At 47.0% G+C, this 140,931-nt stretch overlaps 5 protein-coding genes and 1 long non-coding RNA gene across 23 annotated transcripts; 2 read left to right on the top strand and 4 right to left on the bottom strand.

Moving 5' to 3' along the window:
- Positions 1-22,655: 22,655 nt before the first annotated feature.
- MRPL22 (mitochondrial ribosomal protein L22) lies at positions 22,656-31,127 on the bottom strand. The gene is made up of 7 exons (XM_015875657.2): positions 31,018-31,127; positions 30,893-30,938; positions 28,423-28,558; positions 26,468-26,533; positions 25,957-26,034; positions 25,131-25,200; positions 22,656-24,753 (listed from the first exon to the last, which is right to left on the bottom strand). Exons 1-7 carry the CDS (start codon positions 31,043-31,045, stop codon positions 24,542-24,544), a joined length of 636 nt encoding a protein of 211 aa, XP_015731143.1. The 5' UTR covers positions 31,046-31,127; the 3' UTR covers positions 22,656-24,541.
- A 3-nt stretch (positions 31,128-31,130) lies between these two features.
- GEMIN5 (gem nuclear organelle associated protein 5) lies at positions 31,131-48,305 on the top strand. 3 transcript variants are annotated; one of them, XM_015875638.2, is made up of 28 exons: positions 31,131-31,310; positions 31,407-31,561; positions 32,413-32,594; positions 33,132-33,283; positions 33,507-33,623; positions 33,809-33,941; positions 34,377-34,536; positions 35,052-35,264; positions 35,963-36,048; positions 36,591-36,685; positions 37,317-37,453; positions 37,843-37,916; positions 38,297-38,478; positions 38,580-38,719; positions 39,269-39,440; positions 39,700-39,927; positions 40,447-40,560; positions 40,987-41,115; positions 41,699-41,794; positions 42,049-42,186; positions 42,667-42,814; positions 42,965-43,084; positions 43,403-43,613; positions 44,257-44,514; positions 44,996-45,158; positions 45,551-46,127; positions 46,405-46,501; positions 47,583-48,305. In XM_015875638.2, exons 1-28 carry the CDS (start codon positions 31,160-31,162, stop codon positions 47,736-47,738), a joined length of 4,584 nt encoding a protein of 1,527 aa, XP_015731124.1. In that variant the 5' UTR covers positions 31,131-31,159; the 3' UTR covers positions 47,739-48,305. The 3 variants fall into 3 exon arrangements, with proteins under 3 accessions (XP_015731124.1, XP_015731123.1, XP_032303337.1); XM_015875637.2 differs by having other exon boundaries at positions 33,504-33,623; XM_032447446.1 differs by having other exon boundaries at positions 33,492-33,623.
- Positions 36,461-47,583, bottom strand: LOC116654052. The gene is made up of 2 exons (XR_004308914.1): positions 46,688-47,583; positions 36,461-39,483 (listed from the first exon to the last, which is right to left on the bottom strand). It is a non-coding gene; the product is annotated as an uncharacterized LOC116654052 (long non-coding RNA).
- A 669-nt stretch (positions 48,306-48,974) lies between the features above and the next one.
- CNOT8 (CCR4-NOT transcription complex subunit 8) lies at positions 48,975-54,292 on the bottom strand. 4 transcript variants are annotated; one of them, XM_015875654.2, is made up of 7 exons: positions 54,201-54,292; positions 53,333-53,535; positions 52,637-52,830; positions 51,776-51,937; positions 51,288-51,432; positions 50,592-50,702; positions 48,975-50,299 (listed from the first exon to the last, which is right to left on the bottom strand). In XM_015875654.2, the coding sequence occupies exons 2-7, from the start codon at positions 53,447-53,449 to the stop codon at positions 50,150-50,152; spliced, it is 879 nt and encodes a 292-aa protein (XP_015731140.1). In that variant the 5' UTR covers positions 53,450-53,535; positions 54,201-54,292; the 3' UTR covers positions 48,975-50,149. The 4 variants fall into 4 exon arrangements, with proteins under 4 accessions (XP_015731140.1, XP_015731142.1, XP_015731139.1 ...); XM_015875656.2 differs by having other exon boundaries at positions 54,192-54,277; XM_015875653.1 differs by lacking the exon at positions 54,201-54,292 and adding an exon at positions 54,081-54,189.
- Positions 53,912-66,812, top strand: FAXDC2 (fatty acid hydroxylase domain containing 2). 8 transcript variants are annotated; one of them, XM_032447451.1, is made up of 11 exons: positions 53,912-54,265; positions 55,073-55,316; positions 55,402-55,531; positions 58,736-58,783; positions 60,637-60,728; positions 60,832-60,935; positions 61,651-61,772; positions 62,094-62,299; positions 62,906-63,011; positions 63,814-63,980; positions 65,073-65,262. In XM_032447451.1, the coding sequence occupies exons 2-11, from the start codon at positions 55,075-55,077 to the stop codon at positions 65,227-65,229; spliced, it is 1,374 nt and encodes a 457-aa protein (XP_032303342.1). In that variant the 5' UTR covers positions 53,912-54,265; positions 55,073-55,074; the 3' UTR covers positions 65,230-65,262. The 8 variants fall into 8 exon arrangements, with proteins under 8 accessions (XP_032303342.1, XP_015731138.1, XP_032303341.1 ...); XM_015875652.2 differs by lacking the exons at positions 55,073-55,316; positions 55,402-55,531 and adding an exon at positions 57,735-57,799; XM_032447450.1 differs by lacking the exon at positions 53,912-54,265 and having other exon boundaries at positions 54,438-55,316; positions 65,073-66,812.
- LARP1 (La ribonucleoprotein 1, translational regulator) lies at positions 65,835-108,458 on the bottom strand. 6 transcript variants are annotated; one of them, XM_015875639.2, is made up of 20 exons: positions 108,007-108,450; positions 94,187-94,213; positions 82,394-82,455; positions 81,244-81,309; positions 80,166-80,337; positions 79,384-79,515; positions 79,077-79,220; positions 78,122-78,284; positions 77,726-77,870; positions 77,341-77,515; positions 76,676-76,845; positions 76,025-76,384; positions 75,152-75,275; positions 74,398-74,603; positions 74,202-74,308; positions 73,689-73,840; positions 73,230-73,374; positions 72,934-73,043; positions 72,321-72,448; positions 70,227-71,231 (listed from the first exon to the last, which is right to left on the bottom strand). In XM_015875639.2, exons 1-20 carry the CDS (start codon positions 108,353-108,355, stop codon positions 71,019-71,021), a joined length of 3,150 nt encoding a protein of 1,049 aa, XP_015731125.1. In that variant the 5' UTR covers positions 108,356-108,450; the 3' UTR covers positions 70,227-71,018. The 6 variants fall into 6 exon arrangements, with proteins under 6 accessions (XP_032303339.1, XP_032303338.1, XP_032303340.1 ...); XM_015875643.2 differs by lacking the exon at positions 94,187-94,213 and having other exon boundaries at positions 80,166-80,334; positions 108,007-108,451; XM_015875642.2 differs by lacking the exon at positions 94,187-94,213.
- Between the last annotated feature and the right edge of the window lie 32,473 nt (positions 108,459-140,931).

Raw genomic sequence — 140,931 nt, 5'->3', positions numbered from 1 at the left:
TTACCATTAAACTTGCCCACATTATGCAAGCAGCTTGCAATCTTCCCTAATTCTCTGACTTTAATTATATAATTGAACAACCCAAAAACTCATTTTTTCCAGGAAACATTAAACATTACCATCTTAATGAAATTCTTAATGAAACGGTCCTCCCTGCATGCAAATGACTGGCACTGGATTTGCTTATCACATTGGTAGACAAAAGGACAAATGTCCTTCGTTTTGTCAATCGTTGGGAGTTACAGCTCTCTCTGCCAACACTCCTTCTAGATAACACAGAGGGAACCACAGACAGGAGGAAGGCAACGTGGAAGGGTAAAGGAGTGGCCAGGAGGGACTGCAAGTTGCAGGAGGCCACAGGGAAGGAAAAACACAACTAAACCTCCCAGACACCTCCTGTTGCCTCTCGCCTTTCCATCCCACTAATGAGCAGCCCTCTATTCTGCCAGTTATACAGGAGAGGAGGATCCAGCCCTTACCAATGGAGCATGGAAACACCTCTGGTCACAGAATCATTAAGGTTGGAAAACAAACACTATGTTCATCTATTCCAACCAGCTGCCCATCACCTCCACGCCCTCTAAACCCCACCACTCAGTGGTCCCATGTTCTCTTCTTCTGCCTTACCACTTCTCCAGCCATCACCCCAACCACCACACAAGACTTGACCTACATGCTGCAGTACAGTTCTCCCAATATAAGCCCATTCTGCTCACTGTTAGCACTTTCTTACAGGGTGATTTGCAGCAGCTGAAGGATGTTGTGGTACCAAGCTCAACTCAGCTGAAAAGTTTCATCACATCTTTCCATTGCAACCACTATTTTGTTGTGCTTTGTGCCCAACAGTTCAAAGACACCAAGAACATCCTTCATTACTATTCCTACCCAACCACACACAGTTCAAAGACACAACCTCAGTGTCCACGCTTCTGAAAACAAAGCAGAGCCCAGCACTACAACAGAACTCGCATCACCAAATCAGCTTGCTTGACTCTCCTCAAAATCTAATTCTTCCTCAATCTAATTCTCACTGATCAAGAGCAGAATGGTTTTATTCAATAAGCATCAGTTATTTTTCTCTCCACTCTCCTGCTTCATTGCACTTCCAGAGTCCTGCCCCCTTCAGTCCTATGATGTTCCTCATTCTGCTACAGCTCTCAGATTGTTCTGATTATTTATTGATAATAAATGTCAGGCCCTGGGTTCCTTTCCCTGATTTATACCCTGAACTGCAATTACGTGGTACACAGACACAGTAAACCTTAAAACAAAGAGAGAGAAGGTTATTAATTTAGAAGGAAAGAAGGAAGATATAAAGGAAAGGAAGAAGGAAAATATAAAGAGGTTAAGCAGAGATGTCAGTACTGCACTATGCAATATCATTCTCCAATTGCAGGTGACAATATCCCAGCACTGCCTCACCTCTGGGATGGGAGTGGAAATCTTGCAAGCTTTAAAGATTCAGCAGCACTTTGGAAATGGGGATCTAAGCCAGATCTCTGCATGTTCTCAGTTAAGGCTGTTCTGCTGCTTCAAATTCCTGCTACTGTGAGATGGCTGTTTTCCCCCAGATGAGGGCAACACGGTCTTTTCGGTTTTGAGGCTAAAAAAGGTAAAAATCTGAGTCAGCTACAAACATTTGACAAACTAGATGATTAGCAGATACAAGAAGACACATCACCCATACAACTTTAACCGAAGTGAATTCCTTATACAGCTCTGAAACAAAACATTGGGGAGTCTTGCTCTGACAAGCCAGTTCTACCCCTAAATTTCTCAGTTGAAAACATATTCAGAGTTCTGCCCAGGTTTGCAAGTAGGTTCGACTCACTCAGCTCTCCATCTCTCCTCCAAGTAACATTTCCCCAGCCATAACCCTACCCAGCACTGCACGGGGAATTTATCTGTGCTGGTACCAGAAGTCCTTTTTAAAACAGTGATACAGAAAAAGGCTCTTGATCCTGTGACAGCTGACGATCCTGAGCAACAACAGGAGAATTCCAGCTCACAATTAGCGGTCTTAATGCTCAAACTTTCCAACTGAAATCAATTGATGCATTTGCCCAGAAGGCTGAGAGAACATTCACAAAGCACAAGGGATCAAAACATGGCTCTCAAGATCCGAATCTACTCATTAAAGAAAAATAAATTGAAGCAATTCCACGAGCTTCAGAAGGAATTCAATCCAGTGTACAGTTTACAAGCCACTTTCACCAAGTGCTTTTCATTCCAAGCACTCTACAGGAGAGAAGCATCATTACTTGCCGTAACCCCAGAACTCCCCCCCTGTTCTGGTTTGTTTTTCTCTATATGATTCTTCCCACTCTGTGTATTCCCTAGTTGTGCATTTTTGACCATCACATTGGTTTCTGTCCTTTGTATCCCACACTGTATTTCTTGGCAATTATTTATAGAAGGACTCATCCACCCCAAAACCACATCCCCGGCCGTATGTCAGTATAGCTCAGGCTGTTTGTCTCCCAGGAATTCAACCACCTTTCTGCTTGCGGCCTGCAGCATTGCATTCACAACAGCTCATCCTCTCTGCAGCAGCAGAGCTTGATCCCCCTAAATATAAGATTCCCATCCAGTCTCCAAATAGAGCGAAGAACTCTAATTCGGTAAAGATGAACCTCTGAGCCCAGCACAACACCAAAATCCTACTTTCCTCTACAACACAGCCAGGCTTTTTATTTATCCCAACAGAAAGAATGATTATTTTCTTAGTGCAGTAGCATTTGTGACAGCAAAATACAAGAGCTCAAAAAATAAACCAAACCCTAAAACCATTACTGCAGCAACCCCTCGAACAAAAGCACAACCCCACCATGCTCTAGAGGCCAGGGTTTTTTTCCTTCTATCCCACTCAGTATTTTGTTACCTCAGTATTTTTGTTTTCCTTTGTCCTCCATTCCTCTCTACTTTTAAAGGAAAGGAACACATTTTTCTTTCTCTTCTGCCTGCCCCAAGAAGGGGGTATTTCTGCCGTCTCCCTGGCACAGCTGCTGCCCACACACCCCACAGTGTCAGCCTCCAACTGTCCCTCCCTGGAAACAACTCCAAGATTAACTTTCCTTCCTATAGAAATTCATGCCCGTGCCCCAAGCCCAACTTTGCTCCTATGTTTGAGAGAAGAGCTGCTCCATCACCAGGCACAAGCACACAGTTACCTGCAGCAGCTGCTGCACCATTTCGTGCAGCTGAAGCACTCTTGTAATTCAACAAACCCCGGCTAACCCTTATCCAGCAGAGAATCCGCAGTGTTGGGGTGGGAAGGGAACCATTCAGCAATGGGAAGGGCAGGCAGATATTGTCATGAAGATGCTCCCAAAGTGCTGACTGTGCTGCTGACCACCAGGAGCAGCCTCCTGGCCATGCTCCACAGCTCTCCCCAAGAAGGATGCCCTTTCTGAAGGAGGCATATTGACGGCAAACAACCATCCCACCAACCTGCAGAGAAAGGTCACCAGCATCCATCTCATTTGCTCTGCAGAGATTCTGTGGATTGCAATAGAGCAACCGTATTATTCTGGCTAATGAGAACGTAAGGTTTCATTAATGACTTCCACAGTCGCTTAAATCCAACCTTAGCAGATTAATTTTGCAAAACAAAAAGTGACTAGCCAAATAAACTCCACCACAGCTTGACAACCAGTAAAATTATGAGTTAATGTTTGTTTAGAAAACAGACCACGAAAGCACAAGGGGAAGAAAGGAATGAAGGATTCATAAAGTATTCAGCCAACAAGCAGCTTTTAAATCAGCTCAAGAGACAGGGAGGGCAGCCCCAGCTGCTGCCACAGATTTGCAGTGGACAAGGAAGATGACTAACTGCATGGGCTTGGAAATCAAAGCGATACAGCAGGAACTTTGCCTGCCCCAAACCAAAGTCCCAGCCCCATCTCTTCTCATGTAGAGAAAACATCAGGACTGGGTCAAGCAGAGGGGATGGATGTCACTAAGGGGTAGCTCTGAGCCTTGCCCTGAGGGTGTAAGGCAGGCAGTTGCACAGCTCCCGTTTCACCAAGTACCACTGCAGGCTTTAGGATAACAGATCAGTTTTACTACCCAGCAAGTCTGACTTGGATAAAATAAACTTCGTCTCCGTAAGGAATGCAGAATAACATCCCAGAAGGGCTAAAACCAGAAGGCTCCACCACTGACCCACTGCAGCTCTGTGTGAGCACCAGCCCCGTCACATCATCATGCAAAGGCACAGGGGCTCAGGAGCAGCAAACTACATACACTGGCACTACACGGCAGCGCAGCGCACCTCGGGTAACAAAATTAAGCATCAGCAACGACCCATTTCCTTGCACAGCGGGGAGCGGTGGAGCTAATCTGGCTCTGAGAGGGAACACGCTGCGGGCTTCCCCACGCCGAGAGCGCTTGCTGCTAACGCACGCACAGCCCACACTAATCCACCTCGACCCAAAACTGTTGACCGTTTCTGTTGAAAGAAATAAGTGGGGGATTAAAAGGAGAAATCCTGAAATCCAACAGACTTGAAATTAAGCTGGCAAGGAAAGCGAGCTGCTGAGAAGCAGCAGTTTGCACAGGGAGGGATGCACGGAGCTGCTGCAGGTCAGGTTTGTTGCGTGAGGGTGCAGCAGCAGATCCCAGCCATCCCTTCACCAGCACCAGGGTTTGGGTGTTTGATCCAATCCTCCCACATTCACCTCCCAGCCGATGTGTTGCAGTGTGACAAACCACACAGCCAGCTGTTCACACTTCATCCAACTGCAGTGACAGCTGCTCCCCACGCTCACCGCCACCTTCTCCCCCCCACCACGCTCTTTCCTTTGCCTAAATCCACAGCCATTTGTATCTCATTTGTTAACAGATATATTTGCACACATCTTCCTTCACAAAACATTTTGGCAGCCAGGTCCCTCGCTGATACTAACCAGCAGAGATCTCTGACCTGAATCAGAGCAGTGCTCATTTACTCCAGCTGAGGAAGTGACCCCACGACTTCCAGTGCTTGAGCTGTAATAGAAGTAGGATCAGACCAGGACATTGCACACCTGGGAGACTTGCAAGATGCTTTCAGGTGCTACAGAGAGCAAAGCCTGCAATTCTGTGGTTCCTAAATTTTATTCTCTCTCAATCAATACAATGGTGCAAAGGGATCTTATCCAACAAGCACACTCTTCCAATTAACATACATGCCAAGAGCTGCCATGAAGTCTTGTGGCAGGGTAAAAATTCCAGGGACACATCTGGTCCATTTCCTAACTCAAACCTCATTTACATTCAGTTTTTCACTCCAAAAAGCAGAAAACCCCACAAGTCTGGCAAGGCGCTGTGCACAGACACTGAGCTCCCCCAGTCCAAGACTGGGTGTTATTTTTAAACACAGAATCACACTGGTAACACAACCAGAGCCCTTCCCCAGCAATCTCATTTCTTACTTTGCCTATCACTATTAACGTCTTGAGTTAACTAATTGAATGCAAGTTGCTTAATTGAAACATGTGATGTGCAGCGCTTGCTTCTAGCGCAGCAGGAAGGGGAGAAGTGAATTTCAGAGCTGTCTGCATTCTTTTTTTCCCCTACCTTGACATAGAATGGGATGCTCAAAACAATATTATGGAGACTATTTGAGCTCCTACCTAAGAGCAAGAGAAGAGATCTTCCTTCTGCACAACAGCACTGCTGTAAGTTTTGTTTAGCTTGCGTGGGATACAGTTAATTACAGTAATTTATCAAAGTGGCACAAGGTAACATTCACACACAAAGTTTTTCCCGCAGTCAGAATCCTTACTTTTATACGAGGCTGGGTTGTGCTAATTGAATTTTCACTTGGGTAGATAAAATCTTTAACAACTCTGGAATAACGAAGCGCTCTTTGTTCAACGATGTGAATCAGAATGATTTACAGCACCTTTCACATAATCATGTTAATTTTGCTTTCATATGATTAATTAAAACAATATGTTCTTTCTTTGTAAAATAGAATTAGCGCACCCAAGGAGACAGGTTGCATTGCAAACTTCTTTTTCTGATAATAAAAGCAATTTTCACGCGCCATTTTTTTGGCAAAGAGAAGTAAACATGCTTAAGTGGGCAAGAAAACTGCAGTTGGGGTCAGATCCGTTCCTGGTGCATCACCAATGCACTGAGCAGATTGTACCAGAGAGGATTTACTCCCATTGTTGTGAGGCTGGTCCGAACAGCAGAAATCCTGTCCTGCCATAGGCCATTATAGGCAGCTGTCACTTCTTGAGCTGCCCCAGCACATCTGGAGCCAAAGTGAATGACACATCAGCAACAAAAGCTCAGAGAATAAACTGGATTGTGCCTATGGTCCAGGCTCCAGATTCAGTCCAACCTGTGATTTCCCAGCACAGTTAAAGCATAACTAGGAATACACTCTTCTACCATCCATACTCAGTTCAGCATCCTCCCCTGCACAACAATCACCTGCTCTTAGGTGAGAAGTTACTGGGTGACACTGGTTGATGTTACATGGGCACAGCGAGTAATGGTATGAATAAGCTACGAATGATAACAGATACTTGGCAGAGGCATGAAGCCATCCAGACTCAGATGGTGAAGCTCAACAGATTGAGAAGGGAGACAACGCTGAGCCCAGCGTCATGCAGAAGCAGCACGCAACTCATTTTACACAGACCTTTCCAAGGCTTTTTGCCCAATTCTAAAACCTCCCAGAAGACAAACCACGAGCTGTTTGCACTCCCCTAACAGGCCTAAAAACCAGAACATAGATCAGGGCCTGCAGGAAGTTCTTTGGAATGAAAGGACTATGATTACAGCAAGCAACAACTGCAACATAAGTCATCACGTATGTCATGGCTGTATGCACTTGGTTGCCCCTGCCCACGATGGCCCAGGAACTCTCCTGCTGATCACTTCATCCAAATGATACAATGGGACCTGGAGGAAACAGAGGGCACCTCAACCAATGCAGTCAGCCACAAGATGGGAAAGTCTGGATGATGCTGGAGATGCCCCAGGCAGCCCTGGCTGTAACAGACCAATTGATAGACATCACTTGTGTTGCTAATTAAGCAGGTGCCAGATTAGCCTGGCAGTGCTCAACAGTTCCTGCTATTGAAGTGACCAAACCACACGTAGGTAACCAAATAATGAGCAGGAACTGCTTCTGCAGCTGCAGAAGTGGTCATCTAGGACACATGCAGATGTCATGAGCAAATTCAGCAAAGCCTCACCCTACATATTGGGTAGCAGAGAAATAAGAATCATCTCAAAAGCTGGGGCATTTTCTTGTTTGTTTTGAATTACACTGATTTTATATTACTGTGTCTTGGCAGAGTTATTTAGATCCTCTCTAAGGTAAATCCTAATGGAATACCCTGGATAATGAGACCTGCTACATGAGAGTGGCAGAGCAGATCCCATGGTGGGCTCTGGAGGAGAGGCAGCTGCTCTGGCTGATGGCAGGAAGGGAAGAGGGAGCCTTAAGAGACTCTCCAGTGGCACCAAGGGGCTGATTCTGCAACCTGATCTATGAGGATGTACACTCACGACTGTCATTACTATTAGCAGCGACCATGGATGGCTGAACTCCCTGCATACAGCACTGAATATTTACCTCCGCATGCTCCTGTTTTATTCCACTTCAAGCCTGCACTGAGGCACCAGCCCACAGAGGTTACTCACTTCCAAGTTTCTGTACCAAAAAGTCTCTAAGCAGAACAGTACAGGCTTTCTCTATGAGAATCACCAGTAAACACAGGGGCACCAACCATAGAGGTGAACCTCTCAGCACAAGCACTTGACAATTACACCAAACAAGGCCTCTTATTCTTCTTGTATTTCACAGGTTAAAATACTTATATCTCTATCAAACAATTAGCTACATTTTTCACCTGCCAGACTGTTGCTGTACTGCAGAGACATGCATAACCAACTAGGATCAATGAAGTATCCATGGTGTACAAAGCATCCACCTCTACATCTGTTTGCTTGCTCCAGCAGAGATGGGTGTGTGGCTGTTTTAAGAATTCCTGTCGCTGCAAGGAAGTCAGTGTGTGCACAGATCTCTGCAGGGCAGAGGATGAGCAAAACAGCAAACCACATGTGACAGGTCACTTAATGCATTTCATGGCAGTGCTTAGGGCTGTAGTCAAACTATCTACTATCACACTCTAATTCAAGCATCACGACTGCTTCTCTTCCGTGGCTGATTAGCAAGCTGCAGTCTAGGAGCCCTGGCCAATGCCTGGCCCCAATCTCTCCATGCTACCTGAGCTCAGGCTACAGCTCAGCTGAAACAAAGGAAGATGTCGTGGCTCCAAGTGCTCTTGTGCTGAGGGCAGAATAAAACAGAACACACCTGGAAAAGCACAGGGAGAGCAAAGCAAGGATGACTTTTAGCTTCAGGTGGTCCAGCCATGACCAGTATGGTCTGCATGTCTGTGCGCCAGTGGAGCCAGAGCCCACGTATACTGCAGACCATGGCCACCTCCCCACTGGTCGGCATTTCTGCTTCTCTAAAATTAAATTAATGACTGAATTAAACTAATAATTGACTCACTTCCAAATACAGTCTCCCGGTACACTCGACTTAGAACAATCTTCTCCTGGGAGGCACCAGGGAGCTCTACTTGTATTACTTATGGAATCAGGGCTAATTAAATTAATTTTTTGATGGAATGTACTTAATTTCACAGATGGTGGCTGCCTGTTTCTCATGTAACCAGGGCCACACAGTTGCCAATAACTTCGCGCTATCCCCACGATTAAGAGATGATAATGGCTGCAATTATTCAAGTCACCTTGAAGGGGAGGCCTTCTGTCAAGGGGAGAGCCAACAGTGGGCCACCATTTGAGAGAACACCATGGGCAGTACCTCACTGCCATCACCTCAACTCCCACTGAGGCACAGAGGGCTCAAAGAGAAGAGCTGCACGCTGCTGTGCTGACATTATAAGGCCTCCAGCACACGATTAAATTAGAGCCTTGCTACTCCCTCTAGGACCACATACTGTTACTTGCAATACAGTTGAGCTGCACTTGAAATGAGGACTTGTGAAAGGAATAGACTACCATAAAAAGAATTAATTTTCTGCACTCCAGATCAGAGCTGCAGCACTCAAGTCAGTCCTTTGGAGGTGAATAACCAAAAAGCAGTAAACCTATTAAAAAAATAAATAATTTTTCACTACACAAAAAGGGTGAAATAGTGACCTGCCACATGAATAGCTCAGTTCAGTGAATACATTTTCTGTTCCACAAATCAAAGCACATTTCCCAGGGAAAAAGGACCTTTTTTTTTTCTTCTGAACAAATGCCTCTTTTAGGATTAGGTATGTTGGAACTGTAGCTCCACTTTACAACATGGCTGTGCATTAATTAGCGGGTTTGCATTAGAGCAAGAGTTATGGATGCAGTTAGCAAGAAAATCAAAAGGATGATCAGGATAGTTGGGCGGTGAAGAGTGACTGAGTCTGTTCTGCATGCAGTGTGCTCTAGAGCTGCCACCTTCTGTCAGTGACATATAAGGGTGGTTGCAAGGCTTCAGGTGGAGGCACTGCTGAGAGAAAAGTGCTCCTTTTCCCAGGAGCTCTGTTGCTTTGATTTCCCACCTGCAGCCATAACACATCCAGCCTGTTCACACCTCCACCACTTGTTTCTCATGGGTCACAGCAGGGACTGGCTGCTGTTATAAGTTCTGCCATCAGGTCCTCCATCTGCCTTCCCAGGGCCTGTGCATCAGTTGTGCATCACTTGGGCAGTCTCAGTAATCTAAAGCTGCACTACTTAAATGTAAGCCCTGGGATAAGCCATGATAAAAGTTCTGGTTACCCCTCAGCCTGACACTGATATGCTCCCAAACCAGCCACACATATAAAGGTAGAAAGCCCAGGCCTTTACAAGCAAATGAATGTTTCTAGCAGCTACAGTCATCAGAAAGTTGAAGAGTCAAAGTTAAAATGGTAGAATAAGCCACAGTTACGTGAACCCACAACACCCCCATGGCAGTGAAAGCAAAGTCCACCTTACCCACATCGCACACACATTCATGCAGTCCCTCTATTCCTCCATAGAAACATTTACCTTAGAAAAAAATAGATGTATCCTGATTCTGATGAGCTCTTGCTGCTTCTCACTCTCTCCCTTGAGAAGCCTCTTTCAGTGAGCATCCAACAGAGCACAGCACGGCCCTGCCCAGCAGAACCCAGCTGATTGCCAGGCTTTACACATCAGCAAAATCTCTCTTCTTTTGGGTCACTTAAAGAGCTCAAGAGTCCAACAGCACTGCTTGCAGTAATGCATTCCTCCCCCTCCTCACTCCTCTCTCAAACACCCTTTCAAATTTGCTGGACTGAAGGCAGGGGTAAGGTCAGGCAGCCGACAGGGCTCCTGGGATACTGCAGGGGCCATAAACCAACCAGAATTAAAGCAGGATATATATGCCAGGTTATCGAGCCCATTTCCTGCCCAGCGCAGTTTAGTGGCCCATGACACATTCCCTTGTGCTTTATCTACAGGTCCTGAATGGAGCTCAAAACCATTCATTCTGGTCACTGGGATTCTGCAGCTCTCCAGATGACCTGCAGGCTGGTTTGATCCTACACCTGCAAAGATCATCTTGTCTAAGAAAAAGCATTTGGTGTATAAAGGCATCGATAAGAACTCACTCCTGCAGAGAGAAGTCCCCAAGGTTTCAGGGGTTTATGCACTACCAGCAAGTTCAGCACTTGTAAGATCTATCCACACCTCCAATGCTTTAAAATCCACACTAGAAAAGAGTCTGCTTCCCTCCATGGTCCATCCCCCTCTAACCCCCCTTTGGATTTTCAGAAGGCTGGAATGGAAGAAGAGGAAGAGGGGGGGAAAAAAAATAAATAAATAAATCACAAAATAGGACCAGGTCCAAGAATATCAGCTACTTGTCAGCTCTGCAAAATACCCACTAATATATAGAGGAGAAGTGTATAGGTCCTTGCAGAGCAATACGTCAAAGCTTTCTCACTGTGATACCTAGCTTTATTTAGCCTCCATATTATGGACCAAATTGGATTTCTTTGGTTCTGGATAAAACGCATAAGGGTGATGTACACCGTGATTTATTACCCTAAGTGCTCAAAATGCCTCCCACTAAATTTGTTGTGACCTTATCATACTATTAAAACCCAAAGTAAATAAGTGCTGCAAGTAAAGGTTAACAACACACCAAATAAAACAAACGGCAAGCACAGGGGATGGGACCTGCTCACACTGCTGGCATGCCCCAGGGAATGGCATCGCTGCATGGTCTGACAGCATGAGCTGAGAGCCCATAGGGCACAGAGCTTTAGAGATGCCACTGCTGCCCAGAGGTGGGGGTGCCCAGGTCATGGATGGGGCCCTTTGCAGCCTGAGCTTGTGGGAACTGATCCTGCACATGGCAGGGGTTGGGACTGGATGGGCTCTTAGGTCCCTTGAACACAACCACGCTATAATTCTATGATGCCTTCTCATGTATCTCTCAAACAGGTTCAGGTTTACCCAAATAAAAACATTATTAGGAATTAAAGAACCTCTTGGAGAAATGCCAGCAACAACTTACAACCAAATCCACATCAACCCAAGCAAAACAAACAACAAACCACTCTGAAACAGTATTTTAAAGAGACTCCTTGCAGCTTCGTAGAGGGAGATAGTCTCAGCCCTGGGTGTTTATCATTACAAGAACAGATTAATAAAGTAGAGCTTCATGCAACTCAGAGCAACAGGAAACACAGTCCCATATTTCCCCCAAATCAGAACCTGATCAAGTGAAAGCAACATTTAAGAAAAAAACACACTTCATTATGAAGCCTCAAGGAAGTGTCTGAAGTCACCAAGGCAAAAGAAAACCAATAGCAACTCCTGAATAAGAGCTGAAGTTGTGTTAATTTGGCCTCTGCACTCAGCCTGGTTTGGTTCCATAACAGAAATACTCCTGACATCCCAGGTGAGTGTGAGCTTCTAATGACCTACGCCAAACGTTAAACTGTTTGAATATAAGACATAATACTCCAGGCCGTGTTTTCTTTTGATATATCAGCAAAGGCAAGGGAGACTCAGGTCATTAGAATCTCCTTTCTACTTATTCTCACAATAATTGTGATAATAAATTCATTATTTTCATAATTACTGCATTATAATTTAGTTACAGGGTCACATTAATTTCAAAAGTCTTACTACAAGGCATCATCCAAACAAAATAAGAAACAATTAGAACTAAATTAATCTAAAATCCTACTTACAAGCCATTACACAAGCAAAATAAGTAACACAAACCATGAAATTTATCTAAAATCCTATTAAAAATGATAACTTTGAGGCCAAAAGAAATAAAAATTATTAGAAGGACAAGGAAAAAAAAAAAGCAGAATTTTTCTGCTGTGTTTCTCCAACAGAAGCAGCCAATGAGCCACAGTGCCAGATCATAGGGGCTTGGGATATGGCAGGCAATGAATCCAGAACCACCCCACGGCCTCTGCAACCCCCCAAGGCTGGTCTTAGCCCACCCTTCTCATCCAGCCTGTCTCTGCCCCCTAAATACTCTCCATCACACCAGTCACTCACCATTATCACAGCAGCAAGGTCTCCCGATGTCTTCAAGCCCTGGGGTGAAGAAATTCCTTTCTTCTAACTGCACAGAAGCCCCATGTCTGCCGCCTTCTTCCCGCATCCTCCCCGTGCGATCACAAGCACCACCTGTTGTTCACACCACCTGTGCTTTCCAGCCCCCACTCTGCTGAGCAAACCCAACCCTCAGCCTCTAATCACAAGCACCTGGGTGGGCTCAACGTGGGTGCCCGTTATATAACACCAGAGTGTTTCAATGAAAAAAAAGCCTTTAAAACAGTTAGCATGTGCCTGTTTTGGCAAGTATTTCTGCACTTGAAGAAAGCATAGCAGGTCTAATGTTGTTATTTATCCCCTTGGGCTTCTGAGATCTTTGTGGTGTGATCTACTACCTTAAATCGTACAGTGCTTTACTGTTTGCTGCTCGGGGAGTGCAGCTATTGGATAAATCAGTGGGAAAGGTGCTACAACAAAGGTGTGATGATAGAGGGAGCAGCACAATAAAAAGATGCTACAAAAGAAGGGAAGAAGATCACTCACCCGTCTGAGAAGATTCCAGGTTCGCAGGGAAAAGCTTCACAAAAGAGAAACTTCCAGAAACAAATCCTTCCCCCAGCAGCACTCAGCCCTTCAATGGGGGGTCTCATAAGTGCAGCCAGGCTCCGCCCCTTCTGGCCGCACAGCTGAATGGCCTCCACCTGCGCTCCCAGGGCTGACAGGGTCCGTTCCCAGCTGCTCAATCAGGCCATGACTCAGCTGTTGCCATTCATGGAACATGTAGCCACCTTCTGCCTTGGGCTGCTCTTTGAATTTCCCTCCATGAAGCCATAGCAGTTTGTAAGTTAAAACCCTCAAGGTCTTTCATGTTAAGCACGTGTCAAATTGTTCTTGCTGGAGAGATGCATTTTCTCTGCAGCCATGAACTCGTGTTAAGGCAAAAAAGAACCGTGCAACTAATACAGTGATAACCCTAATGCACTTGCACAGCACATCTCATTATCTATGTCATATACAGTAGTAGGATGAACGTCACAGATCAGATTAGCACCTGTTATGCCCCACAAAGGGCACAAGGTCCTAACAGCACTCTGTTACACGAGGAACTTGATCTCTGTCCCGTTTTACATTTGAGAACATCTACATTCAGAAAGGCATTAAAGCAAACCCTTAACTCCACCCTTGTCAGTTAACTCCTGTCTCTGCGTTCCTGGAATGAGTCATTAACTTCATTTCATCAGTTCCAAAATCTTCAAATTCAGCTGCAAAAAAGAAAAAAAACGGAACCCCTTTGATCTCAGATTGCTGCTAATTCATAATTGATAACCCAGACTGGAAGGAAGGGGGAAGCTTCATCCCCATTAGTCGTTCCATTTAATATGTGCTGGTGCTTCAATTATGCAAAACTCAACTCTCAGGGTCTGACTGCCTTCCAAAATGTGAGTCAATGGGGGAAAGAGAAAAACCTAGATCGAATTCTTCCAGCTGTAAATCTTTGTAATAGCATAGATGTCACAAGAGTGATATCCAACACTGAACAATTCTGTTTATTTTCTGAGCTGTTGCTCCATAGAATTCCCAAGGCATCCATTAATGACTTCAGAGAGTTCAACAGAGAAGGACTCATTCGCTCCCTCTTATATTTTTTGGTCAGGTCATTATGCTGCTTGCTGTAATGACCCTTTTTGGCTCAAGGCACTAAAAGCCTCAGAATAATATATGCCCTGGTAAGCGAGTAAGTGAGAAAGAATAATTAACACAAGTCATTTTGTCCTTTACTTTGGAGAAGGCAACTGTCAATTCTTTTTGAAGACGTTTAAATTATAAATGTTAAGAATATGAGTACAAGGAAGAAAACAGTAACGTGCAGACATCATTCGGGCAAAACACGGTTCTCTATAGGGAGAGCAGCAAAAGCAAGACAGCGCAGCAGGAAGCTCAGTTAAAATGGCACGGATGCGTACACCACCTTACACAAATATCCAGCAATGAAAAGTGCTACATATACACTTTTCCTATTGGTTTGTATGGAGTGACTGATGGAGATCACGCTGTAGCAGAAGACAAAATCCAGCTGAAAGTTTTCCTGCAACAGGTCCATGATAAAGTCTCTTTGTCTCTTTTCTGGACCTCACCACAACTCCTTCAGGGGCTGATAGAATCTCTGCTCTCCTTGTCACTGAATGCCTAGAGATTTCACTCTTCATTCTGTAGTAAACCACGCTGAACAAACAAACGGCTTACAACACAACTTCACATCCTCTCTTTCCTTTTCTCTTTCTTTACAGTGAATTTCCCACAGTGACAAAGTCAAAAGCTTAGAGCAAATACAGAGAACATCTTCCCTTGCACTTTCTGCCAGAAAGCCATCACCTAAATATCCAACATTTTAAGGGACAAACCATTAACCATTAACAATACTGAATCTATCAAGTTCTCCAGACCTCCCTTGCTCAGCTCGTACTTCCCTGCCGAAATCCCTTCAGTACTTTCAAGTCATGGAATAGACCACATACTTTGCCATTGCTTTTCCCCTCCTGGCATTCTCCTTCCCCCCCAAGCATCCCTTTCTTTCTCAAGGGAAAGTTATATCAAAACTTTCTACTTGTTGATTAAAAACTGGATCTGGACTGCCCAGAGAACCTTTCTCAGCCCCCAGGACAAGGCCCACCTCACACATTACACAGGACTGGGGCTTTGATCCAGTTCTTTCCTTACCCTTTGCTTCTCCTCCTTTGCTGCATGTTCTCCTGTTGTTTCTATTTCTCCACAGACACCTTCCAAAAGAAAAACAACTCTGCACCTCAAAGACATTTTAATAATTCATATTCAACTTCAGTTCCCAGAAGTTTAATAAACAGTACTTATTAGAATACAGTCATTTCATTCCAAAAAACTGCTCATTCGAAGAGGAAATAACAATAATTGTCTCTAAGAATATGTATGAAGAACAAACATTCAGTTTTCCTGGTTTTGTTGTTTGGTTCATGTGCATCAAAGCCTTCCCCGCTGCTCCCCTCGCCTTTGTTTTAAGCAAAGATTCTGCTTTTAATTGGGTTCAAACCAAAATCTGTATGTAAAGAAAGCTATAAACAGCAACCAGCTCATCCCAGAATCCATGGTAAGTAACAGGAGGGACTGAAATCAGAATATTTCAAGAGCTCTCTTGAATTCATAAAAAACAGTTTTATTGCACTTCTGGAGGAGCCTCTTTAGCCCTCTGTTGGGATGCTTTCAGACCCACATGAAGTTCAGTTTATCACCACGTAGAAACAAAGGAGAATACAGTAGCCTATTCAAAACTAAAATCAACCAGACATTGTTAAGTAGCATCTACAATAAGCACGTCTACTGACTATCACACACCCTTAAGCCTTCAAAGTTTGTTGATCCCAAAAGTTTTGGGCCACTAAGCAGAAGTCTCAGAGGCCAAGGTGTTCCATTTAAAGTTCCATTTCCCAAACTAAATGAGCTGAAGTCTGTCTCTCTGTAGATGAAGGCTTCACATTTACACTGTACCAAAAGAGCTCCTAGAGTCCAGGGTAATTCCTCAGTGCCATGCAGTTTTCCTCTAAGATTTAATCGCTTGTAAAGCATGGAAAGGTCTGTGGTGAAAAAAGCACAGTTCAGTTTCCTCTTACAGATTCCACTTTTCAAGCTCTTGATGTTGTTATTCTCTTCCCTAAAAGAGAACTGAAATTAACTGAGCATTAACAGGTCTCGGTTCTTTAGCAGATCCTTAGCTAACAGAAATTAACACAGCTCTGACTCATTCTCCCATTCTTGCCAAGCCAGGAGTGGATCTTTGGTGGTAAAACACCATCAAGATTACTGCAGTTAACCTTCTTGAAGGTGTTTGTTGCAAATAATTCAGTTTCCTCTAATTCTGGTAGACCTTGTTCTAGAAAAGGAAAGAGACTTTTATTTCAGTACCACAGAGCGTGTCCACTCTTCAGGCTAATTTAAGGCACTTACAGCAACCTGTGGCACGTTGCTCCTTCCAACTCACTTTTCCTGGTGTACTGGTATAAAACTGTACCAGGAAAACACAAAAGGAGAAGAAGAAAAAGAAATCACCAACAAAAATAACAAGTCCGGTTGGATTTAAACTAGTTTGGGAATCCCAAAGATGCAGCGGAATCTGAACTGGCTACTCAGTTCCAGCTGGAAAATAAACCAACCCAAAAAGCACTGGCTTCTTTTTAAGCTTTTTAATGTACAGATCAAACAAACAGACTTTCAAGTGCTTTCATTTAACTTTGATGCCAAACTTTGATGTCTTCGCCATTTACAGTAATCATTTTTATGTGCACTTAATGTTATTTTTCTTTAGTCCAAAATGTTACACATAAAACACCGACTTCATTTGAAATGCGCAGCATTTTTGCTATTCAAAAACTCTGCATTTTTAATTTCTTTCTTATCAGCAGACCACTTCTGGGGCAAAGAGGGAACATCAAGTTTTGAATGCCTTTAGTTGGTTACAATTAATATTTTATGTTTGTATTCAAACAAGCTGACTTATAGGAGGGCTCCGACACTTTTTTCCATACTTTTTTTTCTGGCACATCTTAAATCTGAAGCGATGGTTCTCTCTCAAATGTTTGATGCTTTATTCCACGATGGGGACCTAAAAGATGACATTTCTACGCGGCTTAATCCATTAGAACCATTGCTCATTAGCCTTGTGCCAAGCTGGGGAGGAGCAGCTCCCCGGTGTCTCAGGAAAAAGACAACACATCGATCCTTTGCTTCAAATGCAAATACCTGTTCCTTGTACTTGAATGCCCTCTCCCTCAGAAAACAATACAGGGTTGCAATTCTCTAGTTCTGTATTTCCACCCAGCTCTTTTCCAAGAACACAGAAAGCCAGAGATGAGTGAAGTTTTAATGAAAAGGGGTCTGAATGATTTCTATTGCATTTAATAACCACTACATCACTGTCAGTAGATGAAAGTGCTATATTGGATTCCACAGCTGACAACAGTGGTGAGTTAGAGGATAGCCTTCAATTAGTCTTCTCCCTTTTAAAACTGACGGAGAAGGACCATATTTGAAGATCACAGACAGGGTCTACAATTAAAGTTTATAGAAGGAGGGAACTTAGAGAAGGAATGTAGTTACATACAGCCCATACCGTGGCATTACTCCATTTCTACAGCAAGAATCCATTCATGCTGTTATCCAGCAGGATAGGATACAGGGGGAAAAGTTCCCCTTTCTAGGGCAGATGAAGGAGGAGAGCACTGAGAAGCAATCATTAGAAAAATAACAAGTCATCTGCTTTGCACAGTTGCCACAAGACATCAGTGCCATGAGGGCTGGCCTGCCAAAGCCACGGCTGTGCCAAGGAACTACGTACTGCTGGGGCTGCTGCTGCATTTCACCTTGTAGGTGTATGATGCACCACTGGATCAGCATCCCTGCTCCCCTGCTATGCCAGGCAGCGCATTAGGAAAATGTATTATCAGCCATGTGAAACCTAGAATTTTGGTCCCAAACATAACATCTGAAACCTACTTTTAGGAAGTGTCACTTTATGAAAGCATTTATTATGCACACCCTATTTTCCAACCAAGTTAATGCAGCAGTCCTTGAAGAAGGAAGAATGCTTTTGTTTCACATGAAAGGAGACGAGCACAGAAATGAACTAGCAAGAAACCCAAAAGGGGTTAAACGAGCATAAGCAGTCATTGTGAAAATTTCATCAAGAAGTCTCACTTATCAGAGAGAAATCATATTAAAGGATATGGTCTAGCAAGGGAAGACGTGCACTGCACAGTAACTTATTCATATGCTCCACGTGTAAAGAAAGCAGCTAAGAGCACAGTCCTTAAGGATGCCCCCAGTTCCAGTGGTGTTCAGAGCACTCAGAACACTGCAGGATTTGCCTCCAATGGGTATCTGATCCAAAAGCCAAACTGTTAAATGAACAAAATCCCTGCATGCTGTTCAGGAGTAGAAATGACTGCCTGCATTACCGACAGGTTATCAAACTAATAAATCCACCATGTGATCGATAAAATAAATGCCCATTAAAAATATAAATCACTCAAAATACAAGGAAAAGAAATGCATTCCCAGCACAGACTCTGAAAACCTTTCAAACAACAGACATAGCCAGAACGAGAACAGGTGGAAGGGTGAATAGGAATTGCTTTCCAAGCACCTATCCCCACAGAAGCAGTGCACAACAAAAGAGACAGGTAATAACAGGAAACTAAAAATTAAGAGCATCTTCTGCTTGATGAGAATGGATGGGATTCTCTGCTTTGAATGTGTGCTCTAGCGTGCTTTGAGCACACTAGAGACAAATGTGGATGTTTGTGTCTATTTAGCCAACAGTTTACACAGCATTGCCATGATCTTCAATAGAAGTTTCTACGTAGTGTTTTTACATAGTTTGTGTAAGAGACATAACTGCGCCACACTCCAAATCCAGCTGTTTCACATGCACATTTCTCAAGAAGGTGCCATTTGTCTTCATCCACAGTTCTACATTGATATAACACCAATGGCCATAGGCAGGATAAAAACTTAGCAAGTGTTATTTTAAAAAGGTTCCTGCAAACCAAGATGTTGGGATGCTTCCCCAGTGGACAGTGCAGACAGAACGTGGCTCCGGCATAGGTACAGGTCTACCATTACAATAGAGTTCTGCTGCTGCTGTTATCTAAGCACAACGTTGAGATCATCTCCAGTGACCGAACCTTTCCAGCTCAAGGTTCAACGTTTACAGTTTGTCTTTTTCTTGCAATAACTGTGCTATAGTTTCACTGTACCTCTGTCATAGCACAGAGGGCCACAGGTTGTTGCTGCTTGTGCTCTGAGCTGACAGAATTCGAACCCATCCAGAAGGCCTTCAGACACAACACTGACCTGAGCCAAGCCCTGAGCCCAGTCCTGCTGGAGGGCTGCCTAATTCATGGCTGCTTTCACCACTGTGCAGGCAGGTTCTTGTTCAAAGACAGACTAACACCCAGATTCACTGAACTAGAGGCACACTCCAGGCCTGAAAGAAAGAAAAAGAAACAGAAAAGGGATGCTTTTATAATAGAAACCATAAGGAAGAGCTGAAAACTAAAGCTATGTAAGTTATGACAAAGCACATTGGCAAAAAACATATATTTGCTGGAAGGAGACCTACTGAGAGGCAGAGGTCCCATCACCCATGCTGCACCACAGTGGAGTTCAGCTGCCACCTCCTTCCTTGGAAAGCTTCATTTCTGATTTGCAGCCCTGTAAGAGCTTTCCAGTACTCTTCAGTTCAGAAGAGAGAGGATAGTAGGATGAGGCTCGTTATTAATAACATAATTAGCCACTCAGAGGGTTTCTGGGTTTGTGCCAGCTCTACCTTTGGAATTTTAGGACACACACTGCAGAAGGGGAAACAGGACTTCTGTGCTCACTCTCAAGCTGTTCCATTACACCTGATTTATAGCATGACACTACTTGTTCTAGCCCATAACCTTGAGCTTGTAAACCACACAGGGGAAAATTTACTAACTACTGAGTTCATCTTAATGCACCATTGGGAATTTTAAGCAGGGAAAACTAAGGCAAGGTGCTGAGGACATTTAGAAGAGCTAGTCCTGAGCAGCAATCTTTTAATGGCCCGGTGCAGCACACCTCATAGTCCACTCTGTTTTCTTTTAATTAAAGCTTTAATTTACATGGCTAGCGTACAGTAAGGACCTGTGTTTGTCTTCCTCTTAAGAAGATAATCGACAGGAGAAACGAAGACACATTTCATTGCCTCTGAGCTGCATACACTGATGGAGTTCAACCACAACAACACATATAAATGCGTTTATTCTACTCTTAGTTTGCCTAGGAGTTTGATTAATAACAGAAGCCAGAACACAGTACTACAGCTCTCATACTGGGGAAGAAAGAAAGATCATCACCTACACAGCAGAATAATTTCTTGGTGGTGAAGAAGTCTACACTAGTGTATATAGAAAAGCAATGAGAGCTGGAACACAAGTGTCAAAGGTACCTGCTGCAATTTTGACGAGCAATCTAAAAAGGACCTAGGAGTTACATGAGCATCAGGCTGAATGCGAGCCAACAACACTCTCACAGATACAACCTACATACTTGGCTCTATTAGAAGCATGGCCAGCAGACAGAAGGGAGATATTCCCCTCCAGTCAGTGCTGGCAGAGGTGCATCTGGAACATCAAATTTGGTTTCAGGTTCCACAGAGCAACAGAGGAGGGAAAAAAACTAGAAAGCATTCAGCACAGGGCCTGGAGAACTGGATTTTTAAAGAGGGCTGAAGTTGGGCTTGTTCATCCTGCCAAAAAGAAGCTCCACAGGGTGATCCTGACAGCAACAGCTACATGATAATCAACCATTGCTCCATAGCACCATACCATAGAACGAAGGATTACACAACAGAGTACAATTTGAGGCTGAGCTTTGCTCACATTTCCTTAAGGCTGCAATTCATTATTTTTGGTGAAAGGGAAAAAACAAAAGTGAATTTAGTTTCATATATGACAAAATTAACTCTACCGTGCAAAACTTGATGGTTGTATAATTAAGCAATACACAGAAATATCACCTACACACTGTAGTAAAGCAGATGCTCTGACCCACCTTTTGTCTTTAGGTGCAAGAACACTCAGCTCTTCAAGCATATTACATACGTCCAGATTCATTTCCTCAGTTAATAATCTGAGATGGATGCATAATTTGCCTGATATGAAGTTACTCTCTCCTTGGCATGCTCTGTTCAATGGCAGGCTGCCCTCTGTACTAGCACAGAACTTCCTTGAAACGAGAGTTGATAGAGCAAATATAAAATTAGCTCTGCATTTGCCGTCTGCTCCCGAGAGATCCCTTGTTCCTTACTTCAGTCTAACTACTCAAAAGTCAGATCCTGACAACAACAGTTCCTTCAACTTTCCCCTCCTTCCAAGTTATTTTCCCCAGGTGAGGCTCCAGCAAACAGTAACTCATGTGATTATTAGCACCGTTACAGTCTCTTATTTTGTTTAATTAGTAATTATTTTAAATGACATGGCTGAGGTGCAGCTGGATAGCTGTCATTCAGCAATAATGACTTGTTCTTTAAAAGCTAGGAATAGGGGCATTTTCAAGAGAACTATAGATCATACAGTGAAGATTGTCACACTTTGTTTACATGGTTCACTGAAGATATTAGGAGTAACCTTAATCCTATTTAGAGGAGAACTCTGTTTGCAAATGACCTTCCAGCATCCCATCAGTGGGCTTTCACGGGGACTGACAGAAAGCAAAGAACAATACCTATTCGTTATTTGCTCCAGTTGAGTGAAGGACTTTCCAAGCATCTGGATGCAGAGGAGGCGGTACTCTTACACAGCTCCCGTATTTGTGCAGGCAGAGTTAATCTGAAGCTTTATGCTGTATGACCTTGGTCCTGTCAAGTTTATTCCAGGTACTGCAGCACAGCTCAAGCACCAGGCTGGTCTGTGCCACGTACCATCCCAGCCACTGCAGGTCATTGTTTAAACACGTTTAGATTCATCTTCCATGTTTTGCCGAATGCTCATGAACACTACATCCAAAAGGTGGATTTAAGGAAGATTCATTAATGATCTCCTCAGTAACTGCCATAGAGCTCTAAAAAAGGAAAAAAAACAAGAAAAATTCACAACACATCCAGCAAGACATCGAGTTGGCAGAAGTACCTTGACTTTCTCAGCGAGGACTTCAAAATGTTTATGAACAAGCCCAGCAGCAGGTTTTCAAGCTTTCATCAATTAAATCTCACATTGCTGAGCACAGCTCACAGTTCCGCTCTCTTCGCATTTCCCTGAAGCCTTACTACACCTTCACGCATACTTGCTCCTCCTGCAGTTTCTGTAACATCAGCACACAGGTACACAAGTGGTGAGTTTACAGTGCCCCAGATGCTATTAATAAAATTAGCATCAAGTAGAGGCCTAGGTGCCTCTCGCTCCTGTCTGGTGACAGCTCATTTAAGAATGTTCTTTTATTGGAGGTCGCAGGAATAAACAATCATCTTCCACAAAAGACTTGTTGCAATTAACAGTACTTTCCTTCTGAATCCATCTCACAAGTGTAGATGTACTAATTAGCATGAAAGCACAGCAGAATAAATAAAAAGCAATTTTATTTTATATTTAGAACTTGATGGTATAAAGCTTTATCACTAGGATTGTACTGAGATCAAGATCCAGGCAGGCTCCATAAATCACTTCAGACACTTCCACCCTCCTATAAGCAAATGGGAGGAATCAAGTCAGTTGAAGCTCCGTATCTCATCAGACCTCCCAATGTACTGTTACAGCCAAGGATGTGGATCTTCCTTGGCCAATACCATAAAGATCCACTACATGTTACACACCACAGAACACAAGCATCTTGCCTTTTGACTGAAGGCCATTTAAAGAAGTGTCAGTGCCACCAGCTGTATCATGAAGGTGGAAAAGACATCAGCCACATTCTCACTTCTAGTTTTCAGAGAAAACGAGAGCAATTATACAATCTTGTCTGGAGGTCCAAAGGGGATTTGAAGGGAAATCTACATATTTCTCCTGAATGAGGTACTAGGATAAGTTATCTGGAAGTCAGGTTTTACACACTTAAATCATGAGTGCTGTTGTTAAGTAAGGATTATCTTGCAATTCTTTAATCTTTTCCCAGATCACTGACAACCCTCCATCAGAACAAGTACTGAGTCTGCAAGCACACCATGGAAGAACAGAGGGCAAATAAGCACCATTTGTGGTAGGAGCCATGTATGTACTTGTGTAACTTCACAATCCCCTAACACTCTAGCATTTCTTCGGGAACCAAAAGAAACAGCTGTATGCCACTTCCATTAGGACAGCAAAGATAATTTGTTTCCTTACGAACTGTCCCATTATCATCATTTAAGCACTGATGAAATTAAAGTCAAGAAAAGTTGCCACTTTTCAGTCAGTGTGATAAAAAGACCCAAATGAGGTAAACAATCCAATCCATTCTAATGATCTCAGAATGGAAGGGTCTAAATATCAGACATCTTCATAAACAAGAAGCAGATCTTTTCATGCCAATGTCCATGATCTCTGGCCATCTGGATGAAAACATGACAGAGCGAGGACCTTTTCACCACTTTTCCCTCTGCATTAAAGTAATAATAAAAATAGGATATATATATGTATTTTTTTCCAGAGAACTGGAAGTCTGGTTCATGCATGCAACAAGCCATTCCATGTTAAATCCATACAGTATTTTACTCCCCTCAACATTACAGAAGTTATTTGCTCCCAGACAGTGTAATTAGTTCACTCTTCACTACTCACACTGAGTTTCCACAGAGAACAGCATGAACTTCACACACATATCAGTCTATTAATGCCATGGTCAGAATTAAGAACGGTTTCAATGCACTGCAGGTTTTCACTACCAGGTCCCTCCCTGACAAACTAAACAATGCCATCTACTGACACTGCCACAATCTCAACTTGGATTTTTCCTCTCCCCACCCCCAGACAAAGTGCCTATGGTGCACAACAGTGACAGTAAGGAGGTAGCATTACAGCCCAGATAAAGAAATCATTAATTGTTTCCTGATAATCCAAGATTGATGCCAGTTATGTTGCACTGCTGTAGCTACTTTCAGGTGTCCAATTTTGGCAACTCCAACTCCTGACCCCACAAACTGACTGCCAATTGTACAATAAAGGACCTGAATGTACATAACAAAGAGTTGCATGAACTGCAAGACAAAATTCCCAACAAGTTTTAAGTGCATTCTTTCCTCTAGATTTGATGGCCCAGAGAAGTTGAAAGCTATAGTCCAAGTAACTCAAAAAGTAGCATCTGTTGCTGCTCTTCCAACATTCCTGCACACCTTAGGCTTGACAAATAAATCTACAATCATTGATGCATCATCCAGCTCCAGCAGCAACAAAAATAAACCTAAAATATGTTTTTATTATTTTACATAACGACTTTGTCAAACAAGAAGTACCTATACAGTCACATAAGTCCATCACAGTGTATGAACAAGGGTTCTACTGCGCAGCTGTTGTACATATTCTTTTGCTTGGTCATAACCAGTCTTTCGTGGCTCTGGAAGAGGAGGAGGACCTTCCACCAGCTTCACAAAGTAGTGGCACTTGACGATTTTCATGATGCCAAACATGCCTTTCCCATGGATACGGATCCGTTTTGTATAGTGGCCTTTGCCTGCCAGAGACTCAGCTGAAGAAAAACAGGTGGGGAGGAGAGAAGACCAGTCAGTCTCAGAACAAACTGCTATGTACCTGGAACACTGTCTTACCAGTGGATTTTTCCATGATTGCAACTGAGAAGCTAATTCAATTAATGATTCCTTTATCCTCCATCTAATGCATTCAGCAGATTATTTCTACAGAGGAAACCCCGGAGTTAAACTAACACTTCAGAAGCACCAAAAAGGTGAATTTAGAAAGTATATCTATAATATTTTGCTGAAGATATTTACTAAGAATTGCATTCATCCATTTCTGCCAATTTGAGGTAACAAAGTCTTAAAAAGGATAAACTTTTCATGGAGCAGAATGACATTTTGCTGCACTAAAATAAAAAAAATTAATTACCTATATGTAAATTTGATTTGAACTCCACGTTGTGATTCCTTACTGCCATTTCCTGAGCCTCTAAGAGAACCTGTTACAAAAAGAGATGGAAGCACTGAGCAGGAATTGAAGCAATGTTGTTTCCTATCTCTGGATGAGATGAAGAAATTTGCAAGTTTGAGTCAATTACAGAAAAGTATCACAGAGACATCAAAATCATTAAAAACAGACTTATATAATTATGTTCTCTGCACACAAACCGCGAAACTTCAGGTCAACCACATTACATTTTTGGGTTAGATGGCTCCCACCAGCAGCTGTAAGTGTATGAGCTTTTGATAACAGACTACAAACGGACATGGGTAGAAATCAACTTACACCACTCAGTGTTTTTGAGCTAAAACTTAATACTACTCAGTCACAAATATGCCAGAGACCAATGCTTTGGCCAAGCAAACAATTTGATACTCCCAAAAATTACTGCATATGAAAAATTTCTGTGCTTTAGCAGAGCTCAATCCCTTCCCTGATGATATTCCTCATCATTTATGATTTTGAAGGAATGAAGCACGTTGACAGAGCAGCTATTTATGACAGATTCTGCATTATTTACCACAGTCTTAAATCCAAAGATTGCTACAGCAAAGGTACCCACAAGTTGTTTGTTATCATCAAAAATTTAGAACATTCAGCACAAGCTACTTCTGTGTATCCTTAAATCACAACATTACATGACTGTGGTCTGAATGGGTTCTCACAGGCTTACCAGGAACATTTAAAATCAACATTATCAGACATTTGGAATGCTTTCTTGAAACTGGGTTTGTTAGAGAGTGCTTCTGCATACCTCTTTGATTACCTTTGCACCCTTTTTATCGTTAAATTCCAGCTGAGCAAGAGCTTGATCAATGGACATTCCTTTAATCTGCAATTAAAGCGTTAAAGTTAACTCATATAATTAGAAATACTTCTCTTCTTCAGAAGACAGTCTTTAAATTATTTTGTCGTTACAAAGAACAAATAAGACTTCAGCTTCCATAACTGACATTTCTTCAGTGCAATATCACACGTACAGCTCTTCTCAGCTAAATGCTGAATGATAAATTATTCAACTTTTTTTCTTTCAAATTTTATTTCTGAAAGTGAAAAAATGGCACATTACTCTGCTCCAAAGATCCCTGGGTACGCATTTGAGAGCATACTAAGATTAAGTGGCTAAATCAAACTACAAATAACTGCATCCTCAGTCCTCTATCATAAAGATACTGACTACACTCTGGTTGAATATGAACTCTTAAAGCAAATACAACAATTAAACTTTGTTCTAAAATTCAGAACAAATAAGCACTTTTGCTTACCAGTTTTGCCAGATACCACATCTTATCTTTGCTGTATTTTATTTCCCTCCGACAGTGATATATTTCCTAGGTGCATAAAAGAGAGGATGAGTAATTTTGCTTTAAGAACAAAATAAAGCTTATGTCTGCTCTGCAATGCACTTGATTTCAAGGAATAAAAGAACAGCTCTCCCTACTACTCATACCTTGTACACACCAAGTCAAGCAGACTGTTGCCATTTTAAACTGTAAACTTTAATACTGTATAATAACAGTAAACCTTAATACAATCTCATAAGGATTGAATTAGTTTATAAGCAGAGATCCTGAAAATCAGTCTTTTTTTCTGTAATCTTCTCTTTTCCATCCTCCCCACCTTTTGAAGCATTCTAAAGACCCACATGCCCATTCAGTCTTAACGGTATTACTGCGCTGACACACCATCTTGCTGGGATAGCAATTCGACACCAATGAATTTAATTAGCTCTTCAGAATTGAGGAGGGTTTTGAGTTTGACTGGCATGACGAGGTGTCTCCAAAGGGCCATTTAACATTATAACTAAACCAAGAGAGCAAAAGCAGCTAGTAAAATTGAACATCGATACAAACCTGAAGGACGCAGAATCTTTTACAAACAGGGGAAGAATTGATTTAAGTGAGCTGGTTGGTAACTCTGCCTTCATGTATATATTGCACGTGTCAGCACACTACACAGCATGTATTTCTAATTCTAGGCCACAGTATTGATAGAGGTGATGGATTCTAATGGCTCACAAAAGCACATCAGGAAAAAAAAAATGATTCTTGTGAGATGCAAATAATTTACTTTCCTGAGCAGCACCTCTACCAGAAGACACGAAACATCACTTCCCGAGTACTATTAAAAGAATGAAAATCCAATCAGTTTTCAAGAATGAGGAAATATTGAAAAATCCACCTAAAATTTTCTCAGGTTAAGATGTAGAGAAAACAGTATTGATTACTTCCTTCAGTGACCAAAGACAACACTTCAATGTCCACAAATGAATCAAATTAACAAAAACTTGCTTCTATTCACACTTATCTGTACTTCCCAGTTATAAAGTGATCAAGAAAAGGGGACAGGGAGAAGCATCCATGAACTTGCTGTCATCAAAACCTAGTACCATCTGTTATGACTACCTTTTAAAAACAATCGTGTTACTTAAACTGACTCCTGCAAAGCTTGTCTGGAATGGCTATCAGGCCTTCATTGATTTTAGGCTCTTTGCTTCAATTTATGGTTTAGTAAACACAAGTTATTGTGCAACAGACTGAAGAACAATTCCACTGCACGGCGTTTACAAAATGATTTCTTAAGGAAATGAGACTTCTGCCATCACATTCTTTACCTGACTCCCTTGTCTGTCCCCACACAACTTTACAATCTCTCACCCATGTCAAACAAATGAGGCAACCATTATGAGAGTAGGCAACCTATGAACAGCCCATTAAGAGGGAGGCAACAGAGTAGGAGACCTAAGACTCCTATAAAGCAGAAAAATCAAGGAATTTAAATAGAGTGCATGCTTTTTAAACAGACACCATTATTTCCACCGCTAAATGAAAGTTACATGTATAGCTGTATGCAGAAGAAACAACCCAGCTGTCTTCTTTGCAAGTTACCTACTGCTGTATGAACAGCACGAGTGTATAAGGACACATTCTTGGTAACTTTCATCTCTTTGTAGTTCAGAGAATTCTACAAGCAGAGGATGGCACCTTTGCAGTTTGCAGCACATTGAGCCACAGAGCAGCTTCAGGTTTTAACTCAGTTAGAAATGGAGAACAGCCAAAGTGATGTTAACTCCTACAATTTCAATATGTGAAACAGAATAAAATCTTAAATAATCAACAAGAAAACAACCAGACTCGTGCCCTGTGGAGTCATCCAGAGACAACCTGTTTTGAAACTGCTAAACACAAACATGTAAAGAAACATGCATGTGTGTGCTTACAGCTGGTCTTCGAGGCTCTCCAGGCAGCTGAGGAGGGTACACAATCCTGTTCTTTTTCTCCCACTTCCCAAGTTTTTGCAGGGATGTACTTGTGTGGATACATGAGAGCGGGAAAACACTTCCAGCTGCAAACCACCTGCAAGACAACGCCACAGTCACTGCTGTGAACAGAAAAGTTCTTTGCCCCTGTCCAGACTATCTGAAAAAACTGAACACGCTTGCCTTCATAAAGAGAGCTGACACATTTGACTACTTTTCAAGTAACACTGTTGAAGTCCTTCATAGTTTACATTGAAAGGCTTTTTAATTTAACAAAAAGCTTTAGGCTTCCTAAGGCATGCCAAGGAGCTCAAGTTACGTTCATAGAGCATCAGATTCCACAGTGTCCTCTGACTGTCACACAGACACCATCATTTCTCTCCTCTTGGGTGTGGTTCATTACTTGCATAAGGAATTCATGCCTTGTCATTTTGCCAAGACTGAGCAATACTCATTTAAATTCTAAAAGCAAATGTTCTAACAGCAATAATTTGTAGCTTTTTAAGGAACTGAGAGTGAAGAATAAAAGCATCAAAAGCACATAAGCATTTATCGTGTCTGAAATTTGAAAGGGGAAATAATCTCAACTTTGAAAACACAAGGGAAACAATGCAAGACAGCCGACAGCAATCATAATACTTTATACGTATTATAAAGTAATATACTTTATAACCCAGTCAGTTTGCTCACTCAGATTCATAAAGACAGAGCTGCATTTTGCCCCCTGCTGGCCAGGCAGAGCAGTGAGAGGCAGCTGCCCACAATGGTAAGAAATCGACAAGTTCCACATGAAACACATGGAGCTTTAACGAGGTTCTAACAGCTCCGTGTGGGTTGCCACGTTGTGCAAAACGTTTTAAGAAGTCTGGCAAACAAAACACATCGAACAACTTCAGGAAAGCACTGTGCACCTTAGAAAGCTCTAACAATACTAATAGGGAGCGGGATGCTAAATAAATGTGTTGGGCACATTTTTTTCCTGTTATTTACCAAAAACAACCATCTACCATCACCAGACATAATATCATCAATTAACACAGGATGACATTTGGCCATGACACAAATATCACCCTGCAGTTTCACAGCCTTATAGCTGTGAGTAATAATAATACGCATTACCTTCCAGGCATCAGCAGAACATGCGAGTCCTGACAGACTGAGGAACCTTACATTCTATATCTTAAGGCAATCCAGAGAACTCTATTTACCATAGTTTCAAGAGAGGAAAAAGGACACATACACATTGCAGCAAAAACAAGGGGACAAGCAAAAGAAGTTTTGATACTTTACAACCAGGGGGTTCTTTTACATAAGTTTTCTACTATGTAACTTTACAGGAAGAAGCATGCATAAACAACAGGTGGGAGACGCACAGAATAGAAGAACTGATCGGGGAAAGCAATTCAGTTGAGCTGAAGGACAGTAACACAGGAACATCACATGGCTTTATTTCACTTTCTTCAGTGACACTGCTCTGTGATTGACCTCCAATGGCTCCAGCAGAGACCAAAGCTCTGCACTTTGAGTACCACACACTCAGCTTCACTTCTGGAACTGGGGATGCAGCGGGCAACGACCAGCACCCCCCAACATGCTGCTCCTCCAGAGCAGAGGATTGGTCGCTGTAGGAGAGCAGGGACCGAGGAGAGTCGGGCACAAGAGATATGACCTTACTGCACTCTGAACCAAGCACAGAATGGGGCCCAATGAGAGACACAGAGCCCAAGCGCAGAGGAGGATGGGGAGCAGCCCAACGCACACAGCCCACACCCACAGAATCACAGAATGATCCGGGTTGGAAGGGACCTCAAGGATCATGTAGTTCCAACCCCCCTGCCTGGCAGGGCCACCAAACATACACCTTTACTAGATCAGGTTGCCCAGGGCCCTGTCCAACCTGGCCTTGAACACCTCCAAGGACGGGGCATCCACAACCTCCCTGGGCAGCCTGTTCCAGGGCCTAACCACTCTCCTAGTAAAGAACTTCCCCCTGACATCCAACCTAAATCTTCCCTCTTTTAACTTAAAACCATTTCCCCTAGTCCTGCTTTTATCAGCCCTTTCGAAGAGTTTACTCCCCTCCTGGGAGTAAGTTCCCTTCAGGTACTGAAAGGCTGCAATGAGGTCACCCCGCAACCTTCTCTTCTCCAGGCTGAACAAACCCAACTCCCTCAGCCTGTCCTCATAGGGGAGGTGCTCCAGCCCCCTGATCATCTTCATGGCCCTCCTCTGGACCCTTTCCAAAATCTCCATGTCTTTCTTGTACTGAGGGCTCCACACCTGGACACAGTACAACAGATGGGGCCTCACAAGAGCCGAGTAGAGAGGGACAATCACCTCCCTATCCCTGCTGACCACCCCTCTCCTGATGGAGTCCAGGATCCCATTTGCTTTCCGGGCCTGCTGCAGGACGGCAGAACCCCGGACTCACCTCTCCGGCCGAGCCCAGCCGAGAATCCCCCGCATCCAGGCTCCACCTGCAAGGAAGAAACAAGGTGAGCTCGGGTAGAAGCGAGTGAAACTCGCGGGACACCGCTCTCATCCCCTCACGCTCACCAGCACCTCCCGCACACCGCGCCGCCATCTTCCCCTCCTCGCTTTACGGCGGCCGCTCCCTACGCATGTGTAACCAGGCGGGAAGACTGCCTGTTTTTGCGACACTTTGCGACGCTGTGCTCGGCGGGAGCGGCGTGCAGGCATGGCGGCAGCGGTGCGAGTATTGCCCGCATCCCCCAACTGGTACTGCAGCCGGTGCAGCCACACCAGCGGCGACGGGCGGCTCTTCGGCTTCGCCGCCAGGCACCGGATCAGCGTGTTGGATGTCAGCACCGCTACGCCGACGTTTCACGGTACGGCCTCGACCCCCCCTCCTCCCTCTGCGTTTATATAGGAGCGGCCGAGCTCCCGTTGGAAATGGCGTTCTCACGGGGCTTATCCCGGTGCAGGGGAGCTGATCGGGCACACGGAGCGAATCGCCGCCTTCGCCTTCTGCCCGCACCGCGAGCACAGCGCCCTGTGCGCCAGCGGAGCCGACGACGGCAGCGTGAGGCTGTGGGACGCGGTGGAGCTCGAGCAGAGGGGAGAGCACGGCCTGCACCAGGTGGGACCGGAGCGATGATGCTTGAGGTGCTGGGTGCTGCTTGTTCCCATAGCCTGAGGTGTACGCTGCCGTTACAGCATCGTAATGGGATGCTGGATGCTGTTAGCACCTCCTTGCTGCCGCACCCAGCTGGCTTTGCAGCCTCCTGGTGTTTCCAGTTAGTGCATCTCAGGATGCTGGTAGATAAATGGTAACTCAAACAGTTTAGAACAGGGAGTGCTTGTAGATTAGTTGCTTGTTATCCTGTGCTATACAGTCAGAATGGTTGGCTTTGGGGTTCAGGGGAGCCTCTGTGAGCAGCACAGGGTGCTCCTCAGGGGCTACTCTCAGCTCATTGTAGAAAGTGTGGTGCCAGATCTTCTCCATATCATCCCAGTGTAAAAGTGTTAAAGGTGTATGTTTGGTGGCCCTGCTAGGCAGGGGGGTTGGAACTACATGATCCTTGAGGTCCCTTCCAACCCGGGTCATTCTGTGATTCTGTGTAATGGTTGAGTTGGAAGGGACTTCGATGATCTCTAAGGTCCTTTCCAACCTGCACAAGACCGTGATACTGTGTGACTTCAAAGCCCATCTGGTTCCAACCCACTTCTGTGGGCAGAAACACCTCCCACCATATCAGCCATCATCCACGGCCTTGAGCACCATCAACAATGGGGCATCTTATGGGCCTCACCTTCCTCTGAGGATGATCTCTAGGCAGGCTGTTAGAGCAAGTTTTCCATCCCAAAAGAGCCAACTGCTAAATGCACTTTGCTTTATTTTGTGCTTCAGTTCTTTAAAGAACCCACAAAATGAATTCAGTGGCTAAGCGTGCTCAATGGCTTTACATGTATTCAATTGCCTTTCTTCAGAATGCAATCACAGCGTTACACTGGTCACCCCTTGTGAAAGATCTGATTGTGTCCGGTGATGAAAAAGGGGTAATTGTTTGCTACTGGCACAGCAGAAACGACAGCCAGCAATTCTTCCCAGAGCCTCGGACAATCTTTTGTCTCACTTGTTCTCCTCATCATGAAAACCTGGTGGCTATTGGGTAAGTGTTACGTTTTACTTTCCGTTCTTCCATCTCAAAGTGTCTTGTAAATTAGATTTCATTAACATTCCTCACATTACAGGTTACATCATCTGAAGAGAGTTTCATAGCTTTACTGTCTCTTTACCAACAGCTGCCATTTCAGTCCTTTGGACACCTAAGACTACTGAACAAAGCAGGAACATGAAAGCCTTTCAAAAGAGATGAGAGAGAATTAAAGTTATTTGTGGAAAAGGGAACAGCTTTCCTTATATAAAAGTCTCTATTACTTTATAAGGCTCTGAAAACTGTATTGCTGATAAATTGGTGTTGTTCTTGGAGCCAAATATACTCCCTGGTTGCACTTCACAAACAGAAGGCAGCTGTGTTTGTGCTAGTGCTACACTTGAGCTCCAGTTGACTGGTCTCATTGCCACTTGTGATTGGGCTTCTCTGTAATGTGGAGACACTGATCCTGGGTAATAGCTTGCAAATCAGATTAGTTGTTATTCCGTGAGGGTTTAACAATCTATCATTAACTGAAATCTCTGTTTTTAGCTACAAGGATGGCATGGTGGTTATAATTGATATCAGCAGGAAAAAAGAAGTTCTTCATCGGTTAAGAGGTCACGATGATGAAATTCATTGTCTGGCCTGGTGTCCTGTACCTGGAGAAGGAAGGTTACCTGCTTGGCAAGATGAGCTCCAAGGTACGTAGAAGTGATACGTAGTTTGTGAAGTGATACTTAGCTCAGGAGAATGTCCCTGTGGAGAACTAAATTCCTTATCCCTGTAAGGTCAGTAGGTAGCTAATCAGAGGTAACTAGTTCAAGTAAAATATTTTCTGATCCAGAGTAGTAGATTTTCAATTAACGTTTAGAGCTTTGAATTCCAAAGTATAATAACAGACTTCAATGGTGTTTCCTTCAGAAGAAGGTGATGTTCCAAACGGGGAGCTGAAACAAGATACAGCCATGAAGAAAAGTTGTTACTTGGCTTCAGGAAGCAAAGATCAGACAATACGGATATGGAGCTGTACTAGAGGCAGAAGTAAGTAAGATTAATCATTTGAGTGAGACAACAACATAGGTGAAGTGCTCCTTTCTAACTGTGGGTTTCATTTGCTAACTCAATAGTTTAAATAGTGGGGAGCCTACTTAAAGTTCAGATTCTCAGGTCTTTTTTTCTGAGAATTTGGATGTACAAAGTCGAGACGATCCCTTTCTTTTCCAAAGGTGTAATGACTCTGAAGTTGCCACCCACAAAGAGAAGAGGTGGAGCTGTTGATCCTGCTGTTAAAGAGCGCATTTGGCTCACTGTCCACTGGCCTTGTGGTCGTCCTACAGAAATTGTATCCAGCTCTTTTGGGTAAGTAGGAGACAAAGCAAGTAAAATTAATTGTACATTAATTCATTGATATTTAAAGAACAACTGGCAGGAAACACTGACACCCCCATCTTCCTCCCTTCCTAGTATAGCAAGATAGAGGACAGGCTAAGAGTGTAGGGGAAGTTCAGTCTTCTAGAAGGCTGTTATTTGCCCCACAATTCATTTAATAATCTAACTGAATACTGACTGCTAATGGTACTATTTGTGGTTTTTGCCCATTTAATGGAAGCAGTTGACATTTCCACTTCCAATGTGATTAGGAATGGATATCTGTAGGGTAGTTTTATCTCTGTAGAGGGACGTGTAGTGCATGTGTGTCTATCTGTATTACTCTCACACTTGCAGTATGTGCGTGAGCGCTGATATGATTTTTTTGAAGTGAAGAATGAAATATACACACTTTACGTTTCACAGAGGAGAACTGCTACACTGGGATTTAACTCAACCTGGAAAACGCAAGTGGACACTAATGGGATCTTCAGAAGGGCAAAATCACTCCCGTATTGTGTTCAATTTGTGTTCCCTGAAGCATCAAGACAAAGAGCTGCTTCTTTCCATTTCAATGGACAGAGATGTAAGAACCCATTTTAAAATTAACATCAAAATAGCAGCGGCAGTTCAGTTTGACTGAGTGAAACTAGCACTTTGATGACCACACATTTTCTCCTAAAGCAGGCTTATCCCTGCCCTTTATAACATCATGGCTCAACATTTCTTCTGAGCACAAGTTGTGCATTTCTTTGTTAGCATGTAAGCTCAAGCTTTTACCTTGGAGGACAGAATGGTTATGCCCTCTGGACTTGAAAAATCAAACGTTTAATAGCTGCCTTTTTTGTGGGGGGAGGAAGGGTTGTTATGGTTTGGTTTTGATTTTTACAGGCAGCACAGTGCCTCCTATTTTGAATTTAGAAGAGGACCATATAATTAAACCATAGCCCTGTTCCATCGCAGTCTTGCAGTTAATACAGCTCTGTCTTTGACTCATACTGACACGTGCATACTCTGAGTCTTCCTCTCACTTGTGCTTTGTTTTTCCCCCCCCATCATACCAGTCACTTTATCATTCGTTGTTCCTTAAATATTCTTTAGATAAAGTGCTGGGACCTATCAACTCTAGATTGTAGCTGGACAATGCCTTCACTTGGGGGATTTGTCTACAGTCTCGCCTTCTCCCCTGTGGACCCAGGCTGTCTTGCCATTGGTGTTGGAGACAGCATGATCCGCGTTTGGAATACTTTGTCTATGAGCAACATCTATGATGTGAAAACCTACTGGCAAAGCATAAAATCCAAGGTTACAGCAGTAAGTGTGCTTTACATTCCCCTTTTTTCTTGTCTCTTTTCTCACTCCATTTTTCTCTTTGAGGAATGTTTTTCTCTCACACTGAAGAAGGTTTTTTCCTAACTAAATCCTATAATGCCGAGTTGTTACTTCTGCTCTCAATTTGCATGATATAAATTTTAGAATTGATCAGCATTTTAGACATTTTTAGAACAGTAGGTATTTACAGTACACATACTGAAAATCAGCTGAAGTTTAGGTGGTTATTGCCTCACTTTCTTGGTTTTGTAAACAACTGTGATCATTCCTTGTGTCATCCACAGTTTCCTTTTGTTTGCTAGGAAGTTTAACATGTAGAAAAACTGGCACTGATGCCTTCAGTTTGAATTTGAACAGCAATTGGCTAAATACTAACATCTAGTAAACGATGGCAGCATTACAACATGTTAGTTGATCACACCAAAAGTATGACTCTATGTTGTAATGTAGCAGTCAGGTAGCATTTCAATGATTTCAGTTCCTTTCCTCTTGTCCCAGTAACTGTTAAGGGAAGAGTCCTTGATTCACATCACAATGTGGTTAAATTGAGTTGCTGTAGTTAGCATGGTGAATATAAGGGACAGTGCTTTTGATTTCAGTGCTTAACCTGTTGTTTATTATTTAAAAATAAATTGTCAATTCCTTTTGTCATTATGGGGCTCTTTGTACTTTTCTTGCAGTTAGCATGGCATCCAACTAAAGAAGGTTGTTTGGCTTTTGGAACAGAGGATGGAAAGGTTGGCATATTTGATGCCTTATCCAGCAGGTAAGAAAGTAGTTTTCAGATTCATTAGTATTCGATCTTGCTGGTATGGCAGCACACATAGATGACGTGGTCTTTCCTGAGGTTTACATTTGATATTTGTTAAAAGTTAAATTTAAAGTAGTCAGATGTATTTTAAGTGTATCTTTTCATCTGTTCCTTGTGACTGGCAGCTCTTAAAGAAACCTTACTCAAATTGTGTAACAGTCACCTGTTGGAAGTCATCAGTCAAGGATGAGTTAAGCCAGAAAAAGTTCCATAAAATGAGCAACATGCAGATGCAATTCATTAGGACAGTTTTGTTCTGATTTTAGTAGTGTTCTACAGGAAGCATCAAAGGCTTGGCTGAGCCATTGCTTTAGTATTTTGAAGCACCTGTCGTCTGTTTTCACTACTGGAAATACATTAGTTTGAATTTTGGGTTTTTTTTTTTTTTTGCTTGTTTTGGATTTGGTTTAGTTTCAGTTTGGTTTTGTTAGGGGTTTTATTCTGTATTTCCCCTTGCTGCAATCAGACTACTCCTGTTTCCTTACCTTCCTGCACAGTGCTAAGAATAAGCCCCCACAGATCTCCAGTACTTACCACAAGAAGACTGTATACACATTAGCCTGGGGACCTCCAACTCCTCCACTATCTTCTGGTGAGTGTTATAATGTCTTGTTACAAAGTAGAAATCCATACAGAGCACACAGATGCCACAAAGTTGGTGTGCTTCCCTTCCTTATGGATGTGAGCTCCATCTGCTTGGTAGCAGTCCTTTCTATCCACTAAGGATGCGTTCTGCCTGAGAAACTGGTAACAGTTTTGCCAAGGGAGCAAAATAATCTGTTCTGTATTTTGAAAGGTTCGGGAAGTGGATGGGAGTAGAGCACAACACCACATAGTTACATGTTTGTAATGCGCTGAAATAGCTATGTAGGCTCTCCACAATAATTGGTTAGGATCAAGTACAGATTATTTAGCTCTAACTGTTTTTCTGTCATTAAAACTAAACAGAACAGCTCCATTTGTCTTTTATGCAACCTGGGGGGGTTTATTGGCCAGGATTTAAAGGGAGTTTTAATGTGTGCAGCAATTGTGCTATGGAGAATGAATGAGGGGTCCTTTTAGGGAATTGTATTTTGAGAATTTCTTGCTGCCAGATCTCAGAGAATCAAAGCATACATACAGCATTTTAAAATACTGTTTTGATTTATAGTAAGAATAATTGCTTTTCCTAAGACTGACGAAGAGCATAGTATACTTAGATTTTTTTTTCCTCTGTTGAGTAGGAGAAGAAGGTGAACATCCCTCTGTAACTTTATATAGTTGTGCTGGAGAAGGTATTGTTTTTCAACACAACCCTTGGAAACTTAGTGGAGAGGCAAATGACATCAACAAAACCATCAGAGACACTAATTCAATTAAAGTGAGTATGATTCTTGCCTTTTTCTATGGATTTGTGGTTATAGTTCTGTAGCCCATAGTTGTAGGCTTTTGAAGTTTCTTGGAACATGCAGAACTTACTAAGGAGCATAAGGAGGTGGAACAACAAGGTCCTTTTGGAATCAAGACATTTCATTTGACACGTTCCACTGCGCTGGATGTAGCCAGTGATTCTTCCATCATCTTGCAGTTCATTCAGTCCTCAATTGCCCAAACTTATGTCACTACTACAAAATGCAGCAGACACTTGGGTGGCTTTTGTTTTGCAGACTAATTGTAATTCCTAGTTGCCAGTTGTGTTCTGTTGATGTATTCAAGAGAGACCTAAGAGTTTGTGTGATGGCTGGTAATAGCTGCATCTTCTCTCCACAGCACAAACTACCTGCACATACAGAGATCAGCTGGAAACCAGATGGTAAACTCTTGGCCCTTGGCAATGAAGATGGGTATGTTTCGTTGTCAGGATTGGTGCATACACAGCCTTAACCTACAGGAGTCAGTGTTTTGATGCAAAAGTACTTTTTGTTGTCCTGGTTTGGTTCTTAACTTTCATTGCCTATGTATCTGAATTGTGATAATACAATATTCTTTGCTGGTATTTCATTAAGTTGCTCTTGGCATGGAGGATCTATATCACATTACATCATTTTTTCAAGGATCTACACACAGCTGAAATACACTTTCTCTAAGTACTAAATTGGAATGCGACTTGGATCCAGAACAGAAAATCTCATTTCGTTTCATAGACCATCATTCAGGACAAGAAAAACAAAATCACATTTTCACTGACTGGAGTATTTCTAACACTGTTATTCTTGCATTTCAGGTCAATTGAAATATTTCAGGCTCCGAGCTTGAAGTTGCTCTGCACTATCCAGCAGCATCACAAATTGATTAATGCTATCCGATGGCATCATGAGCATGGGAGTGATCCAGAGTTGAGTTACTTGATTGCTTCAGGCTCAGTCAATGCCGTTATCTATGTGCATAATCTGAAGAGTGTTGTAGGTAATGGTTTGCAGATTCTATCCCATGTCTTGGCATCTTGTTTTGCTTTCCTCTTGGTTTGCATTGCTAGCCGTAGCTTATCCTTTTATTTCTTCTTTCAGAGAGCACTTCAGAAAGTCCTTTGACAATAACAGAACCTTTTCGAACTCTGGCGGGACACACAGCAAAAGTCACAAGCCTTTCTTGGAGCCCCCACCACGAGGGAAGATTGGTATCAGCTTGCTATGATGGCACTGCACAGGTACTTCTCTACAACCACTCAGAAGAGTATTTCTTTTAATTTCAAGTCATCCTTTCTGCAGTATTTTAAAAGCAAGCCAACTGAACAAGAAAGCTTTTCTGAGTTCAGCTGCTTAACTACTGCATATTTACCCTTGGCAACAATCTCACACTGGATACCTGATACAGAGGTATACTTTTTTCTTTTGGCTTATTCCTGCTTTTCCAACACACTGCACAAATGAGAATATTGCAAAGAACACTTTTAGGTTGAATGAATGAACAGAGGGAATGAACAGAGGGAAGCTGAGCAGTAAGTATGGTTTTGTGCCTTGCAGTTTGATTTGTAAGTCCAGTAGCATTTTTGGATTCTTAAGAAAGACATTAAGCTGGCTTATTGGTACATACAAAGAAAGCTTTCTGAGTTTTCTCCGTCTGCTTGCTTGTTATTGAAATAGCTCTGCAAACTCAATAGAAGACAAGCTCCTACAAATGTAAATTGCTAAACAGGAAGCATAGAGTTTCACACCTGGAGGAGATTAAGTAATAAAGTTTCTTTCTTGATCATAAGGTATGGGATGTTATGAAGGAAGAGCCACTCTGCAACTACCGAGGGCACCAGGGCCGGCTGCTGTGTGTCCAGTGGTCACCAGTGGACTCAGATTCTATTTATACTGGAGCTGATGATTTCTCTGTTCACAAGTGGCTCATCTCAAAGCAGGAGCATACACGGCCCCCTCAGGGTAAGTATATTCAATGATCCTTTCCTGAAGGTTGATCTGGGAGCTAGGAAAGAAGAGGGTTGTCATGTTGAAATGACAGTAAAGCTTTTATGCTGAATTCAATTCTGCCTGCTTCCCCTTTAGGGATAAATGTTGTCTAAGTTTAAATTCAATCGTATTCTTATTTGCAAACTCAGTGTCGATCTTGAGAGGCAAACAGTTTATACCCCAAAAATCTCTACACGTAATAACAGAGTAACTTTTCTGTGACCTTTTATAGGCAAAAAAAGTATAGAGCTGGAGAAAAAAAGAAGTATCCAACCAAAAGTAAAAGCCAAGAAGAAGAAAAAGCCTGTAGGAAAGAATCCAGCCAAGCAGGATCTAAGTGATGCCGTGAATGGGGATGAGAGCATGAAGGATACATTGCTGGAGGAAAACGGAGTGTCTGACCATGAAGGAGAAAAAGCAGCTCAGGAGACAGAATTGTCCGATAAAGATTCCATGGCTGGTAATAATTTAATTGTCTTAGTTTAGTGGCTCCCAGACTGCTTAGTCTCCGGAGCATCACAAAGCCTAACATCTTTATGCGGGATTTTCTTCTAATACAGTTTTATTGAAATAGCCTGCTTTAAGGAAGTATGATTCCAAAACACCTTTCATAACTTTATAAACTTATTTAAAGACAACTAGTTCCAAACAAGAGATTCTGGACTAACAAGCAACATTAACCGTTTGCCTTGAAACAGTGTCATTTTATATCACTGCTGATTTATGGTGATAAATCTTAATATACTGATAGACCGTCATTAATGTCTTCTGCCATCTTTGGTAGTTTTTTGACAGTTCTGTAATGTTTTCTTATTATTTCCTTTTTCTGGAAACCTATTAAGTTATATGACAAAGCAAAGCTTGCTTTCTGTATAATTTGAAATTATTGTTGCAGAATATTAATGTCAGTTATTTTGCTGTGGGCTTTTCCATGTATTGTTTATCCTTTCTTAATCACTTCGTAATTGCTTAACTGCAGTGTCCAAGGATACATCTTTATCTGCATATGATTACTCTTCATTCAGCTCATCAAAGCCTTTTGTAACCCTGAAAGCCACTCCTGTGAAAAAGGATCCACCTAAAGAGAAAGCAGGTTGGTACAGTTTCAGATACTTGCACCAGTCCTGTATCAAAAGAGAGTTCTTCATTCTTGATGTAGGCTTGGCTGCATCTTCCCTTATTAGTGAGTGGGGGAGAAAGAGAAGAATGCTCTTCAAATCTCTTAAATGTTCTTGTATTTGCCCTGCTTGCCAGGTCAATTGAACAATTGTTTAATGGGGGCAGAGATGGTGCCTTCTAGTTGCTAGTTTTAGTCCAGGCAGACTTGGCAGAAAAATAAGCAAAGCAATCAGTATTTGAAAGTTAGCACTGTCATAACAGGGATGTGGGTAGTTGAGTATGTTTTTTATTTTCCTCTGTGAAGAACAGGTAGGTTGGTTTTTGTTTATTTTTTTTGCATATATCAGAGCTCTGCTCTTTGTGCCACAGTGAATGATTTGTATTTGTATTGATTTTTCAGCTCCTGATGCCTCTCTAAAGAAGAGGAAACCTCGCTCACTTTTACCTTTCAGTACATCCATGGATCACAGATCAAAAGATGAATTGCATCAGGATTGTTTGAAGCTGGCTACGTGTCTGAAAACCAAAGGTATCAGTCTTAAACTGCAGCTTCCCCTCTCTGATCAGCTGGGTAAAATACTTAGAGGGAAGGTGCTCTGAAGTATTCAGAAGCATGTCACAAATCCAAGGCCTTGATCTGGACAACTTAGCATTAAGCTTTGGAAATGGTGATCTACTGTAACTTCTCCTGTAGTGCTGTGGCACTCTGTAGACACTCCAGACAGGTTTTGTTTAGGATTTTGAATTACAGAGATAGGGTAAAATTTATATAGCTTGGGTTTTTATCACCTTCAAAAGGTGAAAGGGAAAATAAGTCATCAGGAAGATGTTTTTATCATCACAGTATTTTTCTTTAGATTCAGAGCATTCCAAAGGAATTTCCTATATTTGATTTGAAGTGAATGTCCTGCACACACAAAATTCTTCTGTTCAACCTCAGATGTAAGTTCTGAGTGACAGTCTGCAAATGTGCAAGCTTCTTAAATGTAAAGAAAGCAAAAGACAGAAATATTTGCAATAACAAGTACAGCAGTGCAGCATACTGACTTGGCACATCCTCGTTTTCCATGTTGTACCGAATCCTAAATGTTCTTTCTCTTTATCTGTGTTAGATCATAATGAAGATGTGTCCTCTGACCTCCAGGATCGCATCCACTTGGGGCTGTTCACAGACAGAGCTTCTCTGCACAACATGATTGATATGGAAGGCAAGTAGAATAAGGAGCCCAGTTTGGCAATACATCCATTGTCACTGTGATATTCAAGGAGAAAACTCCTACTGCATATTTAAGTGCAGGATTAAGAATGCAGGTCTGTTCAAAGAAAACAGAAGGCTTACTTTTCCCGAACAGTTTTTACAGCTTTCAGATACAAACGTTTCTGTCAAGGTATTTTACTGTGTCAAATAATGCTAGTGCGCTCATGCTGCTAGATAACTAGGAGGCTTCTTTACTTCAAACAGGAAAATACCACTTGGAGAATGGACATCCGGAGCTGTTTCAGCAGCTTATGTTGTGGAAAGGAGACATGAAGGGTGTACTCCAGGCAGCTGCTGAGAGGGGAGAACTGACAGACCAGCTGGTTGCATTCTCACCCATGGGTATGTTTGCTCACGTAATACATAAGCAGATGGAATTAGCTGCCCAATTTCACCCCGTTGCTCTAGGTTGAAAACTCATGACTTCTGGATTGGACACAAAACAAATCCTATTTATAACAAAGCCTGGATGTTCCCACAAGCATCCTTAGATTAGTCCAGCAGAAAATAAAGTGATTTCCTCTGGGACTTTTCAGAGAAGCAAGCTGTACTTCCAAGGGCAAAGATGGTGCTTTGTAGTATGTAGCAGTCCTGGCTTGCTGTTGGTTTATATGTACTTTCAAATTATTGTACTGCTAGTGAAGTCCTACAGTTGTGTTCAGGTCCAAGCTTTGTCCTGTTCTATTGCCTCAAGTAGCTTGCATTAGAGAGATGAAAGAAGTACCTAAGAGGGGGCAGAGAAGAAGTGCATGCTGAAGAAACCAGGAATTCTTGCTGTTTTAAATTTTTTTGCCTTTAATTGTATTGCTTTCTCTTTTGCAGTTGGATATCAGGCTTGGGTTTGGACAGTAGAAGCCTTTGCAAAGCAGCTGTGTTTCCAGGAGCAATATGTGAAGGCTGCCTCCCATCTCCTGTCCATTCATAAAGTGTATGAAGCTGTCGAACTCCTGAAAGTGAATAATTTTTACAGGTTGTTGCATATTTGTTCAGACTTTTTTTTTCCCCCCATAAAATACTTGAGGTAGCTTCTTTTTAAATATAAGAGATGATTCCTTTATGAAAGAAGGTATTTGTGTATTTTTAACACAATCTTCTGTCTGGTTTCTCTCGTGTGCATTAGGGAAGCAATTGTAATTGCTAAGGCCAGGTTACGTCCAGAAGATCCCATTCTGAAGGATCTCTACACCAGCTGGGCAGCTGTGTTGGAGAAAGATGGTCATTATTCCATGGCTGCCAAATGGTAAGTGTTACCAGTAAGAAGACAGAATTGAGGGCTTCACATCTGTGATTACCAGAGTTACTAATGACATTTTGGATATTTTGATCTGGAATAATAGCATACTGGCTTTGCTTGATGATGGATTTGTCTCAGGCATTTTTGGAGTTTTCACACTTCTGAAAAGGATTCAGCTGAAATCCAGACAGAGGCACTGATTTTTGTCTCTTGAATCTATTTGTACTACTCTCATAAGCCATGCATGGTGTACGTACCACCTGAAGTTTCATTCCATACTTTTAGGCTTTGTGATCTAGTCAGTTTGCTTTTTTCTCTTTTCAGTTATCTGGGTGCTTCCTCACCCTATGATGCAGTTAAAGTGCTGGCAAAGAAGGGGGATGCGGCATCCCTTAAAACTGCTGCTGAGCTTGCTCTGATATCCGGAGAGGAGGAATTGTCAGCAAGTTTGTCTTTCCGATGTGCCCAAGAAATGCTGTTATCCAGGAACTGGGTTGGAGCACAGGAAGTCCTTCAGCACCAGAAAACCTTATTTGTGAGTCCTGTTCTTTCCTTTCTGCTTTATTTTAGCACTGTCTCTCTCCAGGTTAAACTCAAACTTTACACCTCTTCCTGTGTATTAACAATCCACTGGTAGCCCTGAGCTTGTTTTGCCTCAAAATATTTTTTCCTAGAAGTTTATTGCAATGACACTTCAAAAATCCATGTGTCTTTACGGAGAAAAGGGGCCTGTGATAAGGAGGCATATATGCTCTATGCATGTTACATCCATAAGAGAGGCAGTTCAGAAGGATTTTCTGCTTGTATTTGCTTTGGTTTAGTTTGTTATGTTTCTTTTTGTTAATTACATAATGCAGATGTCTTTTTTTGTACATAATACTGATCATAATAAGAAAGGTAGAAGAGTGTTTGTTGTTTACATTAAATGAACAAACGTGTATATCCATCTGAGGCTTAGTCCAGGAATTTCTAAGAAGCAGAACATTGCCTTAGCCTGTTTTGATGTTTTCTTCTGACCTTAGAGAGTCTCTGCCAGTATTTTACCTTTAGAGCTATAGTAGTGAAGTATGCTGTCACCAGCAATCTGCTACGAGCCATGTTTTTAATTTGTCCACTTGGCATAGTCAGCAAGAGATTATTTTTCAGCTCAATGCTCTTTTTTTCTTCTCTTGTTAAAGGGGCAAAGACTTGTTTTCTGCCTCAACGAACTGCTTTGTAAGTGCCTCAGTGAAAGAAATCCCTGTAACCGAAGGAGCCCTGTGCCTCCCTGTTACCACAACTGGGAGCTGAACAGAAATGTCTCCTTTTTTGACATGGTGATAGAAGTGTGGCAGAAGGTACTGGGCATGGACACCACTGAAAAAGCCACGTGTGCACGAGAGCAACTGCGCAGCATTGAGCATCCTCCTTCTACCAGCAACACTCACCCAAAGCAGGTAATTAAGTCTGTACACACACCAAGCCTCCCTATGGCATGTGCAGCCACACAGCCACTTTGTAGTGTCCTGTGAGCTGTTTCCAGGAGACTGCTTTCTGCTACACGATGAGGCTTCAGTCTGGGAGAGTTAATGATAAGACAACTGGGACAGCTTCCCCCAACACCTTTTTGTTTAAGACTGTCAGGAGAGGCCAGGATGCTTGTTAAAAATATCATAGAGTCCAGGTCTGGTCATAGACTGATGCTTTTGCAGCTCTTCTCTCAGACCTCATGAAGTCACTGACCATTGGTACTTCTCAGCCACTTAAGAGGACAGAGGCAAGCACAGTTGCTGATAATTACAGTGACAAGTCATGTAAAGATACTCTGATCTCTTATATAAAGGAGTACTTCTGGACTTTTCTGTAATACTTTTAACCAGCAAGTCATTCATACTTAGCAGTAAAACTATTAACTGTGCTCTCTGCTGCTTCCCCTAGGTGCTTTTCTATATCTGCCATGACCTGACACTGGCAGCACTGAGCTATCAGGCTGCTGCCTGGGATGAGGCAGTGAAAAGTATTCTTGGTGCTGTGGCTCGTAGTTACGATGCTGGCAATTTTACTCTGATGCAAGAAATTTGCAATATCTTCCTTCCTGAAGGTAAGTCTCTTCTTGTACGTCTCCTGGCAATGACAAAGAGAAGAATCTTCCTCATCAGCAGAGCTATTTTCATTACATCCATTGTTCTTCTGTTTGTTCTTCAGACTATGCAGTGCATTCACCTGTAGCTCTTGATCATGTGAATATCCTAATTTGTGATTTAGGACACAAGGGAGTTTGCTATAGATGATAAGAACATGCAGTCTCATGCTAGCTAGAAGGGAGTTCTGTATTTAAGAAGATGCCTGCTTTTGCTTTTCTGCGTCCAGCATTGCTCTGCTGGCATCCGAGTAAATCTCTTCGATGGGTCTCCTGGACAGCTATTCAGTTATTAAATCTTGTCTTTTTTTTATTTGGAAATCCTTATAATGCATATCATTTTTTATTATTAGGCTGTGAGAACCTGAGAGACAAACTGGACAGCACAAATTCTCAAAGCATAGCTGCTTGCAGAAGTTTAGAGGGCTTTGTGGCTTACGGGCTGCTGTATGATCTGTGGTGGAACCCACCCAAAGGCTCTCCTGCCATCCAAAAGGCTGGTTTGGATCCTGCGTTTTGCCCCACTGAGCAGACAGCTCTTGAGCAGAGTTGCGTTCCTGATCACTCCTCTCCTGAAGAAACTCCTGATCAAACTGCAGTTGAGCTGGATGAAAACCTCAGCAGTACAACTGAATGTAATAGATGCAAGACAGAAAGTGACTCAGAAACTAACTCAGTCGGTTTGGCAGACAGACAGTCAAAACTGAATGGCTGCAAAGTGCTTCTTTCAGAAGCGATCGCTGCTTTACAGAACACACAGAGAGATATAGCTGAGGTCCAGAAGATTTTAGCCGACATGATCCACCGGCATCAGCAGCAGAGGAATACTCTCCAGGAAAGCACAAATGGAAGTATCCATGAGAACAATATGCAGCAGAGTTCAGAGAAAGAACCGGACGAACCATGCTCTGACAGCAGCCAGATCAAGTGGTAAGCGTTAGAACATGAGATGGATTGAAAAGTGTTGCCCTTTAGTTTATGTTTGCACAGTGGATTTCTGACTTAGTTCACATTACTTCTAATCTCATGCTGATCACTCCAGGACACCAAATGTAGGCCTAAGAAGTCTTGCATTTCCGTAAGGCGTTACTGTGTGTGTGAACTTATTGCAACTGAATGACTTTTTGATAGGTGGGTTTGATTATAGCAGGGAGGCTACACAGTCATTCAAACAAAACAATTACAACACATGCTCTTTTCTTAACAGTAAAGATGAAGTAAAAGAAGCAATTACCCTCCCTGAACTAACAAAGCAACTCTTGGAAGCAAAGCAGAAACTAGCAGAATTTCCAGACAGCTTAAAGGTAAGTTCTCAAAACAAGTAGTATAGTCTGAAAGAAGACAGTCTTTTTGTAAGTCATTGTAATGCTATAACTTGATAGAAAGTACAGTAGTAATAATGGGGCGGCAAAGCCCTAGGCTGCAGCAAATGGGAAGCCCAAACACAGCAGCTGTAGATACAGAAACAAAGGGAAAAAAAAATCACTTACCTTTGGAAGGCTTCAGGTATGCAGGGATCTCCAGCAGAATCCCCTCGCTTCCACTGCCAACCCTTAAATGAGGTTTGGGAAGGGCTGGATCCTGGTTCCACCCCTTCCAATCACTCAGGAGCATTGTATACACCTGAGCTCTCCTGAGCTGGCCCTGCCTTCCACCAGGTGCTCCATCACTGCTTCAGGCTGGGACTCAGCATTTTTGCTAGTCATATACTATGGTTTTTTTATACAGAAGGATCAGTGACTTTCTTTGTGCCCCAGCTGCACTCTAGATTTGTAAGATAAAGGTGCTAGTAACATAAATATAAGCTGGCTGATATAGGTGGGCAGAATCACCCTCCATTTCCCTGAACTAATCCCACAGCAATTTTAATTGATAGAGAAAGTTAATACCTGGCATCAGGGTTGGATTCTTGCTTCAGGCATTACTTTCTCCATGCAGTTGGAGCACGCAGGTGAAGTCTCTGCATGAGACAACTCAATGGGATATCTTGTATGAATCTTTCCCATGTGTTCGAGGAGCAGTCCCTTGTTATGTACAGTAACTTCATATGCAGAAACAGTTTTGATAATGAAGTCACGAATGTCAGTTATAAAATGGCCTATATTAATTAGAAACTCTTCAAACACCACAGTGTGAGATTGTAAATCACATCTCTAGGCTGCATCATCCCTTCTCTTGTCTAGTCTATAAGTATTTATGGTGATAGTGCACAGAGGAGCCAACTTGGTTAAATGTGTGCTAATGTCCTGGAAGAAGAGGAAAAATCCCATCTCCCCAAATAGATGTTGTAAAGCAGTTTCTAGATGGAGCTGCTTGAACGTCTTGTAGTAAAACAATTCTAACTGAAAGAGTGGACTCACTCTTTGTTCTTTTTTTTGCATGCAGGTCTTTCCGTTCCCTGATGTGCTGGAGTGCTGCCTTGTACTCCTTCACCTTGGAGCCCAGTGTCCTCCTGAATTACACCAACAGGCATTGGATCTCCTTAGAAAACACGGTAGTGCTGACGTTTATGAAAAGGCTGTCAGGAAGTTCTTGACGTGACCTTTTGAGACCAGACACACCTCCTCTGAGCTGCTTGCAATCACTTAGCACCAGTTAACAACAAGACTGTTCTTTCTTCAAAGTGAAGGCTTGTTTCTACAGATACAGTTACTGATGACTACTGTTTTGGATAATATTACAAACAAATCAGGTTTATATCCACACATTCACGGTTATCAACTGCTACTTAATGAGATTACATTAGGAAATTGAAAAGTAGTAGATTGCAGCCTTGAAACTCTATACAGGAGTTTTATACGTCTTTTATTTGCTGGAAGTTATGCTAAGGAAATCTCTTGGAATTTACATGCAAAATAGTTTTGAGCAGCTGTCTTCCAGCAGAAGAGCACCAGCTGCCCTCTGAAGAAAATAATGGTTCCTTCAAGTAGTCTGACCTTTAAACCAGTGTTGTACTTAAGAAAAGTGTGAATTTATTTCCCCTTCTTTAAATAAAGTCTTCTACAAGCAGGAATGGGCATTTAGTAAGATGTCATTAAAAGTAATTATTTTTGTCACTGCTAATACAATAGAAATCGAACTTGCTGGATAAAGCAGGTGTTTGTTGCATACCATGACTCAGCTTTGTGTTTTTGTTTGTTAGCTTTTAAATACAGCGAGGGTAAATTTGAGGTAGTAACAAGTTCTCTCTTCTTCAAGTGTCAAAAGTGATCCTAGATCCCGCAGTCCTGAACTGTTCTGGCCATTCTTACAGCTTACTGGAGCTTTTTTCCATCGTAACATGATTTCTTTCTGAAAGAACAAGGCTGCAAAGAGCCTCAGCAACTTCTAGAAGCAAAATGACTCAACAGCAGCAGGTAAAAGGAGGGAGTTAGTTGTATCAAGAGATGCATTGACCCGTTGAGTTGTTCTCACTAACTTGGAATTGCTTGAACCAGGAGGGGGAGCTACTGCTTAACCAAACAGCTCTCCTATCGTTTAAGTGGGAATCGGTGAAGCTGAGGCAGGAAAATGTCACGCAGGACGCATCAGCAAAATAGATTTGTCATTTTAAGTGGCTAAGCTGCTTGCTGAGCTAACAGAAGGTTCTTCCACCACAGGGATTTTAAGCACAAGGTTATCGAAGAACAGTTGATAAAAGCAAATTTTAAGAACTATCTCAGTCATACATCATTAGTAAAAGAAACTTCAGCATCTTCCCTTTCTTGCATGCAGGTATCTCTTGAGTTCAGATTCCAAAGGCTGAGTTCCATCAAGTACTAAAATTCCCAAACGAGGCCTTGTTTAAAAAAAAATTTATTTTACAAAAATTAAAAACAGGTTCTATTTACAAGTATTTCAAATCCCAGCTCTAAACCCTCCTTCCTAATAATGAATTCTTTAAGCTTGTGTCAAATGCATGACCAAGTCAAAATTCTATGTTTGCCACATCCAAAACTTTTGCAGGTCTTTTTCTTGCTCAATAACGTCATTACAGAGCTGCTGGGGAAGAAAAAGTATTATAGAATGACTTGATCTTTAGAAGTCAGAATCCCACATTGTTCATCCATTCTCTAGCTCTGATTCAGATGTTTGTAATGACGGAGAGCTGTTTTGGAAGTTATTAAGCATGGAGTAAAAAGCAGGGAGAAGAGGAACAAGTTTATCCATGTTCTGAATTAACTGTGTCATAATGAGACTAAGATTTGTAGGTGAAGTTGAAGAAGACTGAAGTCAGAATATTGGTCCTGTCAAGAGGTTCTCAAGCAAAAGGCCCTCTTAATTTCTATCTAGAATTGTTTAACACCTGTAAGAACTAAGCCAAGGCTCAGTATGGGTCAAGCCTGTACCACAGAGAAATAGAAGCCATGAAGCTGACCAAATCAACTTGAGACTCGAGTAATATCCATTCCCACTGTTAAAGCAAATCTCCAAATAGTTTTAGCTGCAAGGATCGTTTTTAATGTTATCCTTTCTCAAACCTCTGCAGTGATCAAAGGGAGCATATTTTCCACAGACTACACAAAGATAAAATAAGCAAAAGATGAGGTGAAGCTGTCACCCTCACAACATGCAGAAGTTTTAAAATAAGCTTTCTAAAGCACAGTTTGAAAGTTCATGTGCACGTCTGTGTCTGACTTCACTGGATTTCCAGGTCCTTGTCTTAAAGGAATATTATTACATTGTTAAGTCTTCCTTGCAGATTCTGTACAGTATAAAGAGGAAAAAAACAGAGGTATACACAGTAGTTTCTGTCTTTTGCCCTTCGTATTAAAAAGATGGCAAATCACAAATGCTGGCATTAGGAATTGAGTCAACTCTGTCCAAGGTTTCAAATGAAGATGCAGCTCTTCAGCAAAACTGCAGCCTTCCAGAGATTGTGTACTGTGCCTTTGAGACAGCATTAGGGAAAATGGGTGAGGTGACAGCAGCTGCCAATATAGTAACCATATTCTGCTGAGGACTACCACCTATCATGGCTGCATGTTGTTGATAATAGCCAAAATGCTCATTTTCTCCTGGGCTGAGTCCACATCTTCATTTTGTTTCTGAGCCACTCCTGTGCCAAGGCCATACAGCCGCCCACAATACTTTGCATCATCAATTGTATCCTCAAAAAACAGCTGCGGAGAAGAGGGAAAAAAAAAGGAAATTATTTAATTGTTCCTCTAAACTGGAAAGCACCTAACCTTAATGAAAGAGCTTGTCTGAAGTCAGCACCTCTAGGATTCAGCATAGGCAGTAAGACAAAGATTAGATTCTATACCAGTATACACAATTCTTATTACTGACCATTTTGAAGTGTGGTGATACTCACATAGCCAAAAAGAAAAGCAACACCAAAAACACATGGTTTGTATTGATGCTGATGGATAGAGACGAGAGAAAGGAGGACCAAAAAGAACACTGCATTACCTCTTTCATTCTGAAGAATGCCATTCCTGTGAGAAGAGAGTCTGATCCTGCCTGGTGTTGTCTTCCAATTCGCTGCAAATCCAGTTGATCTGCCACTTCTTGAAGGCCACCCTGCAATGGAAACAGTCAAGTTTATTTTCTATGTCCTACCATAAGTGCCACACTGCTCCAGAACACAACTGTTAAATATATTATATGCAGATTCCAGCAACATAGTGAGCTATGAGTGAAATACAATGATAAATATTGTTCAAGAACGCAGAAATACTCTACTCAAATTTAGGTACCTTGCTTTCCTGCTGCAGACGCATGAGATGACTGTGGGTACATTCACAGGTTACAAATGCTGCACCCTTTCCTGAACCAAGGCTGTGATTCAGTACATAAATAATTTTCAACCCTCTGAGTGCCTAGCAATTAATAGTTCACGTATGACAAAAGTGTTCCACTCTGTGCAGGTGAAAAAAAGTAATAAGATAGACACAATTATGTCAACATTCCCTACATAATAAACATATTGACAAGCTTCTAACTGGGGATGTAGTACTTATTAGATACAAACTTAGCCTTAAGTGTCTGTGACTACTGGATTTTATACTCCAATTCTGAGAGACAATAGTTCTGTCATTTGGCTTCCTGCATATCTGTAGGGATGTTGCCCATCCAGCCCTCGTTTGCATCAAAGATGAAAGTTACCTTGAGGTTTTTGCAGCTCTTCATTAAGTATTTGACATCATAGATTGATGGGAAGAAAAGGTTCAAGATATGGAAAAATTCATGTTCCTCTTCAGGTAACCTGGAATCTGTCAACAGCTTCACCATGTAGCCGAAGTCATAACCACTGAAAACAAACATAGAGAAACCTGATAAACAACACCTGTACTCAGCTGGTATCAGTGTTACATTCGTCTCATTAGGGTGTTTTTCTATACTTACAACCTTCTTTTCCATAGAGGAAGATAACAGCAAAACACGCACAAAATACAGATCACAGAAGGTGCTGAGATAAAATGAAGTACCAGTACTTAAAGTTCGCCTTTACAATTTAAAACTTATATTAAGAACTGCACAGCTGCTAAAATCCATCTCCTTAAGGTCTGTTAGTCTCTATGGTCCAAAGCAGCACTATTTAAGCCAAAAAGAGGCATCTTGTTCTGTAGTACCAGTAATCACCTCAGACCTACCTGTGAAACGACAGCCATTTCACGCTGTCACTAAGGACGACCCCTGAAGTCATGAGCAACTCAGCAAAATGCAGGGTATCAATCCCTTCTTCTTCATGCTTCTGGAACTGCAGCCCAGAGCTTGCAAGGAGGTCTATGGAATCCTGAGAGTACATATCCTCCCTGAAGGAGAAAAGCAGAGCTTTGCAGTCAGGGTGCTAACAAGGAAGGCTCATTGCCAAAAGATTTCTCACAAGTTGCATTTTGGAAAATCAGAGTGACCTGCAGGCAATCCATCTCTGAGCTCCATGGCTGTGTCTCTAGGAAGCTCAAATCACTTTTAATACCATTACTCCTATGCATTTAACAAGCTATTCTGCAATCTTAACCAAATATTAATTCTGTCGCTATTGCCAAACCTGAAGAATGCCATAAAACCTTCACACAACAGACATCTTGAAAAGTAACACTGAGGGAACAGAAGTGCCACAGATGATGGGAGAGAAGTCAACAAAACTCATATCAAACACGATAACTTTGAGTCACAGTGTCAATAAAACTCAAACCAAACATGATAACTTTGAGTCAAATAGCGTTCAGTGTCAAAACCTCTTTGTTATGACTCCAATGCTTTTAGGAGGCTGACAGTTGTGCAAGTAAACACTGCCACTTCTGTTTGCAAGAACTGCATGATCAGCTTATAGTAAGTATATAGTAAGTATACATGCATTTAATTGATTACATAAAATATATGGAAATGTATAAAAAGCACGTAAAGTTTGAGATCATAACATCATTCCAGAAATACTGCAATGCCTGTCATGCCGGCATTGAGCCTCACATAATCTCTTCTGGTGTTGCTCCCTAATGCAGAAGACTCACGTGAGGTTGAATTTGAAGTTAAACTGCCAGGTGTTGATCCCAGAAGGATACTCTCCTTTCTCGTTTGTGAAAGTCAGGCCCAGTTGGATGATTTTCAGAAGGTCCACATTACAGCGAAGAAGCTGATACTGATAGTCTATGGAACTGCGGAATTCCCCAATCGGCCTTACAACAACCCCAGGAAACTCCGTGTCCTAGAAAAGGAAGAGGAAACCTTATGGCTGCAAATCAAGGCAGACCCTAACGACAAAGCAAGCAATTTGTGCTCTCAAGTCAAATGACATCAATTGACTCAGAACACACAAAAACTTTCATAGAGGATCCAGCACATGAGAGAATTTTTGCCTTCACATCTTCCTGTACCCACTGCCTCAGCACAGCAATTACAACAGGCCAGAATGAGATGATATTGAAGCAAGGCAGCTCGTTTCCAATCAACATACAATATGAAATATGTAGATACACATTTACTGTTTACTTACACAACTTTGTTCTGCGCTGAATTCTATGCGCTCTGAAGGCACGTGTATTTTTACATCATGCTTTCATTACAAATTTCTCTCCTATCTTTGAGTTTAGCATCCCCACTCAAAGCTGTCATAACCACCACAGAATCATCGACTCTGGAAAAGATCTCTGGGTCCAACTATCGTTAGCCCCTATTCCTTGAATAAGACAAATGAGTCAAGCATTTACCATTGCGATGTAGCTGTAACTCAGCACAATCTCTCGGATTTTCCTCATCTCCTCCTCCAGGTTGTTGGCCCACACCTCACAGATCACCTGGCTGTTCTCCGCCAGGGCTGCTGGCATCCTGCCGGGCACAGGGCACAGCCAGCTCCCCCCAATCCTTCAGATGGCCGCGTTACAACCGAAAGCTGCGAGATCTAATCAGTGTGCTGCAAGAAACAGACAGAACGGAGCTATGAGTGAAAAAAGAGCTAGAAAAAAGGAACGAGCTGCACAATACAGCACAATACAGCACAGTACGGCACAGCACAGCACAGTACGGCACAGTACGGCACAATACGGCACAACACGGCACAATATGGCACAGTACGGCACAATATGGCACAGTACGGCACAATATGGCACAGTACGGCACAATATGGCACAGTACGGCACAATATGGCACAGTACGGCACAATATAGCACAATACGGCACAATATAGCACAATATAGCACAGTACGGCACAATATGGCACAGTACAGCACAACACGGCACAATACGGCACAGTACGGCACAATATGGCACAGTACGGCACAATACGGCACATCATCACCACCATCGGCCTCCCCGAGGCAGCCGCCAACAAACAACGGCCCAGCGCCGCCCCAGGCCCGGTTGAGGCCTACACGACCCGCGCCGCCTCAGGGCAGGGGCCCACCCGGACACGGCCGCCACCGCCGCCCTCCACCGCACCGCGAGAGGCCCCGCACCTACCGGGACCTACCGGGACCCGCTGGGACCCTCCGTGCCTCCCTTTCCCGTCCCGTCCCGCCCCGCTCTCCCGCTGCTCCGCTCCCCATCTCCTTCCCCTCCCCCAGGCGCTACCTGCCCTACCCGGAAGTTGTGGCCGTGCCTCTCTCTCTCTCTTCAGCGCATGCGCGATGACGCCTCAGGCTGAGGTGGGATTTCCGGGTTTGGAGCTTTGTTCTCGCGAGATTTCCGGTACAGCCTCAGCGGCGCGCGGTGCGGTGTGTGGTGGCGCGCGCTTGGTGCGCGCTCCCGCGGAGGGGGAACGGGGAAAGCTGCGCATGCGCAGTGCTGGTGTCCTTGTGTGTCCGGCCGTGACGTGGCGCTGCGCTGTGACCCGGTGTATAAAGCAAAGCAAGGCATCCTTTAATCTTAAAGGCTGTAAATCCCTCAGATAGAAGCTATATCTGAACTGAACGGGGGTTAAAATGAACGCTGACATTGCACAGTTCACTCTTATCGCCTGCTTTAGCATATTAGATGAATTATGTCACCAGAGCGAGCCTAAATAACATGCAAATAACCCAAATAACTGGGCAACCTGTATATGGGGTAAGTGGTGCAGATTGGGGCCATATCTGCATCAAGTTACACCTCGCAGTGCTGTAATTACAGGCGTTGTGGTCTATAAGTGCATTGAAACACCACTGAGCACAACCACATCGGAACCTGTTTGCATCTCATCCCATAGACAGGACCTATAGACGGAGCTTTGATGCAGGGACAGCTGGTGCAGGTTATATATGTAGTGAGATGTGCTGCTGGCTTTACAGACTGCCCCGTAACTCACACGCATTGCACAAATGCGCCTTTGAGCCATTCGGTTGCATTGGCATCAGCTGCTTTGTGCTGAAAACACTAGTTAGTTTCTGGTAGAAATGACTTATCGTTAAGGTATAGCTGCCTTTTTTATTCACATATACAGCCATTCAACCCTGATGACAAACTCCTACCTACAGAGATGTATTCTGAGCACTGGGCTGAGTGGCAACAGGGAGCAGTGCCAGCACTAACAGTGACACGGTGCTGGCTTCACATGACTTGTCTGGGAGGGGACAGCCAACTCCTGCTTGGAAACACCCCGCTGTTAAACCCTCATAAAGTCTCCCCAGCAGTAGTGAAAGGTGAGGAGTTGTACTGTGTACAAAGGACCTCTACTGGGCTACAGCCAGCAGGAGGTGAGCAAAGAGACGGAGCTCAAAGGTATCGTGGCTTAAAAATACCCGATTGAAACCTTAGAAATAACTAAAGGGCAATGTCCTGTGTATGTTTAAAATACAACTGTAAGCTTTTCCAGGAGCTGTAATTGCCTTCTGAGCTATGCAGGGCTTGGCACAATAGGGGAGCCACCAGACACAGCATCTAGTCCTGTATCTGACTGTACAGCGTGGCTGATGCACAGCTTTTGTGGACAGCAGGTAGGTTATCCTTATATTTTCTTTCTGTAGGTTTTATACTTTCACCATGATTGGAAGACAAGGTGGTTTGTCACTGCCTGTGCACTATAAAGGCTGAGTCCAGTGAACTTCTAACATAGAAGATTCAAGCAAGAGGGAAAAAGGAGTCCCAAGCAGCTGGGCTGGCAGCCAGTCCATCACTGCAGACACCTCCAGTTATTCACAGTACTGGGTGCAGTACAAGGGGAAGTGGGTACTTGTGCAGTCTCAGCATGGGTCTGTCTGGGCAACAAGAAATGTAAGAAATAGTTTGTATTGGGATTCTTTAGTACCTAAAGCCGGGAAAAACGTTGATTTACAGTTTCATTTGGATCAAATTTTGTCTTAACTACTCAGAGATAACCTCAAAGGAGCTATTTTAAACAGCATCGCTTCTGTAAAATGCTTGCAAATAGCTGCAGACAGCTGAGGTCTTCAATGGTTGCTTCAGGGCTGTATAATGTGCCAGAAGAGATCAGTGCCAAGCAGTTGGAAGGACTTTGTGTTTGCTGGAACAGCCATGGTTACATGAGTGCTTCTGTTAATGTACCTGGTGCTTCTGAATCACAGAAGACATTATTCAACAAAAAGAGATCAATGAGGAAAAGCTCAGTCCATCAAAATGTATCTTGTTTTAATGGAAACACTGAAATTTTGTTCTGTATGTGTTACAATAAAGGTAGAATATTGAGATTTTGGGGAGAGGGAAAGTAAGCGGACATGGCAGTACTGTCTCAAAATAGGTTTTGCTCAAGAAGGGCTCCCGTGATCATCTGATTCTTTTAAAAAATAGGAGAAATAGAAACTGTTCTGCAGACTCATAGAGTGTGAGGCTCAGCCAAGCAATGGCTCTTCCTCTTCCTAGCAGCTCCAAGCAGAGGTGCATTCTCCATTCACCCTTTGCATGCAAAGATACAGCGCTGCTGTATGGAGCTGGTAGTGGTAACTGAGACATCTGCCCCTCTCAGATCTAGTGCTGTCTATTACAAGATCGTCTTGGATTGGAATAATCTCTTAGCACAGTCACTGCAGCCAGCACTATTCACTGTACTGTCACAGCAAAATAATTTCATTGTGCTGTTTCTGTCCCTGCTGGGTGGTTGTAGAGAAGATAGTGAGGCATACAGCAAAAGGGCAAGGGACGTGAGTTATAACAAGGGACATTCTGACTAGGTGCAGGAGAGGGAGTCCAACACTAGAACAGATTTCACAGAGAAGCTGTGGAATCTCCCTCCATGTAGATGCTCAAAGTTCAACCCAAGGCTCTCAGCAACCTGATCTAACTTTGAGTTGGTTCTGTACCGAGCAAGAGGTTGGACCAAGTCTCTTCCAAGTGAAATTAGGTTGTTAGTTTATGTTGTGAAGTATAACATCCTTAAGGAGTAAGGAAAGTGTTGGAACTGGGACTGGAACAGAGCAAAGCACCAAGACATGAATGGGTTATTCGTTTGACATGTTTCAATCTTAGTGATGTTTTCATAGAGATAATCAGGTGCTGCTGCACTGAGAGGACCTGTGTGACAAGATGGGAGCATACTATTTATTGCATAACATAAACTCCTTCATCAAGATCAGGAGGTCTTTGCTATGAAGATAAGATCAGTTTGTCCCATGGCAAGTTATTTATGTTGTTCTCTTCAGACTAGCATGTTATTTGTTATTTTAACTCCTAAGAGACAGTGTTTTCCATCAGGTATATTGTAGTCCCATTATATTTTACCAGTGAAGTTCTGGTTGGCAAATTTGATGCAGAGATGGAAAAAAAAAAAGCAAGAAGTTCTCATAGAGTAGTTCTGTTAGCTCGGAAAATCTCCTAGTGAGGAGCTGTCTTCTCATCTTCCCATTGGAATATTTATAACTCTAGTGTTGAAATACGGGGTTGGGAGTTAGGGCTTGTGGTTCCACATCAGGTCTCTTTTTGCCTGATCTCTTTTTTCTTCCCAGAACAGTTTCACTTCAGCAGTTTGGTGCACTGGCCTCATCTTTTTCTGTCCTCGATTAAGCAGGGATGCAGGTAGAAGGAAGGAGTCCAGTTTTTCTCTCTGCTGCCCGTTGATCTGCAGACTAATCTGTTGTAGGGAAACAGAGCTGGAAACACTTGAATAGACAGAGTCACATTTGTGAGGCAGTACACAGAAAACTGTCATCCAGCCTCCTGGATAACGTGATGGTTTCTTTTTGGCAGCGCATTCCTCCTTTCTGAACCACTGCAAGAGGTGTAATCCCAAAGCACTTGCAATCAGCACAAAGGTAATAGAATATCATCTCTCTAATGAATCGTTTTCTAACTGCTTGTACCTTAGACAGGCGCCTTGGAATCTTCTTCGTGCCTCCTTTGTTACCTTAGGTAACATAGTCTGCCTGTGCTTGACTATTGTTCCAAGTATGAAAAGCAAAGCAGATGAAATTGTGCCATACTCAGTAAATCTGTCATTCATATTATTAGAATTCGTGTGCTTTTTTTCTTAATGTCTGTGTGAAACCAATAAAACCTTAAGGAATGTTCTCTTAGCTTTTGCTAATTACAGTTTATGATAAGAGTGCAGCAATATGAAAACAGCTACGCAATAATCCCTGTGGCAGGCACAGCACACCTCCTGAAACAGGGCTTTATATGGCCAAGGAGAGCAATGCAGATCCAGCAGCTGCTTCAACACTGTGCTCGATTCTTTCCTCACTGTGCGGGTGAGGGCTGCATGGTGCTCTGCTGCGTTAATACTTCATGGCATGAGCTCACATTATAGTAGTCAGTTTTGTTTTGTTTTCATTGTTGTCAGTTTAGCAGCGTGCCTTTGTCATGGTAGAGCACGCGTCTCATGTCATCATTTGCTTTGCAATCCACGCAGGGCTGTTCCTACTGAGTGCAGTGTGTTTCTGGGACAGGTCAAGGGAGACAGCAGTACTGCAGCACACCAGATTTGGTTTGGGACTGTTGTTCCATTTTAGTTTGCTACCCTTAAATCCTCATCAGCATTATAGGAAAATACTAACGCACATCAGGAAATAAGGGAACTTTTGAAAAGCTTTCTTTAGAGCTTTGTTTCTTGTACAATAATAAAGGATGGACAGGGCACAGACAGTAAATACCTTAGTTTTGCAACTGAACTTGCAGATGAAGTGATTGTTGTTGTTAGCGGTGCATTCTTCCAGCTGCACAAAACTCACTCTGATCACTTCTACTTTCAGATGAAGAGAGACTCTGGGTATTCCACTATGGCTGCACATCAGGAGCAGGTAAGGACTCAAAGTCCATCTTTTAAAGGAGGTGGGTGAGGGCCCAGTGCTCAAAGTGCTGCTAAACAATCTGTTTCCCAGCTGGTGTGCCTCAGTCTCTTTACTTTGCAGGTAGGAACTCCAATTGGCACTGTGGCTATTTAGCAAATTGTACAAGGCCTTTAAGGGCAAGATCTTGGGAGATCAGTGGATGTAAGTTTGGAAACCTCTCCGCAGGTGTTCATTGCATGAAGAGAAACAGGGTGTCAGCACTTGGACTTGACAAACAGGATTTTTTTTGGTGTGAACTTCTCTGTCCCTGCCGTTCGTGTAATTATAGTGCATGGGATTCATTCATGTAATTACTTCCTCACGTGTGGTAAAAGCACAGCCTCCAAACAAGACAGTTTCTATCAGAAGGCTTTGAAAATAGCTGAAGTGCTGAACTTTGGCTACTCCCCATCCTGCTTCAAAGCAGGACTCTGAGGTGGATCAGGAGTCATTCATTTTGGTGAATCTTTGCAACCTTCAGCTGGAGGACACTAAAGAATCAAATACCACTTGGTCTAACTAAGAATTCCAGCTCTGTAAAGACTTGAGAGCTTTTCTTTGGTGTGTCTGTCATCTCAGGAGAAAGAAGGGTTTATAGGACAGAGTTCTGTTAAAAGACTCAAAGTATTTTATAGCTTTTCATACTTCTATTTTCTGCCTAAAGAATACCCAGATGGTGCTCCAGGCTTTAAAGATTAAGAAATCCTTATCTGCTATCAGCATATATTAGTGTAACATGGACAACATGGTTACAACTGGAAGCATTGTGACCTCTGAGAGCAAATATCCAGCCCCAAACCCAGCACGTACTGCTGTGCAGCTGGGACAGGTGACTTCTGCCAGCCTTGCATTAATAGTGGAGTCACCCACTGATAATGCTGGCAACTGATTGCATTGCTTATAGTGTAAGCCTATGGGGCTCACTGACATGAAGCTGTAGGGCAAGAGTCCAGGAAAGTACTTTCTCCTCAGTTGCCTACTCGACAAAAGCTGAAATGATAGGAAAAAATGTTTGTTTCAGCAAGGAAAGTTTCAGTGCTAATGAGCAAAGTTCTGTCCTGGGACAGATAAATATTGCTGACAAGTGCTGGGCAATGTTTAATATTCTGTAGCTGTTACAGAACCCAGAAGAGCTCCTAATGCTGAAAGCTGTGTTGAGAGGGTTCCCTCATATTGCATTACCCAAAACACACCTTCATTCAACAGCTACTCCTTGAGCTGCCTCTTGTTTGTCCTCTCTGCCAGGACAGGACCAGGACAGCAGCTATGAATCATGCTGTTTTTACTCCAGTCTGTTTTTGCAGCACAACACACCAATAAGAAACAGGAAGGACAGAGTAATGCACAAGACTCTACCTGGTTATTACACTACATTGTTTTAGAGCCATGTTTGTTTTTTAGTCATTCTGCAGATAAATACAACACGTACTCACCTGAGAAAACTCAAAGTCAGTTCCAACTGGGTCCATGCTAGAAGACAAATGGTTAATTATGTATTTGTCATATATTTGATAAACATTTTAAAGTATTTATGTGTTCAAATACATTGAATGCTGCTTTTGGAATATTCCTAGAACCAAAAGGACTCTGATCATTCTCTGATTGTTTTGCAGTTGCTTTGTGAAGTTCAAGTCCTTGCTGTGCTAAAGGAATCGTGTTAACATCGCAGTGCTCTCACAGCACACAGGAAGATTCCTTCAGCAGATAATATTTCTGTGACTGAGAGCGAGGATTTAGAGAACGCTGTACTTTTAAGAAGCTGAGTGTTTTAACTCTAGTATAGGACAGCAGCATGCACTCAACTCTTGTTGCTCGTTGCACAGGAAGAGAAGCTCTGGGTTGCCGTGAAGATGTCTGCCCTTGTCCTTGGCTCAGCCCTGCTCATATTCACTGCATTAATGAACTCTGTTCCTTGGTAAGATTGCTCAGACAAAAGGGGCTTGAGGAAAAGTATTTCTGTGGAGAGGGGATAAGCGGACTGTGAAAAGAGGAGTGACTAAGAGCACTTATTCCCACAGGTGCATGCAAAAGATCTGGGATTCTTCGGGCTACTTCTGGCAGACAACATGGCTGAAGCTTTACTACCTGTTTGATGGAAGGGAATGGTCACTTTTCCTCTTTGGTGAGTTCCTCGGGTTAACAACCCTTTGCTGTACAAGGAACCCTCCATGCAGCACATCTCAAATGGAACATGGATGTGCCATCCTCCACCCACCACTTCCTGCACTGAAAACACACTTAGCCTTCATGGCAGCTACAGCTGACAGCACAACCATGCTGCCTTCAGAGTGGTTCCTCGTTAGACCCATAACACAGGTTAACAATTTAGCTTTGTGCTGCTACTGAAAGCACAGAAATCTCTTCCCTGTGTAGGTGTGCTCTTTGCTTCTGTGAGAAATGAATGAATGACTCAGCAGAACTAATTTCTGACAGTTAAAGTAAAATTAGTGAATTTTACGCTTGCTGTAGTACGTACACAACCCTTCTCCATCTGTAATTAACTGTTGGTGAACAGGCTCGGCAGGGATGTTGCAAGGTCCCAAGGTCCCACTCAGCCTTATCCGATGTGTATTTAAATATCAGTGGTGAGGTAGTTCCCCCGCCTCCCAGAAAAGCCCAGTTTTGGCAGATTTTAGCCTATGGGGCACTTACGCAGTTTAACCTCCTCACCATTCCCTGGGTCTCAGATGGGCTTCCAAACCTACTCATATTCTATTCTAAACCATTGCAGCACACGTAGCGCCTAGTAAAGTCCTCTGGATACTACTCCATTGTATTATTTAAACTGCCCAAAACTCCCAAGGTATTTAAGTGTCTGTCCCTTCCTCACATCACAGGGGCTGCTTTGGTTCCTAGCCTTGCTTTTTGGTGCTTCAATGGAATCCTTATGGTGGCTGATGTAACAGGAAAGCCAACTTTCATTACTCGGTATCGCATTCAGCTGGGCAAGAATGATCCTGTAAGTAATTCTGTGTGCTACTTCTGCTAGCTAAATACTTCTTGTAGTTTGTTAGGAAAGGGGAGAAGAACCACTTACGCTTTTCTCTTCCAAGCAGGTAGGATCCAAGAGGAATCAATCTAAGCATTGTATGTCTACTGCAGAGGAAGGCACAGTTCTTGTAATTAGGCTGCTGACCAGATCTTGATAGCCTGCTTGCTAACAAGTTGATCCTACAGCTGACTATTGAAAGCAGCCAATAAATCCGAAAGCTCTTCGTCCTTCCAGCTCAAAGCCACAGTGCTTCCACTATAGCCTGGAATCCTGACTTCTTTTTTGCAGGTGGACATACAGAAATTGCGACAAGCCATCTACACAGCGCTGTTTAATCAGTTCTTTGTCTCCTTTCCCATGCTCGTGCCCATGTTCTATGTAATGAAATGGTGGGGCAACACCTTCAGCAAGGAATTACCCACTTTCCAGTGGTTTCTTGTGGAGCTGAGCATCTTTACCCTCATAGAGGAAATCCTCTTCTATTATTCACACAGGTGAGCTGAGCACAGAACATGACTCTGGTTTGCCCCGATGCCATTAAGCTTGTACCCATCTCTTGAAACAGCAAAGGCCCCGGTCCACCCTCTTCCATCAGTTTTGTCTTTGTGACTCCAGCAGTGCAGGATAAAATTGAAGCAAGGAAGGAAAAAGCCTACAAGACCGTGCAGAAGCAGGCACGGCGTTCTCAGAAATACACAGATTTTCCTTCTGGGCAATGCCCAGAAAGCAAGAGGCCATTTCTTACTAAGGGCCAGAAAACCTAAAATCCTGTCTATGACTGTTACCAGTCAGAAAAGTCAGAACAGTGAAAACATGAAGCGAGTCTTTTACTGAAATGTACTCCCAAGTCTGAGCAAATCAGTCGTTCATAGACTTGATTTTATGGGATGTATCAGAACTTAAGTTTAACACCAACCAACAGTGAATCCATTCAATGAGGGCTGAGTGCTACCAAGAGGAAACCATGGATCCTGCTCTGCCATTCCCTGCTCTAAGATCTGGCTTAGATGGGCACAAGCAAATCTCTGGGGGCTGTTCTGTTACTCCATGTTCCTTTCTTATGGGGTGCAAAACTACATTTCTTTGTTTTCTCTCCTTAGACTTGCTCATGTCCCACTCCTGTACAAGCACATCCACAAGAAGCACCACGAATGGACGGCCCCCATTGGCGTGGTCTCCATTTATGCTCACCCATTAGAACACATAGTAAGTGGATTCTCCTATGGTCGCTTTCCACTTCCTGCATGGAGCGTGGTCTCCATGGGATGAGGAGTGGTGGTAAGAGAAGCAAAGCAAATGCTTCCTTGGAATCTTATTTCTTTATTAAAGGAAGCTAAGCTGCATTTCCAGGAAGCATAGCTGTAGATGTGCTGCACTTCACTAGTTGTAAGAGCACAAATCCAAGGGCCTCCGTGGTAGATAAGGAAAAGTCTGAATGCTGTTTCTTTGAGCACAGGGTTTCCATGTCTAAATACCATCTCCTGTAAATGAGAGGCCTCGACTCTGCGAGTCTCCCTTTGGCTGTAAGAATGACTTTTTGGAGCAGTAAGATTTGATCTGGGCACTGACAGCTGTTTGTGCCACTGGTAGGAAGCAATGAAGCAGTGATCCCAGCTGCGTCACTTCATTGCACATGTCCACACGATCATGTGAACTTAGAACCTTTTTACAGCAGGAGCAGTTTCAGCAGTATTCCAAGGTAATGCTGAAATTCTCCCCTTTGACTCCAGGGTGAGTAGCTGGAATCCTGCTGCCCTCATAGGCCTGGTTTGATCTCACCTCTTTTAGGGATCTGGGGCTCTGGCTGTATTCCACAGTGAGTAAACCTGAGTTGGCTTAGAGTAGAATTATATCTTTGATGATTACGTAGTTTTGGTGTTTTCAGAGGGATCTGCCCTTTACGCTGCTTTGCACAAAACTAATAGACCCAGGTGAAACAATTCAGCTCCTAGAGAACAGCCTGCTCGTTGTGGTGCCATTAATGAGGTGGTTTACTTCTCTTTTCTAGTTCTCCAACACGCTGCCTGTCATGACTGGCCCGATGCTCATGGGGTCTCACGTGGTTTCAATCACAGTGTGGTTCTCCCTTGCTCTTATAACAACAAGCATTTCACACTGCGGTTACCACCTGCCCTTCCTACCATCGCCAGAGTTCCATGACTTCCATCACCTCAAGTACGTCCCAGCTTCCCTTTCTCCTCCTTCCTGTGCCCCGTCACTGCTGGCAGACAAAGCTTTCTAAGAGCCAAGTGATTTTGCATCATTCACGTCCAAGCAGAGAAACCTGTGTGGTTCACGTGACAGCAGAGCGGGATGCTGTCAGGTCTTGGAGCTGTTCAACAAAGCTTTGGTTTCCAAACCAAGCTGCCTTCCTGCACAACTGCCATCCACCTCACTGACATCTACCCTCCGTCAGCTGACTTGGAGAGCTTATCTAAAGCACAAACACAGCCAAGTCCAAGTGATTCAGGTGTCCTAAGGTGACACGGCAGGAAAGCACACAGTGCCTAAAGTAGCAGCTATCACCTGAACGTCAAACAAACACAGAGACAGTTCCCTATAAGGCTATTCCTGGAAGTTCAGACGATACTGTACATGCTCTAGAATCAAAACACAGCAGGGACAGATCACATGGCACAATAAATCTGCAGCCATCTCCCTGCCTCTTTCCTATGCACTGAGATTAGTGCTGGTGACAGGTAACGCCTAAACAACCTCAATTAACCCTTCTTGGCAAAGGTTCCCAGCTCTGTTTTACACTGGAGAGAGCAAACTTTCAGTACGGTGTTCAGGGATACTTACCAAAAGAGTGGAAGAATAGTTTCCTTCTCCCTGCTATGCATTAAATTCATACAAACGCTTCCTCAAGCAGTTTGTTTCTCCTGTAGAAACAGAAGATGTGGTAGTTCTAATGCAACCTAAGTACAAAGCAACACCCAGAACGTGGGCCCAGTTCTTGTTACCAACCATTTCACGCGCAGCTCAGCTCAGGTGCTGTCTGGGCAGAAGGGCCGTGCCAGTATCTGCAGTGCTGGGAGCACAGCAGCTCCACATCCCTGGGCAGCCTGGTCTCAAGAACATGGCAAGCTGCTGGGCAGTTGTTCAGTGCCACTGCTCCTGGATAATGATGTTCTGAGGGGTTCATCAGAGGTACAGCAGCAGCAATCAGGTGAATGGCTTATCAGAGCTCTGAAAGGAGATGGGAATAGGAAGGGTGAGGTAACTTCAATACCTTCCAGTGATGTTTATTCTCCGTTTGACTTCCAGGTTCAACCAGTGTTACGGAGTCCTGGGAGTGCTGGATTATCTGCACGGAACAGATGATGTGTTCAGACAAAGCAAAGCCTACGAGAGACACAGGGTCCTCCTCAGCCTCACACCACTCTCCAAAAGCATCCCTGATATACCCAAGAGGGCAGGGTGAACCCTCCAGCCTGCAGTTCCTGCATAGCCCAGGGACAAGGAGAGGAAGAGACAATGATGTACGCTAACAAGCATTCTACTTGGGAAACAAGTTATTATTCACAAGTAATGAATCTCAAAACTGAACTTAAACACGATACTTGAGATGACTGCACGTAATGCCTGTTATTTGCCACCTACAGCACGAAAAAACAACTCTAGAAAGTTCATTCTAAGCCATTGCACTGCTGCTTGGCTCCAGCTGCCTGCATGTAAGATGCATTCTAGGCTGTGTGGCTGTGGGAGTTGCTCAATTCTCATTGTTAAGGTCATAACAACTTTTCATAGACCATGGCCGCTTCCAGCAGCATTCTCTAATGATACCAGCCCTCCCAACCAGTGCGCCACAAGAAGGGAAGTCCCTTTAGCCTGGAATCCAACTGACACAAGCCCTGCTACATCAGCTCCTATTGGCGACCCTCACAGCTGTCAGCCCATAGCAGCCGCTCTCCCTGCACTGCCCTCCAGTTCCTCCAACCACCCCACACCAGCCCATCCCATCCCATAGAGCCTGCAGCCCTCAGGGGAAAACACAGCGGTCAGCAGAACAGAAACCCCAAACCGCGCTGTCTTTTGAAGTTTTTATTTTTATACATTTTTTTTTTGTATTAAAAAGGAAAAAGCATAATTACCACAAATTACAAAGGACTAAAGCATTACTAGAATAATGAATCACATCAGCCTAGAAAGCAGATACTCTGAATAATATTAATGTTATAATACAAGCTCTCATTCAAGTATTTTACATTTTTTTCTCTTTTCCTTTTATATGCGATGATGATCCTAGCACGTGGGTCAAAGATTATGTACTATCGACAGGAGATGGATCATGTACAGCGGGCCATATTAACAAGATTTTCCTCCCAACTGATTAATGGTCTGTGATGAGTCATTTTAAGTTTGTCTCTACGATAAATGCGGCTGAAGAAGGTTGCACACTTTCTAGTCTGGGAAACGGAAGGCTGAGGTTGGGACATAGCCAGTCTGAGAAGGGCCAGCACATTGAACCATCACCCTGTTGTTCCAGCCACCGAGGCTGAGGTCTCATCCGTGTGACCTGAGCGGGTCGGAGCAGGCAGGCTGAGCCTCCCCTGGGCACAACTCAGTGATAGTTTCTGAGATCCAAAGATTTCCAACCCCAGCGGGAGCGGAACAAGCTGGGAGAGGAAGGGGGGAGCAGGGCGGGCTGCCTTCCCCCTGGGCATACATCTGCACCAGGGAGGCACCAAGTGCTGCAAGCACCCCTCCCACGATAGCTGTCCATCCCCAGCCCACCCACGAGACTGCCATTGGGAGATGGGGACAGGAGGGCAGCAAAGGCCTTGGGTGACCCCGAGTGCTGCAAAGGGGTGGTGGTACCTGGGCCAGTCCATGTTCTTCTGGAGCTCCCCACCGAGGGGATGTGCTTGTCACAGATACGTCGGTCCTATGTTCAAGTGTCTGCAGAAAGTGAAGCTGTAAACTACTCATTGAAATGCTGCCCTCCAGGCACCCACTCTGTGCCACTGAGATGAAAACTTGTTTCATTCTTTTTTTTTTTTTTTTTTTACAAAAGTCATTCTACCTGTATTGGAAACTTGACAAAAAAAAAAACAACAAAAGAAGAGTCAGCGAGGCATTAAACATCAGTGTAGCAACCCTCTCTTCAAAGAGCCTAGCATCCATTTCTAAACAGTGACAGTGACATAACCAGTCTCAGAGGAAACAGGAGAAAGTAAGCATTGCAAACACAGCTTGCTACATTTACAGTTTGACTTTTTTTTTCTCTTTTTCTTTTTTTTTTTTTTCTCTTTTTTTTTCTTTTCCTTTTGATAAAATAACTGGGAAGGCATTAACAACTAAATGGCCCCCTCTGCACCGCTGTGCTGAACGCGTGGCAGCGCGCTGGGGTTCACAAATCATCCTTCCAGTACATCACCGGTCTGAAGCAATGGGAGCAGTTGCCAAACCTTGAGGGAACCCATGGGCTACAGCAAACAGCTGCTGATGGGGGGTGCAGCAGGGAGAGGGACAGACAGGCAAATGGAGCAGCAGTACTATTATTATTATTATTATTAATCATCATCGTCACCATCTTTTTTTTGTTTTTTTTTTTTTTTCCTTTTTTCTCCCCAAATGAACACATTAAGCAACAAAGTCTCCTCTGAAACACACCGTCCACCTCCACTGCTGACCCCTACCCACAGGGTCGGAGCTGCTACAAGCGCCTGCAGCCACGCAGGGGTCACAGGAATAAGAGGACCTGATTGCTCAGATCGTTATAACAACAATTCAAAACACCATTACACGTGATTGCGATGAAGCAACCAAACTAAAAGCAAGGCCAAACTCCTTCCTCGGCAGGAGGACAAGAGGGATCCAAGCAAAACCCCGCTCTGGACGGCTGTCCTCTTTCCCTGGGGTGGAGCAAGCCACGTGCAATGCTTGATGCAGTGCCTGATGCACATGGCTGCACAGCACCAGCGGGGTGTGCACACAATAGGGGAGGAGCACTGCAGCCCCGTCCCCATGCCTGCTGTAGGACATCAGACAGCCTTGCAGAGCTCAGTCCCCCAGCAGTTCCACTGTGCCTGCAGATGCCATCACCTGCCTTGCAGCACGGAGCAGCTGCCTCCTGCCCAAGCAGTGAGCACCAGCTGAGCAGGCTGTTTGTTTCCATCTTCCCTTTACTCTCTGGAGACACTGCTGTCTGATGGAGATGCTACAAGGCACACAGCAGCCCGCTGTGCCCTAACAAGGGACCTCCATAGCTGGGATCTCTCCTCTGACCTCCTGCAAAAGCCACCCTCAGCCACACCAATGCGACAAAGCACTGACTCAGAGGGGAAAACTCTTCCATGCCAAGACCAGACACGGCCTTAGCTCAGCAATTAGGGGGATAATTTCACATCAGTTCAAGTTTTGGAAAATTCTATAGGACATTTCTCAGCCTCTTCTACCACCCGACCAATCCCACAGTCTGCTCCACAAGGAACATCTCCGCAGCAGGAGTTTATTTCTCCTAGTCTCCTATTTTGTCCGTTGCTCAAAAGCAAATCATTGGCATCCAAAGAACACGCACCAATGAGAGGAACAAAGGGAATGCAACAAAGATCACCTGCAGCATGTTCAGACCCACTGCCACTTGCATACAGCCATCAAAACTTCTCTAACGGCCTCAAGTCCAGGCTCCAAGGCTTTTCCTTCTTAAAGCAAGGCCAGGCCCTGCCACATCCATAGCATCAGAGATCCAACTCAGCTCACAGAAAAGAAACGTGGACATAACAGTCAAGGCTGCAGTTACACCAAAGTTACTTGCCAGCCCAGCCTGTGTATGCTGGGAGACCCAGAGCAAGGTGATGACCCAGATACAACATCCCCAAACCTGGCCTCTAAGTGGTGCTGAGCTGCAGAACGTTCTGATAGCAGCAGACAGACAAGAACAAGATCACACCATGAGGAAACAGCGAAGCAGCAGCTGCCCAGTCTCACTCAACCCCTGGCTATGTTCAATCCCAGGCTCACAAAGCTGCCCTGTAGACCAGTACTTCTCCCTCACCTATAAAGGACTTTGATGCTGTGTCAGTTTGGGAAGGCAACATCAGTCAGGGTGTAGCAAGCAGTTTCAGCCACTCAAACCTCCAGCACCTTGAGTTCTGCTCAGCACCTGGCTGCTCCCACCTGCAAGCCTCACAGCCATACAAACACAGCCTAAGGAGATGGTTCCTTCCTACAGCTACAAGACACAACGCTGTAATGACTTTGTGATACTTCAGAGAAATGTTAGTACCAGCTTTTGATTTTACAGAGGACAATGCAGTCAGCTGCATCTTTCTACAGCCCACCAAGCGCCCGCTCCGTATCATGCACACAGCATGTTCACAGCACATGAGGACAGCGCGCCATGAGTCTCAACCAAGCCAGCTACAAAGCACAGGTCCTGCCCCGGGGCACAAAGCAGAGCAGCAGGGCGAGCAGCTCTCGCTGAGGAGGAGCTCCAGGTCTGGGGTACAGATCTCATTCCTGGACAATGCCCCCAAACACAGCCATGTGTTCACAAGGGATGCAACCAACATGGACTGAGGAGGATTTGCTGCCCACAGCCCAGCCAGTGCCGCACAGCCCCCATTGCAGCTACCCAGGCAACAGCCCTCCTCCAACAAGCAAGTCCCTACTAGGACACAGAGCAATATTCACTGTCTGGCAGCAGCAGGAGTTGCACTGTGTGTCAGACAACAGCATCGGGTTGCATGAGGGCCTTGCCTGCCCTCCCAGCACCAAAGTCCCTCCAGCTGCCTTGACAGACGCTGCCCACCTCCCAGGCACAACCTAGGCTGCCCACAGAAGGCCAAGCGATGCCACAAGCACACAGTCACCACTGCAGGGAGGATGCTACAGTGGTACGTACGCAATGTAGGACTTCAGCTACTTGGTGAGCACAAGTCTGGAATACGACTGCCCTCGGTGCCTTCCCTGCAGGAGCATCCCAGGGAGCTGTGGGTTGGAGGGGGCTGCGGGGCAGGTGGGCTCAGCAGCAGTGATGGGAGGGAGCACCCAGCACGGCCTGGGGCACAAGAGCCAGCGAGCCTCCCCATCTAATCCAGCTCCACCGTAAGGCAACGTTTTTTTTTGTTGTTTTGTGGGTTTTTTTGTTGGCTTTTTTTTTTTTTTTTTGTATTTTTTGTGTCGTTTTTTTTCTTTTTTCTTTTTTTTTTTTTCCTTCTTCAATTAATATATCCAAGGAAGAAAGCAAAGGGAGATGTCCTTCTAGAGTTTTTGTTGTTTCAGGGGGTATCGTGTTTTTTGTAGTTTGTTTCGTTTTTCCAAGTGAAAAGGAAGGGAAAGGCTCCTTCAGCAAAGTCCTGTCTTTGCATGCAATGAGCCCTGGGCAGGCGGCTGCAGCATCCATGCAGATTCAAGTCCAGGTGCCTGCCGGCCTCCCAGCTGCTATCCTTGCAGGAAGGAGTCACAACAAACCTATCCTTGGCAAAGGTCCTTTGGTTGACTTCCAAATTGTCCGTGATGGAAGGGTAAAAAGTGAGTGGAGGGAGAGCCAGACCCAGAGGAAGGTTGGAGATGAAGACGCTGGGGAGGACGGACCGGGAAGACCAACAGGGCTGGGCGCCGTTAGCGACGGTTGATGTTGAAGAAGCACTGCCAGACGTGGGATGGGAAATGTCAGCCAGGTCGTGGAGATCAGAGGCTCCGCAGCACTGCAATGCTGCGGCTTCGGCCCCTGCTATAGGGAACCTCACTCCTCTGAGCTTCCTGGCTGGGCTGCCCAGCGATCCAAGGGGTGGGGACACAAAAGGAGTCACCAGGGCTGCACAGAAAGGACTTGTTTTGGTAGATCTGGACAAACTTCTAGCAATAATTTAAAACTTGATATATATATATAATAATAATAAAAAAAATCTCCCCTTTCCAACCCAGCCAGAATATTTTTTTTGAAGATACACTAAGACATGAGGCGTGTGCACAGGAGGGAAGGGATGAGAAGGAAAAGCAAAAGGGTGGGTCTGGTGGGGGCGGGTCTGGCTCTGGTCAGGTTTGTAATAGCAAAACGGTGTTTTAGATGCAGATCGTCTTTGCTTTCCAGCCACAAGAGAAAAAAAGAAATCATGTGCGTTGAAGTTTCTCCCAGCAGGCTATTCCTGGGCATCCACATTCCAATTCCAATTCCCTTCCCATCCCACCCCTCGTCCACTTCTCTCTGCCAGTCCCCCACCAACCCATCCTGTTTCCTGGTGGGAAGCAGAAGCTGAATCCTCTTTACTTCCCCACTGTTTGCGACTCTGCAGCAGGGACTTGCTGGCTCAGGTTTTTGGCATCCTCTTGTGCAGGCTGACTGGACGAGGCGTGGGCTTGGCTGGATGAGCACTGGCTGACCGTTTTGCTGGAAGACTGGGATGGGTAGCGCTTCCTGCCATCTCCCCCTGACGTCGTTGGGTATCTCTTGTGTCCACCTTCCTCTCCCATGGGTGGCTGTAACGAAAGTACCCCAGTATCAGCACAGCCTCTGTCAAATACACATTCACTCCCATGGATCAGAAAGCATCCCTGCTGTAGGCTTCTGACTGAAGCCCCTCTGACCCACGGGGAACACACATAACTGCCCAAGTCACACAATATTACGACAGCTGCTCTCCTCTCCAAATCCACCACTGCCAGAATTGCTGACAGTCTTCCAAGAAAGACCAAGTTGTCACTATGTGCTTAAGGCATCTCCTTCCTCCTGGGAGGGACACTGTCCAGAAGTCTGGGAGACAAAGCTACACAAGGCCAGCTCCACTCAAGCCATTAAGACTCACTTCCCTCTTATTTTTCTCCTCTACCTACAGATCACCGGGCCCTCATCCATTTAGCCAGAGAGCTGCCCCGAAGCTGATATACTATACTCAAACCTTGCATCACCTGCTCTGTTAGAGATACCAAGTCAGCAGTAACTAGAAGTATGACTGATAGCTCAGACAGTATATGAAAGACCCAGGAAGAAAAGACTTAGCATGTGTCTGCGTGGGCAGTGCGTGCAGCTCTGCAGCTCCATCCCAACCAACAGATATCCTCCTTTCCCCACTCAAAGGTTTATCTGCCTTCATCATATCCATCTGAACCACATCTTCTAAGTGTCACTCAGCTCTGCTCATGTTCTTGTGCTCCAAGGATGGCATGTAAGCTTTACCTCCTCAGCTCCTGATCTGATGAGCTGGCAGCAACATCAGCATAATCCTGCCATATCCAGCCCCACTCACTGCCCAGCTAAGGTATGGAGAATGGCCTACACTTCCCAGGGAAAGGGAACCATACACGGCTTCCTAATAAATTTCAGCCCTGACTGGCCTCTGAGCTTTTGCTGTCTCAGCGATGCAGCTGCTGAAGGACAACAGAAAACGAAGTGCTGAGGCTGCTTGTTTCTTAGCTCAGCTGCAATGATGGACTGTGACACTAGGTGTCACTGACTCCCCCAGCCACAGTGCTCAGGAACACCGTCCTGAAACCCTGTGCCCTTGGAAAGGCCTTGGAGCAGTTGTGGGAGTCCTTCACCGTGGTGTGTGGGGCACTGTTTCTACTTACATCCACTCGGAAGTCCTCGAGGCGCTTGAACTTGCTGAGGTATTCTTGCAGTTTGCTGTTGATGTCCAGATTTTTGGCTTTGGAATATTTTAAGAAGGCCCAGAACTTTTCCAGCCCATAAAGCTGGCCTAGAGGGAGAAGAAAATTAAACCAGGAGTCAGAAAGTCTTTCCTCAAGGCTTCCTCACTGCCTGTCCCATGGGCTCACCTGTCCTACTGGTTGGCACTGACAAAATAAAAGGAACCTAGAGGAAAGCAACCTACATCAGTGTAGGGTAACCCCATTGATGGGAAACAGCTCCAGGCTCTGTGATTGGGCTGGTGACCACAATGAGTGGTGGGAAAGCTGTGACCTTCTACAATCTCACTCCATATCCCCAACAGCCTTCAAGCCAGTGAGTATTCACACCACCCTCTCCTGCAAAGCAAGCAGCTCTGCTCTGTGCAGAAGATTTCTTACCTGCAGGACAGAAGGGCTTATGGATGTCACAGCCTGTCACTGTCAGACACAGAATTACATGACTTCCCCCAGGTCACAAAAGGAGGCACAGGGGCACACGTTTGTCTGGGTAACATCACTGATAAGCTCAGGTGAAGGCAAAGGAGACACTTACCAGCTTCGTAATCCTTGATGGTCTCTTCTTGAAAGTCTTTAAATATGTCTGGCCGGAATTTCTTCTCCAGCCCATAGCTGTAGTATCGGAAAAGGCACTCCAGACCGTATCTGGGAACAGAAGAGTATGTGGTGCTCAGACACTGGTACATGCAACACTTAGGCAAGAACTCTGCTGCATCTCAGAAAAACAATGTGATCCAGGGTGGTCCTGGTCTTACTTTCAAGCCTTCAGAGACTAAATACCCTTCCCACAGTCCACTCTTGAAAAAGGCCACCCTGCTCCTCCTCTCTCACCTGTATCCCTCTTTCCCATCCTCCACAGCCAGTTGCTTGAACTCCTCATACATTTTCTTATTGAAGTGATCTCGTAGGAAGAAGGACCAGAACCGGAAGAGCGTATTCATCTCCTGGGATTGACCAATGCCCAGCCGCTTTCGCTCTGTTTGGGGAAGAATGGCTGGTTACAAGACATGCTTTCTCCCAGGGAACCAACCCTATGCAGGGGATCTTACAGAGGAACGTCTTATTTTTTATATAAAGATCTCTATTTATATATCTCTTATTTTATACATATTACTGGACACCGTTAACCTTCTGTACCATGAGGAATTACCAGCTACCAGCAAGCTTGTCCTACAGGACCCCCATTTAACTCTGTGCGTGGGCTCTGCTGCCATACACTATATCCCTCCACAAAAATCACAAGCACCCTGCTCTACATCCAGTGGTAGGCAGCCCTCCCCACATGCCTACCGTTAAGGCAGCGCCGACGGTACTTGTGGTAGACGTGTTGCGTGAAGCCATTCTCCTTGAGCAGCTCATGTGAAGGATGCTGGAACTTGGGCAGGGACTGTGGGGTGCAGCCGTAGCTTCCGACGGCTGGAGTTCCCTCAGAGGGGCTAGAGCTGCACACAAGAGAGAGCCTTATCAACCCTCTTCCTTTGTAACCAGCCAACAAACAACACACTGGAGTCATGCTCTGCCCTGCAACACTCATTTGTTTGTCCCACCAGCTCCCTGTGACTGCATCCACTCCAAGTTTGGGACCTGACCCACAGAACATCCTACTAGAAAGGAAACCAATTATATCTCATTATTTCACAACTTCAGAATTTCACAGCTCACTTCAGGATGAGACAGGTCCCAGCTCTTTCTGCAGCCACCTAAGAGGTGACCTGCACAATGAAATCAAGCGCTGCCCTTCCCTCTCTTGCTCCCTTCCCTGTATCTGGTCTCTTTATGACCCTATTCTCCCATCTCCAGTACCTGATGGAGGCAGTTCTGGGTCTGTGCTCCCGGGAGTCCATCACCCAGCCGACATGGCACTCCATTGGGGGGTTGGAACTGTGCCTTGTCTTCCTCTTCCGTGGAGTCTGTAAGACACAGTGCATCAGGTACATGTTTGCTTCCACATCACATCTCAGCTGGGAAGCTCCTGTCTCCCACCCAGCCCTGGTTCTACCTTGGCATCTATCGTCCTTCCCTCCTTCACCACTGGGTAGAACCGGGGTGTCTGTGTTGGGTCCTTCAGCTGAGGTGTGCGAGGGGTCCGGGGGGTCCTTGCATTGCGGTAGTTGGGTGATTCTGGTACAGTTGTAGGCAAAGATCGGGCGATGGTTGAAGGTTCAGGTACTCCAAACAACTTGTTAGCCAAAGCATCTGTAGGTACTGCAGAGATAAACCCCCCCAAAAGCTGGGTCAAACTGAGGTCTGAGTACAAGAGCATCACTACAGCCAAAGACTGGGCACATCCCAGTCCTCCTGAGACAAATAACTGCAAAGCCAGTCTGGGACCAGAGAAACCAAAGCCTAGCAGCAGGAAAGCAGACACTTTAAGGGTCCCTGTGAAGTACCTGCTTTCTAGAGGAAGATCAGACCAGTGCTCTGCCTGGGAACCAGATCCCACCAACAGGTAAGCAAGACCCAGTAAGTAACTGCCTTTAAAGTACTCAGCAAGGGACGCTACAATGGAAGGGCCCAAGAGGAAAGTCGTATTCATGGAAGTCTGCCCAAATTTCCTCACTCTGTGGAGATACTCCTGCTTTTGGGCCTCCTCTTTTGGAACTCCAAATTGTTTTGCTGGGAGAACAATACCCCACTGGGAGAGAAAACCATCTGTGGCTCCACTTGCTTCTCTCTAGCTATTTCTGAACCCCAGGACCACTCAGCAAGAGAATAAGGAAGTTCTACCCATTCCTGTCCCCATTGTCTCTTACCTTGCTGGAACCTGGGGGGGCCAGGAGGGACCTCCTGGTTTGGATCCACGGGGGGCTCTGGGGTCAGAGTATCAAACTGCTCCCTGCTGATCATATTCACCTTCTTGAAGTTCTCCACCTCTTGCTGCATTGGAAGAGGAAGATGATGAAGCAACCAAACACCCTCTTGTCCCCTCATCTCAAAAGCTCACTGTGACCACCACTCCACTTGTGCAACAGCCACAGAGCTGAGCACAGGATACAGCTTCAGTCACTGCAAGAGCCTGAGGCAAGTTCCTGACCACAGGAGTCACCAACCTGGGACTCAAACTCAGAGAGGTAGGTGAGTTTTCTATTAAAAAAACAAACAAATAAAAAAAACCACACCAGCCTATGCAAACGGGCAGAAAAATGGAGAACAGCACAGGCCAAGAGTGCCCCAGTCATCAATGAACTCATCCCCAGTAAGTGAGGTCTCAGTGGACTGTGCCATTAAGCACTAGGCACTACAAGACAGCACGGACAGCTGGTTCACTCAAGTCATCTGGCACTGCCTATATACTACTACAGTCTTGAACAGCCAAGACCCTGACAGACAGCAGATCAGTGGGGACCACATTTTCCAGGTCACCTGGCTACCAGAACCTCAGTCAACTGGCTGCAGCTTTACAGCACGTTACAGAGCTGTATTTATCCCACACAGCACAGCACGATACTGGAAACTAGGAATCCCAAGCTCTGCAGGAAGATCAATCCCAGTTGAGCTATACCCCAGTCATGGGCCAGGAACTGCTGTACAGAACACAAACCACCACCACAGCCAACCCACCATACCACCCTGGAAGGAGCCATGTGCCCCTTGTGAATCCTCCTCCCCAGATGAGCCTCTCTCACCTTGATCTGCGAGTACTCTGGCTCAAACTGCTCTGTCCACAGGTCTTGCTCGTAGTAGTACAGCCCATCATTGATCACCTTGGCCAGCTCTGAACTCATTTTAGCCCTGGATGTGTGGTTGCCAGTCCGGTCTCCACCAGGATGCCGGCGTAGGTAAGGAGGTGTCTGAGTCACAATGAGGATCTTGTTCACATCCCGATCATCAATTTCGTAATCTGAATCCTCGTCTGACCAGTCGGTGAACGTGTTCTTGCGGCCATCCATCTGCTCCATCTCCTCATCAAAGAGGAAGTCCAACTCCTCAGGCTCATCTTGGTCCTTTTGCTTCTGCTGCTGTGGGGTCTTTGACTCCTCTGGTTTCTACAAGTAGGGGGAGCCATAGTGAAGCAACACAAAGAGCACATAGCAGCACAGACCTGCTGGGAAACCCAGCTCTTGCACCTTGTTTCTTTATGACAGCCAGAAGTTGTGTGTCTTGGGATAACAACTTATTTATACCTCAGTCACCGAGGAGCAGCCCTGAAGTGAATGGGAGCATCACTCATGACCAACAGACCTTATGTGGTCCTGAAACCTGCTGCTCACTTAGGGCTAAAGCCCCTCAAACAACCAGCAGACCTTCACCCCAATAATCCCCACATTGCTACATACCTTGGGCCTGGCTGGAGAGGGCCGAGGCCTCTTCTTCACTTCAATCCATGTCTCTGAATCCAGGTCAGGCAGACTTGTGGACAGGCCCTTGGGCATTGTCTTCAGGTTACTGACTTCCTCTGTTTTCGTGGGGACTGGGCTGGTGGGACGTGGGGAGCCAGGAGCAGATTCTGGAGCCAACAAGAACCACAAATGCTTTAGTGGGAGGGTGGGAGGCTTGAGTGGTAGCATACATAAAGCACTCAATGTAGAGGAAGTTATTTTGGCAGCAGAACTTGCGGGACACATGAGCAGGCAATGACTAAGGCAGGAACATTCCTGCTTGCCAGCATATTGCCCCAGAGTGCTGAAAAAAAATCTCTGGTTAAGTCTATGATGCTGGTGGTGACCACAGAGCTTTGCAGGTGTGGGTTTCCCAGATAAGTGGAGAGCCCTAAAGCAGATGGTGATTTTGTTGTTCTGGGAGAAACTTTCCCATGACAGCCTGGAGCTAGTGAGAACAGATGTTCTGCCTAAACTCTTACAAAAGCACCAATCAGATCCCCTACATGGCTACTCAAGCTTGGGCATACAAACCAAAAAGCAGAGCCCTGTCCTGGGGAACACTCACGACTCCCAGGGGTTCAGACCTGCTGTAGTACCAATGATGGGTCTCAGACACTGACCTGTTTCCTTTTGGAAGCTTTGCCGGGGCACAAACTCAGGACAGTTGATGAACTGTGAAAAGTCAGTCTGTGTGTAGTCTGCCATAGGAGGGCCAGGCAGAGCCCATTTTTCAGGCTGCTCTTTTCTTCTGATCTTCTGGTCCACAATTTCCACCACCTTGCTGTCCTTTAAAGCCTAGAACCAAGCAAAATCAGGTAAGCTAAAGGCCCTGCTTTGGCACGCAGAGGAGCTCAGCTTCAGCCCTTCCTCCCTATGTAATTCAAAAGAAGCAAGTCAAGGACAAGGGAAGGCGTCACTTGCATCTCACCCATGGCCTAGCTAGAAAACAGGCAAAGAAACCAAGAAGCCAGACAAGAGAGGAGGTTCAGCCTTCCTGGCCCCCACCTTGATGATGAGACTGATGTCAGTAGTCAGTGCCTGCACCCGGTGGAAACTGGCGATCAGGGTGATGGGAAGGAAGCCATCTGAATCCATCTTGCGACGCAGGAAGAAGTCTCGCTCCAGGTTGTCCACACTGAAGTAATATTCTCTGCACGGATAACACATCAGTGAGAGACAAGTCCAGCCACCTTCCTTAGGATACCCCCCGTGGAAACAATCCCCCCTGCTTCTGCCCTTATGAGGCTGAATAGCAGCAACACAGGGAAGCAGCAAACTGGTGCTGCAGAATGCACAGCACACAGTAAACATGCCTTGGCTCTAACCCTTCCCCAGAGATTCGCTACACAATCTACAGGGAGGGCACTGGTGAACATCCAACCAAGGAGAGATGGTGCTTACATCTGTCGCTTGATGTAATCCTTGAGCAGTTCCTGGTCCACGCTATAGAGCTCGGTGCTGCTAATGTTGTCAAAATAGTAAGTGATGTTGCTAGCATACTTCTGGGTGCGGGAGCCATCTGAGCCCTCAAATTTCCGGTATCCATACTGGTAATCAAAGTGCCCTGCAAGACATCAACAAAAAGAACATCCTGGTTAACACAGAGCCTCAAGATCTGCCAGAATGCCTGTGCTGCCATGTGGGACTAGGCATCAGCACTAACAGCTCTCTTAGCACTGCCCTTAGGGGGTCCCCATGACAGCACAGAACAGGGCATTGCTGATCCATTCCTCGGCCCTCTTCTCTCCGACTTTCCTGCAGGAGGGATCCCAGTGAAGTCTTGATACACCAAGGCAAAGAGAGATCACTAACTCTCATCCAGAGGCAATTAAATAGCCTAGATAACACACCAAAGTTCTGCACTGAAGTTATGCCAGGGTTCACACAGACACAGCTGTGCTGAATGCTAGTAGAAGCTCTTCCCAAAACGGTGAAGATTCCTACTTGGCTTTCAGAGTGACATAAAGCCTAGGCAGAATATTGGCATGCTGCAACTGCTGCACACAGGAGTGTTGCAAGGGGCATAAAACAGGTGGAAGAGCATGGCCTGAATAACAAAGACATTCACACTTATTAAAATACTAGCAAGAATAATCTGCTGTTAGTAAAATCAGCTCAGCTGGATGCCACCTCCAGAACAGTACATAGCTCCTCACAAAGGATCTCAAATCAAGAGTCCTCTTTGGCAACTCATGCTCCCCAGCTGGGATGACCTGCCACACTTCACTGTTTCCCTGAAGCACTCTTCCCTGCCCAGTCTGCTTCAGAACCTCAGGTCACACACACACACATAGTCCTGCACTCTGGCACATGCCCTGTTCTCTTTCTGCCACAAGACAATACAAACAGCAAGTACCTCCTCTGCCGCGGCCCCGGCCTCTGCCACGGCCCCTGCCTCGGCCCCGGAAGGCTCCTCGTACAGCTCCCCCCTCGCTCTTCACACTGGAGGTCTCATCATGGTCCTGCCAGGGGCGCTCGTGCTTATTGTCCGGGTGCCAGCCTGCAGCAGACAGAGAGGCAGAATGTGTGTTACAGGATGAAGGAACTTCCCCAGAGCAAACCCACTGCCCTGGAGCTCTTTGACTGCACAAAACATTCCCACCGCACTCCCCTGCTGCCCTGTGGTCAAGGAAGGAAAGCAGAGTCCCACTCTGAGCCCCCACCTTTCAGCTCGCCACGGTTGTTGGAGAGGTGCCTGTGCTGCTCATTTTGCCGGTTGTTCCGAGAGGCCGTTTTGTCCCGAGGTACCTCTGACTTCATGTCTATCTGCAAAGGGACCCACTTGTGTTTGTTGCCTGCAAAAGGACAGGATTTGAGTGTGACACAGGTTCAGAGAGCAGGTGCTTCCATCCCGCAGTCTCTTCCCTCCAAGTATCCCACACAGTGTGAGGGAAGCAGTAGGGCTTTTTGGAGCAAACCTTTCCTGGAGCCTTGCTGTCACCAAAACTCTGTAAGGGACATAACAAGAATGCTGAAAAGCTCCAACTGAGACCTTTGGGCGTGGACAAGCATGATACAAAACTCCACTGTGGCTTCATGCACTTGTCCTTCCTTCTCCCCCTTTCCACCCACTATGGCTCAGGCTAAAGCAAGCCCATGCTGACGTAACCCACAGCCAGAGGCTCTTCTGTGTCACCATGGAACACACTTAAGAAGGCAGACTGCTGCCACATGCCATGGACAGAAACACAGGTGCCCATACCTAGGCCCTGCTTCATGTGCTCTCCTACGTATTGCAAGATGTTGCTGAACAAGGTAAGGCCATTCCATTTTGCTCTGTTGAAGCCTGTAAACACCTTTTCACTGCAGCTGCAAGTGCTGAGACTGCAGTTGGCCCCACAGGCAAAGTTTTGGGACACTTCCCCCTTGCTTTGTGTCATTGAAAGGAAGACAGGCTGAACCTGGGAAACTGTCCCCGCCAGGAGTCTGCCATGCCCTGCCTCACCTTTCTTCTTCTGGGCTGACTTCTGGTTGTCATCATCACCGTTCTTCTCCTCCCCGGACTCATCTGATTTGGTTTTCAGGCTCTCTTTGCCATCACTCCCATCCCCTTTCTCCTGTTCTTTCATGTCTTTCTTGATAGGCAGTTTCCGGAGGGATGGTGCTTTGTGTGGCTGCTGGAGAAATATTAGTGCAGAAAAGTTGTGAGGTTCATGAGAAAATTTAGAGCTGGAGGCAGAGTCCAGCAATCCTGGTGGGAGCAGAAACAAGAGGACCCGGCCCTAGGCTGGAGACATCGCTGCTTCACACTGCTCAGAACTGTCCTGGAAGGACTTGTGTTTGACCAAGGCAAGGAGCTCCACAGATGCTGGGAAGTGCTCAAGCTAAGGTACAAGTCCCAGGCACAGACATAATGAAGAGGGACTGCCACGAGGCCTGATGCTCCTGGATAGATATGCGTATGGTGGGGTTCTGTAAGGGACCAGACTGTCATAAGAGCAGGAGGCGAGTGACTCTAGCGCCCTGACAGCCAGCTGGGAGTTGGCGAAGCAGTATCTCTGAACAGAAAGGTTTCAACAACACCCATGTCTGGAACATGGCCTTAAGCACTTTCTTGCACACGTTTTCAGCTTCCCTAGTGAAAGTCTTGGATGCTGCTCAGGTCCCTTTTATTGCACTGTACAGCCCTGAAGACAGCAGGTCTGGAAGCTGCCATACCTGCTCCACCAGGCCCAGGGCTTAAGACCAGGCTCCAGGCTCCCAGAATAGCATGCAGGGAGGGAGCCCAATGTGCATAGCAGCCCTAAAAGGCAAACCCCTGCACCCTGCATGCTATTCTTGGCTGCCCTCACGCTGGCACTCAGCACCCCAAATGGCCTGGCTCAGCCATAGCTTCCAGTGACACAGAAGAACAGGGAGGTCTGCAAGGGCCTGCTCACCCAAGCTAGCCCCTAAGGCTGTTACCTAGGAGCAACAGAGCACGCAATTGTCTGCCAACCACACAGCCTCACTGGGCACACTACAGCGGAAGCAAATTACTGCAGCTCAACCAGATGCAGTGTCTGAGGATTTTGTCTACTCACCTGGACACTCTTGTGGGCTATTTCTCCTGGTGTTGGCCAATTTGTAGCATCACCAAAGTCACCAACCTTGTATACAAAGAGAAAAGTCCCATTAGTGCACAAATTATGGTTGCCATTTTCTGGATCAGCAGACAGAAGCCCTCCCAGCTACACTGTCACTGCCATTATCCTATGTGGTGGTGATACAAGCTCTGTTCCAGAAATCCCGCTGCCACATGGGAAGACCACCAACCTCTTCCACTCAAGAAGTGACCTGACCACTATAATCATTTCCATCTCCTCCAGCTTTCAGAGCAGGCATGCAAGGAAAGAACCCAAAAACCAGCTGCTTGGGCATAAAATGAATCATGTTTGGTGAATGAATTTACAATGTTACAGAAGCTCCTCCTTACCCTTGAGGGGACTATTATTCCTAAGTTAATTTGTAGCCACCAAGTTGCCCATAAGATCAGGTCTCTACACTCAGGTGCCACGCTTCTCTCCCTAGCAGGCAAATTTCCAGGGAAAGCCACTTGCAGTGTACAGCCATGTCTGTTTCACAGACAGAAGCACCTTCCATACCCAAAACCCTCCCCTCCTTGAAATGGAACAGACAAGGAAGTCATATCATGTTTCAAATGTGTTTTCAGAGGCTGCTGGGAGCCAACACCAATAACCACACTCCTAGCTGTGCTCCAGCTGCATCCAACATTTTCAGAAACAACTGTCTCTCCACCACAGTTAGATTCCCTGGAACAGATTGCCCTGGTGTTCCTGAGAAGTTGCTTTGTATGAAGTCAATTACCCTTGCTCTCTGTGTACTAGTAAAGAACAGTAAGGAGAGGGAAGAAAGAAACGTGCAGATACAAGCATTCAACATCCAGCACTATCTTGTGAATGACCCCTTCAGGCAGGGAGATGAACCAGGTCTCCCCCAGCCCAACTGGGCAGGAACCAGCCCCCAGAGCATGAAAACGTCAAAATGCTTGAAAGAAAAATGAGGACGTTCCTGCATGCTCTTTGCTGACAGCCAGTTCAGTACATCAATCCCTCCACCATCAGACTTGCAAAGGAAGCTGTCTCCTCAGCAGACCCTCAAGGCACTAACACTGCACTGATATCTGAATCAGAAGCTAGAGGCCAGTGAGGGACACAGCAGGCATGGACTTACCTTGCTTCCCTTCCGCTGTCTTGGGTTGGCAGCCCTCACCACTTTAGCAGGAGTTGTGTTTTCTGCAAAAGGAGGAGAATAAAACTGTTATATCCAGCTGATAGCTGGGGAAGCAGAAAGCAAGCCACCTCCCCATTCATGACAGCAAGCCTACAAGGGAAAGGTGAGCAGAAGAGAGCCAGCTTTGGACCTGGGTTTCACAGAGGCCCATCAAGATTAAGTGGAGGCACACTGAACAGAGAGCCCTAATGCAGCACTGTGTGCAGATATGGGGTGAAGCCACATACTTAAACCTGCCACTCTGGATTAATACAGGTGACTGATGCCCCAAGAAGACGGGTCCTGAACTCTGTCCCTCCGCATGAAGGCACCTAGCTCAGCCCTCCGCTCTTGGCCTTGCCAGTCAAGGAGGAAGGGTGGAGAAGAGTTCAGCTTGCTCCATGAGGCACCGCACAGAACTCAATCTGCTGTTACTCACAGCAAAACAAACATGCCCTTGAAGAGGTGAGGCAGCTCCCCATGCTGACACAGCCAGCTCCATACTGAAGAGGGCTGTGGACATGTACCCACGTGGCCCAGCCGGCAGCACATGGACACTGCTCATCTCGTGCCTTGCTTTGATCTCTGGTGCATCCCAACAAGGGGCAGCAAGTTCACAAGAAGGAACACACAGAGATGGAGCCAGATCTAGGAAGGGCTTAAACCCCACTGCAGCCAAGAGTATTTAAATAACTGAGTGCTTCTGAGGGTAATTTAAGGTTCAATACCTTGAGCCCTGCCTGGAAAAAGCTGTCAAAACTGACCCTGCCAGAAAAGCAACACTTGGTCAGGCTGCTGCACCGGTCCTGAGGCTGGAACAAGGTTCAGCCTCTGCAGCCTTGCAAGATTTTGGTGCAGGGCTTTAATACCTGCCTTGCAGGGCACGCTGGCTGCTGTAGGCTCTACAGTTCAGTAGAACTGCTGTGCATTGCCAAGCAGCCGTGCTGGGCTCACCACTGAGGCAGCCCCTCCAGCACTAACCCCACTTCCAACTTTGCTGGAAACAAAACCTTCCACACTGGGGTAGGAAGGAAGGTGAAGAGAAGAGCCCCAAGGAATTGCATGGGCTGCGTGGGGACACCCTGGGAACCACCATGAATAGCCTACCTAACTCCATTCAAAGTTGGCTTTGATCTGCTGCAGAAGACAGGTTGACTTTGCCTAGATGATCAAAACCGGTACCCCTCCTTGCCTCAAAACTTATGATTCATCCTGCTGGCCCAGCCTTGCTCTGAGCTGGAGACTTTGAAGTGTCAATAAAGCAGAGCCAGACATGGCAGAATGGAGCCATCTGCACTCCCCCACCCCAGCTCCCTTTCATAAGGCTCCCACGTGGGGATTTCACCCCAGGGAGAGCCCAAACTCTCAGCCATGCCCCCAGATCCTTCCCCTTTTCCCCCGGGAGTTTCTCAGCCTGCCTGCACTGCTCCAACCACCAAACAGTGGCAATCCCACATGTCTTATTCATTCCACGTGCATCTCATTGAGAATCCTGGCTCCACAGCACAAAGCTTGCCACAAGGCTTTTAAACTTCCCTTCCTTAAAGCAGCGTAGGAAGAAAGAGCGCTTTCAAAACAGTCCCTAAAAATCTTCCACTCAACACCCACAGGTGTCACCAACTAAATATAGCTTCCAAATGCTACAGCACAAGCCTGCAGCCAGCCCGGTTTTCACAGGTAGGGAGCACCAGCCTGCTCTGACAGCACCAACATACCTGGCACTGCTGAAAAAAAACCATAGCAGAGCTCACTTGGCAGCCTGGCTGTGCACAGATCACTTGGCTGGAGCAGAGCAGGGCTCCTGGTCCCAGTGCACAGGCCCCAGCTGGTTGCCTGCTCCCAGCCTGCTGCAGCTCAAAGGTGACAGAGATGGCATCCTGCTCTTTACAGCTGCTCTGCAGAGCATCAGAGGAAGAGAAGCTTTTGTGCACTTTTGGGAGAGGGTAAATAAAGGGAGGCCCTCTGCACCTCCCCAGGCAACAGGAGGGCAGTGCAGGGGTGCCAGAGGAGGAGTGGGTGCTGCAGCCTCTATCATCTTTATGGGTGAAGGAGTAGATGATTTAAAACAAGTTCTGCTAGTTTCCTTATCGGCAAGATAGGAACAGGGATCCCTTATCTAGCCAAGGTGCTGAGAAGACTAATTAGCATTTGCAGAATGCAGTGGAAGACAAAACACGCCCGGCAGAGCACTGCAGCAGCACAGGCACTGCAGCCTGGCGGGAGATTGATCCTGGGCACGCAGCCAGCCCAGCATACAGCAGAGGCTGCGGCTGCTCCTGACAGTGTGAAGGGAGCTGAGACCCATTGAGAGCTCTGATGGAGATGAGGGCTGCCCAAATGAAGGCAGGAGAACAGGGGGGTGGGAGTGTGCAAGCACACAGACACACCAACTGCAGAGCCACAGCCATACTAAGCAGAGGCTGCGTGTGCTTGGCCTCCTCCAGGGTGAGTCAGCCTAACCCAGGGCCTCATCTCCAACCCAACACATACGCTACAGTGACGCTCCTTTACATCAAATTAAAAACTGCTCTTCATGTTCCCTTGCAGAGACTCTAGCAAACAAAAAATCCAACCCACCCAGAACACCTTTAGGCTAACCTTTGTGTTCAGGCTTCAGATGGAAACCTTCCCACAAGGACACCACCACAGCTTGCAGCACTCAGCAGAAATGACCCTGTCAAACTGCACTGAAAGAAAACTCTGCTGCTCTCCACTACCATATTATCAGTTTGATGACTGGGGAGCACTGCGGTGCCACTCACCCACATGCAGGCACCCAGGTCAAGCAGAGCTAGTGAGGGATACTACCCATCGCCCTGATGGATGAGCAATGAAGAGTTGCTGACAGCTATCTATCACAGAAGTCACAACACTCACCAGGGATTTTCAAAGGGAGAATGAAAGAAAATGAAACAAAACCAAAATGGGAAAGCTACAGTAACTTTTTATTATTATTATTTCCAAAAGGCATTTCATTTTGGTTCTTGGGGCCATGTAAAAAACAAGTGGAGCAACCCTGCAGGGCCTCTGCCCCCATGCAGCACAGCAACGGTGCTGAGGAGCACAGGTGGGCAGGGTAGCAAAGATACAGAGGGAGAATGAGGGGTGACCTAGCAGCCCTGCCACGTCCTGCAGGCACCAACAGACCGCCCTGGAGGGCAGGTTGTGGTGGGGGCACCTCAGTCCTATGGAGGTGGCAGCACAGTGGCTTCTTCCCGAGCTGGGCAGAGCAGCAGGACTGAGTATAATCAGTGGCTCTGCTGAAAACTAACTGAGCATCCAAGGGAACTTTGGAACAAAGCAAGCCATCCTCCCCTACCACTTCAAAGGGCACGCAGAGCCTGCAGGCTTTGGCTTTTTGATGTAAATATTAGGAAGAGATTGATCCACTTCACAAATCTCATTTTGCACTTATTTGATTGCAGTAAAAAAACACTCAGTTGCATTAGCACTGCCTGAAAACCCAAACCAGGCTCCCTTATGCTATGGAATGGCCAGAACAGCAGCACGGACAGCCAGCGTGTGAGCAGTGCAAGCCTGGCAAGGGGACAGAGGCCAGAGAAGGAAACAGTGGTTTGCCTTTAGTCAGAGAGCAGATGCTAACACAGTCAGGAATAGCAAACTTTGATCCCAAACACTGTCTGCAGCCTTCTACCTTCTCTCATTCTCATCCCTGCAGTATGACTTCAGCAGGAGCACTAGGGTCTTGATGGTATTGCTGTCAAAGTCCTCCTAAGGCCAAAGAGTTCTCTAACACTTACTGTCTGAAGCACCTGATGAACACCACTAATGGGTAGAGCAGTGAGAACACTTGTGTTTTCCTTCCAGACCACAGCTGCTAAAGCAAAGCAGCCCTCTCCACGGGCGTCATGGCAAGAAGGGGGCAACCACTTGAGCAAAGACCTTGTATCTGGAAGCTCAAAAGTCACTGCACAATGAACAGGCAGCAGCACCAACAGCAGCTCTGCAGCCACTCATGCTCCACAGGAAAGGATTGCTGTGCATAACCAGAGACATACTTAATGCTTTACCTGGGGAAATCAAACCCTACACCAGCCAACCCAGATGAGCCCTGCTAGTTCATAGCCTGGCATCTAGGAAAAACTGCTGATCAAGTTGGTTTTTAAGCCAAGAGCTTGGACTTTGTGCTGGAGAGGCAGAGGCTCAGTGCTGCAGATCCTGTTGGGGCAAGAGACAAGCTGGAAGCCACAGATCCCCAAGTGCAGGATGATCAGTCCACATGCCTCATGGTCCAAAAGGATCCATGCAACTAATTTGCAGGGATGAGTCTCCAGACTGCCCTCCCTCCTTTCCATGTTATGCAGGATGCTGCTGTGCATACCAGCCAGGTACTGCAGCCCATCCCTTTTCTTACAGGGACAGCAGCTCTTGCAGTACAGCTCCGAGGTCTTCAGATGAGCAAGAACAGCTTGAGCAAGGGGAGCTGAGCACTAAATGTGTCTCAGCAACTTGCAAGGGAGAGAAGAAACTGCCTAGGCTAATCTAAGGAGAAGGCATTGCTCTGTCCTCCTGAGAAACCACGAGATATCAGTTATGGCAAAATCCAAAAAGAGCAGAGACAGAAACCATCAAACAACTTACAGCTGAAGACTACCACTACTTGATCAAACTATTTTTGTATAAAGACTCATTTTCAAGATACAGAAAGTCAGCCTGGGTACCAGCAGCTTCCTCCAGAGGTAGTTTCCTCCCTCAGTTTTCATATCATGGTGAGAATCCTTCTGGGGTGCAATACCAGGACAGACCTACGACCACAAGCACTGATCTGCAGAGCAGTTCCAACAGGGCAACAAACCAGGGCCAACTTGCAGAGACTCCATCACAGCTGTGATCACAAGAACTGGCTTAAGACTCCAGAGGAGAGCTGGGAAGCAAAGCAGAAACAGCTGTACATGGGCTTACTACAGTGCGTTCCCAGCATGACAGCATGGAAACATAAGGCATGAACTCAAGTCTCCAACCAGGTCCAAAGCAAGCCTTCTTTCCAAGGCAGGCTGATCCACCGGTGGGGACAAGGTAGTGATTTGTGCGAGCTGGAGATACGTGCCTACCTGGGGATTCTTCAGTGTTTTGGAAGAGGTGACACCAGAATACAATGTATTGTGTAATGTAATGAATGTGGCACTAACCAGCTGACATCTCCTGCTCCTGGGACTGCAGGAACCACCTGTGGCCAGCTGCCCGGGCACACAGTCTCCAGAGATCCAGCTGGCAGCACAGCACCCAGCCCTGCCCACAGAGGTAAGAGGGATACTTTCAACACCTCTGCAATACTAGGATTTTCTGGTGGGCGTGAGGAAAAACCATTGTGGAATGGGCAAGAAGAGGAGCAAAGGACCTCCAGCTGCAAAGTAGAGCAGGATCCGGCACAGCATGTGGGCAGTCCATTCAGCAAGAGCAAGACAAGCTACAAGTTGCACAGCTCAAAGTCTTCCAGGGAATTTTCTGCAACTCCTCAGCAGACAGCTCCACCTTCCTAGCCCTACTCTAACAGCAAAGGAAGCAAGGAGCTGCCTACACTTCTATGCAATGTAAGCTCTGCAATGCCTGCAAAGATCACTTGCTAAAAATAACTTCAAAAAGGGCATCTGACAGTACTGCAAAGAGCATGGGAACACTCCTCCCACCTAAAGCAAGATCTGGGAGGGTAGAACAGGGGTTTGCCCTGGGAACAGGCAAGACACTGAGGGTACAGGTAGGTGAAGGCAATGTGATGGAGCCAGAGAGAGTCCTGAGCTTGCAGTGCCAACACCTGGGTTGTGTCCCCAGCTCAGCAGCCTTCCGGATCGAGACAAAATCCTTCAACTTGCAGCCAAGCTACCACCAGGAAAAAGCAAGTAAAGAAACACCAACAGGCATTTCTAGCATTAATACCATCAGTGAATGCAACCAATGAGTCTTCCTAGCATAGATGACTACAATTAGTTCATTTGCTACCCCTATCTTAAGGGCAAGTGACATCTTTCCACCTACTCTCCAAGCAACATACTCTCCTGAAGAGAATTTCTAAGAAACTTTCAACACAGATGATACACACACACTGCACTGTGTGTGGGACACCAGGCTCACACATAAGGGAATGACAAGAACTCCTCCAATTCTGGAAGGAAAACCGACTTCTCCCATCAAGTCCAAAGCAAAAGTTTTTGCTGGGAGAGCTGGTGGCTCCTAGACCATGGGAGGCACCTCAGTGGGCATGTGGCTACGTGTGCACAGTTGAGAAGACCCAGGCACTGTCATAACCAGGAAGCTGGGCTGGTTCTGTCCCCAGAAGTCCCAGGCCACTGCACAGTCACCAAGGAAGAACAGCTGTGCCCACACTGCAGCATCACTTCAGCCTTAGCTCAGCTTTCACGGTGCACACAAATCTCTGGCCAGCGTAACACCGAGCCAGCAATTCCCCTGTCATCACTCGGGAGAGCAATGTCAACCATTCTAATGCCTCCAAAAACATCTGCAAACACTCCCTGGCAGATTAAAGAGTTAACAGAGAGGGCTGGAAAAGCCAGCCATGCTCACAGCTCCCAGGCATCAAGAAAGCATGGCGGTCCCAAACCTGTGGATGTCCATCAGGAATGAGCTGTGGTTGCACATACTGAGCCCTGAGAAAAGGTGCAAGTTGCTTCAGCTGCTGCTCAGGGCAACGAGGCAAAGCAAGGACATCTCCATGCCAGAGAGAGGAGGACGCCAAGAGAAAATACTTCTGCTCGGAGCCTGGGCAGCCTATGCTCAGCACTAAAGCAAAACTGCAAAGGCCTGGAGACAATTCCAGCAAGCGGATGAGCCGAGCAATCGAGTCTGAGGGTCAGGCTCTCCTCCAAGCTGGCTCCAAGATCAGCTGATAGGTCATGACCTGAAAATCAGCAGCAAGGCAAAGGGAGGAGCAACATGATCAGGAAGTACAGGACGGCAAGGACAGACACACAGGACAAAACAGGACTCACAGCTCCTTGCAGAAATGGAGAAGAAAAAGCAACTCACCTTTGGGGGCTACTGCTTTGCAAATTAAAAGTGTTCTACGCGTCCTATCAGGACTGGCCTCCACCCTCCAGGACAGACCTGGAGCAGTTTCCTCCACTCCTGCTTACCTCTGCAGCACCGCTCTGCCAGTTCTGCCTGGCTCTAATGAAAAGCCAGTTAACAGTTAATTATTACCCATTCAGACACACGATCCCCTACACTGACTGACTGTCGTCCAGGAGGGATAAGACAGTCACGTGATACAAAAATCCCAGCCTTATGAAAGCACAGGCAACTATATTTAGTTTGAAAAACGATGACCTAGCAGGACCGCCCCTTCCTGTGCCCGGCCCCTCTGAGGAGCGGATCTCTGATCTGCACGGGAAGTTCAGCATCAAGCCAAGCTACGGGGTTGAGACCAGGACACCCAGCACACAAGTGATGTATGGTGTGCGTGCACATGCACTGGTCATCCCATGGGATGTCCCAGAACACAGCACAGGCTGGGGAGACCTTCCTTCCCTCTTGCTCCTTGGTGTTGCAGGTCACCTTGTCTGTGACAAAAACTGATAAGCACCAAGAGCAACAAACAGGGCCCAGCCCAAGGCCCTGGACCTTATCTTGGAAGCAGGAGGTATGCTGGGAACTTCACTGGTGTGACTAGCACAGGGGTGGCGCTTAGCAGAAAGGCACCAGTTGCAGGTCTCTCACCAGGGTTAGGAGTGAAGAGTGGGGCTCCAATACCAAATTCAGCCCTGGATAACAGGAGGGAGGTGATGCTCAGACCTGGTGATGGCAGAACCAGGGTTGGGATCAGCCCTGCTCCTCTTCCTGTAGAATAGCTCAGCCAAGGAAGCAGACATGACTGTACTGAGAACAAAAAGGGAGCAGAAGCAGCTGTACAGAGGTCATGCGTGTGTTGTCACCACGCAGAGAGGGCCCCCAAAAAAGGTGTGTGCTGACAAAAGCCCAATCCTGCATGAACATCATTCGCTCCCTCCTCCCACCTCAGTGGAAGAGCTTCAAAAGGAACAGCCTGAGGACCAGACATCATTAATCTCTTGTCACTGGCAGTGGGGTATTCTCCGCCTGCATCCCGCTGCAGCCGATGAGACAGCACAACCAGCAGAGCCCGCAGCGCAGCAGGGAGAGGTCACTGTGTCGCAGCCAAGCCCAAGGCTCCGCACAGATGCAATCCCTTTAATGGCCGTCAGCCTCTTTTGCAGTTGCAACTGGGGACTTGGAAGCTGACAAAAACCCTTCTACAGAAGCATCTGGTACATCTCACTGTAAATATTTAACAACAGACAGGAACCGAGAGCCAAGTGCTGCCTCAAGCCCCTTCAGCTCCATGCCTCCCACTTGCCAAGAGGGGAACACACACTTCCCACAACAGGCACCAGCACAGGGAGTGAGGGGTCATGCAAGGAAAAGATGTGAACTGAGCACAAGCACGCACACCTCTGAAGAAGCTGTCATCTCAAAGAGGAGATCCAGAGACTCGATTTCTAGAAAGGAATTATAAGGGAATCCAAATAGCACCAGCCAGTTCTTCCCTGCTGATTCCTGATGTCAGGGTACGCTCTTATAGCATAGGAAAAAAGTCCTCACAAGCCCCATACCTCAAGTCAATGGCAGTAAAATTCAAGATTTTTCTTAACTTTGAAATAAAACACACTGACAGCTTCCTTCCAGAGCACACAAAGACACAGATCCTGCTGCACCAAGCATGCTTACCGTCCACACAGGTGGTTGCTTCCCCTTTCTCAACACACACCACAAAAGCATTAAAAAGACCTAAATCAGAGCAAGCCTTCCCAAAGGAAGTACAACAGCCACCATCTTTCCTAATTTGAAGACACAGCCCCTCTCCTTTTCTTTATAAAAGACTAAAAACTGGAAATTGCTTCTGTACAGTGTGAGCATCCCCCACATCTCCTTATGAAAGAGCTTCAAGTGTTTGATTCAAAGAGGCATTTGTAACTCAAAAAAGGTATCTCAGTCACTGCTGACAGTTTTCCAATGATCAGCAAGCCCTGTGGAAGTAAATCCTCAGAGGTGGATTGCATGGGCAGTTTTGCAAGGGATTCACAGCTGACATATCCACAGAGGTCCCAGTGGTGACATCCTCACTGTCCTCATCCAACAGCAGGAGTGGGGAGAGGGAAAACGCCTTTCCTTCTGTACTGCCAACATACAGATGAGCCTAGCACATGTTTTCCAGGGATGCTGAGATCTCTCTGGTTTTCTCCTGAACTCCAGACCACACGGTTAGAAGTGGCTTCTTCTGAAAAGCAGCCTATATGTTATCTCTAGTCACCTGAAGTGAGCAAGGACAGGACTAAGACCCACTGCACAAGACATGGGTAAACCAGCAGTCTCCTGGACAGAGAAGCTTTATTCCCAAAGGCTGTTAGGTAAGCAAGATGCAAGCACTGCTTTCCTTCCACCTTCATGGAACCAGCGCATGACACTCTGTTGAGGGCAGAACACCTCCAGCTTGCCATATGAGCAAGCAGGTGCACGCTCTGGGGCATGTTACAGTGGCCATGCCCACAAAATGGCTGGTGCTTCAGCTCAGGCTCCTCACCTGTGCAAGTCCCAGCTCCTGTTGTCACAACTCAGCATTCTCAGTCACTGTGCCAAATGCTTCCTTGTGCAAAAGGACAACAGGCTTTCCATCAAGAAGGGAAAACAGCCATAAAGACACATCTGGCCTTGTAAGATTAACCTTACAGAATAGGCACTGACATATCTTATTGGAGACTGGTTGATTTGCAAGAATAGAGTGTAGCAAATTAATTTGTTAGCAAGGGAAGGGAGGTGAGGAAGTCAAAAACAACAGCCTCAGAAGTGCAGAGCTGCTGCCGTGCTAGGAGCACCCTGCTGACAGCACTTCTCTGCCCTCACCAGCCACATCCACACTGTGCTATGTGCAGGGGGTACTGGGCCTTCTGAGTGAGCTTTGGTGTATAAGGAAGAAAAAGCACAGTTTGAAGGCTTTTCTGGAGAAGGCATAGGAATGATCAGAGTCAAGAGGCCTCTATCATTAAGAAGAACCCTGTTTAAGCTTTCATTTATGTACTTAAAATACAGAACTTCAAAAATCCCCCAGCCCTGCAGGCAACATTTTCTGCAACATCACTGACACATAACATGCCCTTACTGAAGCACACACTATCATCTGCTGCAGATGCACACTTATGCCCCACCCCAGAGCCAGCTGTGAAGGTCCATAACCAGCTGGAGCACAGAGGATGGAGTGGTGCCAACCAGAGGACATCTCTGCGTCTGCAGCTCAGGCAGACAAAGCACAACACCCGATGAAGGCAGAACTTCAGAGGGGCAGAGAAGCTTCTTACAAGAAGAGGGAAGAAGAAAATCCCTTTAAGTCACTGATTTTTTTCTGTGCGGTCATTACTCCATCCTGGCTTCAGGCAGACTGTACTCAATGCACAGGAATACACCTCTGCTCCTTCAAAACCAACCTTAATACTTGACTTTCATGCATGTTATGAAAGTAATAAAAAATGTTAAAGGCTTACAAACAGTCGGGTTACTTTTGTAAAACTTAGAGAAGCAACTTCTGCAGTGCTAGGGGGGAATATCTGGCTGTATACCACATTAGCTGGCTAGAGCTCTGGAAACAAACATACACACACAACTTCCAACTGCCTGCTCAATTCATGAAGCCAAATTGCTGTCTCCAACTTCACATCATACCTCTTAAAAAATAACTATTCACTTTTTACTGAAACCAGCTTTAAGATAATGGAGCTGATTTTCATGCTTCCAAATCTCGATCATGCAATGCTTCACTGTCAGCAGCAATTTACCCTCACACCATTGCTGTGAACTGGGGAAAATGTAATCCTACTGCAAAGCCAAAAAATGCAGACAGGAGGTGGACACAGCCACGTGACCAAGGCTGCCCAAGGCCACATAAAGCACTGCCCCATATTGCCAGTGCCTTTGCTACAGGTCATCCAAAAGGCACTATAGCTCCTGGGATAATAGGATGTTCCAAAGTGCTCTTGGTATCACTGTGTGAAACAAAAGCCTTTCCTTTAACATGAGCTCTCCAACAGTGTCAACCTGGATGAAGATCCCATGGCAGACTGGATTCAGACCCCCAGCTCAGAACAGCCTTCCCCTCCCAGCTGATGAGCCCAATCCTTTTACGCAGGGTCCATTCTTACTAGGCTCTATGAAGTCCGTGGTCTAAGAAGCCAATGCTGGTCCTACACTGACAGCAAACAGGTGTAAACCACAACATAGCCCTTAACAGAGATACACAGTAACAACAGATATACTGAGCCACTTAGAGGGGAAAAATGGATCGACTTAAAGTACTACAAATTCAGGCACACACCTACAGGTTTACAGACACATCAAGATGTTGATAACTAACACCCATACTAACAGCAAAATTCTAAGCATTTGCATCTTGAAATGTCAGTTACACAGAATTAAACCCTGTAAGTTCCCAGATTCTTCCACTGTGGACAACCAAATCCTGCTGCAATGTTCTGGGAGGAAAGCAACCTTCCACGAGTTGTGATTATCACTACATGAAAGCATGAACGTGCCTGTTATACAGGACTGACTGTCATAGAGGAACAACAAAATATTAGAGGGCCTATTTTAAAACTTCTGTTGCATATTTCTGCACCCGTCTTCTAAATTCAGTTAGTGCTGACTTTGTAAAAGACAAGTGCAGGAAAGACATGGGGGAGTAAGATGTGAAGAACTCCATTTTTAATTAATACATACCAGACTGGCCATCAGCTGGAAATATATCTGCAAAAGAAAAAAGAAACAAATCAGTATTAGTTGCAGCTGGAGTGCAAATCATATTTAAAAGGTTCCGTCCCTTTTGATTTGTTTGCTTTAGCTAAACAGAGCAAGTATTTTCCTAGTATCCCAAGTTAAATATCAATCTAGCTGGGAATCCACCCCAATTCAACCACTTGTTGCAAGAAAGATTTTGAAAGAGTTAGTGCTTGAATACTTGAATGTACTACTCTCATTAACAACCCTCTATACTGGCTTCTAACAGACAAAGAATGAATCAAGTCACAGAATCACAGAATTATCAAGGTTGGAATGAACCAGCTGCTGACACCTCCACGCTCCCCCTGAGCAGGGTCACCAAACGAAGAGCTGTGCAGAGCATCTAACACAGTGTCCAGCCAGGGGAGAGCAGGGGAAGCCAAGCGAAAAAAATCAGGTGAGCTTTTCCTGATGGTTCCGTTCTTTGGAGAAGAATCCAGGAGACTATGAGCGGAGAAACCCTGCTGATAAATGCTTCCATAAGATGCTACTGGAACAGTGTATTTTAGAGAGCAATATAATACATTTTCTTTGAGGAACTTGGAAGAATAGGGGGAAGGGAGGCTGCCAGCAAGCCAAGGTCCTCCTAGGACAGAGGCAGGCCCCTGGCTCCAGCTTATCGGCTGCCCGAAACACACATTCAGATGGAAAGTCACAAAGTTGCAGCAAGGACTACCCCTTGGCCAGGGCAATGATTTTCAGACAGCGCTCAACCAATGCAGAAACAGCAGAAACACACCTCTACTAAAAAGCTGCTATTTCCCTGCCTTTGACAGCACACTGTGTACAAAGCATCCTCAGGCAGAGATGCTTTTCTGCAGCCGACGCAGTGAGAAAACACTCAGAACTCCCTCTGCCATTACACATGCTCATGGTTTTCAGCCACAATGAAGGCATGATCTCAGGGAAAAGCCAGTGTGTCCAGAAAAGCCTCCAAGCACCATTCTTGATCCTTTGTAGACTGCATGTTGTAATGCGGCCCTCCACCAGCACATCACCAGACACATCTGAACACCTTGCATTTCTGATGGTTACTGATGAGGTCAGGCTCCCAGCAACAATAAACAGGAACACCCTGTACTTGATCTAACAGTCCCAAACAAGAGGCAGTTTCTTTATTTCCCTGCTTGTGCAGCTCCCAGCCAGCATCTTTGCAGAGAAACAAGGTGGAAGCACTAGTTAACGCAGACCCCACTTGTTTGGATCAGCTGTACTGACTACAACCAAAAACAAACTTAACCGATGAAAAAAAAATAATAGTAAAAACAATGGCTGAGAAGAGGAATTTCTCTGTGCCAGCCAAGGCCTGCAACCATTCTCCTTGCTGCAGCCCTACCAGGTGCAGCTCTCCATTCTGCCCCACCAACTCTCCACTTAATGCCCCAGCCTGGACAGCCACATGCAGAGCCAGACGCCCACAGAGGCCAAGGGCAGCCCCTTCCAGCAGCCACAACCACCACCACGTCAGGAAGAAGCTGCAGGTGACCCCTCAGGGAATGCTTCCTACCTGTCACACCAGCGTTGTAACACAAAGCTGGCATTCCCTCAAGGCCTCTGTGCCCAGCTCACAGCCAAACCCCCCGAAGCACTGCTGGGCCTCAGAGATGTACCGCAAGGCTCACTTGGCTTCTCTTGAGCTGAGCCATTATAATTTTAGAGCAGATGTGCTGCTAAATGTGCTGTAGAAAAGCAGTGGAAGCAACCTGCAGGACATGTCCTTCTGAAACAAAGAGCATGGATACAAAACAGGGCTAGTAGGGACTGAGGCACGATGTCCCTTTGGGATGCCTCCTACTCTACAAGCAAAAGTGACTAGATTAGAGATTACCAGTTATGGACAGCACCTGGTGTGCCCAAAAGAAGCCTACATTGGGCAGCTCTTCTCTCAAAACAGCCACAGTGGAAAGGAGGCTGAAACATGTATGGCCAGTGAAGAAGCATTAGGGCTGTGCTCCAAGGGGCCCATTTAAAGAGTTTCAGTCCTCCTCAGCACTGCTAAGGTTAAAAATCAAACACAGAAGTCCCAATCATAGACACAGTGCTAAAATTCTGCTTACACAAAGCCCCAGCACTGAAAGCAAACCAGCCCCAAGAATTCTCTGACCACACATACACAGTTTCCTACCTGCCTCAATTCCAGGCACCCAAAGCCAGGTACCCCAGCATGGGCGAGATGCTGCATGGGATGATGCTCCAGAGCAGCTCCACACCCATGCTCCCCATGCAGGGCAACAGCTTCATCCCTGTCTGCTCCACCCAACCCCGTGGTGATGGCTCGACACATCATCAACCCCAAGCAACCAAAAGGAAAGGGCAAGACAATGCCAATGCTGCAGTGTGATTGTGGGAGCCCCAAGAAATTTAGGCCCCATGGTTTCACATTTCCTTCCCTTTCTCACATGTAGAGCCTTCTGTTTCTTACCCTGGGCACAAAAGCCAGGAAGATTTAGAGCCAATAACTCAACAGAAGGATTATTATGACGAGGTGCAGTGGCAATCTCTGCAGAGCCAGGTATTTCTCAAGCACATTAACAATCTATTCAGCTCTGTGCGTTATCCATGCAGCCCACAGCTCAGTGGGAACCAAGTTCCATGCATCTCCCTGTTATCAGCACAAGGAGCGGAGGAAAGGAGAGCAGGAAGAGGTCAAGGATGCACGACACAGCAGCAGGATGTTTGGGAGGCACCAAGCATCCCTTTCAAGACCGTCACATGAGAGTGTGGATGTGTTACAGGGGTGCTGGCTGTGAACACCAATACCCAGAGCCGTAGTGCTAAGAGCCCAGGAAACAGCTAAATTGAGGACAGTCCTTCCTATTTTAGATGTGGGTGAGAGGGAGATGGGTGACTGGGATACGGAATCACAATTTTTGCTTGATGGTATTTTTAAACAGAGGAGACCGTATGTTTAACTGGGGCAGTTACAGAGGAAAAACTGCTGTGTCCACACACAAAATCCCCTCTCCAGGAGCTATTTGCACACCGCTGCTATATATCAGATATCTGGGACAGCACCAAGCAGGCTCCTCAGTTTAAGAGCCCACATCTCCCCAGTGCCAAATCCAAGCACCTTCACAGGAAGTCTGAACCCACCCACACTCCTGCTGCCTCTACACAAGCAGCTGAGCACACCACACTCACTGCTTCCCAGCTATGGGAACAATCCTCACAATGCAGACAGCACAGGTAGGGAAAAGGTCCCAATCGACAAAGTTCAGATTCTGCTGCAAAGAGAACAGAGTTACTCGAATCTCTTCTCCATCCCCAGGCAACTTCTCAGCTCAAATCTGTATCACCTGCCTTCTCCTGAGAGGCCCAGGTAGCGCCTGCACAGGTTCCTCAGACAGTGGCCTCTTCAAAGCAGCGCTCAGTGGAGAAGGGGGCGAGGTCTGCTAGGAAGAAGTAGCAAAGCAAGAAACCCAAACCTCAGAGATTAGCATGGCCAATTAGGTCCCTCCCGAGGATCTTGCTTGCTTCCTGCTCCCCTCCTTCCTTTCCTGCCAAGCAGGCTCAGGGAGGGTCCAGTCCTCCTCAGCCATCAGCTCCAGACAGACACCTCCAGTGCCCTGGCTGTCGTACTAAGAAATCTCCTCATCCCCGCAAAGGGAAGCTGAGGCTTGAGATGGGTGAAAGATTCAATCCAGATAAACAGACCTTGCTCACCAATGTTGGTTTAGGCATTAAGACACCACAAAATCTGTTCAAGAAAAAGGTTAAAGAAAAACAACTGCAGAAGCACTGATCACCTTTCAGATCCATTTCTCCAGAAGCGTTGGAGCAGACCGTTAGATCTTTGTAAGCAGTTTTCTGATCTCCATCCAGAGCAGAGGATCAGCTCCTTCTCACACAGGCAGGCCATTATCTGGGGACATCCCATTCACCTGTGCTAAGAGGATGAAGAGCTGCAGCCAGCATGAGCTCCGGCATAGATTTCCCACAAACCACATGGAAACGATTCTTGCAATGAGTTTCTGCTGTAAAAAAAAATCTGTGCCCCAGCTAAGTTCATGCACTTGAAAAGGGATGAAGATCTCTGGCCTCAACAAGCTGCAAGGGAAAAACATCCTGAAAAAAAATTACCAACTGCATAAGAAGAAAATTATTATCTGGGAGAGATCCCCAGCTTTAAACTCTAGCTATGAACTACAGTGAATTAGTACCTTAATGCTGATACCAAGTCTCTGTCTTCACGCAAGGGAGAGGAGCTGCCTAAGCAAGGCTGTGATTGGCACCTAACTGAGCACACAGCCACCAGTGGGATCAGCACGGTGCTCTGCAGAAGCATCTTCCAGGGATCTGCTTGGAAGAAGTCTCTTTTCCAGGCATCAGAGATGTCAGAGATGTTCTGAGGAATGCAGCAGGTCAGCTTGACCAGAGAAAACGTGAGCGCTCCGAACAAACAATCCCATGAATCCTGAACTCACATATGCACAGACACACGAAGCATAACTGTAAGGTCATGGCTGTTTTTTCTCCCATCCACTTATCAGTGCTTGTATTGGAGAGAACAAACACTGAATGTTCTCTCACATTAACCCCTTCTCCGCTCACCCCAAAATGCTGTTGTTCAAACTACAAGCTGTAACACCAAAAAAAAGGCCAGAGACAGCACACTGCACCTTAAAGGAAGGAGCAAGAGAAAAGTCTGATATCCGATGTCACAAAGCAGCAGCTGACCCAGCTCTGTCTCATGCTCCTTAATCACAAATAAGCCTCCAGCAGGTCAGCACAGACAGACCCTACAACAGCCTGAGCCCAGCACAACCTCAGCCACCATCCCCAAACTGTTCTTGAAACTACTGGGTATTGAACAGGCAATAAAATGTCAGGCATCATCAGGCAAAACTCAAGTGCCATAAGATAATCCTGTTGAAAGGCAGCAACATTCTGGAGCAACCTAGAAACTAACTGGATCCCATCCTACAGAAACTGATAGAGGATGGCGTTTCCCTATGACCGGCTTATTGCACACTGCCCTGCTACATGTACATAGGCACGTATGTGCCTGCAACACCAGGCAGGGATGTCACAAAACCCCATGAAAGCCACTGATCTGAAATTCAAGGCTCTCTCCATCTTACTGTTGAGGACAGAGGGCCAAGCAGGGAGTCTATAGGATACAGGGGGTAGCACAGCAAATACAAGATAATTCAATCTTTTAACTGAATTACAAATCCTCAGACTCGCAGCCTGTGTGAGACCACTTCCCACTCTGGACACCGTGACTTTAATCAAACACACAGCTTTTCCAATCACCCTCCAAGTTTCGTCCTTGCTTGGTTCCACTTCTCTGCTGTTAATGAGATCAACTCAGATGTCAACCCCAAGTCAAGTAAGAGAGTTGCCTGCCTGTAATCTCACATGTCTCCTCCAAATCTTCTTCAAGGCCATACTTACAGGTTTCATTTTATGTTTTAAAAATGAGGGTCGCTTGTATCAAATTCCTCCCTGTACAGAGTGCAAATGTCACACACAGCATTCTCTGTTTTAAGGGAAAAACAAACAAACAAACAAAAGGAGGATATACAGTAGTTCGCCTGAGACTAAGAAGCCAAAAGAAACCAGTCCCCTGTTTGCTCAGCTCAGTGCACACCCTCTCTGCAGTGGATTTCTGCATGCTCAGAGGATGCATTAGATGGTGTTAGGTATTCCCCCGAGCTTTCAAGGTTCAGCTGGGAGTTGGAAACAGAAATTTGATTACAGTCAGAAACATCTCATGCTTTGTCATCTGAGCACATGGCAGAGACAGCTCTGTGATTTGCTTCCTGCCTTGTTGGGTGGAATCTCAAATACAAATATCCTATTGCTTCTTTTCCAGTCAGATTTAAACCTCCTAACGGTGTTTTTCAGATGCATTTCTCCACATTTCAGTACCTGCTGCTACAGTGACAACATTTCTCTTCATTAACATGTACTGGTATCACTCTTTACATTTCATTCTTTGCTCTGTTCACCCTTTACCTCCACCCCTGCACAGCTTTGTAGCAGATTCTGCCAATGTGGCCTGACCACAGACATGGTAAAGAGCTTCCGTCACTCCATTACAGTCCTTTGTGCTGGGCAAAGAGCATCACTATCTACAGACATGTAGAAACTCGATAGGATGGTCCTTATTTTCAGTAGGTTCCTTTTGTGGGTTCAGGGGGGTTGGCATAAACAGACATTGCTCCTGAGCTACGTAACTATCTGGAAGGGCAACAGTAAACATAACATCTTTGTAATGAGAATCTTAAGTGTCTTGCAGGAATACATTCAGTGTTCCTTCTGCAACATTACACACACACACAACAGGAAAAAAAAAGGCAATTTGACCTTGAAGAATCTGAAGAAACTAATTTCCTGTAGTTTGAAGTGAACAGTGGCCTATCAAACATTTAAATCTTACTTAATTATAATTTCTATTTCATCTGTTCACTAGCTTCTTTCATCCGCAAGTGTGCAAATCGGATAGCCTGGTAACTAATGTTTGGTAAATTAATCATTACTCATTCGCAGAGCTGACCAGATGCTTCCAAAAGCACTGTTACAACGGGGGAGAGGAAGCAGGGTGAATTCAGTGTGAAGGCTGAAAAGGTGTAGCAAATTATCTGGTTAGAGGCAGTGCCGGGTATTTAACAACGCACCCACCATCCAGCATCTTTGAGTTACCGAGCAGGTATGACACCCCCACCCAAACTCCTCCCCACACACCTTTCTCACCAATAAAATTCTATCCTTTCCTCTTTCTGTGGCTTTTACAATCAGATTCTTGTTTCCCCGCATATTTAGTCAGGAAAAACTCACCTCTTTTCTCAGCATTTCAGACTCAGTATCTAACGAATCTAGCCCTGAAACCACCTTGTTCTCTCCACGTATCATCCAACATGTGACTAGGAAAACTCAGAGGACTGTTGGGAAGGGAGGAGAAGGGGAGAGCCGCCCCCTGTGCCCTCCCACTCAGCAGATGGGCTGACCCCCCCCCACCGCACGGCCATGCCTTGCAGACTGCAGAGTCACTGCAGGCACACTGCATGCTGCCGCTCAGCTGGAGACGTGCTCTGTGCTGTGTCGGGGACAAATGCTGCTTCCTTCCTTCCCTTTGACCCCCGGGGCTGCAGCCCCATACTGCGGCATAGGATGAATTGGGGCAGGGGATGCAGGGCCAGCATGGAACATGAGCTCACTGCCCTGCCAGGCTATGGGGAGGAAGCCAAAAAGCCAACAATGAAGAGCACCAGAGATGCTTTTCCTGCATGCCCATCCTCCTGGGGCAGTGATACCACTCCTGTGCCTTCTCAGAAGCTGGGGCCACTCTAGGGAGTGAGTGAGGATCACAGAAAGGCAGCTGTGGGTCTGCTGGTCCCAGGCCAGCCCTACTAAAAGCAGCAGGTTACAGCCTGCATCCAGCCACCTCCGAGGGTGTCAGCCAGGAAGCGAGCACACTTCCTCAGGAACACACATCAGGGCACACTCAGAGGGAACCAGAGTGCCATTTTCTCCATTATGTGAACAAAGGGCACCTGAATCACCTCCAAGTACCACCAATACCAGACTGAGCCATAATGATAAAGCTCAGCCTCGGACAGCTCCGTTAGGTCTTATTCACTTATGAAACAAACACCAGCTTCTGTCTGACACAAAGCACTCACTCCCAGCCAGGGCTGCCCTGGTCATCTCCCACACACTCCAGTTCGAGGCAATCAGCAGCACAGATCTCCACCCGCCCTTATGACTTGCAACCATGGAAAGAAATAAGATGACTCAAAGCCCCCCCAGAATCACAACCACCACCAAGTCCTGCCTGCCACGTGTTCCCAAACAGCACTGCAACAAAAGAAAACGTTGAGGCAAGCTGCTGCTCCTAAGTCAGCTTTGCTCCAGAAGGACACTGAAGGTAAACCACTGGTAATGCAGGTATTAGCCCAGTCAATTCACAGCTGTTCCCCTTTCTCCCTGCACGTCACAGCACAATATCCTCAAACACATGTGGCATTAATGGTTGACTCTAGCAAAATCCATGGTGAGCATCACACCTAAGTGGGGCCGGCTGACTTGCTAAGGATGGCTTCTGCAGTTTGATCCCCATAGCAGCCTGCTGTTGGCCTGTAACTGGCAGAGCTGCCACGTGCCACACATCGATTTGCTCAGAAAAGGTAATATTCCCTGCTCCAGAGCCCCCAGGCCATTACACAAATATATGCTCTGATAGAGAAAAGTTTAGTTAGGAGGATTTTCTGGGAACCAGCAATTACAGGATGAGTCTATGTTTGGAAACATGTTGACACTGTATTTGACCACAGTTTCTACAGCCCTTCCCCCCAAAAAAAACCCGTACATCTTGTGCAGTATTAAAACTGCCATCACACCTAATTTTTCCAGTGCCTTGTGCCAGTTTTCACTCCGCTGCAGCAGCACCCTCATGTGCACCCACTCCTCCTCCCAGCCAATCCAGCCTGACCTCGGACTGGGACTCCTCCCACAAAGAACTCTAAGAATTGATTTAATCGAGGCCAAATTCAGTTCCTATTTGTTCTGATCACCAATTACTGTTGCCCAAATATACAAACAGTTGCCTTAAGTTCTTGTAACTCTGTATTAATTTCTTAGAAGTTCTTCTTTACCCCTCCTCTCACCTGCTTCAGTCACACACCTGTATCATTTGCTTACAGATTTTCAGATTAGCCAGTTACTTCAGAGCAAGGAATGAAGTCTCCTAACTCCACTCACAGCTCACTAAATAGACCCTACACCTACAATAATGAATTTGGAATTGGAGCATGGTCTCAAGACAGCTGCAAAAGCAGAGCTGGTCACATCAGGAACCATGCAGCACACAGCCTTCAACCCCTGCTAGTACATCAGCAAAGGGTCCAGTGCCAAAACGACCAGCAGAGGATGTTTTTAAAGGCCAAAATGTAGCTGCACATCACAGCTGGGAAGGAATAAAGCTCAGCACTCTCATCAGACTCCTGATAAAAGGAGAGCAAAAACCCTTCCCAACTCTGCTACTTACACCATCCATAGCAAGGCACTGTACCTTGGTCTGCCCAGTTATGGTGATAGGAACAGAGCTCCTCCAAGAGCTGCATGGTCACAAAAGACTCTGCAATCCTCCGGCACTATGCAAATGTATTTAAGTTTTCATTAAGGTGATTATATTTTTTAACCCTTGCTGTTTGTAGCTGGTAACTGTAAGGATTAAAATACCCTGGTGGTCCAGCAGTACAACTTTCAGTAGAAATAATTCAGTAGAAAATACATGCTCCCCATTTAGCCAAACAAGTAGCTGCAAGTGTGCAAGGAGAAACCTCATGCTATCCAGGCTGGCATTTGGCATTCCCCTGAGAATAGTTTCACACTATTTGAGCACAGTGGAAGGATCAGGTGTCATAATTTAGAAGCAAGCACCCAGCACTGCACCCAGCACCCCAATTCCTAGCTGGTTTTGCACTCTATTTTGCCCTGCCAGCAGAACAAAGCCCCCCCTCTGTCCAACGATCCCAGCACAGTCCTCCCCATGGTACTACAGGCAATAAAACGCTTAGAAGAAGAGTTATAAAGGTGAAGGAGTCTGTTGGTGAGGATCATCCAGCGATACCTCGTGGCTGGCAGCCTGGAACTGGAGGTTGAGATGGAAGAAGGCACAGAATCCCAGCAGCTGAGGCCCATGAGTCAGCTCCATGGAGCTGAGCTCCCCCGCCTTCCCGAAACAAACAGCACACGGCAGGGCAAAGGTCCAGCACAAAGCTGAAGGGCAAAGGTATGTGGGGGAGGAATAACACCACCCTGCACATTTGGGGTGCAGCGGTTCCAGTTACCCTCACGCTCTCCAGTAAAATGGGAAGCGTTACTCAAATGTGAGTTGTGGGATTGGAACAAAACCGTATTTCAGAGAGGAAACTTGGGGTGGTGGGGGGAGGACTGTGCTGCGATAGCAGCTCTGTTGCAACCAACAGCCAAAAGAGCTCCACAATTACATGCCACGACAAAGCAAGAATTGCCCAACGCTTTGGAAATAGGCGTGTGCAGTTTTACCACGCTAGATACCCCAGCAGGCAGATGTGCGCATCTCTTCTAAATACAAAGAAATGCCAAAGGTAAAATGAGCTTCCCATACAGCTTATCTCCTGTACTGGAGGCTGGCTTCAAGGAAAGCCCTTTGGGGACTTAGTCACGGAGGGGTGAGAAGCTCATGAATCTATCTTTCCATGCCTTCTCCTCAGCACCAGTAGGCAGCCCAGCCTGTGTGCTGCCATCTCTGAACAATAGGCAGCCAACTTCCAGTGTTTGCTGCTAGGAACTAAGGTGTGCCTTCTGGAAAGTGCTGCTTATCCTCCCAGTGCATCTGCCAAATGGCAGGCGAGAAACTCTGCCTGAGAAACTAAAGCACCTCTTGCATCTCCACTAGGAAATACTGAATTTGCAACCGGGAGGATAGACAGCATAGAAGTTAGTGCTTGGCAATGGCACTGCCAGTCATTAAAATGTGCAGGTTCTTATTTCCAAGATGTAAATGGCTTTAAAAATTAACAAGTGCCAAGTGCCTTGATGCAACATTTCTTGAAATAAATCCAGCAGGTTTTCAAAATGGGGTGCTGTTAACACCTGTCCGCACCGACGCTTGCATCACTGCTAGCACTGGTGCAGGGCACAATGGAAGAATACAAAATGTTCTAGAAGGTTGAGTTCTCTTAACTGAAACCACACTTCTTTAGTGAAGAATTAGGAGAAAATGTTTCAAATTTGATTTATAGCTGGTTGTGTCAGAAAATGTTTCCTTCTCTCCTGCACATATATTCCCTACCATTGTGCACTCCCGAGTCAGGCTGCTGGCTGCATTTATTTACATGATAAGAAGAGAACATACAGCAACTTGCATGTAACGAGGGGACTGTCACACAGACTGTGCTATTTGATGAGAGAGCAAAAATGAGGTGTCATTACCAGCCTTGTCAGCGTCCCTCATGAGCAGTAAGTACTAATACAACCCTTGCTACATTTGACATGCGTGTGTGTCATTTCACAGCTTAAAGGACCACCCCCTCCTTTCTACCTGCACCCCAACTCTGAAATGTACATAAACAGAAATAAAGCACATGTTAAACAAACACCACGACAGATTGCTGGGTGCACCTCTCCACTACTGCCTGATCCTCTGCTTACAGCACCAGCCAGCATCACTGCTGTCTGACTCGACCTAATGGTTCCTACCCTTAATGCCACGCAGTTATGCTTTTGGGAGGAGGGGTTAAGCAGCAAGGAGAGGCTTCGCTTCAGGCTGCCTTCCTGAATAAGCAGCAACATTTACTCAAGCTTCCTAATACTGACTTTGCTCCCAAACTCCAGTGTACCCCGAAAACATCTGCTCCTGGAAATAAACCCTAATTGTCCCCAAAACAGACCCTGTTATATGGCATCTGCATCAGGCCTCCACGTGTTCACCCTTCCCAGGTGACGTTCAGCTGCACAAGTCAAGGAGTTCAAAACAAGCAGAGGGGGATTTGCCAGGCTCTTCCACATCCGCAGACACAGATAGTGAAAACTCACAAACACCTTGAGCACGGTTCTGTTTTTCTCTGAGCTTGAGCTCAATTCCTTTCCTTTTGTAAGCACAGATCGTTAAAGAATGGGTGAACACCTTAAGGAGCATGTCTTGTCCATTAAATCTGCTCTTCAGGCCTATAATTAATACAATCATAATAAAAAATTAGGGCTTTGAAAGTCTGTAAAACAAGTCATAGAGGGATCCCCGTATCTTTAGAGAGCTGTTCTGTTGTCCAATGGCTCCTAGTCCTCCTTACTACCTCCTTTATAGCAGGATCAAGGCTGCAAGCATTCAGTATATCAGCACACAAATACCATGCATTGCCAACCACAGTTCCTATGCTAAAAACCTAAAAACATCCAGTAATGCCTTTCCAGAGTTTATGTGTGCTTAGTGTGTTTCACGCGTACAGAGAAACCACTTTTCTTTGATGAGCTCCTGGAGGTCACTGCAACACCACGGCTCATCTGCACCACAGCACAACTTTTACACATTCTCACACTTCAAATCTCTTTTCAGAAACATCTGCTGGAAGAAATCTTCCACCCAAAGCAGCAAAGATACGGCAGGAACCTGCCAAGCCCATGAGAAGGCACTCAGGCAAAGGGCCGCTATGCAAGGCCAGCCACCAGGCTGCCTCTCGTGGGAGTTTGCCAGCCGTGTTTGTTTTACACGTTTTCTCTTCTGCTAACGAACCAGGCAGCAAAAGAAACAATGCCCCAAGTGCAAGGGAGCCAAGTGGCAGCGTCTGTGGCACCGCAAAAATCAATTCCATTATTTCAACTCCTCCAGGAATACAGGGACAATTGGGCCAGGCCCAACACCACGCAGGACGTTGCATGCTTATTGCCCACTGTTACGCTGTACCCTCAAAAATCATATCAGACTTTGCAGAGCCCCCTCCTCCACCACACAGTGCCTATTCAAGCTCCTGCCCCCCCCACTTTAGCATGTACTGCAAGGCCTCCAACAGGAACACTGGGGGAACAACTCGTATTTTTGCACCTTTTGGTCAATTCCGAGGGAGCGCAGCCTAAGAAGGCAGCGTGACAGAGCCCAGCTCTCACACAAAGGAGCAGTGTGAGCAGCTGGATGTCACTCTGCATGTGAGAGGAAAACACAGACAGCAGCACAGTCCTGGATTTCGTTGTGCATTGCACACACAATGACAAACCACCAAACCATCTGGGCGCAGACTTTTACCTGGCACACTGACCTCCTCTATGCTACCATTAAAGACGACAGCTTTCCAGGTGGAAATCACAGAGGTGTCCATCTTTCACAGATCAATAGCACCTCTGGTGAATCATCCCACCGAGCCTGCAATGCTTCTTGCAAAACACAGAACAGTAACAAGGAACCTGATGTCATACCTGGCAGCGTGACTGCGGAGCTCACAGAGACAAGCCAAAAATATTAGGAATTAAAACTCCAGCCGAGCAGCAATCAGCTCCCAAACACAGGATCATTGAATTATTAGGGCTGGAAAAGGTCATCTAGTCCATGTATATGTACAGTTAGTATATATATACAGTTAGTATATACACCACCAATACTGCCCACTAAGCCACGTCTCTCAGCACCACATACACATGGCCGGGCACTCCACCACCCATTCCCGCACCCCACGGCTCTTCCTGAGAAGAAGTTTATCCTGATATCACCGTATCTCCTGCCAAATAAATAAACAAAACAAAAGAAAGAAGCCCCAAGAGGTGAATTAACGGCGCTCAGCCATTTCGGCTCAGCCTTACGACAGGCGCCTGGGCCTCCACGCAGAGCACACGCGGCCCCCGAGCCCCGCAGGGCCTCCATAGATCGCACGAGGCCTCCGCACGGTTCCCCAGGGCCTCCCGCCGCCCTCAGGCCGCATCGGGCCGAACTCGGAGCCGCGCACGTGGGCCCGAGGAGGAGGCCGAGCCGTGGGGGAAATCACATGCTGGGCCGGGGAAGGCACCACGTTGCCTGCTCGGCGGAATGCTGGGAAGGGGAGGCCTCCTCCTGCCCGCCCGGCCCCGGCCCAACGAGCTGGGCCCGCACCGCGCCCTCCGCCCGCTTCGGGCCTCCCCCGGCCGCATGGCCCCGGCCCGGCCGCTCCCCTCCCCCCGCCGCGCTCCATCAGGCCGCACGCCGTGCCGCATGGCGCTGCCGGACCGGGGCGCGGTCGTCGCCGGCCTCGACCGCACCCCCGTGTCCCTCCTCAGCCCCGTGTCCCTCCTCCGTCCCCCGCACCCACCTGGAGGTGACTGCCCGTTGACCGCCAGCGCAGCCGCGTTCTTGGTCCAGGGGTTCACCTTGGGCGGCGGAGCCTCGATGAACTCCCTTCTCCCCGCTCCGCCGCCCGCCTCACCGCCGTCCTCCGTGTCTCCTCCCGCCCTCAGCAGACTCTCCTTCTCCTGGTTGTTGCTCTCGTCTTTCTGTTGCTTGGCGCTGGGCTGCCGCTGAGCCGCGGTGCCGCCGTCGGGCCCCATGGGCGGTTCGCCCTTCTCCCGGCCGCCGTCCTGCGGCGGTTTCAGCACCAGGGCGCGCTCCTCGGCGGGCAGCAGCGGGGCGCCGGGCAGCAGCGCCTCCACCTGCGTCGCCATCTGCGCGCCCCCGCCCCGCAACGGGGGGAAGCGCCCCCTGAGCGCACACACTCACTCACTCACTCACACGCGGCGTTTCCCCCCCGCCCCCCCTATAGCGGCCGCAGCAGCAGCAGCAGCAATATGGAGACGCGCGGGGACCACGCGACTAGCCGCGGGGGCGCGCACCGCGCAGCGCCGCCCCGGCCGCGGGAGCGCGCACACCCGGCCTAAGGGGAGGGGAAGGGGGGAAAGGAGGGGCGGGGCGCGCTCCCGACAGGCCGGCAGGCGGCGGCGCGCACGTGCCTGATGCAACGCCCGGCTGAGCTTAAAGGGGCCGCGTGGAGATGGGGATGGCAAGAAGAGAGAGATGAGATCTACTCTGATCTGCTCCCATCCTCCTCGCAGCACCCGGCGGGGTGACTTGCCCTGGTGTGAGACCTCATCTGGAATATTGTGTCCAGTTCTGGGCTCCCCCAGTATAAAAAAGACAGGGATCTGTTTTGGAAAGAGTCCAGCGGAGGGTCACTAAGATGGTGAAGGGTCTGGAGCATCTCCACTATGAGGAGAGACTGAGGGAACTGGGTCTGTTTAGCCTTGAAAAAAGAAGGCTGAGAAGGGACTTGATCCAGGTTTATAAATACCTGAAGTGTGGGAGCCACTGGTCTCTTTTCAGTAGTGCGTGGGGACAGGACTAGGGGTAATGGGATGAAAGTACAGCATAGGAAGTTCCACACGAATGTGCGGAAGAACTGCTTTACAGTGAGGGTGACGGGGCACTGGAACAGGCTGCACAGGGAGGTGGTGGAGTCTCCTCTGGAGATATTTTAGACCCGCCTGGATGCCTACCTGTGTGACAAGGTGTAGGGAGCCTGGGAGGGGACTTCGACCGACCAGGGGGTGGTCGGGTGTTAGAATGGTGTCCCAAGGGCAGTGGCCATGGCACCGAGTTTGCCAGAGTTCAAGAAGCATCTGGACAATGCTCTCAGTCATACGGTCTGATTTTTGGGTGATTCTGTGCAGAGCCAGGAGTTGGACTCAGTGATCCTTACGAGTCCCCTTCCAGCTCAGGGTGTTCCATGATTCTAAATGAACAGAGAAAAGGACATGTGTGGTTCCACGACAGATTCTCTTCTCCATCTGGGGGATACAAAATCAGGTGTCCGATGAGCAGAGGTTGTGTCTGTGGCACAGCACAGAGCTACACTGGGGAGGGTTAGGTGGGGGTAAGGGAAAGGCTCTGCACCAGAGGGCTGTGGGCATGGAATGGGCTGCCCAGGGCAGCAGACACAGCTCCGAGCTGCCAGAGCTCAAGGAGTGTTGGCTCTCAGATGTAGGGATCTGATTTGGATGGTGTTGTGTGGAGCCCAGAGTGGGACTCGGTAATCCCTGTGGGTCCCTTCCAACTCAGGATGTTCAGTGCCTTTGGTGAAGGTTAAAAGCAGGAGGGTTGAGAGGATGGCTCACAGCCCAGGAGGGCAAATAAGGAGCCATCAGAAGGCTGATTGGTGACCACAACCAGAAGAGGTGGCTTGGTCACTGTCATAGGGTGAGTACACCACGACGTCAAAAAAAAAACATGAAAAAGGCAAGTGTGAACCTCAAATGCATCAGAAGCTCTTTATCCCATTACTGAAGGCACTGATGAGCCTTCCTCCAGAGCAGTGTGTGTAATTGTGGTTATCCGCATTTGAGGATGATGAAATGGAGTAAGGACTACAAAGGTGATTGGAGAATGCAGTGCGTTTCATGGAAAGAGATTAAAGGAATAGCTTTTGTAGCCCAGCAAAACCTGCACACTTTCATTTGAGGAGGTTAAAATACTTGATTAACCCCTAGCTAATGGAATGTCGCTCGGTCATGACTGTCTCCAATGCCCTCAGTCCTTGTCCCTTAATGCAGCAGGCCAGCCAGAGTCCAAATCCTGTGTGTAGTTATGCACAAATTAGACATATATGAAAAGCAATGCGTAATGCTGAACCTGCACTATTGTTATCACTTAACAAGACTTTTCTAATTCAGAATGACTTTTTGTAAATAAAACCAGCACTGATAACATGCTTCACACTGGCCTGATCTCTTCAATGAGCACACTGCCCTGTTTGTACCCAGAAATGTTCACCTAAAAAACCCAGTGTTTAATATGGACCCTGTAGGAACACTAACAAAGTGACAAGGCACTGAAAACATAGCTCTGAGCTAGTGCATGGAGACGAATGGAAAGCTGATAGCACAGCTAAACAGGTAGAAGGGGAGGCAGATGTGGTTTAGCATCTCATTCAGAAGGGTTACAGTCAGAAGTCTGACTGGTCCCTGGACAGAGACTTAGGTTAAAAGGGAATCTCCACTGAGGCTATTTTGGCCCAATATGTCCCCTGATATCCAGCCCAAGATATGTGTGATTATTGCCTAGTTCTTACTACAGCCAGTGGAGTTTGTGTTTCCAGCTTAGAAAGAAGAATGAAGCCTGAAGGAACTTCCATTCCCATCTAGGCTTTAAAAAACGTTTTTCTCCCACAGGATCCTCTTGGCTACCCCCAAATCAAGCACGTTCATGTGGTGCAGTGTCTCTATGTGCCGCAGCCCGGGGATCACCAGAGTGTGCCACATGTCCCAGAAACATTTAAGAATCTGCCCAATTACAAAAGGAAATCTATGATTTGGTTCTGACTCTAGAAGAGATAGCACTGTCCTTGCTGCCTGGCTGAATATCCAGAGCAGATGTTCTCATATTTGAGCTGCAATAACAAAATAATGCCCTGTACTCCTGTCATCCCAGTCCCATATATCCAAGAGGATCTCTATGCACTCATAAGAATGCTTTGGGGACTATGCAACTTATGTTGATTCCCCTCCAGCAGGGCTCACGTATTTACCCTCTGTGAGGCTCTGGGACACGCAGTGCCAGCCTCAGCTGGGTGGCAGATGCCAGCCTGGGCTGCCCAGCTCTGCCATGTGAGCAGGAAGAGCCCACAATGGGTGAGAGCCAAAGTGGCTGCAGGGCGGAGCGAGCTGGGTGAGGCTCTTGCTCCATGCTCACTCTGCAGGCAGCTGGACTGAACCATGTCATAGTTTTTAAATGCTAAAACGAAATAAATTAATGGCCAAGGAGGAAGAAAGAGAATTGTTCGCGCAAGCAGTCGAGCTTATGCACAGCCTTTATGCATCAGCCAAGAGGACAAATTGCCTCGCTGCCCTTGGCTGGCTACCACGCAAACATGGATGCTCTCTGTGAAGGGTAGCTCTGCAAGTGAACTGTGCTTGGTGCACGCAGGCTCGAGTCAGTGTAAGCACATGGGCAGTGCCTAGCAGCCTCCATGCACCACAGTGTTCCTGGTATCCTCACCTCTGCCAGCCCATCTCCCTGCTCTGTCCGACAGGCAGCACACACTGTGTTGGTAGCTGGAATATTCTGTTCCCAGGCTCTGGGGACATGCTGAGAAGCAGCCAAGAAGTCACAGTGTTTCTGCGGCACAATTTACCGGGCACAAATCCAGCTCTGCTTTCCCCAAATGCAATAAAAGCACCTCATCATCTCCCCAAGCCTGCCCTGGGGCTGGCCCTTCACCCCAGCTGTGTCCCCATGCCTTCCAGCTTTCTCCCATCCCTTTGCTTTTCGCCAGCCACGGTGCAGCCTTCAAGCATGCAGCCTCTGGGGAAATTCCTCTGCTGGCATCAGCAGCTGCGGAGCCGGCTTTGGGCAGGAGCTCCCAACCTCCCTCACCCTGCATACAACAGCTCACTTCTTTCTCCCTGAACGAAGCACGGCTTGCATATTTATCGCAGCCTCCTGGCTGCTTTGACTCTGGCCTGTGGGTTTAAAGATGCTTTCCAGGCCGATGGCCTGGGGGAGTGACCTTCACTTTGGGAACAGCTTCAATTCAGCGCTCCAGCCCTGTTCATTTTTCCCCCAGCCATCATAAAACCCAGAGTAGGATACTAACAAGCCAACAGTACCTGGTGTTTCAAACCAAGCTACTGATGCACTGAACCTTTTAGTTAATGCACTTTAAACAAATACCTTTATGAGAACAGTTTCTGGACTGACTGAGATTTGAGATGATATCAATATCCCTGAGCTACTTGTGGCCAAATTAGGAGTGTGGTTTTGTAAAGAACTAACATCACAAAAAAGAAAACCAGCCCTTAGCCCAGCTAGACAATGCAGGATGTGAAACAACTGCTGCTATAAGTAACAGAGCTTGACAGGTGCTGGAGAAGGAAGATCAACTTTGTGGAGGTTTCCTTTAGCTGTAACATGAACTCCATTGTGCACAAGCAGCTGCAGTGTGCTGGGCATGCTCTGGATCACAATGTTTTGCCTCACATCCCAAAGGTGTGCCAGCCTTGCTGGCTGTTTGAACCACTTTGGGTCCAAATGGTCATTCCTAGGCACCTTCACAGTGATTAGCAATTGCTCTGTCTGATGAGGAGGTCAGATGCAAACCTGTGTTTTAAGCACAAACAGCAGCATGTTAGGGATCAGGCACCTGCAATGCTTTCAAAAAGAGAAAGGGGATTTTGCCAAGAAAAACCCAAACTTCCCATCCTGAGTCATACACTTTGAATTCATCACCTTGTTGTTACTGGTCTGTGAATTCTGCTGGGCAGGGACGCTGTGCAGAACGGCATCCTCAAGGTTATGCAAATTCAGCAGCACTCCTTCTCACTGCTGCTTTTGGGCTAATTCAGTCATCCCAGATATTTGCCATATCTGCTCTGCTCTCCAGCGACTTGCAAATTCAGCGCAATTGATTGAATTGCAGGACTGCCTCAGACATCCACAGAGGAAAATCTTTCAAAGGACACCCAGGTCTTATCTGTGAAAAAGAAACCTGACATTGTAGCGCATCAGTGCAGAGACCATACTCAAATCTTTGTGCCACCAGTGGCAGTGCTGAGATCCAGCTGGGAATGTTCTATTTTAGCAAACTTGTCAGTTCCCCATTGGAAACCAACAAATCTGCCCTAAAGATTCTCAGAAACTGTAGGGACAGAGCAGCTCTGGTGGCACAAGGAGGGCAGGAGCCAGCGTGTGGCAAAGGGATGGGGCTGCAGCCTCCTGCTGTGCTCTGCAGTCCCGCTGGGCGGGTTAGCAGGAGTTCAGCGCTCTCATGCAGACACAGCACGCAAGGAAGCGAGACAGCAATTTCTCCATCCTGCTGCCACGGCAAGGGAGTCGGAGCACACTAAGTCCTCGCCTTCAGAGAGGTAGAAAGCTCTCGCTGGCTCTGAGATGTGTGCTCATATCCTTCCAGCAAAACATATGAACGATCAGCATGAAGACTGAGCACATCCGCACTAAGAAGTAATTTTCAACCCACATAATAAAATGGCAGACACTAACGAGTTCCATTACATTCCCATTAAAAAGTGCTTTCACTTAGCAGGACCACACAGCCCAGAGCCCCAGCAGCGCAGCCTCACTGCATGGTGCTGCCTGGCCATGCATCCCAATGCTGGTCTGTATGGGCTCCACTGAGCCCCTCTTCTATCACTGCTCATGCTCATCTCTGCACTGGAAAGCATGCAGCACAGTGTGTTTGAGTCAAGAATGCTTTGTGTGTATCTTCTTGGTGTTAAAGAGTGAGGTGTAAATAAGTCAATAGCCCAAAATTTAAAGTTTGAAGCTTGATCTGAAGTTTTAAGAACTGGTGGGATAAGATGAATCTAATGGCTTGCAGCTACTTTTATCACCACAACTGTTTCTTCCAAAAGTTGGAGCTCCTGCAGGGTTCTCCCAGGATGATCAGTAACCTCTTTTACTTGAGACAGATTGCGAAAACCCTCCCACTTCCCATTTATGGATGACATTGGCTGTAGAAAGCAACACCTCCGGACAGAAGTTTCCCACCTTGTGTATTTTGCTGTACATGTATCAGCCTGAAGCTGCCTAACTCATCCCCTAGTTTTTATTTCCATCTACTTTTGGAAACATGTTGCAAGCCAGTCACTGAGGCTATTCCATGTGATGGATATTCGCCTCCTCCCCTTTGCCAACTGTGCATTCAGAAATGTTAGCCAAAATATTTCAGACACCAACCGGAGATGAGGAATAAATGTATCATTTTTCAGGATGCTTTCAGATCTGTGCTTCAGATGAGATGTTCTGCTCCCTCCCAGGATGTGCCATTCCCATTGAGAAGTGAGGCGTGGTGGAAATGGGCTGTGAGCCCCAGAGCTCCACATTTCTCTGCCACCAGCTCTGTGTGCTGGAGCTGGTGGGGACACACACCTCGCTGTCCTCCGTGCAGGGAGATTCCAGCCAGCAGCTGGTCCATGGAGCTCAATTCATTCAAGTGCTGGCAGCTCATGTAGGTGCCCTAAAAGCACCTGGAGCCTCAAAGTAAGGATCAATAAGATTAACGAATGGGATTTCTGGGTTGTTTTCCCCTAAGCACCTAAGGATAATTAACAGCTCAGAGTCAACCAATGGTGTTAGGAAACACGAAATTGGAGGCAGCTCCCAGCAACTTTGTTCTCTCCTTTTGCTGGTTGCATGTTCATGACAAAACCATCAGCAGCTCATGTCCGCAAAGTCTCTCTTTTCCCATGGGAGCCCCGCTGCTGGCAGAGCCTGGCAGTTGTTTAAATATTGTTTTACCCCTCTGCAGTCAAAGCAAAGCCTTGGGCCTTGCCATTCAGATCTCACCCCGAATCACTATGTAATGACAGTGCTGCTGGGCTGAAATGCAAAGTTTAAATTCCCCCATTATTTTCTGCATTGTGTTCAGAGCTCAGGCTCCAGGTGTTCAATGACAGCTGAGAAGTCCTTCCCTGTCCGCTCCTCCTGGTGCCACTGAGTTGAGCTGGGGACAATCCCCTTTGCCAGGATGCTGAGCCCCCTGGTAGCACCCTGTCAGCAGCTGATCAACCAGTCAGGGGGAAAAGGGCTTCAGCAAAGTGCAGTGCCAGCACCCAGCCTCAGCTCCCATTGTACCAGTACAGTCTGTGGGACAGAGAGGGGGATTAAAGGATCTGTGTCCATAGCAGACCAGTGTATACAAACAGCACGGCTACCAGGGCCCTCTGTCCTCAGAGAGGTCAGCAGGGTTGGGAACAAGCACCATGTCAGCCCTGGGGATGGCTGGGCTGGGGAGGCAGTGAAGGGGTGGATGGTGTGGGTGTAGGATTGGGCTACAGCCTGGGAGCTGATAGGGAACCCCTGGTTGCATGGAGGGCCTGGGAGGACTGAAGAGCAGGTCCTGAAGATGGGAAAAATGAGTCATTCAGTGGTTTAGGAATGTCACTGCTGTCAGCCCCATGCTGTTGGCTTGTCAAGATCAATGGCTGCAAAGGTGTGAACTGAAATAGTTCTGATTAACCTCAGAAGAGAGAATGGCTCCTTTACAGCTCCAGGGGGCAGAAAGACTATGGCATGCTCATGGGTCATTAGGTCCAGAAGAGCAGAATTTGCAGGTGGGTTTTGTTATCCATTGGCTGCCAGGTTTTGTGGTGATCCAAAGCTTTTCACCGTCTGGCATGAGTAGAGGTGCTGACTCGTAAGAGTCCTACCTCCTGCCAGGGTGTTTGTTAGGCTTTGATGTTAAATCATGAGCAAAATGAATGCAACGTGAAGCTGTGTGCAGCCTGAGCCATGAGTTCTTGTTGTGTGTCAGTTGGTCTGATTTGCATGCTTTTCAGCTAACCCCTTTGGTTCCTGCACATTTAATCAGCCAGCACATAACCAGTACTGCAGAGTGGAGACACAGCGAGCAGTGCTACTACATGACCCCTTCATGTGGGGACACTGTTCTGTCTGAAATAAACCAACAACCAACAATCAAATGAAACACTTCAGCACAACCAGCCCGTGCTCAGCAGTCCCACTGTGGGGCAATGCTGGGTGCTCTCCAGAACATCAGAAACCCTCTGTAGGAATTTCTGGCCCCAAACCAGGATCACCACAGCCATCTGCAGAGCAGTGCAGGCTTCTTTACGCTCGAGACAGCTTTTCTGGAGCTTGTTCCCAATTGCCAGGCTTATCTCCTTGTTTTGTAATTCCTCCCCTAAAGATGCAAACCCAGTGCCTGTGCCAAACCAAAACAGCCCCGTAGTTTATCAGAGCCCGGCGTGGGATGGCAGCCAGAGCTCATGGAGCAGCAGGGGCTGCTTGCAGCTGGTGCAGCACAAAACAAAGCCAACATACACACTGAGAACTACACCAGGGCTGCAGCCTGAGAGCAGCTGGGGTTGGTGGGGATGAGCAGATTGTAGGGTCCTCTGAGCCCTTCCCTGGCTGTGCTGAGCTCTGAGCTCCATGCAGTGCTGCAGCTCCTGTGCCATTCCTGCAGCTGCACTGCCTTATCAGTTCATTTAATAATTTACTTTAGAGAGGATCATTAAGGTGCCTCCTGTCCTTCAGTGCGTGGTGACAATGTGCTGTGAGAGCTGATAATGTTAGTGGGGGCCGGACATTGAGCTGCTGCTGCTCCTACTGATCCCAGGGCATCTGGGCACAGCTTCTGATTGACCTACAGACACATCCACATAAAAACCCCCTCTCAGAGCTTCCAACAGCAATCCCCTCCCCAAGCTCCTTGAGGAACCAGAGTACCAAACAGTTCTGCACCCTCCCTTTTCCATGCAGGGCTTTGCTGAATGATGCAGGGGTCCCAGGGTCTGCTCGGGGCCTCACCAGTTCAGTGTGAGGTGTTTCTGTGGGTCTTGCCTCTGTTACAGCTTTGGATGCTTTGTTCAGTGAAGCTGCTCTCCAGAAATACTCCCAAAGAAATTGCAGTAAGGTCAGATGTTCACATTTGATATAATCATAATGGTTGGGTTGGAAGAGACCTTGCAGACCATTCAGTAACAACCTATGGCTCTGGGCAGCAGTGACAGGGCCTCATCACTCTCTGAATAAAGATTTTCCTTCTAACATCTAATCTAAATCCCTGAGGTTGGACAGGGCACAGGGTTCCCACCCCAGGAGCACGGGAGCAATCAGAATCCATCCTTGCCTGGAAGAACCATTTCCCCAGACAGTGGCAAATGTCACCTTCCCTTGGGCTGAGGCCAGGGCCCCCGTCCTGCTCAGTGTTGCTTTGCAGATAGGCAGGCTGCAAATAGAGCAGCTCACATGAAGAGGAACGATAGCACAGTGAGGTCTGAGCACAGGGCTCCAGGCAGCAGAGGAACAACCAAAGGGAATGAATGGGCCAGCAACACTTTGCCTATGATAAAAGCAGCCTCATGAGGCTGTAATCAGGAGAGGGCAGCCCCAGCTCTCAGCAGCATCTGGGGCCAGCCAGGCTGGGTGGGGTGATGCCGGCACCTGGGACCCAAGCACCAGAGATAACTTGTGCCCCAGGAGGCAGAGCTGGATAGAAAGGGGGAGTGCATCTAATCAGGGGAAATTTCCCACAGAGACAGACACTGGTGAAGGCAAAGAATGCCTCAGATATGGACTTTGTGTATTCCCATGGACAGGGCCTGTTCCCTGCTCTGCAGCCACCCTGTGTCTCTGGGCACAGCCTGATCCCATCCCATGCCCACCCTCCTGGCAGCTCACACAGCAGGCTTTGCCCCCTCCCCATTTTGTTTCAACCTGGCAGGGGGCTGAAGGAGCCAGGCAAAGCTTCCAGCTTGCTGCCAGAGCTGCAGTTTGTTCTCCTGCTGTTTCCTTCAGGGTAGCACGGCCCCAAGCTTCCTCCCAGCTGGTTGTGAAGTGCTGGAGGCTTGCCAGCCTCAAACCGTGACTCAACAAAATCCCCTTCCCATCAACAAGGCAGTTCCAAGGGCAATTCCTTAATCCCCCCATCCCTCCAGCCATCACCCAGCCTTGGGTGCCATTACCTCATCTCTGGGTACCATGTGAAGGACTTATGGCTGGGGGAAGATGCCCCAGAAAAAAAAAAATGCTTTAAGCCCATTTACATCACCATTTACAGGGGTGCTTTACTATTCTTTATACCCCAGAGAGTGGTTTGGGATACAGGTCCCCAGAGCTCCCTATGGAGAGGGACCAAATCCCACCACCAAAGGCACCAGGAGCGTGGTGGGAATAGATTAATCCTTCCAGAAGAGTGAAGTGACCCCAGGATAGGGAAGGGAGGTGGGCTCTGGGGCTGTGCCTCACTGCATCCCACAGAACCTCCTCAAATCTGACATATGGCCACTTTGGGAACCACTCAGCATGTGGGTCGGGGAGCGACCCCAAGTGGGTTTAACAGCCCGGCGTTGAGTTGATGCAGACAAAGCAGCCGGGGCGGGCAGAAGCCGGTGAAGGTCTCTCTTCTTGCAAGGACGCTCCGGCATGACAGCAATGCCGCTGCTGGCTCCTGGCCGAGCGAGGAGGGAATTTGGGAGCCTGGAGCAAGGCAGTCACAGCCTGAGCCCGGCTCTGCTGCCATCTGCCGACACCAGGAGCGCAGATCTGCTCAGCTGAGATCGTTCCTTTGAGCTACAGCGCTTCCCTGGCTCTAAAATGCCGACGTTTTACCTGCGGGAACTGGGGGTTCGCCTGGGAAGCAGCCACTTCCCTGGAGCGGCCTGGAGTCGGCCCAGAAGTATGTCTAAATCCCATTTTCAGTGGGTTCCCACGAAATAGGATTTTTTGTATGTTTTGTATGTTTTCTTTCCATGTCCTCTGCTCTCAAGGCAGGTGAGCACTGATTCCTTCCCCTCATTCCCCCAAATCTCAGCTCCGCACTCCCCAACTGTGCAGGGCACTGAGCCCCAGGGATGCTTTTCACCCCTGCAGCCATCCCCCCTCTCCTCACAGCCCTCATCTCTGCCTTCACTTCTGCTGCTGGCTTTGGTACTAGAAGACGATGTCCTGTCCACATCCAGGGAGGTCTCATGTGCAGCAGTTGAGTCTTGGGGCTCTGACCTCAGTTCAGAGTACTCATACCAGGCAGCTTCCCATAGGATGGCTCAGGACAGGGCAGAGATGGAAAGCTCACATTAGGACACATGGTTCTAAAGGTCAGGACTTTTCCCCATAATAACTCCTTTTGCCAGGGAAGGGCTGTTACCAGCAATATGCCATCAGTCTACAGCTCATCCTCTGTATCTCTGAGCAGGATGCTACCAGACTGTGCCCAGCAGTGACCTGTCCACCCCAACACAGTGATGAGTGGTGGGGGAGTCAGCACAAACACTGCTGGCAGATCCTCTGCTCTACTCACTGCCCTGGGACAGGAGGATGCATAAAGGGCATAAATCACAGCTTGAGAGAAATGAGAAAATCTGGTGGCTGGAAAAAACTTCAAAAGGGTCAGCAGTGATAAGTGCTAGCCCACAGGATGGAAACCATATGGAGGGAAGCCATGTACTGAGGCACAAAGTGAGGCAGAGGAGGGCAGGTCCTAAAGCAACCTCACAAAGCACCCCAATCACAGGGGAAGGGATTATAGCATCATCCCTCGTCCTCCACCTGGAAGCCAAGAGTGTGTGACAGATCTTTCCCAGATCCCACCTACCCTGAGCCTTGCAATCCCCTGACACCTCCTGTGACGAGCCCAGCCACCTCATCTTGCTCCTCACCAGCATGTCTTCTGCTCCAGTTGGCTCCTAAAATCTGTCAAGTCCTGGGATGCTCTCTGGATCCTGAAGAGACTGTATTGCATTGAATTTGCACTGAACTGCCTTTCATTGCAGCGTATCGCAGTGAAACGCATCGCACGCCACGCAGTGAATTGCAGTGATTTGCACGGCATTAAATTGCGTTGCACTGAATGACGCTGTGTTGCATTGCGTTGCATTTCGCTGCTCTGCACAGCCGAGCTCTCCCAGCCCTCCGTTAGTGCCGGCTGCTTCCTCTGCTGCCAACAGATGGTGCTACAGACCCGCCGCATCCCCGAGCTCCCCCCACCTGACTGTGGGAGCGCTGGGTCGGGGCAGTGGGGGGAGCACACCCGGCCCGTGCTGCCCCCAGTGGGGCTCCCAGGGTGCAAACCTCAACTGGTTCTCTTGGGCCACCACAGCATCTCGGAGCGACCGGTTTATTCGCGGGAGCTCCAAAAAAGGGAGAAAAAGCGCTTTTTTCCCTCAGTTGTCTTCATTCATTCCGCTGTTTACCTGGAGGTCCAAATTCACTTGGAAAGAGACATGAAAACGTCAAACGAAAACCCCTCCCACCTTCTTCGTTTGAGTGAAAACTTTCCAAAGTCAGAGCTTCAGCAAATCAGTAACACACCCGTGAACACACAGTCTGGGATATGCAATAGTCTCACTGCTCTAATGCTGCCCAAGAAGATTTTACCACATACACACAACAACCATAAAACCCTGCATGGAACAAGCAGGCTCGTTTTTGAAGGAGTGGTCGGGTTTGGGGTTTTAATGAACCTCAGCCTCCTTGTAATTTTTCTCCTTCAAATGCCAAAAGGCTCCAGCCCAAAACAAGGCTTTGACAACTCTAATAAAACAGCTTTTATCTGAAACCTCCCAACTTCCCTCTCCCAGGCTCAGAAATGCTACATTCAGAGTAGTGCACTGGGGTGAGAAATGTCCTGTAGGTCCCTGTCCCACTATGGGGCAAAAGCTGCACTGAAGGATCCAGGGTTTACCATGACAGAAGTGCTCCAGAGAGGTAGATAGCTTGTGTCAATCTGAAGGGCCAGTGCAGAGAGAGACTGAGCTGTGGGAATAGGAATACAAGACAAGGATAGAATTACAGAATCATAAAATTGTTGAAGTTGGAAAAGGCCACCAGGATCATCCAGTCCAACCATCACCAGCATGTCCACTAAACCATATTGCTCAGTGTCTCAACTCCCTCCAAACCCCACAAACACACCTGACTGCTCCCCACCCTGCACTGCCCAGCTTGCTTGGAGTAACCTTCACATAACCAGGGCCAGGCTTCACCATCCTCCTGCAGCACGTGGAAAATCTATCTTAATATCTAACCTCTGAGCTTTCTCTTTGCAAATTAAGTTGATTACAACTTGGCTCTGCTCCAGCAGACCCAGGGAGCAATTGATCACTGTCATCTCCAAGGTTTGGGGAGGCTCTTATCATGTCCCCCCTCTGCTGCTGTACTTCTAGAGAAGATAAAACCTATCCCTTTGGTGAGATCAAGTCATTCACTTTAATAACCCCGCTGGCTCCTCCAAGGCCTGAGTATTGTGGGACCCCAAAATGGAACTGAAGCCACCATGAAAGGAAGGAAACTCAATGCCCTGGAGAACATTTCTTGGTTTGCTTACACATTTTGGGTAGTTTGGGTCCATCTGAGCATCCATCTGTTTAGCTTTCCCTTGGCCATGGCTGAACAGAGGGCACAGTCCTTGGATGTGGACCCTCACCTTATAGCAAATGTTCCTCACCAGTAGCTTGACCACAGCCACTGCCAAGGCCAGCAGATGCACATCTGCATGCTCAGAGGCATCACTGTACATTCAGATTTTTGGACACCGAGTCTCAAGGTAACCCACCTTATCAGGAAGATGCTGTCCCTTGACCACCTGCACCTTGATTTTATTTTCCTCAATGATCATTGCTCCATACCTCTCTGAAGTCAGCAAAGAATTGTCTCCACCTACTGAAACTTCAGCACCAGAGATGCAATTTTGTTCACCCAACACCCTGCCAATCAACCTCCCTGCTTCTTTATGATTTAAAGAACCCACTGGGTGAACAGCTCAAATGCACCATCATGGCAATTAGAAAAGCACTATCTGCAGCTGCTAGACTCCTCGTCACCAACATGATAGGTAGACTAAACAGCAAGGACCCAGGCCAAGCCCCCCGTCCAGCTCCCTGGGGAGTGGAGCCTCATGCAGGCAGATGGCTGGAGCTCCTGGAGGGAGGGCTCATGGAGGTGCAATGGTTTGCATCAAACCTGGCAGTAATGCCAGAACAGGGAAGGCCAAGGGGATCCTGAGGCTGCCTCAGCATGGTGGGAGGAGGGAGAAAGGATAGGACTTGGGGGTGGGATGCAGGCACCCCCTTGTGCTGTGGGCTGGCAGCTCTGGGTCATCCCTGCTTCATCACCCAATCTATAGGTCCAAGCCTGGAGTGCCAGCATGGTGCTACCAAAGCTGATTTACCCCCTGCAATCAATTGCCCAAGCCCTCCTCTTCCTCCCCACTTTCCACTGACAGCTGCTACATCTAGGGGCTGGTAGGGAGCAGCCAGTGTTGTTATCTGCACCTCTCCCCCTTATCTGGCTCCCTGCATCAAAACAGGAGCAGCTCTCAGGTGAGGATGTTCAGCCAGCTGCTGCTCCATGGGGAGTGTGGAGGAGCCCCATTAGATAGCAGCACCCTAAAGTCCTCAGGAAGTGATGGGGTGGGAATGAGACACTGAACTGAGGAGCTTGGGAATATGACTGCTGCTTCCTTAGAAATAAAGAAATAAATGCAAGTCTCAGTTTCCTTTTTCCATCCCTTAGTAGCAACCCTCAATCCTGCCAAAAATAATTAAGCAGTAGTAGTGCTGCAAGAGCTGTGGCTTTTATTGCCCTTATCTGCTGGCTTCTGGAAGAGTGGAACGCCTGCGTGGGGGTCTGGCCAGGGATGCGCTGCACACACCACGGGCAGAGCAGCTCCACTCTAAATCACAGCATGCCATGATTTACACAGCAGCTCAGGGTTAGGTAACTGCAGTAAACAGAATAAACAGAGCTCCCTTGGGATTTATGGACCGACAAAAGGACCTTTAACCACAAAAGCAGCTGAGGGTTGGAAAGCGCACTATCACCAGATCCCAACCAAAGGCTTAAATGCTTATGTCAAGCCCTTGCAGAGCAGGAGTTGGGCCATGTTCAAACTGCTGCTTTCCTCCCCATCCCCCTGTAATCCTTCTGCTTGCACATCTCCTGCCCACTCTCAGCTGCCCACTGACACCAGGCAACATTTTGGAACACTGCTGGCTGCCCACATCCAAGCAGGGGTCTTGATTGCTATTGCTGGGATAAACCTCCTCAGCACGAGAGCTGCTGTCTGCAAAGCAATTAAGTTTCATTGTTTGTTTTCCTGGAGTAAAAGTGGTGTCAGATTTTCCCATCCTTCTCAAACGCATGCTTCTCCCTGTGGACACGAGTAACACAGCTGTTATACAACTCCCTAGGTTGCATGCCAGGCAGGAGGGTGGGAGTGACAACACATCACCTGTGGAAACCTTCTTTTGCTTTTAAAGAAGAAAAGCCCTTAGACCATTTATAACATGGCATCAGTGCAGAAAAGGCAGCTGGAGAGAAGCTGTGTGTCCCTTCCAAGCAGCCACAGCTGGAACGTGTGCAAGATGGGGAGTGAAAGGAGGTGTGTGTAAAACCAGGAGCTGGACTGGAAAACTTTGGGAAATTTGACATTAATGGGACTTATCAGCAGAGTCAGCCACAAACTGCAGCACAGCAAACAGTGCTACCAAACATGTGCTGGGAGCCCAGAGTTACCTAGAGGTAGCCAGAGAGGGAAAGGCATCCAGGAAAGGGCTGCCGTCCTCATCACGCACGTCTTTATTTAATTCCATTAAAAGCAACCTGACATATTTGAAATGGAACAACCAAAATCCACATATTATACTAAATCCAGGAGACCTGCCAAAACCCATTTTAATACATTCTCAAACAGCCTTTTCCTCCTGTCTTTGGGAGCCAAGGTATGGCTATTTAATTACAAGCACAGCCTCCATTTATGAAGCCCTCGTAATGAGGCTGGTGCAGAGAGGCATCCCACTTTCCCACTGGCTGACTGAGATGCTGCAGTTAGTGAGCTTTGTCCCACGTTCACATTTTGCACAAACCTATGAGTGATGCACTGGGAAATGGGCTCACAGCAGCACACAAACCTGCCCAGCAGATGGGACTGAGCCCAGAAACCTGCCATGGGAAGGGGTTGGGTATGGCTGCTTTGAGCAGTCAGAGCAGAGGCACTGAGTCCTCCATGGCACAGCTGAGGAGAGAGGAGATAGGAATGAAATACAGGAGGGTGGGAGGAAAAAAAACAACAGTAAGAAGCATGGGAGAGAAGCCAGAATGGCATCACTGAGAAACTGCTCTGAGGTCCTTGTGGTAGCTGCACAAAAATGTTTCTCCTGGGTTGCACTGAGCCAGGAACACAAACTGACCTGTGAAGGGAGTTCAGAGCTGCTTGGTTCTGAAAATTGCTACAAAGAGCTTCCCTAAAGGTCGGGGACACCCTGGTATGATGTGGTGGGATGCAGCCTCATTTCTGTGCCATTATGCCCTAAACCCAGGGACATCACAGTGCTAGAGCCACCATGGCACACAGAATGGAGCTGGGTGTGCAGAGCCCTGCTGCAGCCCCAAGAAACATCACTTAAACCAAAGCACTGCCTTGGCATACCTAGAGAGGACCAAATGCTTGTTCCACACCACCTGTTTATTATGATGTCCTTCCTATTGCCCCTTTGCTCATAGGATCATAGAGTCCTTTGAGTTGGAAAGGACTATTACAGGCTATCTGGTCCAAATCCCCTACAATGAACAGGGAGAGCTACAGCTCAATCAGGTGTTCATCCAACCTGACCTTGCATGCCTCCAGGGATGGGGCAACCACTACCTCTCAAGGTAATCTCTTCATCCCACAGTGGAGACCAGAGCACACTGAAGAGCTCAACTGAAGCAGGTTGGAGTATTGCCCCCTCACACCAACCAGGCTGCAGGCTTAGTTCTGCACATCCCCCTACACCATGGACACAGGGATATAGAACAGGCCAACACTTAAGCAGTGCTAAAATCCATAATGAAAGGTCTCAGCTGGGCACGGAGCCACTTGCACTCTCCCCAGCATTGGGAGCTCCCAATCCCTCAGTCCCACTTGAAGAGCACTGGGCTACCCCAGCTCCCAGGAAGTGGTGGGGCCACAGTGGAGCCAGCACCATCCCCATCCATCACCCTTATCAGCCCTGCCGGCCCCTGGCAGCAGGGCCACGTGGTGCAAGAGTGGAGCGATAAGCCACAACACAAACAACAACTGTTCTCCACAAGGGCTTCAAAGCATCATGCTGGGATTTATGCATCCACTGAGCCCAGGCGGGTACCAGGAGGTTGGGCCACTCCTGGAAGAGGACACAGGCAGAATGTGGTGCCACAGTTTGTGTGTGTGGCTCCAATAAGCTCTGTGGGTGCAATTATGATGTTTGCAAGGAACTGAGCACATCATCCTGCGGTGGGCACAACCCAATAAAAGCATCAGCCCTGCTCCAGGCAGGAAAAAGCCATGTGGCTGTGCATGAGAGCATCCCTGGCTGCCTACCTCTCCAGGCTCCCAAACTGCCCATGAAGCATTTCTTCCAAGAGATTTGCCAGCAATGGAAAGGCCGTTTGCTTTCCACAAGTAACCATTCCATCAAAGAGCCTTGGCAAACAGTTAATGAGCTGCCAGGTGGCAGAATTAAGGCTGGTCCCAAGGAAAATCTAAGGGACAGAACATGTCCTGGGGCTGTGCAGCCTGGAGAAGGGCAGACAATGATAGAACAAGGGGAAACGGCTTAAAAGTGAAAGAGGAGAGATTTAGACTGGATACAAGGAAAAAAAGTTTAGAATAAAGGTGGTGAAGTACTGGCACAGTTTGCCCAGAGAGGTAGCAGATGCTCCATCCCTAAAGAGGGGATGGATAATGAACAAGCTGGAGGGTCTCTGAGCACCTGATGGAGCTGTAGGTGTCCTTGTTCACTGCACACGAGTCAGACCAGATGCCCTTTAAGGGTCCCTTCCAACTGCTATGAAAATAAAAGCCCAGACACAACTGTGCTCCATCCACCTCTAAGAACCCATATGAGCATCACCATGCCTACATCAGCCAGGACAAAGCATTTCAGAAGTAACAGAAAGAATAATTGCCTCAGTTCACACACAACAACTTTCAGCTGTCTACACATCTAATTATCAAGCATAACAGTACCAGTGAAACAGATCCACACACACCTGAGCTGATAACTGCCTCCACCTCTTCATAGAGCTTCACTTTGTTGAGCTGTATTTGGATGTCAAGACATGTTGAAAAATGAATGATTATGAGCTTCTTTTTCATTAAACTCTTCTAAAACAATTATATGAGCACTGTTCATCAGAGGCTCTTATGTTCGTTTGTTAATGAGATTACTCCAGATTAGAATTGTTAGCTTAGATTTGGTGACAGGGAATTTAATTGAATTAGAATTCTGCTTCATTTCTCCCTCTTCATTTTGAGTGTCTGTTTCTTTAATAATTAAGGCTCAAGAGCACTTAGAATCACTGAATCAATAATAAGATCAGAAAAGACCACTAAGCTCCCCAAGTCCAACCCCAGCCTACCCCCACCATGCCCACATCCCTCAGAGTGCCACATCTCTGCAGTTCTGGAACACCCCCAGGGACAGTGACCTCCCCCCTTTTATACCCACACTGTTGATGTCACCACTCCTGCCACAACCAGATAGGTTGGGAGCACGGCCTCCCTACTCAGCACCTCTTAAATGTGGGTAGGAGCCCCCCCACCATAGAGGAACTGGAGCAGTGTCCTGCTTCATCCTGCCAGGAGAGAGCATGCCTGCACATATACATACTTACATACATTATGATATCTTGTTTTAATTACATTAGAGCAAATGACTCCTTCCCCTATGGTTTATATCAGCGCTTCGGGTTTGTAATTTATCTTGGCACAGTCTAGACTGGAGCCACTTTGAAGCCATTTCAAACAGGATGAGAACAAACAATCTCTCCGAAGTGGCTGGATTAGGGAGGCTGGCAGCCATCCGTCTTCATGGGGCGATACATGGCAGGGCTGTGTCCCTGCTGGGGCCCTGCCAGCTCACTGCTCCCTCCTGTGCTGGGACAGAGGTTCCAACCCCACCGAGTGGGCAATTGCTCTGGTAGTTCCTGTGTGAAAGAGTTTGGCAAAAGGCACCACTGTGGGATCTGTGCAATGAAGACCTCATTTATTGTTGGTAATTTGTATTCATTTTATCCTTGAGAACTAAAGACTAGTTGGTTGGACGAGGCAGACTGGAGCTCCATCCATCCATCCCTGAGGCTGTCCTGGTCCTGCTGCTCCTCCAGTCCCAGGAGATGTGCTCATACCTTCCTGTGCTCAAAAGCAGAGCACAGATCCTTTGCCCTGAGCTGGTGGCAGCAGTAATTCAACAACACACAATATGTTTCCGTATAAACCTTACTGGAACCTTTAGGGCAGGAAGTCTCTTATTTTCTTCTGATAAAAGTAATCCTGTAAGTGACTATTCTAAGATACAGAGTTTCATCATTATACATGATTGTTTTGGAGAAGTAAATACTGAACTGTTTCCTTAACTTGGAATGTTACATCCTAAGTCAGTACCTTCAAGAACCTTAACAGTCATAGAGCCATTATTAGTAGGGTTGTGCAGCCCAACCACCAACATACTCCCATTATACCCACCATGTGGGCAAGTACCACACTTATCCTGGTATGTTGAAAACCTGCAGGGATGGGATAAGCAGAGTATGGAGAATAAATCTCAAAAAAAAAAAAAAAAAAACCAAACCAAACCAAGCCAAGAAGCATGAGAAACCCTGGAGTCCTCATAGAAACCACTTCCCCCGTGACCTACCAGGTAAAGCAGTCCCAGAATGCAGCATAGTTTACTTGAAGGGCTTCCATCGAGGTTTGTGGTGGGGCAAGGAGCCTGTGAAAGAGCTGCAGAGAGATCAGGATCTATCAAGGAGGCAGAACCAGGTGTAATGCCTGGGTACTGACCTTATAAGGATCCCACCCATGGGCAGGTTGGGAGTCACAGGTGAGACTGTATGTGGCCATCAGCCCTATCAGTGTCCACACCCCACACCCAGGTCTCTCTATGCCAAAGCACGGCACTGGCTGTGTCCCCATAAACCAGGCTGGGAGCTGAGCAGAGCTCGCCTGGAAACACATGTGTTTTCTATATTTTCCACCCAAATGATGGGTTTTAAACATTCTAGCAGCACCATTTGCTCAGCGAAAGCTGCCAGGGTTTATGACAGATCCCTCCTCCTTACAGCTTTGAAATGAGGCTGTAAACATGCTCTCCAGGCTGAAGTGTTGCCTGTAAAGGGGGCTGCTCCCCTCCTGATGTGCCTATTGGCTCCAATTAGCACTGGCAGGAGTCAACCGCAAAGAGAAGGGAGAGCTTATCCCTGGGAGTGAATTGATTTATTTACAGCCTTTTTGAAGCAAGATGAATGTGGCTTTTTTTTTTTCTTTTTCTTTTTTTTTCCTTCTTCTTTTTTTTCCCCAAATGAAGTTGCCCATTTGCAAAGGAAGAATAAATGAACCAACCTCTAAACCTCCAGAAGCAGGAGGATGCTGTCTGCTTTCCCTGAGACACAAGTTCTGCATTGCCAGGAGTGTTCCTGGCATCTCATTGCAGGCCTTGCCTTGCTCTGACCTTGAGCAGCTCAGGACAGCACAGCTGCAGGTCCTGGCCTTTGGGTTTGGATGTGAATATGATGCAACTTGACATGAGCAACCTGCCTTGTTCTGGTGCCCTTTATATGTTTGGATAGCAGACGGTGCTTCCAACTCTGCTTCCTGGGTCTGCTTTCAGCAGGGGAATGATCACCCCAGGGGGAGTCCTGCAACAGCCCCATAGGAGACAAATGCTGTGTGAAGGAGAATGGGGTTCCCTGCTCTCTGAGCCTGCAGCAGGAGCTGGGGGGAATGCTGTGTGCCCACTGTGCCATGTCCAAGCATCCCTTCAGGTTTGCACCTCATCTGCTGTGTTCCTGCCAGCTGAGCTCTAATGGGGCTGCTCGGAGCAGGGAGCAGTTAGGTGCAGAGAGCTGCCGCCTTCGCAAACTGCATCACATCATAGAATCATTAAGGCTGGAAGAGATCTCTAAGACCATCTAAGACCAACTGCTAGTCCATCACCACCATGCCAGAAACTGCATCCCCAAGTGCTAAATCTACACAGGGAGTTTTATGGAATTTGGAGTGGATTTAGCAGTGACCCCAGGGGACATCACTTGCTGCACAGTACAGAACAGGCTGGAAGCTCATTCTGCTTGTTAAGGAGGGAAGCAAAAAGTTTGTTCTCTGAAACAGTGATGATGCAGTGGAACAGCTGCACAGGGAGGTGGTGGGGTCACCATCCCTGGAGGTGTTCCAGAACCATGGAGAGGTGGCACTGAGGAACGTGGGCAGTAGACATAGTGGGGGTGCATTGGGGTTGGACTTGTTGATTTTGGAGGTCTTTTCAAGCCTTAATGATTCTGCAATACTATAAAATGATGTGATTTATGAAGGCAGTAGTTCCCTGTGCCTAAAAGAATGTCCCCATCTCCCTGGACCACTGGGACTTCCCTGGGGGTGGCATTGGGTACCCCACTGCCTACAGCACTCTGGCTTTTTCTCATGGATCCTCTCAGCAGTGAAGGGGAAGGATAGAGCTCTGCTGGCAGATGGGAGGGGATGTGATGCGGACTTACAGCTCTGCCCCAGCACCAAGACGGTCATATCCATTCCTCAGTTTCCCTGCAAGCCAGTGCAATAGCTCAGGGCATTGAGCTCAGGCTCTCAAGAGAAACCAGGCAAAGCCACGCACAGAGCCCAGCACATCTCAGTGTTGATAGCAGAGACCCGTGTTGGGGCTGGGCTCAGCTCAGCAGCTGAATCAGCAAATAATTAGCAGGGCCAGAGCCTGAGGATTAGCCACACTCCTTCCCAACTCTCCAGCCCCTTGTTAACCCTTTCAGCCCTGAAGCTTTGGGGTCTCTTGTGGGTGTCCCCTCACAGCACCGCAATCCTCACACGCAGCATCCCGGGGAGCAGGGTGAGATGTCAGCCCCGCGCCTGGCGGCTCATTTGTTCACCTCCGGGCAGCCCGATGACAGCGCTTCCCTTTGCTACCAGCTGCAAAAACCTGGCAGCTGATTTAGGAGAGCTCCCGGGGCCCAAAATGTAAACCGTTTTTCACCAGGAATGTATAAGCAAGCCATAAAATAAGGGATTTGGGTCTGGTCACATGGGACAGGCCTCCCATAAAATTGAAGCATTGATCTGTATTTTTGTGAGTAGCTTCGGAGCTGCCCGGATGATGGAAGACCTGAGCTTTAACAAACTCTGTAATCTCCCGCCATACATCTGAAGTGGCATGTTTGAAGTCCAAGGACGAGTTATTTATATTATTTATATAATGCACAGTGAAAGGACATGAGCTGGAGCACCGGTGGTGGGTGCTGTTTGTGGCCCTGCTGCCTGTCACCACTGTGCATTGGAGATGCCCAGCATGGACACATGTTGGCTATGGCCCAAGCATCCCAAAACCAGTGGTGCTGGGCTCAGCCACTACCCCCAGAACCACCTGCTACATGCCACCCATCCCTGCCTTGGCTCAGTCCCTCCTGATGGGGTCACCCCCTTCACAGTCACTGTATTTATTCACTATAAAAGATGTAAATCTGGGGCTGAACAAAATTCTTTATAATTTAGAATCCGTACTTCGATGAGGCTGGAGGTAGACACGGAGAGATGGCATCAGTGCTTTGTTTCATTCCTTCTGTCCTGGAGATGTTCCCTCTCTGCATGGAATTCACTTTCTGTCATTTAAGGAGTTAAATCAAAAATGGTTCAAAGCTGAAAGGTAATTCCTTAAAACCAAAAAATCCCAAACCTGCTGGAGTCACCTAAAGCACTTCTCAGTGTCTTTAGTATTTTCTATTTCCCACTGCAAACCCAAAGGACCCTGTGATCCCAATAAAGGATAACCTGGGGCTCCTGCACAATGGAAGTCCATGGGTCCTCTGCCCAGATGGGCTGCAGCCTGGGCAGTGCACAGCTTGGGTGTGGAAAACAGCAGTACAACAGGGAGCAGCAGAGCAGTCAGGGAATGCCAAGGGCTGCCTGCCCTTTGCTGCTGTAAACCTGTGACAGAGCTGGTTTTTTAGAAACTGCTTTTTCTCTGCAGATTCCCAATAGCAGATCTCTCTCTGGCTGCTAAAAACTGGGAATACTGCAGCATTCTGGGGTTCCTCTGAAGGAAAGCAGCCCCACCTCCAAAGCAAAAGCCCTTCTCTAAATAACCCCCGGCACACCTTCCCATCACAACCAGCTCCACTGGGGCTAGATGATTTCATAGGGACGCACTGCATGTGGATTGTCATTGCTGTGCAAAGCTCAGCACCCAGCCTGCATTCTGCAGAGCCTGCAACCGGGCTCCCATTCGACTCCTCAATCCTTTGCCCACTTAAGGCAGGCTCCTCGCTTCAGCCTGTGCGGGGCATAGCTGAAATGCTTGGGGCTGGGTTCGGGCTCTGTGTTTCCAACAGCAGCCAGGAGCAAGCGGGACGGGGTCTGCTTTGTCTCAGCACCCGCGCATTGGGGGTGCAGTGATTCCTTTGGGATATGGCTGAACAAAGCCCCTTGGAGGAGCCGGCTGCTCTGTGCCACTTGAGGAGGGATTAAGCCTACACACCCGATAAGGGGTAGTGGGGTTATTTCCCAGCCCAGGTGCTGGATTTGCTTCCAGCTGGGTGTTGTGCTGAGTCCCGGGGTGCGTACCCTGTGTACTTTATTCCTGTCAAGCTGCAGTGAATGTGCAGTTCACGTTTGCTGCATGAGAGAAGGTGATAGGGCAGGTGTGAGAAAGGGGCAGCTGCTTGTGCTGGTGCTGTGTGCCCCAGTTCCCAGTGGAATAAGAGAAATGGAGTGCTGCTCTGAGCAGTTCTGTTGCAGCCTGAAGCACCCGCTGCATTGCTGTGTGCAGGACTTGCATGAGGGCTACTGCAGTTCTGTGGCTATGGGAAAAAATCAGCTTTCATTAAAAGAAAAAAAAAACAACCAACCAAACAAACAAAAAAACCCCCAAAACCCCAAACCCAACATTCTGAAAAGCTTTCAATGCGGTCATTTAAAAAGGTGTGTGTGTGTGTGTGTGTGTGTGTGTGTGTGTAAATAATTCTAAGTCAGTCTCAGGAGCATAGCTGGCCTGACTCATGGCTTTTTTATGCATCGCAACAGCAAATACTGTAAAACACACTTCCAATGTCTCCCAGGGCCTCGGAGCGTTCCAGAGCATCAATTACCCGCGTGCTGTGGGCAGGAGGGTTTGTGTGAACCCTGTTACAGAGTCACCCTGAGAACTTTTGTGCCTCCAAATCCCCTCTGTGTGCCGATGGCTGGAACTGATTTCTGCCCGCGCTCCGGCGCTAGTAAATGTTTTAGCTTAAAAACGTGGAAAACCATTAAAACCAGCCCGTGTGCACTTCTGACAGAGAAAATCCCACACAGATGGACTGCATTGAGCCATGAGCAATTATTTTCTGGTGTTCCCGTGAGCTAATGAGATCATCAGCAGTCCCCGGTGGCGTCAGTGCCCTGAGCATCCATCCAGGCTCCTCCTCTGGGCACAGAGCCCTGTGGGGCTGTGGGCAGCATGGGGTGCCCCATTGCTGTGCCACGCACCGCCTGCACACACCCATCGCCCCAGCACTGCGGCCTTATCAGCACCAGAGCCCTCATTACCCTCCTGCAGAGTAATGCTGCAGGCTCGGCCGGTGCCTTACGGGACCACTCCCTTAGACAGAAGCTGTTATTGTCCAGATGAGGGGTTTGGAATCTTGCAAACACGATCCTATCCTCAAAGGGAATCTCTTTCGCTGACACTTCTCAAGACAAAGAAACATTTCAGTGGGGTTCGGCTGGTTTCCTTCACCCGGGGCGTTCACGGGGCTGCTCCTTTCTGCTTCCATTAGGGAGGGCAGTGGGCACAGCTCAGGCCCCTCCAGCACCACCTCTGCGTTCACACTGTGCCCACTGCAAAGCAGCACGGTGCTGTGATGAGCGGTGCCACCGCGGGTTGGAGCGGTGCGATGGGACACAGCAGCTGTTAGAATGGAACTGGCGCGGTTAACAAGCTGCTGCACAGACTGGATTACGGCGTGCACTCACCCATAGTTCATTAGGGCTTCGGAACGGGAATCCACGAGAAGTCATGAAATACGATCTCCTAATCTCTCTTAAGCAGGAGAAGCCCGGCTATAAAGAAAATACCTTTTAAAAATACCCGTGAAGTGAATAAATCTCTGCTGGGCTAAAAGACACCGAAAGCCGAGCACTGCAGAGGGGACTCTGCTCACAGGGAAAGGGACTTCGCACTCAGGCAGGGGAACTGAGTGCTTTTGGGTTTCCACCCATGGGAAATAGATTTGCAATGGCATTTTTGGGGGAATAAAAGAATAAGAGGCATGGGAGGGTGGAGGAGGTGAGTGCAGTGCTCCTGAGAAAGCCAGGAGGGGGGAAATTCTGCCCATCCTGGGGAGACACCCATTCTGGTCCCCCTCTCAGTCCCAAATGCCCTCCCTGAGGCTGGGGCTGGAATCGTATCTTGTTGTCAGAAGCAGCACCCAATGGCACCACGCACTACTGAGGGCATCCTCTGCTTTTGGGACAAACAGACAGTCCCTATGAAGACCCCTCATCTCCTCCAAACCATCACTCCCCTTATAAAGAGAGCGTTCATTGTGCGATTAACTGAGGGCTTCATTAATAGCGGTGCAGCTGGGATTGCTCAGGGGCTTAACCCGAAGCATGTGCTGCTCTGGCCGAGGCTCTCCATGCACCGTGCACATCTGGCTGCTGTCCGCCCCTTCCAGACCTTTCTTCTCTCCACGGGCATGTGGGTTATCTGAAGGGGAAGGAAGTCTGCAAGCCAGCCCTGTCCTCCAGGGCCGCTTCATTCCTCGGCAATCCCGGGGGATGATTTGGCAGTAAGGAGCGTCACCAAAAGGAATGTCCCGTGATGGACAGGGCTTAATGGGACACCTCGGCACGCACCGCTTGGCACAGCCATCCCCAACCAGTCCTCAGCAACATCCCTGCGTGTGTGGAGAGGAGATGCTGGGTGGGAGGATGCAGCGATAGATGCAAGGGGATGTATGGGGCTGCCTGTGCTCGCACGTGCGATGCGCAGGAGGATGCCCATGTCTGCATGCAGGACTCCGGGTTCTCCCAGCAGACACCTCCACACAGGCATGGATACCTCTCTCTGGATGCGCAGGCTATGCAGACTCCAAATGTTTGACAGAGCAGCGCACGTATTCCAAACATTGTTTGATTCATGTTTTAAAGTCCCACTTGCAAGCATACTTCCACAGCTTGGACATCAATCACTGCAAATATGTTCTTATAAACAAAGCAATACAGACTGACTGTCTCTCCCACCCCTACCATATGCAGGTCAGCGGGCAGCACCCAAAGGAAAGGCTTTTTCCAGCTCATCTGAGTCCACCTCTGGCAGCAACCAGCACAGGTACCTTGGGCAAAAACAACAGGAAACCTATTCCTAGGGTCACACCACCATCCAAGGGCCTGGCAGCCCAGGACAAGGCAGCAGAGTCCTCCACTGCAGCCATGGGATGGTTTGGTCTCGTTGCACCCAAGACCCACAGACACACATGGGGCAGAAATTGCACAGCCAGGCCAAGGATGTCCCAGTGCTCTGAGTTTCTCCAGGCATGGTTATCTATGAGTTCTTTTTAATCTTCAACCTTCACTGTCTGATTATGGCACCTACTGCCTGAATGCTAAGAAATCTCTGCTCCAGATTCAGGGATTTTGCAAAGAAAACCTCAGCTTGGGGCATTCCGTGAAGGGCAGGATGCTGCTGGTAGGCTGCTCTCCCCCTCCTCTGCCTTCTGTTTAGGAAAAATAAATAGGAAAGAATCCAGCGGCGGCGCTTCCCTCGTGCTGCACGAGATGGATCGGCACACGCGACCGCAGAAAAAACGACCCAATGTGATCCAACACAGTGCTTTGTCCTGAAATGCTCTGCTCCGTATAAATAAATGGCTCCTCTGGAGCAGGGTGACACATTCCAGCCCCAGACGGTGACACTGACGGATGTAATCAGGCTGGAAGTTTTAATGGGAACATGGCGCTGGTGGAGCCGGCAATGGGAAATTTATGGGGGATTTGACAGAGGAAGAGGAAAAACACCAACGGCTGTGGTGCAGGGAGTGCAGGATGGGCCTGCAGCCAGCCCAGTGACGTGGTGTGTTGGGCTGGGTGCTGCGGGGTGACAGCAGTCTCCTGTTCCTGTACCTATCCATGTTCCTGCTCATGGGAAGAGTACAGCAGAGCAGTGGGCAGCAAAGAGGTCCCTGGTGCTTTGCCACCTGGGGGGAGCAGTCAGGAGGTGTCTGAGTCCTTCACTGCCTTTGGGAGTGATCAGAGCCCCATCCTGGAGATGTTCAAGGCCAGGCTGGATGGGTCCCTGGTCTGGTGGCTTGGAACCCAACAGGCTTTGATGTCCTCTCCAACTCAACCAATCCTATGATTCTATGATCTCCAACTGCAAAAAACCCCACTGTGAAGCTGAGTGCGTGCTGAGACAAGTAGGACCTTCCCAACCTTAACGACTCTATGATTCAGTGACAGCATCCCTCTGGGCCTGAGCTCCCCCTCCCAGCTCGGTGCAGAGCACCCAGCCACCAGAAGCCTCAGCCACGTGGTTGACTCAGGTTTTGATCGTCCACAGCACTTTAGTGTGGGAAACTGGCCAGTGCCCAGACTTTCCATGTCAGACACTCAGATTAGGGATTCCCCTGCACCCTTCCCTGCCCTGCAGCCCCATGGCTCCTGCAGCATCTCTGTCTGCATCTCGAGCCACGATGGCCCCAGATAGCAGCAAGCCCTCAGCCACAGGGCTGCGGGGCTGATCAGCGAGGAGCCAGCCCTATCTGCACCTGGGGCTCTTCCCCAGTGAGGCGTGCAGCCAGCCCCATTCTGCAGGCCAGGAGGAGGGAAAATGTGTCACGCTACTGCGGGGAGCCTTCCCGGGCTGCTTATCAGCACAGGAAGAGCTGCAGCTTAGGGGCAAATAGGAGATGCTTTGCCTATTGCAGAGGTTTTTCCTACTGGTGCAGGCATGGCTCCCCTCAGCTGGACCCCCTGTCTCATCTCCACTGTCTGAGCCCCCACAGATACGCCAGGGAAGTTCCATTTGTTTGGTACGGATGTGTGTGAGAGAGGGGGAGAATCAGCCTCCTTGTCCCATATGCTAAATAATAACATCCATATGAAGAAAAACAAGAGCGGAGCAGGGACGGGACCAGCAGATCTGGCACAATCAGAGAAGGATCAGCTGCAAGGCATGGGGGGAGGTAAGGGGGGCGGGGGGGGCTGCTGTACACAGGAGACCCAGCCCAGCTTGGGTTTCGGCTCTGGTTAATGACACTGTAAATTAAGGCTGTCATCTTCAGAAAGGGTTTTTCTTTCGGTTTCAGCTCGAGAAAACAACAACAACCCTCCAAAAGGGTGATTTTGCAGACCCGCAGCCCCTTACAAACCATTGGGTCCATTCAGACCCATTGGCAGTAACTGGCAAACTGCCCCCTACACTCAGGGTATTCTGTGTTCACATATCTATATGGTATCTAACAGGTTTGGCCATGTGTATATTGCTGCCTCAACAATTACTGCAATTTTTTAGGGTTAAAGCAGAGTGGAAAACTGCCATTTAATGGAAGGATCCTGGTGGTATCTGCTTGGGAAAGTCTGTCTGCTCACTGTGCGGGGCCCTAATCTGACCCACAGTGCAGCTGCACCAGCACAGGGCTCCCTGTATCCTCTGCCAGCACTGCTTGCCATGGGCAGCAAAGCAGCGTCGGTGCCCCTCTCCACATCCAACTTCTGTACATCCCTGGTGCAGTTATGAGCATTTATGGTGCCGAACAAACAAACCTCTTTCTTTCACCCCAGCAAGAGGCTTCTTGCAGAAATGCTCGTGTTGGTTGGTTTGGTTTGAATTTGAAGGGCTTCTCAAGTGGAAAAGTTGGTCTGCACGGAGCAGCCCCAAATGCTTCCCAGCAAAGTTTAACAGCAAACTGGAGTTTCGATTAAGCACACTTTACTGGGGATGGATTGCTCGCCCTTCATTATCACTTTCTGGGAAGCAAAGATCCAAAAGCAGAAAAGTCTTCAGCCCAGAGCAAAGTATTCCATTTCATTTTTGAGAACCGTGGGTGGGGAAAATCAGCATTTTTACAGGAGGAGCCGGATTTCAAACCATTTTTCTGCAGTGCATTATGAGGGCATACGATAAAATCATCGCTCCATACAGATCTGGATTCACTTTTTCATCTCCAGCCCATCCCTGGGGTAGGACTCCCCAAAGCCTCTGTGCTGCTCAGCACCCGGAGCCACACACAGAGCCCACAGTGGGGGTCACATCACGGTTTGGAGTCATGGTGCTTTTCATACTGTATATCTCAGGAGCACATTCCAGTGTTGTAGGATGGGATAAGGATAGAGCAAGCAGTTGGGACAGCCCCAAGCAGTGCTCCACATAGCACAGGTCTGTGCTTATAAAAGCAGTGGTGGCGTGACTGAGGTTTGGGTACAAGCTGTGAACAGCAATGATTTTCCACACAAAAACTTGCTTTTTTTTCTTATAACCAAAGGAACAGCCACCCTGCAGACCTCCACATTTCCATTTCTTACCCCCGTTTGTTTGGCCGTAGACCAAAGCTCAAGGAAACAACAAAACCAACTGACCCCCAGCTCCATCTCCACCTCCTCCCCAAAATGCTTTCATCCTAAAAAGGAAAATATTCGCAATGCTGCTCAGGCTGCTCCCCTGTTCCTGCCACCTCCCATTTATAAAATGAGAAAAAGAGAGTGGAAAAAAAGCACTAAAATTATTTAAAACCCTCGGATCCCAAATAATTCTCACTTGTGAAAAAGTCCTAACAGATGCCTGTTAATTTTTAATGCTCCAAAAACTGAGTTTCTTTGGGTGTTTTTTTTTTCTCTGCTCGGATTAGCTTCCTGCCTCTGGCTCTGGAGCCCACTGGCTGCTTTAGTACATGTGTGGCATCTGCCTTTTCTCTGCTTTATGCACGAGGCTTCGTCTGCATTTTTTCCCTCTCTGTGTTTAAAGAGGTGCACGAGCTGCTCTTACATATAGGATACCCATGGGGGAATCCATCAGTTTGGCCTGGAAGAGCCGCTTCTTTCTCTGACCACTGGGAAACTGCACCAGGTTCTGAGCAGACATAAAACCAATACTTGTGGGGTCCAGGGTCCCAAAATATCACCATCTTCAGCAATATCTGATATCTTAGGGCAGGAGAATCCAGCTGAGCCACACAGCTGAGGCTGACCTCCAGATTCTGGCATGGAGCAGGATTTGGGGCAGCTTGGAGGTGCTGGGCTACCCCATGGGAAAACCAGCCCCACTGCTCCCCTGCGACTCAGCAGCATTGTGAGGGCTTTGCCCAGAGCACTTCTCCAATTGGATATAAGAAATATTTCCTCCCTAAAAAAGTGGTCATGCAGTGGTACAGCTGCCCAGGGAGGTGGGGTGGTCACCATCCCTGAAGGTGTTTGAGAACCAGGGAGATGTGGCATTGTGGGTTTAATGAGCATGGAGTGAATGGGTCAACCGCTGTGCTTGGTGATCTTAGAGATCTTCTTCAGCCTCAGAGACTCCATAACTCCCAGTGCCCGCTGTGCAGCTCAGCCCTATCAAATGTTCCTGGCTGGTGTTGGAGGCTGGGCTGCTCTCACCATCGTTCTCCACCTCAAAACCCACCCAGAGATGAGAAGCACCATGTGCTCATCTGCTGCTACGGCTCATTCTCTCACTGTGTGGGATTGAACCCCACAACCCCGCTTCTTTGTGTGAGTGTGAGCTGACCCAATCCTGCTCTAACATCAGGGTGAGCACTGGGAGCAGCCCCAACCTCAGCAGTGCAGCTCCAGCCATGCCCCAAACCAGATGCTTTGGCCGAAGACGCCTGGAGCTGCCTTAATAAGCGATTATGCAATCCTTCTCGCATGGAGGAAATGTCTTTCCCAATCCCCAGCCATTAGCAGTTGGCTTATGCCCTGGAGCATGACATTTTAGAGCCCTTGTAAATTTGCTTCAGGAGTGGAAAGCGTCCGGAGGAGGGGAGGGCGCTGGTTTGTGTCAGTGCTGGCACCAGTCGGTGGCTTTGGCCACTGCTCCGTGCTGATGGCACCGCGGGTCCTACATCAGGGCTGGGGGACAGCAGAGCCACCCCTGCCCTGACCCTGAAGCTCTGGGGCCTCTGCATGGGATGGGGGTGGAAAGATGAGTATTTAGGGTAGCAAAGTGCCTCCTGCTCCAGTGCTCCAGGTTCTCCTAGAGGAAGAAGGGAGTGGGGCAGAGAGGCTCCTTGTGCACCTGGGCTGCAACTCGGAGCTCACGGACCCATTTTTCCATCACCTTGAATTGCGCATCCACGGCAGGTAATGAAAAGCAAAGAGAAAATCCCTTTGTGGGCACATCCCCCTGCACCGAACTCACTGATCTCAGGGAACAGCGCTGCTCGGAGTGAGGCTCAGCTTCGTGCCCAGGGCAGAGCTGCGGGGCTGTCACTGCATCCCTTTCTCCTATTGTTCGCATCCCAATGTCACTGCAAACTGACACGGGACGTCTTTGGGGCTCTGCCCCGCTCTGCTGGCACAACGAGCCGTTGTTGATTCGGCCGCAGCAATTTTCCAGGTTAATTTATGGCCGCCACACCCCATTAGCAGCAATAAATGTGGAGCCCGGTTTTGCCGAAATCATGAGTTACGATTTTTCAAATAAATACATTTTCCTATAAACCAGAGCTGTGTTTAGGTTGAGTGTTCCGCGCAGACACATCCATCTACATAAAATACACAGGAGAGGAAGCTGAGCTGTGACTCCGCTCTGATGACATAAAAAGCTCTGTAAACACAGTGTCATTTACAGCGTGCGAGGAGGGGAGGGGGAAAAAATAAACAGCGAGCGCCTGGCGCATCCCTGCAGGAACACATGGAAAATTGAATCATCTTTTTTTCCATAAAGCTTTGTTTTCAGTTTGATTTATCCAGACAAGGCAGTGCCGGGTCGGCCATAAATAGATCGGGTTGCTGGAGGGGGAATGGTTGAAGTGGGAGCATTGTATGGAGGGGGTGGGCGGCACTGGGGCTGTGGGACATCGGTGGGGTGACAGTGCCAGAGGGGCAGCAAAATGTGGCACTGCATCTCATACACCCACCTCTGTAAGCACAGCACTGCCCGTGCCTCAGTTTCCTCAGGTTTATCCCAAAGCCTGGAGCAGCAGCGCTGCTGGGAAGGTGCTGAGTGATGATTATTGTGCTGGTTCAGGCGAGTGCTATAAATACCCAGGGGCACCTTCAGACACAGCCCAGCTGCCCTGGGGGGGCTGGCGCAGCCCCGCTCTGTTGGATGCCGGATTTGGGGCAGCTGGGGTATGACCTGCTTGGTTAAGGGGGGGAGGGCACAACCTGCTGGGGGTGGGGGGGGGCAGCATTGGGGATCCTGCCTGGCTGCACCCTGGAGTGGGGACACAGCCGGGTGCCGGGATGCTGCCGGGAAGACAAGGGGAATATTTTACGGGGCTGCAATGTAAACAGAGCTGGAGCAGAGCCCCTTTTTATGGAGTCCCTGTCCTGCCAGGGCATCTGCCAAGGCCCTGATTTACGCTCCTATTTAGATAAGGGAGCAGGGGAGGGGGAGCGGAGCTGGCGTCAAAGTCACAGCACAGCCCGGGCCGCCGCACGCCGGGAGCTGATAAGGAGCTGCCCCAGGGTCGGGGGCTGAAACCACAGCCCCTGTGCAGGGCAGGTGATGGATCTGGGGTGCTGGGGACCAACAATAGCCTCACCCTGCCGTGATGTGCAGGACGCCTCTCTACAGGCAGGATTTGAAGGAAAACAGGTGGGGAGAAG

Source organism: Coturnix japonica, chromosome 13 (assembly GCF_001577835.2).
Source record: "Coturnix japonica isolate 7356 chromosome 13, Coturnix japonica 2.1, whole genome shotgun sequence".
NCBI lineage: Eukaryota > Metazoa > Chordata > Aves > Galliformes > Phasianidae > Coturnix > Coturnix japonica.
This window is presented reverse-complemented; position numbering and strand designations above follow the sequence as displayed.

Excerpts from the sequence above, each read along its gene's own strand:
- MRPL22 (XM_015875657.2), bottom strand. The coding sequence starts at position 31,045 with ATGGCGGCGCGGTGTGCGGGAGGTGCTG. Across the intron at positions 28,559-30,892 it reads GGCTGGGCTCGGCCGGAGAG|GTGGTTTGCAGCTGGAAGTG; the intron begins GTGAGTCCGGGG and ends GTTGTCTTGCAG. Across the intron at positions 24,754-25,130 it reads CAAATCAAATTTACATATAG|CTGAGTCTCTGGCAGGCAAA; the intron begins GTAATTAATTTT and ends GTTTTTCTTCAG.
- GEMIN5 (XM_032447446.1), top strand. The coding sequence starts at position 31,160 with ATGGCGGCAGCGGTGCGAGTATTGCCCGCATCCCCCAACTGGTACTGC. Across the intron at positions 31,562-32,412 it reads GAGAGCACGGCCTGCACCAG|AATGCAATCACAGCGTTACA; the intron begins GTGGGACCGGAG and ends GCCTTTCTTCAG. Across the intron at positions 36,049-36,590 it reads TTTGATGCCTTATCCAGCAG|TGCTAAGAATAAGCCCCCAC; the intron begins GTAAGAAAGTAG and ends CTTCCTGCACAG.
- CNOT8 (XM_015875654.2), bottom strand. The coding sequence starts at position 53,449 with ATGCCAGCAGCCCTGGCGGAGAACAGCCAGGTGATCTGTGAGGTGTGG. Across the intron at positions 52,831-53,332 it reads GTTACAGCTACATCGCAATG|GACACGGAGTTTCCTGGGGT; the intron begins GTAAATGCTTGA and ends TTCCTTTTCTAG. Across the intron at positions 51,433-51,775 it reads AAATGGCTGTCGTTTCACAG|TGGTTATGACTTCGGCTACA; the intron begins GTAGGTCTGAGG and ends GTTTGTTTTCAG.
- FAXDC2 (XM_032447450.1), top strand. The coding sequence starts at position 55,075 with ATGTATTCTGAGCACTGGGCTGAGTGGCAACAGGGAGCAGTGCCAGCA. Across the intron at positions 60,936-61,650 it reads ATGGTCACTTTTCCTCTTTG|GGGCTGCTTTGGTTCCTAGC; the intron begins GTGAGTTCCTCG and ends CTCACATCACAG. Across the intron at positions 61,773-62,093 it reads AGCTGGGCAAGAATGATCCT|GTGGACATACAGAAATTGCG; the intron begins GTAAGTAATTCT and ends TCTTTTTTGCAG.
- LARP1 (XM_032447447.1), bottom strand. The coding sequence starts at position 108,355 with ATGGCGACGCAGGTGGAGGCGCTGCTGCCCGGCGCCCCGCTGCTGCCC. Across the intron at positions 81,310-82,393 it reads GACAGCGGAAGGGAAGCAAG|GTTGGTGACTTTGGTGATGC; the intron begins GTAAGTCCATGC and ends TTTGTATACAAG. Across the intron at positions 77,871-78,121 it reads GATTACATCAAGCGACAGAT|AGAATATTACTTCAGTGTGG; the intron begins GTAAGCACCATC and ends TTATCCGTGCAG.